The 142,368-nt window shown below is 51.3% G+C and overlaps 2 protein-coding genes across 4 annotated transcripts; one reads left to right on the top strand and one right to left on the bottom strand.

The window, feature by feature from the left end:
* Nucleotides 1-35,595: 35,595 nt before the first annotated feature.
* Fam120b (family with sequence similarity 120 member B) lies at nt 35,596-105,228 on the bottom strand. Of its 3 annotated transcripts, none has more exons than XM_077801606.1 (11): nt 105,214-105,228; nt 83,743-85,284; nt 81,627-81,807; nt 72,082-72,183; nt 69,018-69,190; nt 65,391-65,483; nt 51,912-52,118; nt 50,645-50,753; nt 47,549-47,641; nt 42,274-42,336; nt 35,596-39,567 (listed from the first exon to the last, which is right to left on the bottom strand). In XM_077801606.1, the coding sequence occupies exons 1-11, from the start codon at nt 105,226-105,228 to the stop codon at nt 39,527-39,529; spliced, it is 2,619 nt and encodes an 872-aa protein (XP_077657732.1). In that variant the 3' UTR covers nt 35,596-39,526. The 3 variants fall into 3 exon arrangements, with proteins under 3 accessions (XP_077657732.1, XP_077657733.1, XP_077657735.1); XM_077801607.1 differs by lacking the exon at nt 105,214-105,228 and adding an exon at nt 91,952-91,997; XM_077801609.1 differs by lacking the exon at nt 42,274-42,336.
* Dll1 (delta like canonical Notch ligand 1) lies at nt 105,225-113,453 on the top strand. The gene is made up of 11 exons (XM_026380746.2): nt 105,225-106,223; nt 106,412-106,711; nt 107,347-107,407; nt 107,619-107,876; nt 109,692-109,752; nt 110,248-110,378; nt 110,523-110,692; nt 110,801-111,017; nt 111,920-112,691; nt 112,783-112,900; nt 112,981-113,453. The coding sequence occupies exons 1-11, from the start codon at nt 106,170-106,172 to the stop codon at nt 112,984-112,986; spliced, it is 2,148 nt and encodes a 715-aa protein (XP_026236531.1). The 5' UTR covers nt 105,225-106,169; the 3' UTR covers nt 112,987-113,453.
* Nucleotides 113,454-142,368: the final 28,915 nt, after the last annotated feature.

Raw genomic sequence — 142,368 nt, 5'->3', positions numbered from 1 at the left:
TGCTCTCCTCTGGCCACCCTCTCTGGTCAGGGCATTGGTCACTGTGAACTGATTTTGTCCTTCAGCCAGAGACAGCCTGTGTGCCCAGGTGGCAGGGAAGATGCACCACGTATCCTCCAGGACACATTGCAAGGCCAATCTGTGCCTCCTGCCCCAGCTTCCTGCCTTCTCTAGAAGGCCCTTGCTGGCAGTATCTGAGCTCGTGATCTCCAGGACCAGGCCTCTACTTCCTTCTTCCTGTCTTGCCCCTGGTCCCCCCAACAACGCCCTCCCTCTGAGCAGCAGGGAGCCCCTTCCACATGCCAACTCTGATTCTGGAGCCAGCTTCAGCAGTCGGCAGGAGAGAGGAGACTGCTGCCGTGGGACACAAAGCCGCCTCAAGTGTCCACAGGAGCCGGTATGCTGAGCTGCCATCGCTCTGGACTGTGACAGGACCAGGTCTTCACTCCAACACTGTGTGGCACCAGATTGTTGCCCTTATCACGTGGCCCATAATCGCCTATTGACATTGCTTAGGCCTATTATCACTTTTTAATTTCATTTATTTATTTAATTAGCACGCGGAACACACTACAAGAAGACCAGTGCTTACCTGCATCCTGCACATTACACAAGCTGCTGCCTGTGGTAGAGCCATTGGAGGCTCAGGCATGGCTGAGGAGCAGAGTGGTCTCTGGGTGCCCAGAAATGGTTTTGCCAGTGGCATTCAGAGCCAAAACCAACCCAGTGGATACATTTGACCTCATCATTGGAAAAATATGAGTGCATGTCATACACATATGTGCAAGATTATGGGGCCTGCACACGTATGCACACACCATGTGCATGTGTGGGTATGCACTTGCATATTGTGTATGTGCAACTTGTGCACATGCTGTGCACTTATGTGCAAGCATTTATGGGTGGGTGTGCACATGCATGTGTAAAAACATATTTTATGTGCATGTTGCAAGAAGGGCCTGTGTAAGGAGGTGGGTCCCTGAGCAATATGACCCCGTGTGTGTGAATGTGCCTGTGTAAGGGCTGTGGGTGCCTGAGTAGCATGTCCCCATGTGCATGTGCCTGTGTAAGGGCTGTGGGTGCCTGAGCAGCATGTCCCCGAGTGCATGTGCCTGTGTAAGGGGGTGGGTGCCTGAGCAGCATGTCCCTGTGTGCTTATGCCTATGCCTGTGCCTGTGTAAGGGGGTGGGTGCCTAAGCAGCATGTCCCCATGTGCGTGTACCTGTGTAAGGGGGTGGGTGCCTGAGCAGCATGTCCCCATGTGCATGTACCTGTGTAAGGGGGTGGGTGCCTGAGCAGCATGTCCCTGTGTGCTTATGCCTATGCCTGTGCCTGTGTAAGGGGGTGGGTGCCTGAGCAGCATGTCCCCGTGTGCATGTACCTGTGTAAGGGGGTGGGTGCCTGAGCAGCATGTCCCCGTGTGCCTATGCCTGTGCTTGTGCCTGCACAAGGGGGTGGGTACCTGAGCAGCATTTTCCTGTGTGCATGTGCATGTACCTGTGTGTGTGTGTGTGTGGTGCAGGTGCCTGTGAAGGTGCAGCAAGGCAGGAGCATCTCCTGCTAGGCAGCATGGGGCTTGGGCGGGCACTGCCATGCAGATTGAGAGCAGGACCTGAGAGCATGACCCTTCCTGTCCCTCACCTTATGCCATGCACGGGCATTAGTGGCTCTCAGGGTCCAATGAGACCCAAGGGTCACTTCAAACCCCTTGTGAGTTTTGGTGTGTTTCTTTGTATTTTTCTGTATCTTTTTTTTTTTTCAGTAAAAATGTGGTGAGCCTCTTGGGGCACCAGGGATGTTCCCTCTTGGTCCCAGGGTGGCCACTGGTGTGCTCCTGTGAAACACTGCTTGCATGTTACACCACGATACATGGGCATTCAGGAGTTACAACAGTTGAACTACCCAGGAAAATGAAGCCAGGGGTCACTTTATTTTAAAAGTTATGTCCCCCTATGGCATCTGTCTGCCTCAGATCTGTTTCACTGATCCAGTCTAAATTCTCTTATGTCATTAAACAACTTTGCTGCTTATTTTAAAAGCTGTCATTAAAATTCCCTGTGATATGTAAATATGCGCTAGTCTGGATTTTTATTTTTATGTCTGAGAGCTTTTCTACTGTCCAGAAGGTCTGCATCTTCCCTATCTGGGAGGTCCTTGTCTGCATGGTTTGGTGTCTCACGTTTCCACCATGGGGCTATGTCTGCCTCTCCACTCAGCACCTGTGCCACCTGGTGGAGACCACACTGGTCCTCACTGCTCCCCACCAGCCATGTTCATCTGCTGCAGCATTTTCCAGGGGCCCTTGAGCATCTCACAGGAGCTCAGTGCTCCGTGTCTGCCCCTGGACACCACTTCCTGAGGGCAGGAGGCATCTTGTTTTCCTTTGGTTTCCCGGTGTGCAGCACAGAGATTGGTTGTGCAGGCTTCTCGGGGACCAACATGCGTGCAGCCCTTCTTTCTGAGTTCAGGCTTTTCCAGAGGTGAGTCACTTCCAGGGCAGGTCACCTTCCACTTGCTTCTAAAATGCCCCGCCTCAGGAGCCCACCCACAATCCCTGAAGCTCCTCTTGGCCTCTGTCCTTGGCCAAGACCTGGCCTGGGGACATGGGTTCTACAGACCCTACCCCTTGACCAGCAAGCCCCCAGTGGCCATGCTGACACCCAATCAGTAGAAACCTCCCGTGGCGGCTCCAGGCTTGGGGCTGGAGACCCTGGCGCTTGGCCTCTCCTCCCCCTGCTGCCCACCAGGCACTCCTAGGGCCTCTCTGCCAGAGCTCTTTCCCGGAGTGGAGCCTGGGTGCCAGGTGGCTGTCATGCAGGAACCTCACTTTTTAAAATACCAGCTTTCCCCAGGTTTTCAGCTTTCGCCCAGATCCACAGCCACACACGGCCTCCATGCATCAAGAAAAGATACAGCAGAGAAAAGAAGCCACGGGCAGCCGTCAAGTTGAGTGAAGTTGGGGGTTGAAGTGTCGAAGTCACAGAGGGATGTTGCAACTCAGGTCTTCTGAAGGGACCCCAAGGCCCTTGTCACATGTGCCTTCGTGGAGAACTGCCAGCCTCCAGGAGAGGCCTGGCTCAAAGCTGCCCTGGACCTTCTGCTCCAGGGGCCCTGACACCTGGGGACAATTCCCACATCCTTGTTAAATGCGACCAGTCACAAAGCCAGGCCTGCCCTGAACCTTCCTGGCTGTGATATAAAACTGAAGAGTGCACAGCCAGGACTTCCCCACAGCTAGCAGAGGGAAGCCCTGGGAGAAGTGAGAAGATCAGCAGAACGGGGTAAACTGGTGCTGGTGGTGGAGGAGGGGCGAAGTCACACCCTGTCCTGGGGGAAGGGGACCCCGCTCCCAGGAGCCAACTGGAAGCTGGGCCAGATAACCTGCAGGTGTGCAGCTAAAGTGTTAAATTTGAAATCCAGGTAAGCAGCGGTACTTTTAGGGCAAGCCTGTCCCACACACTGCCTGGGAAGACCTGTGTGGAGGAAGCCTTTTCTCCATCTGAATCTCAGCTTAGCTAGTTCTTACACTTCTGTTTGTGCTGCTGAACCTCTGGCCACCCTGGGGCTGCCCTGGAACAGCGGTGTGGTGAGGGCCCTGTGTTGGCCCTCGTTCTGGGCTGCTTCTCACGGTACCCTGGTTCTTCAGCAGAGGGGATTTTGAAAGTTGGCCTCCAAAAGTCTCAGGACTTTGAGAAGATCCCTGGGCTCAGGTGCAGAGAGGGTGTGTCTGAATGTGAGAGCATGGCAGGCCTGGCCACAAGCTCCTGGGCGAGGTACCGGTGCACACAGGGGATGAGTGGATGGGAGGGCAGCAGGGACTGCTACCGGGACTGAGTGCCACAGCACCTATCTGCATCCTTGGACTATGCTAGCAGGACGGTCTGGGATGAGGCGCTGGTGCCTCTCCCTGGCTGTGTTTCAGAAGCATCCAAGGCAGCTATACTGAAAATAGGACGGAATGCCAGGGGTCTCAGCCCAGTCCATGGCGCCCTGACCACACTTGTTCCTCCTCACCTAGATGAACTGGGCCTCGTGCTATCCAGGGTTGAATGGCAAGTGCTGCTCCAACCACACAGGGCTGACTCTCCAGAACACCAGGGCCAGAAGGCTGAGAGCTGCCTGTCAGGAAGGGGCAAACTCCCCCAAGGTGGTCAGGGTCCTGGCCACATGGAACTCCTGGCCCAAGAGTCCAGAGTCCCCTGAGTCCCTGGATACCAGGAGATTCCAGCAAAGATGGGGTATGCATCTTTGTGGGGGTGGGGTCCCCAGGGCTCCTGCAGGAATCCAGGAGGTGCCTCTGGGCCAGGGTTGGAGAGCATCCTCTGGTCTCTCCACTGTCCTGCAGGGTACTGGTTCACTACCTCTTGAGACAGTTCTCCAGCTGCTCAGACACTTTTCAAGCAGCTGTCCCTGCTTGGCCTCTGCCCTGTGTCAGTCTTGATGGCTCTGACAGGCCAGGGCCTGTGTGGGGTCTTCAGCTGTTGGAGCAGAATACACCCCCACCCCACGTCTTCACGTGACAGCCCCAGCGTGAGAGCTGGTTTGAGAGCTGTGGGCCACTTCTGGGTCAGACTCCTCTTCTTTACCACTCGAGACCTTGTCTTGAGGGCCTGAGTGCTGCCTGCACTGCTCCCTCAGTGGGTGAGAAATGCCCACCTGGCTGTGAGCTGGACAGTGTGCACATCTAAGGATGCCTCAGCGGCAGTGAGGAGGCTGGCCACCAAGACTGGTGCTGGTCACTTGACCCCACACCTGGGATGGGGCAGGAGAAGGAATCCCTGCTTGTGCAGGAGGCAGTGAGGGGGTTTGGGAGGAGCCAGATCCTGTGCCAACCTCTGGTGACAGGTCACTGGTCTTGAGGCAGAGCCTGTGAGGGGTTCTCGACCTGAGGGTTTCAAGCTCCAGTGTCCAGAGGACATGAAGGCAACTGTTTCAAAAGCTCCCTGGGAAACAAGGGCAGAGTTTATCCCTGTGTTTTTTCACTGATGGCTTGAGAATTGTCTGTGTCATTACCTAACTCCTTTTTCATGGACAATATATGAGGCCAGAGACTCTTAAGACAGAAGCAGATTATCAGGACAGAAGTAGACCTCAGGACAGCAGGAGACCTCAGGACAGCAGGAGACCTCAGGACAGCAGGAAACCCCAGAATAGCAGGAGACCTTGGGACATTAAGGGACCTCAGGATGGGAGACCCCAAGACATCAGGAGAACTCAGGACAGCAGGAGACCTCAGGACAGCAGGACATCCCAGGACAGCAGGAGACCGCAGGACAGCAGGAGACCTCAGGACAGCAGGAGACCTCGGGACAGCAGGAGACCTCAGGACAGCAGGGGCCACGGGACAGCAGGACATCCCAGGACAGCAGGACATCCCAGGACAGCAGGAGACCTCAGGACAGCAGGACATCCCAGGACAGCAGGACATCCCAGGACAGCAGGAGACCTCAGGACAGCAGGAGATCCCAGGACAGCAAGAGATCCCAGGACAGCAGTAGACCTCAGGACAGCAGGAGACCTCGGGACATTAAGGGACCTCAGGACAGCAGAAGACCTCAGGACAGCAGGAGACCTCAGGACAGCAGGAGACCTCAGGACAGCAGGAGATCCCAAGACCAGGAGACCTCAGGACAGCAGGAGACCTCAGGACAGCAGGAGACCTCAGGACAGCAGGAGATCCCAGGACCAGGAGACCTCAGGACAGCAGGAGACCTCAGGACAGCAGGAGACCTCAGGACAGCAGGAGACCTGAGGACAGCAGGAGATCCTAGGACAGCAGGAGACCTCAGGATAGCAGGAGACCTCAGGACAGCAGGAGACCTCAGGACAGCAGGAGACCTCAGGACAGCAGGAGATCCCAGGACAGCAGGAGACCTCAGGACAGCAGGAGACCTCAGGACAGCAGGAGACCTCAGGACCAGGAGACCTCAGGACAGCAGGACATCCCAGGACAGCAGGAGACCTCAGGACAGCAGGACATCCCAGGACAGCAGGAGATCCCAGGACAGCAGGAGACCTCAGGACAGCAGGAGACCTCAGGACAGCAGGACATCCCAGGACAGCAGGAGACCTCAGGACAGCAGGAGATCCCAGGACAGCAGGAGACCTCAGGACAGCAGGAGACCTCAGGACAGCAGGAGACCTCAGGACAGCAGGAGATCCCAGGACCAGGAGACCTCAGGACAGCAGGAGACCTCAGGACAGCAGGAGACCTCAGGACAGCAGGAGATCCCAGGACAGCAGGAGATCCCAGGACAGCAGGAGACCTCAGGACAGCAGGAGACCTCAGGACAGCAGGAGACCTCAGGACCAGGAGACCTCAGGACAGCAGGACATTCCAGGACAGCAGGAGACCTCAGGACAGCAGGAGACCTCAGGACAGCAGGAGATCCCAGGACCAGGAGACCTCAGGACAGCAGGAGACCTCAGGACAGCAGGACATCCCAGGACCAGGAGACCTCAGGACAGCAGGAGACCTCAGGACAGCAGGAGACCTCGGCACAGCAGGACATCCCAGGACAGCAGGAGATCCCAGGACAGCAGGAGACCTCAGGACAGCAGGAGATCCCAGGACAGCAGGACATCCCAGGACAGCAGGACATCCCAGGATAGCATGAGACCTCAGGACAGCAGGAGACCTCAGGACAGCAAGAAACCCCAGAATAGCAGGAGACCTTGGGACATTAAGGGACCTCAGGATGGGAGACCCCAAGACATCAGGAGAACTCAGGACAGCAGGAGACCTCAGGACAGCAGGAGACCTCAGGACAGCAGGGGCCACGGGACAGCAGGACATCCCAGGACAGCAGGACATCCCAGGACAGCAGGAGACCTCGGGACAGCAGGAGACCTCAGGACAGCAGGAGACCTCGGGACAGCAGGAGATCCCAGGACAGCAGGAGATCCCAGGACAGCAGGAGACCTCAGGACAGCAGGAGACCTCAGGACAGCAGGACATCCCAGGACAGCAGGACATCCCAGGACAGCAGGAGACCTCGGGACAGCAGGACATCCCAGGACAGCAGGAGACCTCAGGACAGCAGGAGACCTCAGGACAGCAGGAGACCTCAGGACAGCAGGACATCCCAGGACAGCAGGAGACCTCAGGACAGCAGGAGACCTCAGGACAGCAGGACATCCCAGGACAGCAGGAGACCTCAGGACAGCAGGACATCCCAGGACAGCAGGACATCCCAGGACAGCAGGACATCCCAGGACAGCAGGAGACCTCAGGACAGCAGGGGCCACAGGACAGCAGGAGATCCAACTCTGTCTTGTAGCTCAGAATAGGTCACTCGTCCCTGGTCAGGGTTCTCTTTGGTTGCCCTCCAGGGAAGGTCCAATTGAGGGGTCTTACAGTCCTGCACCATCCTGTGAATCTTAGTCATGGTGCCTGCCACTCTGCTTCTCACACCTGTTCAAGGTGACCTCTTGGGTCAGCATGTGTATTTTCCTGTCTTCCCAAGCAAAAGCCACACATACTCCTGTTGAGGAGCATTGCTCTCCCCAACTAACTCATTTTCCTGCCTCCACTCACTTTGCTGCCCTCTAGTGCTAGCCAGACAAAGGCCTCACACATCTTGAACTTGTTCTCACAACTGGAACTGAACGCTGCCAATAGTAGAGTACGAGGGCTTTCAGTGCAGGCCTATGCCAGCAGCCAACCATGGGCTCCTGAGGTCCTGGTAGATCACAGGTACCTGGTGCCCATGTTGTGTTTTAATCCAGTCCTCCTGGTGGTTCTGATGCACAGAAAGCCAAGCCACCGAATCTCTGTGCTCCTACTGCAGGTGCTTAGGAAGGTGCCCCAAGGTGGGGTGGGACTGAAGCAGTGCAGGCATCATGGCCCAGTGTTGGTCCTGTACTGCCCTTTCCCAGCCAGGTCATCTGGCTTGGTCTGGCTGGAACAAAGTCAGTGGCCAACACACAGATGCCACCTGAAACACCCCCATCTGTGCTGCAGCTCCCTTTAGCCAGGCTTGTTCTAGGGGCCGCCTGCCTGGTGCCTCCAGGCACCTGCACCCTTGGGGGTCAGTCGACCTACTTTCCAGAGCTGGCTGGCTTCCTCATTTACAAAAAAGGTGGAGGAGATGTTGTGGTCCTCCAAGGACCCCTATGTGGCAGCAATGGCACTTGCTCTGAGGACTTGGGGCTGGTGGCCAGAGGTGAGGAGGGCACCCAATCTTTCTCCCACGCAAGCTGAGCTAGCTGGTGGCTGTGGGTGGCAGTGGCTCTGCTCTCTATCCCAGGAGAGGGCAGGGATGTGGCCTCCCCCAGGAAGCCCAGGGACTCCCCAGAGGGAAAGTTCATGGTGCCAAGGGTCTTCCAGAGAGTTCCTGCAAGCTTTAGCTCTGGGCTGAAGGAGGCGGCCCAGCGCCTTCCTGGGAAACCCCCAAATTCACCCTTGTGACTGCTGCTCCATGGGGAAAGGCCACGTGGTGAACAGAAACCCACGTCTGGCCTGGCTCTGCAGCAGCGGTCAGGTGTAGACTGACACAGAGGCATGCTCAGGCCGCGAGGCCAGCTACAGGAGCACCGACAGGCGGTGCTGGAGTCCAGTGGATTCACCAGTTGCACATCCCACCGTGGCAAGGAAGACCTGCGCTCTCGGCAGGTCTGTCAGGGCATCTGGGGTGCCATGCTAAAGCCACCTTAGTGCCCGATGGGCCTGGAGGCCACTTTCTCTGTGTCACAACAGCACATCACAATATTCCTTAATGAAGCTCGTTTTGACACCAAAAAGATGGCGAGGGTGTGGTGTTGGCCTGGCTGTGGGAAGTGGGCTGGGTGCAGGTCTCTCTGCTAAGGGAAGCCCCTGGGGGCCCTCTCAGGCCCCTCCCTCTTTGGGTCCCTATCACACAGTGACATCTGGCTTTGGTTCCTCACTCTGAGTCACGACAGGGACCTGCTGAACCAGGGGGAGACCAGCACTGCGGTGACCTCCCTGCACACCAGCACTGGTGGGCATCTCTGGGTGCCACTGATCCACAGCACAGCCCCCCGGCACCCCTTTCCTAGCCAAGCACACCAAGACTGAGAGTCAGCACCTGTGGAAGAGCAGAGCTGGGATCCAGGCTCCAGAGCACCCCAGCCATGGGTCCCAGGGAGCCCCACTAGACCCTCCTCTGGGTGACTGCTAGCCCCTCACCCCTTCCCTGGTTCCCAGGCCTGATCTGAGGGAAGCTGGTGCCTACCTGCTCTTCACTGGAGCCTGGGCTCAGAGAACCTGGGTGTGGGGGCAGGGACATGAACCCTGAGCTCAGCAGGGTGGGGACCTGGCAGGCTGACAAGGACTCTCCACTGGCAGCTGCTGTCCAGTGTGGCCAGCCCTCACTGACCCTCCACACAGTGTTCATACCATTGTGCGGCCAACTGTGGGAAAGGTTCCCTGACTCTCCCCTGATGGCTTGCACCTCCTCCCTCTGCAGCATGCAGGCCATGTTCAGGGCTTCCTTGGGCCAAGCGCTTCAGGCCCCGTGGGTGCTGGGCTGTCACAGGCTATGGCTCACACCAGGCCAAATGCCTGGCAGACTGTGGCTCACTGGCCATTCCTTTCTGCTCCTTCCTGCTCCTCTTGGGCATGTCGTTCATCCCTGGAGTTTCCACAGGAATATCACGTTTTTCCAAGAGCTAGAGGCCTAAACAGGTGGAGTTAGGCAGGAACAGATTCATTTCCCTCCTTTCTTTGACTTTTCCTTAAGTTTGCTTTTTGCCTACAAATACCATACAAGCTTGTAGCAAATTCAAGCCACCAAAGGGAGGGAGCAGTCAGAGGTGTTCCCTGTCCCACCCCTCACAGGCAGCTCCCTGGGCTGGTTCCAGGGCCCTCTGCTCCAAAAGGCCTCCCTTCCCCTCCCTCCCTTGACCTGTGCTCAATCCAGGCTGTGTGTCCTCACACATCACCCTGCATGCTCCAACCTCACTAGTCAGCGAGGGACCTTAGCTGTGTGAGAAGAGCTGTGTGGAGCACAGGCTGTGTGCAAGGCCATCAGAGCCCCTCAAGGTGGACTGGCCTTCTCTGGCCATCCCTGTGGCTGACAGGATGTGGAGAAAGGCTCCTGGGCCCTCACCTGGCACCAAGTGTCGAGCCGAGGCTCCTCTAAGTGAACTGGTGGGGCCCATGGAGTCCTGTCCACTCTACCAGCAGGCCCATGGCCGTGCAATGCTTGTTCTGACATGAGGTCACTGAAGGCGAGGGACAGCAGTCCAGGCTGGTCTGACTTTGAAGAGGTTGGAGGCAGGAGCCTCTCTGCAGAGGCAGCTCTGGGAAAGAGGGGAAGGGCCATGCTCCTCCCACTGATGGCGAGGGCCCTCCCATAGGAGGCGGGGAAGTGGCCAGCACACTCAGCCAGCCCTGGATCCCTGCCCGAGGTTGTGTTGGTGAGCACCCGAGCAGAGCTCATCGGGAAGACTCCCAACCCCCACGGCTTCTGGCATCAGCACCATGTCTGGAGGAGAGATGTCTTACTGACAGGTGCAGGCAGGTGGGGCACTGGTGCAGGGGCCAAGGGAGGCCTTTATAGGTGGGGCCTGATGTGCTGACTGTTTTATCTAAAAAGCCACTTGCCAAGGCCACTCTGCCAGGTTTAAGTCACAGGACATGCTACATCCTCCGCAAACAACTTCTGTCTGCAGGGGAAAGAGGCTCAATCTCCTCCCTGCCAAGGGACCTGAGTTACCCCGAGGGGGACTTTTGAGACCTTCACACAGACCAGATTCCAGAGCTCAAGGGGTCAGTGTACTTGGAAGCAAGTACCCAACCATAAAGTCTGCAAGAACCAGTTCCAACTAAAGCTGGTCAGTATGGGCCCAAGTCCCTGGCGTGACCTTGGATCTTCAGTAGTCATTGTGACAAGACGACACCCCCTTCCTGGGGTAGACCATGCTCTGTGGTGACTCAGAAGTCTGATGTCACCCTGCGGTCAGCCAGAATTTGAGAGGTGGCCCTAGGTGGGACTCCCTCAAAACTGCCCTTGGACCCCTAATGACACTGGAGGGCAGGGGGAGAGAAGGACAGGGGAGGCTTGGCCAGTGGGTGCCAAGTTACGATGCTCTCCTGCACAGGAGTATCTGGAGGACAAGGATGTGCTGCTGGTACATATGCATTTCCTAAAGCCAGCAGAGCTGGCCTGGGGGTTTCACCATGCAGGAGTGTTAACGGGGGAGGTCAACGTGCTTGACTCGTTAACATGCATGATGTACACATGGATGGCAACAGCACATGGCACCCCGAGAGCATGAAGAGTGGAATGTTTTAGATAAGAATAAAAAATTAAAAGTGAGAAAAGCTGGTGAAAAAAAAAAAAACTGCTCTCGAGTAAGAAAAGGTTTGTCAACAAAGAATTAATTAATAAAAACCCGGAGGGCAGGAAGGGCACGTTTTCCCGCTCCTCTGAGGATGCCCCTCGTCCTTCTCCACGGAGTCTCCCTCTCCTTCTTTTCTCCTCTAACAAATTCCTACTGGCCACTGTGTGTGACTCACCTGAAATCCTTCCTGTGGGGTCACAAAGAACTGGTGGTGGACCCTGTGGTGGCTCAGGATCCACAGGTGGGTCTCGGGGGGCAGGAATTGAGGAGGCAACTCGGAGCAGCAGGGGACTGTCCAAGGATGGAGAGAGAGGCTCCTCCACAGGACAGACACCAGGGACAGACGCAACTGTCCAGAGGTGAGAGGCCACTGAGAGCCTGGAAATGGATGGCACAGAAGGCCAGCGCTGCTGGACTCAGAGGTGAGGGAGAACACCAGGCAGGAGCTGCACCTGGGGACACACAGCCGGACGAATGGGGGTCTGGGGTCTGCACACCACCTGTGGCCGTGAGCCATCTTCAGAAGGCTCCTGTAGTTAGGGACTAACCTGCTCTGGGGTCAGAAAGCCTGGCGTCATCGTGTCTCAGGGCCGGCCCCCTGTTCGCCCTGAACCTGACTGGCAGGTAGCAGTCATCAGAGAGGGTCAGCTTGGGGCATGGCTGACAGAGGCACATGCTGCATGAACCAGCAGCTGTCCCCCCTGAGACATGAAGATACCATCCGAGGTCTGCCTGGTGCAGAGGTGGGACCTGGCGGCACTGGGGTGGGTACCACCCCACCCCCGGCCTGCCCCTTGCCCTTTCCAGCAAAAACATGGTGCTCACTCCTGCTGCCCCCTTGAGGCACTCCAGGACTGGCCCTGCTCTCCAGGCAAACTTTAAACCTCCAGAGTGAACATGTGACTGCCCAGAGGGGTCAGCGTTTCTCCAGAGCATGGCGAGCAGAAAGGGCTCTGTAGTCCCCAAATCCTGGCACAGCACAGGCCTCCGTGGAGAGTCGCCTCTGACATGGGATCCACATCCCCTTGAGCTGTTTTGTTTGGTGAGAGGCACAAAGCAGCCTGATGGGGAGACCTGGGGAGACCTGGGAGGAGGCACAGCAAGCAGTAGCCATCACCCTCACTGCTGGGTCCCTGAGGAGGCTGGAGAGCAGGGCTGCCAAGCACGGCATTGGGAGAAGCTGTGACGCCTTTTTCTCCATCATCCTAGCCTTTATTTCTCTCTTTTCTCATTTCCCCCTTTTTACTTATCTACTTTTAGTCTTTATTTTTTTTTTATGACTCTTCTCTCTCTTTTCCTGGTGCTGGGGATCAAGCCCAGGGCTTCACACAAGTCTTCCTCTGAGTTCAGTTGAGAGGAATTAAGTCCAGTCTGGCCACAACCTAGTCTTGCTTGAACCCTGAAGGACACGTCTACTCAAAGAAAAGGAGAGATGTCAGCTCCCAGTCTGTTTCAGGGCCTTCTCCATGATGGGAATGACCAACACCAGGACTGCTTCCGAGTGACCACATCTCACCAGTGCCTGTGCACAGCTCCCACCCCTGATGGGGGCTCCCACTCCCACCAAAGAAGCAACCCACCTGCTCTGCTGTGTGCAACATATCTGCAGAACTGCCAGAGGGACCCTATTCTTATTTTCTTAGTCAAATAAGATAGTTACTTTATTGTTAACATTTTTATCAGTGCATTGTAGTTATACATAATAGCAGGATTCATTGGAGGGAGCTCTCTCTCTCTCTCTCTCTCTCTCTCTCTCTCTCTCTCTCTCTTTGGTACTGGGGATTAAATCCAGGGAGACTTTACCACTGAGCTACATTCCCAGTCCTTTTTATTTTATATTTTGAGAAATGTTCTTAATAAGTTACTGAAGTTCTTGCTAAGTTGCTGAGGCTGACTTGAGCTCCTTCTGCCTCAGCCTCCTGAGTCACTGGGATTATAGGCTTGTGCCATGGTGGAGGGACCTCATTCTGCAAGATCTACCAAGAAAGCAGGTCACAGGCTCTGATACAGTACATATTGTGTCAAAAAAAATCACAGAAGATTACACTACAAGTCCAATCAGAATTAACACAACAAAGCAATACACCAAAGACGTATCACCAAGAGAAGACAGCTCACCAAGAATTCCCACACATAAAAGTGGAAGAGATATTTATCCAGCAGATGCCCAAATGTTAGCACAGAAACAGGAGAAATAGGCAAAAAACAAGGCAATGTGACACCTCCTAAAGTTCATGATTTTATAGCAACAAACACCCAAGATATCAGAGGGAATGAAATGCCAGGTAAAGAATTCAGAAGAAATTCCAAGAAAATAATTGAATGAATTAGGGAAGACAATGTAGGATATGAAATAAGAAATTCATTAATAACACAGATTTTGAAAAGAAAGCAAACAGAAATATTGGGAATGAAGAGATCAATATGTCACATTAAAAAACACACCTAGTTGAAAGTCTCAGCAATAGACTAGATCAAGCAGAAAAAAAGAATGTCAAGACTTGAAGACAAACTGAGGAACTATCACCTGCAGGCAGTAATGAAGGAAAAGTAAAGAACACACAGGAATCTGGGACACCATCCAAAGACCACACATATGGAAAATTGGAATCGATGAGGGAGAAGAACTACAAAGCCCAGAAAACTTATTTATCAAAATAATCGCAGAACACGTTCCAAAGCTGTCTTGGGAAAGACATGGACATCCAGGAAGAAGAGGCATTTAGAACCCCAAATAGACATGACTAGAAAAGAACCTCTTTAAACTGCCAAAAATATAGAACAACCAGGAAAAGCACAAATTCACATAGAAAGGGAAACCCATCAGAATAACAGCATATTTCTGAGAAGAAACTCTAAAGGCCAGCAGCACATGGAATGATGTATTTCAAGTAATTAAAGAAAATAACTGCTGCTAATATTACTCTACCCAGCAAGTATATCTTTGAAATTGAGAAGAAATACAGACTTTTGAAGGCAAGCATAATTCATGATCACTGAACCAGCATATAGAAGATACTTAAGAGACTCCTATACCCAGAAGAGGAAGAACAACCCCACAGCCAGGAGAGTGCAGGGAAAGAAAAACCTCGCTAAAAGCGCAGGTGAGCAGGTGAGAATCAGGAAAGAGTCAGACCTCTAAGATGAGGAAGAGAAGGAGAAGCAAACGTAGAATATTCAAAGCAACCAGAAGAACGATGAAAGGATGGGCATGATAGAAACAACTCTTTACCTTTCAACAAGAGCCCTGGATGTAAGTGGTTTACTTCTCCATTAGAAGACCCGGTAAACTGACTGGATTAAAACAAGACCAACAACATGATGCCTTCAGGGAACGCCCTTCACTGGTAAAGATACACACAGATGGAAAGGATGAATGAAGGTCCAAGCAAAAGGAATCTCAAAGCAAGTAAGAGTGTCCTCACTCACTGCAAAAACAGACTTTAGCTGAACTCAGTCAGAAAAGAAGAAGAAAGTCATGACATGATTGAAAACAATTCATCAAAAACATACAACAATTCATCAAAAACATACCACAATTATAAGTATATATGCACCAAATGTCAAAGCTCCCAACTTTATAAAACAAATGCTACTGGGCATCAAGGGAGAATAGGCCCCCAAAACGATAATAGGGGGTTACCAGCAGAGAGACCATCCAGACGAAAAATCAGCAAGGAAACATCAGAGTGAAATCCCACTAGAGATCAAACATACTTAACAGACGATTTCTCCCAATGGCGGCAAACTATACATTCTGTTCATTAGCTTATGGAGCGTTTTCCTATATAGATCATGTATCAGGCCATAAAGCAAGTTGTAACAATTTTTGAAAATCTAAATAATTCCAAGGCATCTTATAATGAAACTAGAAGTCAAAAGCAAGATAAATTATATAAACACATAAAGATTAAATAATATACTCCCAACAAAGGGGTCACTGCTGAGTTTTATCAGACGTTTAAAGAAACAACACCCGTGCTTTTCAAACTGTTTCATAAACTAGGAAGGGAAGGAACCCTTGCAAGCTCATCATACAAAGCCAGTGTTATCCTGTGACCAACACCTCATAGGAACACACCAAAAAGGAAATCTGGAGTCCAAGGTCTTTGATGAACACTGATGCAAAAATCCTCAAAAAATATTTACAAATTGAATCCAACAACACCATGAAAAGATTGTCCCCCGTGATCAATCTGGTTTCATTCCAAGGATGCAAGTGTTGTTCAACATATGAGACAACAGAGACATCAATAAAACCAAGGATAAAAGCCACCTGACCATCTTAGTAGATGCAGAAAAAGCTTTTGATAAAATTCAACATCCCAGGGGCTGGGGTTGTGGCTCAATGGTAGAGCACTCACCTAGCACAGGCGAGGTTCTGGGTTTGATCCTCAGCACCACATGAAAATAAGTAAATAAAATAAAGGTATGGTTCCAACTACACCTAAAAAATATTTTTTTAAAAAATTAATATCCCATCATGATAAAAGCCCTAAATAAAGTAGGTCTAGGAAGATCACACCTCAATACAATGAAAAGCTATGTGTGGCAAATCCAAAGCCAATGTCCCACTGCATGGGGGAGACTGAGGGCACGTCCTCTGCAAACAGGGGCAAGGGAAGGGCACCCACTCCCACCACTCTTACTCAAGGTAGCATTTGAAGTTTTATCCAGAGCCATCAGACAAGAGAAAGAAATGCAAGGAACACAAATAAGAAAGCAGTGAGCCAAATTATCTATTTGCAGATGATAATTCTATACTTAGAAGACAGTAAAAATGCCACCAAAAAAATTTAAAAAGCTATCAGAACTTACAAATTCACCAAAGTAGCAGGATACGAAAGCAACATACAAAAAAATCAGTAGCTTTTCTAGATATCAATAATGAGCTTACTGAGGAAGAAGTCAGGAAAACAATAAATAAACAAGATACCCAGAATGAAATGAAATTAGCCAAGGAGGTGAAAAACCTCTGCCATGAAAACTAAGAAATGCTGAAGAGATTGAGGAGGACAGGAAATGACTTTCATGTTCATGGATGGGGAGAATTGACCCTATTAAATGGCGACGATACTAAAAGCAATCTATAATTCAGTGCAGACCCTGTCAATGCATCAATGACATTCTTCACAGAATGGGTACCCACAGGTAGACACAACAAAGTGAGGGATAGATCTTTGTCAGCTACTCACCTGACAGAGGATTGGTATCCAGAGTAAATAAAGAACTGGCCAAGCACAGTGGCCACACCTGTACTCCCAGTGACCCAGAGGCTGAGGCAGGAGGATGGCAAGGTAAAGGCCAGGCTGGGCAACTTGTCGAGACCCTGTCTCAAAATAAAAGTACAAAGGGCTGGGGATGCAGCTCAGTGGTAGAGGGCTCCTGGGTTCAATTCCTGGGAGAGAGAGAGAGAGAGAGATGCACACAAAATGACAAAAAACCAGCAGCCCAGTCAGTATGTGGCAAATGCTCTGAACAGGAGAGGCTCTGGTGGAAAATGAACATAAAAATTGAGCAATGCCTTCAGCTGTTATGAAAGTGCAAATCAAAACCACATTGAGATTCCATATCACCCCAATCAGAAGGGCTAATATCCAAAAACAAAGCAAAGCAAAATCTACAGATGCTGGTGAGGAGCACGTAGAGCTGTGGGTGGGACGGAAAGCAGCTCAGCTGAGGGCAGAGCCAGCCTTCCCTCTCTGCAGAAGTGGCCAAGTGGCACACAAGAGACACCCTGTGGAGGGTGGCGCTGCTACTGCCACTGAGCCCCAGGTCAACCGGGCACCATCTAGATGCTGAGCTGGGTGAAGGGCGTGAGGCTTGAGAGCTGGTGGAGCCTCCCTCCACACAGGGCGCGACATTCCCGCCAGGGGCAGGAAGGTAGTGGAGCAGGAAGCCAGACAGAGAAAGGCAGGTGTCACCTGTTTGCTCTCATATGTGGAACTGAAAAAAGATGACCTGAAGGTCAAGGAGGGACTAGTAGGGAAAGGAGAGGTGGCCCAGGTGGGCAGAGAGGTGGCCATGGACAGCGAGACACACACATGCCTAGAAGGTCCACAGGGGACCACGTTCTGCAGTCCATAAGCATCCACGAATGCGCTTCTAGAAAACACAGGACCAGCCACACACCTGTGATGGCTCCAAACAGGGCCAGGGACGTGAAAGGGGGGCTGGACAGCAGGGACCAGGCTGCCAGAGGCTTCCTTGCAGCAGGTATGTGTGTGCCAGGCAGGTGTGTGCACACGCATGTGGCGTGTCTTGGTGTGAGGTGGGGGCTGGGGGCCTGAATTCACGTCAGGTGCTGTGAATCTGCAGCCTGGGCTCCTTCTGTGCTCCCCAAGTCTGAAGAGCTGGTGTGCGTGAGGCACTGGGCACCCCTGCTTCACAGCTGCCCTGCTGGCCAGATGCAGGCAGCCATAGGACAGGCCCATGAGAGACACAGCAGCAGCCCAGATTCTCCATGCGTGTTTGCCTAAAGACCCTGAGAGGCAGCTGCTTCGTTTAGTCCATAAATTGGAAACATCATGATAGAAATCATACAGTCAAGATGGAATCTCTCTCTAGGGGCAAAACCACCACTGCTGGGCAGTCAGCGTCTTCGGCAGCCTGGGTCAGTCCCCAAGAGCAGGCTGTCACCCCAGCCTGCTGGCTCCTTTAGGCTTCACATGGGACACCTGCCCGTCGCCTTGGACAGCAGGAGCCCCAGGGCTGGTCTCTGGTCACAGCCCTGTCTCCACCCCAGTCAAGCAGGGCCATCAGGAAACTTGTGCCAGCGTTGGAAGGAGAGAGTCGGGGGGCCGTGTCAGGAGCTGCCCACGGGGCCTCAGCATCTCTGTGAGAGCAAGGACCCTGTGTGCCATCACAGCCAGGGGGAGGAGAGGCGAGGTCTCGGTGAACAGAGCAAGGGAAGTGCTGGGGCCTGGGGCAGGGACGATGCTGGGACCACGGGAAAGGGATCTCGAGTGGGTGCCTCTTATGAACCAGCCTCCACTGCCGAGTCTGCGTCCGCTCACTGTGACCACTCATGTGATGAGCAGGATGGCACCAGTGGCCTACAGCGCAGGCCAGGGCCTGAGGGTGTGCTGCTGACCTCCAGCCCAGCCCTTTCCAGCCCTTTCCCCAGAAGCAGGGCAAGGCTTCCAGGAGCACCAGCCCCAGGGCCAAGCAAAGACCATGGTGCCCCCACCCCCCACACCGTGGTGGACAGCAGCACCTCAGCAGCCCGGGCCAGTGCGAGGGGCAGGTGAGCTGATCCCCCTCCTCTCCCTCCTGGTGTCCTCATGGGGGATTTCATGGCAGCAGCGTGGGCTCACTGAGGGAAGGTGACATTGGAAAGGCCACAGGCATCTGCCCTGAGCCCTCAGCCAGGCTGTGCATGTCCCTCAGCTCACACATGGCCCTCGACAGCTGCTGGCCTGGGCAGTGACCCCTGGGAGTCCCCCTCTGTTTAAGTCTCACCCGGGAGCTGCCTGTTCCACACCCTGTCTTCCTGTTCCTTAGCAGAAGCCACGGCCAGTCCCAGACAGCTTTTGCTCTCCACACCCACCACAGTTCCTGGGCACTCCCTCTCTCCAGGCCTGCAGCCTCCAGGATCCAGGTCCAGGGAGGCCTGGGGCCAGATGTAGACGCTGGGCACTCTCTGACAGCTGGTCCTTTCGGGGTGGTGGGGGGCAGACATTCTAGATGAACATTGGGAGCTCAGAAACCCCTCTCATCCGAGGGCAGCCGTCCGTGTGTGCACAGGTGAGCACCAGGGGCTCAGAGGCAGCCCTGGGGGACAACAGGTCAGTGCTCTGCCCTCCTGGTTCTCTCACTTGTTGGCTTTTGCTAGGCCCTGGAGGTCTGGAGGCCCAGGGCTTCCTCCCCTGGCCAGGGACTGTCAGCCACTACCTCCTGGGCTTGCTGAGGAGCTTCGGATGCATGTGTGGACAGGGCCTCAGAGTGAAGGGACAGTAGGTGCCCAGTACAGTGTCCTGGAAGCAGGAGTGGGTTGGCTCGTGTCCAGGCAGCCCTCTGTAGGAGGCCTGTGACCAGACGGGCACGGGAGAGCCAGTGCGCAGGCCCTTCACGCAGCCTCCACACTGCGGAGAGTTCTGGGGACCACAGCGGCCAAGCTGTTCCCTCACCTGTCCTGCCAGCACTGCCAGCCCTCGACAGGACACCCCGAGAGGGACTCTGAGGGATGGGGCAGGTGAGGAACTAGCTGTGTCTGGGAGCAGTCACACCTGTGGAGCGCAGGTGTTCAGGGAAGGTGCCAGCCTGTGGTCGGCACCTGGCTGCAGGTACTCCCTCCAGCCTGCACAGCGACACCTCTGTGAGCAGCTGCCCAAGTGTCCTCTCTGGGCAACTCTGTCAACAGAATAGACCCTAGCAGTCGGCCTTGTGGGCCGAGTGCAGAGCCACTCACTCCTGCAGATGTGCTTCCTGGGGAGGGCAGGCTGCGTGGCCATGCATGTGTGGCATGCTGAGTGGCGGGGCAGCCAGCTTCCCATCCGGGCAGCCCACAGAGCCTGGTGCTGACCTCTGGGGACTCTGGAGACCAGCCCTTCTTTTCCTCTCTGCTCTGCTGGAGTCTTTCCCGCTGGCCTGGAGGTTAGGTGACCCACTGTCCCCGCACCTCGCCCAGCAGGGTTTCGTGTGGAATCATGTTTAGTCTCAGCTTCCGGGTCTGTGCTGTCCTGGACCGCCTGCGTTTCAGAACCACAGAGTGCCCTGTCCTTCTTCCAGCACAGTGTTCCTTTTCTCCACCCTTTAAGACATTGTTTGGATCTCACTCTTCCATCTGCCCCATGTTCATGTTGGTGAGGCTCAGAGCTGCTGCCAGTTTCTCTGGGAGGCTCCCGGGAAGGTCCGGGATTGCCCCTGCCACATGCTCTCTGGGGGCGCACGCGGGACCTTGGGGCATGTTTCACTGTCTGGTGGAACTGGTTGCTCCATTGTTTGTTTGTTTGTTTTCCAGGATTGCCTTGTCGACTCTGGTTCACCTCTTCACCCGCAGACTTGGCCCAAATGGTTGAGAAGCACCACTGTTTATCTGAGGTTCAGAGCTCTGGTGGCCAGGCCTCAGTCTGCAGGTCCCTTGGACACCTGGCTGGGCTCCAGCTGTGGGTCTCACACACTCTTCCCACCACGTCTCCAGAGGCCTCCTTCCCTCCCCCTTTTCCCAGCCATTTTGTGTCCAGAGCAGGGACCGCCGGCTGGTTTGCGGGGTTCCAGCGGCTCCCCAGCAGGGAACCACCTGACCTCCTTCTCCACCTCTGTGTCCCCTTCTCCTGTCCCAACCGCATGGCCCGGAGTCCCACCCCTTTTGTCGTCTTCATCCTCGACCAGTGAGTGCTTTCTCCTCTGTGTGCACGAGTCTGGACGCTGGGCTCCGTCCACGTCTCGGCATCTTAGCAGAGGTCGCTGCCGCAGCCTGGCTGCTCTCTGGGAGTGGTGGCGCCGCCAGCTCCTGCCTCCTCCAGTCCTGTGTGGCCTTCACATGCCCTGGGGTGTGCTTCCCAAAGGCGCCATTTAGGGTTTCCCGTGGATTTTTAAAGACACAAGAATGGGTGGTGCGTTTCTCAACATGGATCTTTTTGGTGGTCATATGACACTGGCTGGGGAACAGCTAAAAACATGTTGGAATGGAGAGGGGTACAGCACAGCTGTAAATCGACCTCTTTCATTCTTCAGCCAGGTCGCCTGGAAACAGGTCTTTTACGGGCATCTGTGATAATAAAGTCTAAGAGTAGGAAACCCGTGAAGATTCCAAGTCCAATTTGTTTCCAGCACACGCTGTTAATTGTAAGTCAAGTCCAGAGTTTAGTTTATTTATTTTTTTTAAACTAAATAAGTTGGATATTTTTTTTCCATATTTTTTTAGTTGTTGATAGACCTTTATTTAGGTAGTTCTATGCGGTGCTGACAATCGAATCCAGTACCTCACACATGCAAGTGCGCTACCGCTGAGCCCCAGCCCCAGCCCCCAGAGTTCAGGCTACTGATATAACTTGGCTTCTGCAGAGCGCCATGAGGAAGGCTCTGGAACACCGGCTGAACCAGGGTTGGGTCCAGTCTCACAGGAGGCGAGGCCATCAGGGAAAGGGTCCAACTCCCCGGGGCGGGACCCAGCTCCCAGAGCGGCTCCCTCCAGACTCGCTGGCCTGGCCCACACCGAGGACAGGGCACGTTCTCCTGCTCCGGAGGGACATTTCCAGCAGCCAAAGCAGGATCCTGGGGCTGAGACCACCAGAAGCGAGGACGAAGGGCAGCCTGGGTAGGACTTCAGGAGCTTGGGCTGACTATTTTCAGTTGTGGCTTCTTTTCCCAGTGGGCTCCCTGTGACATGTGGAAGTGCCATGGTGCATCCTCACTCCACTCTGCCTGCACCCAGGCTGAGAATGCCCCAGGGAGACAGAGCAGAGCCTGGCCTTGGCCCTGGGCCTTTCATCCTGAGGTATGTGAACACACTTCCCTGAGATGAGCTCATCGGCCTCCGCGTGCCCGCGGGCAGAGCCACTCGGAGCCTCCAGGAACTTTGGTTTCCGCTAGGCACCGAGGAGGCTCCCACATTGCTGCTGACTGTGGAAGGGCAGATGTGCCATCTAGACTTTGTGATACCCGATTCCATCTCACACAGAAAAGAACAAAGGTTCAGTGAGATGCTGGTCTTGTGCCAAGGTTTGGGTCCCATGCAAGGCCCAGGCAGCCAGGAGGCAGTCAGGAGGCACTTTGCCTGGACTGGCTGACCACTTCTTCCATCCAAGTTCAACATCCAGAGTCCTCTGCAGCTGCTGCAGCTGCCGCAGCCCAGTACACTCCTCTACTCACAGGAATGAGCAGACTGCTTCCCAGGCAGCTAAGGACAGCTTATCTGCTCCCCTGACCCAGCTCCAACCAGCATGGGGTGGACAGATATCCCACCCTGTGGCTGGAGGCACTGGCCAGATTGTGCTCAGATGCCAGGCTGTGGTCCTGCAAAGGCCTGCTCTGGACTGGGGCCCATGAGGACAGGCCAGGGCCCCACTCTCAGATTTAGGGGCCTGCTTCCACGCTACCTGCTGGGGTGGGGGCGGAGTTGTGGGTAGAGTGTAGAGAGAGCCCAGGCAGGAATACTGAGGAAGGAGAATGTGGAGAAGCACCTCGGCCTGTCCCTTCCCAAGCTCCGCCCCAGCCCCATTCCAGAGCACAGATAAAAGTGAAACCTGAGCAGTAAATGTTTGCAGAGCAGCCGCCAATCAAGAGCCTGGTCTCCAGGGCAACGGGCACACTTCATAGCTCTGTGAACAGATGGTCAGTGAGCAACAGGCGGCATATGTTCCCGTGAGCCTGACACGGGCACAGATGGCGGGTGGGCGGGAGGTGGCCTGGGACAGAACCTGACATTTCCTTCTCCCCCCTCCCGCTGAGGCAGCATTGTTGGAGAGCAGGGAGATGGGCAGGGGCCTGCAGAGCATGGGGGCTGCTGGGGCACCCATTACTGACACCCCAGTGCGGCTCTGGTGCCATTGACGGTGCAGCAAGACCCTCAGCAGCAACCCTGTGCCTGGGTCACCATATAGCCTCTGCTTTCTGGGGCTCTTTACAGCAGAAACCCAAGTTCCTTTCGTGGGAGCCAAGAGGAGCCAGGTCTCCACTCAGCGTGTTGAGGGTCACAGTGGGCAGAGACTGGGTACCTTTGGGGAGAGGCCTCTAGCTGAGGGGACCCAGTGTGCTTGGCTCTGGGGCCTCAGGTATTCTCCGCGTTTGACTTGCCCTGGAAGTGGTGACGTGGGACGTCGACAGCATGGGCACCGCCCAGGGCTGTGACGGCATCTGTAAGCGCAGGCTCTCACAGAGCTGTCTGACCCTGGGTCTTGCGGAACCAGCCCTGCATGTTCCCCACCGACAGCCCGCGAACTCCAGGTTCCAGACCTCCAGGCCCAGCACACTCTGGGAAGGCCCTGGCCTGCAATTACGGGGCAAAAGACTTGGCTGTGTCTGACTGGGCTGGAGGGCTGGCGTGGGCTCAGCCCTGGGGTCCACTGCCACCAAGACAGGTGGACTCCTTTCTGCAGTGTCCCTGGGCCTCACATGTCCCCAGTAGGCAGGCTTTGGGCCCTCCCCATGTCCATGGTCTCTGTTCTGAGGCCTGGCGGTGCTCTCAACTGGCCTCTGCCAAATTCAAGACCCTGTGAGTTCACCACTCACTGAAGCCCAGGACCCAGGCAAACCTCCCTGGCTTCACCCCGCGGCAGGAACATCGACCCCTGGTTTCTGGGCAGGCTAGATGAGTCTCAGTCCTGAGCAGGGCTCTGCCAGGGGGGAACGGGGAGATGCCTTCTGCACTCCGCCCCTGGATCAAATGCAGCAGAAATCCATCTCCAGTCTGAATGGTCCTAGAAGAGGCCATGAGGAGCCACTTGCTCGTCCTCTTCTCCACACCAGATCAGGGGCAGCGAAGCAACCCTGAGTGACCAGAGAGACAGATCCACTTTCTATGGAAGCCAGTTCCCAGCTACTCGAGCTGGGTCAGGGCTGGCCTCTCATGATGGCCTCTGCCAGTCCATCCATGCTGACAGCCAGGACTACTGCTGGTGAGGGGAACACGGGGTGTCACACTCATGATGTGACATGAGTGCTCAGAGAGTGCCTGGAGGCTGCAGCTCTTGACCTCCTCTCTGCCTTCACGGGTGGCACGCGGTTGTGTTCTCTCCCGAGGTGTGCTTGTGTGGACACACCACCCCGTCCTCACTGGGTGAGGGGAACATGGGGTGTCACACTCATGATGTGACATGAGTGCTCAGAGAGTGCCTGGAGGCTGCAGCTCTTGACCTCCTCTCTGCCTTCACGGGTGGCACGCGGTTGTGTTCTCTCCCGAGGTGTGCTTGTGTGGACACACCACCCCGTCCTCACTGGGTGAGGGGAACATGGGGTGTCACACTCATGATGTGACATGAGTGCTCAGAGAGTGCCTGGAGGCTGCAGCTCTTGACCTCCTCTCTGCCTTCACGGGTGGCACACGGTTGTGTTCTCTCCCGAGGTGTGCTTGTGTGGACACACCACCCCGTCCTCACTGGGTGAGGGGAACATGGGGAGTCACACTCGTGGTGTGAGGAGAGTGGGGTTCCTGTGGGCTCCCCTCGGCTGAGAGAGAGAGGAGATTCCACACACACGGTGACAGGTGAGCGAGGGGTCTTGGACTCCGCTGGATTTTGCTTTTTGTCTGACTTGACTGCTGCAGTTACTGAGCAGCCCTCTGTGCCCGGTGGACACGTGCTCCTGCAGTCTTTGAAGTCTACTTCATGCAGGTGGCCTGTCACCCCCACTCCTTGTGTAATGGTCTTGCTCTGGTGTTCCCTGGTGGTGGCCATCAGTGAGCCTGGGCACGCTGGCCTGGCCATGCAGCCTGTGTTCTGTGTGCATGTGAACTCACAGCCCTGCACAGAGGGAGAGCCTTGCCTGCCCACAGTGGCACCTGCTGCCTTTTGTCTGCCCTGATGAAGCCATGCCTGCCACCCCCACAGTGCTGTCCCTAGTCCTCATCATATACGGCTCACGTGCCATCTCCCTAGCTGTGCTGCTCATCTGGGAGTTCAATACAGAGTTTCTAGAAGCTTCTACCGCATGGTTAGGCCACAGTGTGGAAATGCTTAGGTCATTTTAATCCTGAATGAAGAAATGTGTCACCCACAGTTATAGCCCAAAGCACAGGGCCACAGTTGTCCAGGAGCCCCTCCAGCGCTGACTGAAGGAGCAGAGTGGACGTTCACCCGGTGGCCCTGCAGCGGCCCTCCTGGAAGGCCCTGTCTCAGGTCTGGCTGTTGTGCTCCCGGGGGCTGTGGGCAGCAGCCAGGCCTCTGGCCCTCATCAGCTGAGGTCTGAGACCAGGAAGGGAGTCCCCCTCCACACCTGAGGTCTGTAACTGGGCCTGAGACAGGACAGGAGTTTGCTGGAGGCAAAGGTGGCAGCCCAGCGGCTATGTGGGCTGGCAACCAAAAACCATACCAACACAGAGATACCTTTTTGGGGGGTCGGAGATGGCTCTGGGCCTCAGGTGTCAGCTCCCATGCTGGAGGGCAAGGGGAGCAGGGAGGCAAGAGGCAGAGAGAGAGCACACCTGAGCCCCCACCCCCCGCTCTATTTATTGTGGAAAAGCCGTTCATAGAATATTCTACTCAAACAAGGCCAGGGATTGGGGTTGAAGGGCTGGCCTTGCTGGGTGGTGTCTTGTGCTCAGCAGGTTGACTGACATCTTGGAAAGCCACACCCACCTCAGGTGCTGTGTGGGATCACAGGCAGAGTGAGAGGCACTCATGTGTGGCACAGCCCTCAAAACGCATGGTGCCAAACCCCTCGTCTGCTCAAACGCACACAGTTCACACACGCAGCCCATGGGTGGCTCGCGGCAGCAGCTGAGTCATTCAGTCTGCAGAGGTCCTCCTAGACTCTCGCTCCTCATCTCCTCTGCACCTCACAGACTGGACAAGGTTTCTCCCGGGCTGCAGTAACAAACCACCACCAACCTGGAAGTGCAAAGCAGCACAGGCTCACCTCACAGTGGGGCCTGAGAGCAAGGCCTGCCCAGGGGGCTCCTCCTGACCCTCCCCAGATTCCGAGACTGTGCACTCCTTGGCTGGTGGCCGCAGCACGCCCACCTGCTTCTCTCTGATCGCCTGCCCTCCTCATGATTACTGGGGAGCCGAGGCAGACGGCCCAGGGCAACCTCATCTCGGGTCCTGGGTTCCCTCACACCTGAGTCCCTTTGCAGCCCCCAAGCTGGTGGGGAGCACAACGCCCCCTCTCCTTCCCCACTGGGGGCTCCCAGAGCTAAGCCTGCCACCTAGGGTCGTGGGGTTGCTGGCCTGCACGTGCCAGGTTCCCACCTCATCTCTGAGCTCTTGGACATAGATGTCTGTGACAAGAGAGGTCTGTGACAACCTTGGTAAGGTCCAGGGGTGACACCACCACCAGGAGGCAAGGCCCAGGGCAGCGAGGAGCGGGGACCACCGCCATGTCTTCACCCCTGGCCTCGCCCTGCTAGAGCCTTCCTGTGGGATGAAAGGTGGACAGGGACCTGAGAGGACGCTGACCCCGGTCCAGGCGCCCTGTCAGCAGCAGCAGCAGCTCCCTGGGGATGTGGAGGGCCAGGTCCTCTTTGGCTGGCCAGGGTCCCAGAGGTCAGGCCTTGGGGGCTGTGCATGCAGAGCTGGCCCCGGCCGCCTCCAGCTGGGCCCCGGGGAGTGGCTCTCCTGTCACTGCGCCCGCAACACAAATGCTGCTTTATTTATTTACACACTGAGGGGTCACGGGGCAGCAAGATCCCTCGCTGCAGGTAGGGCTGTCGGCACGGAGTTGTCACTCCCAGCATCTCACTGGAGCCTCTGGGCAGGCGGTGCTGAGGCTGGCCTTCTCAGACGTGACGGGAAGGGCCAGGTGCATGGTGAACTGCTTCTTCCTGCCTCTCTTCCAGTACTTGTGCCCCTTGCCCTGCAGGTAAGGACGTGGAGAAGGGGTTCATCTCGCATCCTTCACCGCGAGCCTCTGGAGCGGTCCTCATCATTTAAAAGTGACAAGCACTGCTCTGGGGGCATGTTGCACCCACGACCTGCTGGGAACCTCAGGAGAGGCAGGACCCAGGCAGGGATTCAAGGCCTGGTCACCCCCTGCCCCCGGGGCTGCACAGACCCTGCCTGTGGACAAGTAGAGGGACACACACTCAAATCTGTCCTCAACAGTGCTACAGGCTGAGGCTCAGGGCCTGCAGGCCTGGCTGGCTGCTCTCCTTGTGGCAGACTCTGTTTTGGCTGGTCAGAGGACAGCTTGGCAAAGGGGGGAAGGGCACATCCTACCCACCGGTGTTCTGAACGTCAATAATTCTGTTCTGCCTGGAACTCAGCCGACTTCATCCACGTATTTTTCTCTTGGATTTTGGTATTTTCAGGAACAATAAAGCCAGACGGATGCAGACTTCTGAGTGGCCGACTGATGGCCTGGCATCCAGGAGTTATCTAGATGCTGGCTGAGCCAAGGTCCTGGAGCACAGACCTCGAAGCAAGACCCAGGGAGCACTGTGAGCCCCTTCTTGTCCCCTTCCAACACTGCCTGGAACCCAGTCCCCCCACAGCTTCTGGACAAGCAGGGCTCTGAGTGGCACAGCTGGCACAGCTGCGGGCACAAAAGCTGCTCAACATTGGCAAAGGGTGGACAGGTGGCATCCATGGCTGGGCTACCTTGCGTGGGGAGATGGCTCAGCAAGGGTGCTCCAAAAAAGCCAAGCTCCAGGTTGAGTAAAAACAGTGAACACTTGTGTGGCAGATCAAGGAGCAACAGTGAGCCACAGAGGAGATGGACACCCCAAGACTGCACTTGGAGAAGGAGTTAGCTGTGGGGGGTCTGCCCTGGTGGGACCCCACGTTCGAGGTGCCCACAGGCCTGGCACACTCGTTTTCTTTCCTGCAGAAAGGTCTTGCTTCCTGTCCTTCACTCATGGCTTCTAGGAGACCCAGTGACAGAACAGCCGTTTCTACCAGGAGCTGAGACGTATCCCCACGGGGCAGAGCCGTGGGAACAAGGTGCTCCCAGGCTGTGGGGCACCTGCCAGGGCCAGTGGGTCCTAGTGCTAGGGACCTTGCCCACTGGGCTGGCCATCCATGATGGCCTGCAACTCCAGATCCCTGCAGAGCCCAGTCACATGATCACACACAGGTGGTCAAGACAGGCCAGGAGCCAGGGGAGGTAGGGGCCCACCACACAGGACGGAGCCCTGCCCTTGGCAGTCTGGCCTGGGAGGGCCAGTAACATGCAGTGGAGATCGGCCTGCACTGACACCCTCTGTCCCCAGGACATGTGGCTCCTGGGAGGCGGCCGCCTTGGGGACAGCCTTGCACCATCACCCCACACTTGGCCCTGGAATCATACCATCACTGGTGGAGGCTTTGGTGCCCTGATGGTGTTTTTCCTAAGACACTTTATAACCAGCCCACTTTCCCTGAATGAATGTCATGGGGGCAGCATGGGGGCAGCGTCGTGAGCCACCGACCTGGGAACCTGGGAGCTGGGCACTGCTGGCTCTCTTCACTTACCCAGGCAGCTGCACGGACCCTGCCTTCCTTTGGCTGCAGGTGGCTGCAGCAGAGGACAACTTGGGGCCTGTGTTCACCTGGGGCCTCAAGACAGCAGTGCAGTGCCAGGCAGCCAGAGGCAGGCTGCTCAGGACACAGGCTGGGCAGCTGCGGCCTGGGTGCTCCAACAAGTGGCTGGATGTGAGGGGACGGCAGCCCTGGTCCAGATGGCCTTCCCTGGTCCACCTCCTGCATTCTTGCACTGCCCACAGACTACTCTCCATCACCCTTGGCAGAGCTGCCAGTCCCACTGACTGCCCACCAGAGGGTGGTCACCACAGCTGGGAGACAGCAGGCCACACATGGGACCTCTCTGCACACGGGGAGCCTGTGGTCACGTGGGACTAGATACAGCCCATGGTTGCAGCTGAGACCAAGCAGCCGACAAGAGGCCACGCAGCCTGAAGGTAGGTCAGAGACACCCCCTCTGGGACCCACTGGCCGTGCCAGGGCTCCACAGCCTGGGGCTACCTCTTTTTATCCACCTCACGTCCTGCAGGGTGAGGATTTCTGGGTTTAAATTTTTGGTGGACCAGTTGGCCAAAGGGGAAGAGCAAAACAGCTGTCAGGGCCTGGCACTCCAGCCGGAACCTCACGGCAGAATTCAAGTCAGGATGGCACATCTGGAGTCAGCCCTGGGGCAGGAGAGGTGGGTTCAGGCTGCCTCCCAACTCCTGTGCTGCAACACAGTGCTGGAACTGGGTGACTTATGAAGAAGGTGGGGGGGCCTGGTGCCATCTCAACTCTGGCAGGCAGTGGAGGGCAGGCAGCAGCTGTGGGCCTCAGGGCGGCTGCTCCTCATGACCAGGAGAATGAACCTGGTCAGGTGAAGGGCTCAGAGAAGCACTTGCCATCCTGGAGCTCCCAGCAGCAGCCCCACTGCCTCCCACTGGACTTGTACCTGCTCCACGCAGGACAGGGTCTCAGGTGTGTCCAGAGTCTAGGAGGGAGTGAGCCTCTGGCTCAGCAACCCCAGACACCACGGCAGTGTCTCCAAGGGTCCAGACAGCACCCGGCACTGCCGTGAGTCCATTCTTCATTGCAAAAACATACTCACATTATTTTTTACTGATTTGTTTTAAAGAGTTGTGAGATTGTTTAAAGAGAGAGAGAGAGAGAGAGAGAGAGAGAGAGAGAGAGAGAGAGAGAGAGAGAGAGGCAGGTAAGAGCTGAGCCCAGCTCCTCTGAAGGTGCAGTGCACATTCGGGAAAAACCAGCCTGATTCTGAAGCTGTGGTGGTGGTCTCCAGCCTGCCTCCCTGCCTCCTGTTGCCCGCTGGGGTGTGCTGCTGCCTGGCCCCCTCCAGCTGTGCCTCCAGCTGGCGGGGCCACCAGCCACTGCAGCCCAGAATGCCAGCCTCATGAGCAAGGCTCAGGGCAGAGACCACTCTGCATTGTGAGGGCTGGGAGGCCAGACTCCGAGGGCTGCGTCTTCCTCCCTCACCTGGTATGCGGTCCCCTGCCAGGGAACCCGAGTGGGAGAGTTCTCCCAGGAAAGAGGGAGCCCAGCTGTGCTCAGGACGCCAGAGACCAGAGACCTAGGGAAGTCAGGCCCGGTGGCCGCGAGCCTCGCCTCACTTGGCTTGTCAGCCCACCAAAGGCCTGTGAGATGGAGTGAGGTGAAGCGGAGAGGAAGACGGGGGCAGGAGACTTGCTGGAGGGCACCTTTGGAGAAACAGTGACCCCTCTTCCTGCGGCCTCCACAGGTGCCCCCACGGCTACCTGCCCCCCCCCATGTTTCCTGCAGTCCTCCTGCACTGCTGCCTCTGATCCTCCTCTCCCCACCTCTCTCCTCCCACCACACCACACTCCCCTCAGTGCAGAGTGTGGGGGGTGCCTAGAGTCCTCTCCCCCAGCTTCCATGGACAGAGCGTGAGGCCAGCCCTGCCGATTGGGACAGGGCAAGCCTGGCTTGCTTGGTGCCTGGGGAGGAAGCCTGGCCAGCTGCCAGCAGACGCCTCGTGGGCACACCACCCCTGCCTCTCGAGCCTGGGCTCTGTCTGGCAGCCCCAGGTGTAGAGCACACCTCTGTGATGAATGAGGGAGGGACAGATGCTGGCCCCCGACCTGTGACTCTGACCAGCACCCTTGTGTCCCACTGGCTCCTGAATCCACCTTTCTCAGGGGCCAAGACCTTCTTTCTGGCCTCAGCCTCACCAAGTGCACACTCGGGCACACAACATGGTGGGCAGAGGCCAGCGGTCCACATCTGGCACAGCCCTTGTCATCAGAGGCAGCATCAGACTCCAAGGGGTGAGAGTCAGTGCCCAGCACTGTCCCCTTCAGGTGCCTCAGGGGCCAGGGGGTTTCCCCGTCCTCTGGCCGGCAGCATCAGGGGATGCTCATGGCCACTATGGGGCTTGGTGGATGGCTGAGCTGCTCACACAGCTGCTCTACCACAGGGGATTTTTTAAAGGCACAGCCAGCCACCCAGACAAGGGGCAAGTGGGGCAAGTCTGCAGGGCCCTGTGGGGCACCTCTCCTGACTGGTCTCCTTGACTCTTGGGAGATCTCACGGGCGACATGACTGACAGGTCATGGGCCGCTGCAGAAAGAAGAAAAGAGATGGAACAACACTTTTGGCATCATTGACATCCTCAGAGGCAGAAGAAAATGTGTTAGCCTGACAGAGTGCTGCAGAAAAGGGGTATCCTGAGTCCTCAGAGGCCACAAGTAGCAACCGGGAGGAGATAGATGAGCAAACTTTCCAGAGCAGAGCCAAGGACAGTGAAGCTGGAGTGAATAGGAAAGCCAGTCCCTGGACAATCGCACTGGTGCAACCCCCCAGGCGAGCAGCCGAGCCAGAGAAACAGGAGCATGACATCGGCGTCATCCAGAAAGGCTCCCAGACACAAGAGGTAGGATCTGGCTTTGTGCAGCCCTCCGTCAGGCACCGGTGTGCTGGGAAGGCAGGCAGGCTGGACCTCCATGGCTCCTTGTCCACAGGTGCCATGGAAGCAGAAGAAGGAAGAGTCACAGGACATGAAGGGAGAGACAGAAGCTTGAGACAGAGACAGAAGAAACAGAAGCAGAGACAGAAGCTTGCCTGGAGCTGGATGCAGATGGCACACCTGGAGCTGAAGAAACAGAAGCAGAGACAGAAGCTTGCCTGGAGCTGGATGCAGATGGCACACCTGGAGCTGGCTCTGGGAGGCAAGTGATGTGTGTGTGTGTGTGTGTGTGTGTGTGTGTGTGTGTGTGTGTGCGCGCGCGCGCGCGCGCGCGCGCCCACGTGGACCCCCAGTGCATATCCCGCCTTCCAGATGACCTGCAACACAAACAGCACTTCCTGCTCAGGTGGGACTTGGGGTGCTTCTTATGCATTTCAAATCATGTAGAAAATAAAAAGCAAAGTTGCAAATGCAAATTACGATAAAGATAGCTCTTAGTAATTGCTACTATGTATGTTATCTTTCCTGGAGGTCTTTATTTCTTCAGGTGGCTTTAAGTGACTTGTGTCCTTTATTTCAACCTGATGTACTTTCTTCAGCATATCTTGATCAAGCTTAGTATTAATGAATCCTTAGTTTATGTCTGGGATTATTTTAACTTCTTCATTTTTAAAAGTTTTTCTGGATAGAGTTCTCAGTTTTTCAACTTTTCTCTCACTGTTGCGAGTGTATCAACCCATACCTTCTACCCTCCAAGACCTCTGACAAGGGCTCCTTGTGATAGATGACTTCTCATTGCTGCCTTCAAGATTCTTTGTCTTTGGGCCTTGACAGTTGGGCTACAATGTGCCTCAGTGTAGATCTCTTTCCAAATCATTTTATTTGTAGATTTCCTTTATCAAATTTAGGGAATTTTCAGCAGTGTGTATTTAAATATTTTTTTTTCTGACTCTTTCTCACTCTCTTTAAGATTCTCACAATGTGTATCTTGGTCCACTTGAGGTCCTTAAGCTGTTTACTTTTCTTCATTCTTTAATTTTTCTAAGCTTGATATCCTTCTATCTTCAAGTTTGTGGATTTTTTTCCCTCTGTCTACTCAAATCTGTTTTTGAATATCTCTAAGGAATTTTTCATTTTAGTTATTGTACTTTTCAGTTCTAGAATTTTTTAGTTCCTTTTTATAATTTGAGTCTATTTATTTAGTCTCATTTTGTTTGTACATCGTTTAATGGACTTCGTCCATGCCTTCTTTTAGCACTGTGAGCATCTTTAAAGTAACTGTTTTAAGAAGTCTTTCCTAGTAACTCTAAGGTCTGTTCTTCAGGGCAACTTCTGTCCCATGGTTTTGTTCCTTTGCAGGAACGATATTTTTCTGCCTCTTTGTGTGCTTTGTGACATTTTGTTAAAAAACATGTGAATCTTACAATGCACCTCTGGAAATCAAATTATCTACCTCTTTAATGACAATCCTAATTGGCTTCATTTTTAATTTTAAAATCAGGTAACACTTCATTCCATAAAACAGAATCAGTTTTCCTATGAGCCAAGCACTCATCAAAAATAATTTGATAAATTAACATCAGATTATTTATTTTGCTTACACAAAATAAGGACAAGGGAACTTCACTATTTCGCCAGTTGAGAATGGCTGTTCTCCCTCCAATCCAGATTTCTCTTGGAGGACCAGATGTGTCAGCTTGGTTTGATTGACTCCATGTTGTTGTTGGTTTTTTCCCCCCCTGGAATATTGTCTCTGTTGAAAAATTGGCTTCACAAAGAAGGTGGCAGCAGGAAAATTTCAGAATACAAAGCTTAAAAATAAGTCTTGGGCAGTGTAGGGTTATTTTCTGTTTCTGAGGGGGATCATCCGGTGTCCGAGGCCTGGGAACAGAGGCAAAGTCCACAGCTGCCCATCCAGGAGATGTCACTCTCAGTAGTGTCTGGTGTCCTGACCTGTGCTCGCCCAGGATGACGGTGGGTAAGGAGCAGCAGGTCACAGGGGCCCCCTGACCCTCTGGGAGACAGAGCTCTCCCTGGGCAGACCCCAGGGCTGAGGTAGAATCAGCGGCCAGGGGAGAATCATGTCAACGACAGTCCCCACCTATGGTCCCTGAGGTCCTGGGGCAGGGATGCAGGAGGCAGCCAGTGTCACAAGACGTCCCCATCCCCAGCCAGGCCGGGCACCTGGCTAAGCGAGGAGAAAGATGGTGTCCCTCCTCAGGGCCTGGCCCCTGTGCCTTGTCTCACTTCCTCCCCGGCACCACCTGGAAGGGGAAGTGACACCCAGGGGAAGGCCTAGAAGTGAGGCCACTGTCACATTCAAGCTCAGGGTGCGACAGCTCAGTCTACCCCCAAACAGGCCCCATACTCGGCTCCCCTTCATGGGCCATATCCCTTCTGAGAGTCACGCCCTGCCCTTTATAGGCACAAGGACCCAGAAGTTCCAGGGACATGTCCATGTTTAGGCCATAGCATCCGGAAGTGCCTGAGGTGCACGTCCATGTTTAGGCTCTAGGATCCAGAAGTTCCTCAGGTGTCCATGTTTAGGCCCCTGGATCCGGAAGTTCCAAAGGTGCATGTCCATGTTTAGGCGCCCGGATCCGGAAGTTCCTCAGGTGCACGTCCATCTTTGGGCCCTGGGATCTGGAAGTTCCTCCGTCCTCCATGTTTAGGCCCCCAGATCCAGAAGTTCCTCAGTTGTGCGAATGTGTTTAGGCTCTAGGATCTGGAAGTTCCTTTGGTGCATGTCCATGTTGAGACTCTAAGATCCGGAAGTGCCTCAGGCATCCATGTTTTTCTGTTTTTATTCTTTTGGGATTGGTAAAGAGTGCCTCTGTGTTGGTGATCAACCTAAAGGGGCAGTTTCAGACCTTCTCAGAGTTCTGTTTCCCTGACCACACTTGGTGGTTTTGCAAATTCCTCTGATACGTGGTTGCTTTGGAAGGTCCTGATCCTTAAACATCTAGTTCCCCAAAGAGCAAAAATAAACCTCTGAAGGCCAACAGGTGTTGTTCCTCTAACTCCTGTGGGAGTTACTTCAGTCAGGGGTGGGACAGTGGTGGTCAGCCTGCTCCTGCTTCTTGGCAGCCCAGTGTTTAGAGGTCAAGGTCTCTTGCAACAGGCGGCACACGAGGCTGTCTGCCACACGGGTGGGAATTAACCACAACTTAGCATCCACACAAATTTAGGCTCCAGAGTTGCAGAATAGTGTCAGACAGCCTGTGCCAGGGCAGCTGTCACCAAGGTGGGTCCCAGATACCACTTCTTCCTGTTCAACCACGTCTTCCTGTTCTACCACATGGCGGAACAGGAATGATTTTTAAAAGTTCTGACTTTTATTTCTTCAATAAGTATTCTAGAATGGTTAATTTCTAAGTAGAAAGACTTTTGCTTTTTTTGTTGATTTATAATTATTTTCTTATAAACAGAAAATATGGCTTGTAGGATTTCAGTAAATTTGCTTCTCATTATTTTGATTGAAGTTTAATTTGGAGTCTAATATGTCATTATGAACTGTCTACATGTATTCTGTAAGAGTGAAAATAAGACGTCTCTTGACATGTATCTCTTAAAACAAACTTGTTCATTGACGTGTTCAAACGTATGTCATTATTCTTGGTCTACTTGACATGTTGATTCCTGTGAAATGTGTTAAAACATTATACCAATTTCTCCTTGTATTTACTTAAAATTTCAATTTATGATTTCAGTATAAAGATTAAAATTGGTAAGAGCCTTTTTTTTAAATTCTAGTGTATTTCCTTACTTTTTAGCACACACTGTAACATACATTTTAGTATACACACCTGGATTTGACAGAAACCTACGTTCTAAGTAGTATGCCTTTTTATCACATTACCCAGAAACACACATCACTTTCCTTATAATAACCTGGGACTTTGGTCTCCCAATTGTTTTTGCTTATTTATTTGCTTTTGGTTAGTAATTTCCTGGCAATACCTGTGCATTTTACTGATTTCTTTGCTTGCTCCCAGCATTCTTGTTAAAATGAAGGGTCCATTTTGCTGAAGCATCCATTTCCTCTTGGAAAGATAGGAGGGTTAGAGAGGAAGTGGCTGTTGCCTCAGTGTGGTCAAGAGCTTCAGTCCTCTCCTGGAGATGCATGATCACCCTGCCCAAGAGTAGACAAAATGTGGACATTGTCTCAAGCTGCCCCGAGTGTCTTCCCCCAGCACCCTGCCTGTGAGTTCTGACCGGATGACCCAGCGCTCGAGGGTGGGAGGAACATGGAACCCAGCAGAGGGACACATGCAGCTGGCTCTGGAGAGTAGAAGCATGGACGGTGCTGGGCAGTGCAGGGCTCACTGAGGCTGGGGAGCATGAACTTAGGGTGGGCACAGCAAGGATGGCAGTAGGGCTTTCCCTAGCCATAGTCCAAATGCAGAGTTGGGTTTAACCCAGGTATGTGGTCTCACCATGAAACCAGTCTGGAAAATTAGGACCAGGTCCCCCTGTGTCAAAGATCAAATACCCAAGAAACACTGGGGCAAGACCAAAAAGTAAATTTTATTAAGGCAAAGAGGGAGAGAGGAAGGGAGAGAGAGTCTTGTCCTTTTAAAAACTGACCAAAAGGGCAGGAGGAGAGTGTCGGGGTGATTGCTTGTGTTGGAAAGTGTCTCCCCCACGGCAGGCTGTTAGTAACCAGGAGATGGGGGTGGAATCTACTCATTTCCTTTTCTTTGATAATCAGCTACCTGTCCTTTGCCCAGGCCTCAACAGCAGAAAGACTATACAGAAGCAGAGGACACAAGAAACCACCTGCTAGGCAGAGGCTAAGCAGCGAGGACAGGCAGGCTGACACACAGCTGCACGTGCCAGGTCAGTGGGCTGGCGGTCAGGCCTGAAGGGCTACCAACTCTAGATGCTGCAGGGAAGTGTTTGAAGCTAAGGTCACGAGGGAGCAGCAAGGCTACAGGTGAAGTCAACAGCTGAGAAAGCAGAGAGCTAAAACCCTGAGAAGGCTGAAGGACCACAGCTTCCTGGGGGGGCGGGTGACAGCTGGATGGCATGAGACTCAGTGTGCTGCTGTAGGTCAGGGGGAACTTTGGGGGGGGGCTGGCCATGGCAGACCCTCCAGAACCCTGCTCCTGCCTAGCAGGAGTATCAGCTTCATCTCCTGAATGTGGACAGGCCTTTTTAGATACCTGTGAAAAGAAAAGGGCAAAACGAGATGCTGCAGGACTTGAGGCAAGGCTGTGAGAGGGCAGGACTGCTGCCTGGCTCTGCAGCGTTGGAGACGCTCGTCCTGCACCTCCAGAAGCCTCTCTGGGAGGAAGTCCACGCCAGCCTTGCAGGCAAGAGCGATGAGTGGGAGCCCATGTGTGGTGGAGTGGCCAGTGACCACCATGCCCAGCCTGAACTCCTGACTCACTGTGGGCCCACACCCAGTTCTGGGTGACGCACTGTGCATGGTGCAGGGGCCACACAGGCTGAAGATGGCACTAGAGAGTCAGGCACAGAGCTGGCTACTCATACCTGGTGTGACCCATCAGTGAAGACCGGGATGAAAGGACACCACTGTTTTTGAGTGTAATTTGACAGCATCAGTCAAAATTTTAGATCCATCCATTTACATTGATTTGCACAGACACATACCATGTTTTAGTCAGCTTTTTCTCTGCTGTGACTAAAAGATCTGACCAGAACAATTTTAGGGGTGGGAGGAGTCGATTTGGGGGCTCATGGTGTCAGAGTTCTGTATATAGACAGTAGACTGCATTCCTCGGGGCTCAAGGTGAGGCAGGACATCAGGGTGAGGAGTGTGGCAAAGAATGATCAGGAAGCTGAGAGACTCCACTGACCAGATACAAAATATATACCCCACAAGCACATCCCCAGTGAACCACCTCCTCTAGCCACACGCCACCTGCCTCAGGCCCCCACTCAGTTAATCCCATCAGGGAATCAATTAACTGATTAGGTTAAGGATATATGATTATAAGGGTGAAATTTCTCCTCTAAACCTTCCTGCATGGTCTCACACGTGAGTTTTTTGGGGACACTTCACATCCAAACGCTAACACTGTACATGTAGCAGCAGAGTGTGGTTCGTGAATGTTAGATACAGAAACATTCTGCATAGCTTTGGGTCCCCAACAAATTAACTTCTGATTCTAGAGGACATTTTTTTCAATAATATGAATGCAGGAAATGAAGTCTTGTGCAGTCTCAGGCCATGTCACACATATGGAGCTGTGCAGGGCCTGCACCTCCTCTGTCTTCCTGGGACTATCCCATAGGGACACAGGCCTCCCAATAGCCTCTCTTTCTTCATAAACATCCCAATTTACTGAATGTTGAAATGTCTTCCAAATTTAAGAAAATGTAAATTATGAGTAAACGATCTTTGCAATTAAAAATTGATACATATAGATTCTATCAGAAAACTAAACTCAGAAATAACTTATAAACAATATTAAGATTACAAAACATCCAGTGCCCTGGTTTTCAAATGGAATGCAGGTCACAGCAACACAACTTAAGCTTGTGAAAAGAACATAGATATTTTATTGATGAATCAGAATTTAGGGACTACGAAGGGAAATGTCTTTCTCAGAAGTCCATTTTCAGTCTAAGGGGTGAGAAATTTATTTCACAGAAACACACACAAGCAGCAAAGAAAGAGGATTTCTAAAGGCAGCTGTGGTTTCAAAGGAGCGAGAGAATGAACAGGAAATGGATACTCAGGTACATGGCACTCACAGGAAAAGTGGGAAACACCTATCTCCAAAGCCAGGAGGCAGAGCTGTAGACGCTGCGGACTCACATGAAGCATAAGCAGGCACATGGACATCCTCAGCAACAGCTGCACCAAGTGGCCACTGGGTTTTCGAACCTAAGAAACACAAATGTGCTCAACGTCTGGAGATCACACCCTGCTTTGCCAAGTACAAGACGAGCAGCAAGGGGGCTCCGTGCAGGTGGAGTTGCTGGGCAGGGCACTCCCTCAGGTGCAGAGGGAACCTGGATGTCAGTGTGCTGGGGTTTGAGTTTGAACACAGCAGCAACCAGAAGGTAGCATTTCCTAAGAGAACCAAGCCTCTCCAGAGCCGTGCTGTGGCCTGGGAAGGACCCTGACAGGGGCAGCCAGCTCTCAGGGACCAAGTGGAGTCTTCTCAGCCTCACCCTGAATGCTTTCCACCTCCACTCCCCAGAGGTGAAGCTCCTACAGGGTGGGGGTCCAATTTCCAATTCTGGGGTTACTTGAAAATTCTGTGGAAAGAGCTACTCTGAACTTGGATTCATTTAAAACATTTTTTAAAAACAGAGGCTCTTCATTGCTCAGAGGAAAAGAGCAGTGGGTGTACCACTCCCAGGGTCATCGCCCTGGGCCTCCCATCTGGCTGTTGAGAACCAGCCTGCCCTCGTGTGCACTGCTCAAAGAACTGAAAAGGCAGAGTGACCAGGTGAGCCCCTTGCCTGCCCTGCCCCAGCAGGACAACTCCCACCGGGAAGGTATGTGTACTTGTGCCTTCCCCTTCTTCTTCTTCTTTTTTTTTTTGGTACTGAGGAATGAACCCAGAAGCACTTTACCACTGAGCCATATCCCCAGGCACCTACTTAAATTTTTTTAATTTTGAGACAGGACCTTATTTTGGTTGTAAACTTGTGATCCTCCTTCTTCAGCCTCCCAAGTTGCTGGAATTGCATGCATAAGCCATCGTGCCCAGTTGTTCCTTCCTTTCTTTCAAACATTTCCAAGAACCAAGCGAAGAAATAGTTGGAAACCTGACTTGTTAGAATTTCCAACGAGAAAACAATTTGTGAAATGCCACGTGACTGTCAGATACCACACGTCCAGCGCCTCGCAGGGACATGGGGAAGTATCCTCACAATGTAGTGTCCAGTTAAAGAACAGGTGAGGTCAGGCGCCAATCTCTTGGAGAAAGACGTCAATCACATGTTACGTAACACAGAAGTTAATGAAGACTGTTCTGGGCCGTGCAATCAAGCATAACCCGGGACACATGGGGAGAAGTCGCTGGCAAGGGTCTTTTCTCTTTTCAAGTGAACTCTGGTCCCACAGCCACTTTCCTTGCAGGTGCAGCTGGGCAGGGTGGGGTTCAGTGCTGCGTCCTCCTTATCTGAACTGCAGGAGGTGAACTTGTCTTGAACTCAGTAGACAAATCCAGCAGCATGTGAGCCCTGGGAAGCCGGGCACTCGGCAAGACTCAGTGGTAGACAGCTTCTCCCGGCACTTCTGGGGATGCAGGTGGGGACACTAGTACCTCCTCCACTGGTCATGATCGTGGGTTCTGCTTCCTGCACCAAACAACATGACATCCCGAGTCAGAAACCTTCCTCACAATCCAACAGAAAGCTGCATGTTTCTGAGCGCACACAAGAACAGAACTTTACTCTCTTTCCAGCTGTGGCCACCAGGCATTAAAATTTTGTTCTACAATCATCCATTAGAGTGGAAGCAGTCACTCCAGAAGTCGTGCTATGAGTGGAAGCTGACATCAGAACCGCCCTCTGAATACCAGGTCCCACCGTCTACACAAAGCCCTCTGCCAAGATGGCTCTCCCATTCACAGGGCTCACAGACAGAGTGTGTGGCTGCTGAGCCCAGAGCTTCTGTCCCCAGCCCACAGGGCACTGGCTGCTGTCTGCCTTTCTGAGAGAGAGGGAATGCTGAGAAAGGACCTGGGCAGAACCCACCTCCTGGTAAGAAAGGTCAGAGTTTTCCTGGCTTAAAATAACACTTACCTACAAATTTCATGCCTACTCTTAGTTTTCTTCTGGCAAAAGGAAGCACAGCCCCACGGCCACACCTGACAACCCCGTGTGAGGGCTCTGGCTCCAGAAGGAGGCTGGTAGCTGAGGTGTGTTGAGAGCCACAGCCGAAGGGGCCCCAGCAAACTTCCAGTTGCCAGCTGATGATTGGCTCACAGCGGCCCCAGCAAACTTCTAGCTGCCAACTGATTGGCTCCTCTGCGGTGATGCTCATTGGGCTGTTTCCCCGCCCTTTCAGACCACGGAGCTGCTCATTGGGGGACTTTTTTTGGCTCTGCCCACGCGACCCAGTCAATCGGCCTCAAGAGCAGGAGGAGTGGGGGAGATTGAGAGGCTTGTGGGAAGCAGTGGTGGCAGTTGGGCTCTGAGGGTTTTCCTGAGGAGCTGTGTGGTGCGGTGTGTGTGTTCGAAAAATAAAGTTTGTTTCTTTTGACAAGTGGCTCCTGAATTGTGCCCAGCCAGACTGCGGCATTTATTAGCCCAATGTCTCCCTCTACCGCATCGTGGGCAAATACCTGGTATTCTACTCCTTTGATACCTAGTTTTGTTAAACCCTCCTCCTATGGGGCAATTCCTTTTAAAATGTCCTGTTTGTTCACAATTGTAGCATGTTTTTGGCCTGTCATCTAAAACCTGTTTTACTGCAGCTGCTATGACTTGCTCTTGTTCATTAATGTCTCTACATAATTTAATATATGCGTTTAAATCTTCCTGTTTCCATGGTCTAATGATATCTCTGCACCAACAATTCGCTTGGTCATAAGCCAGCTGTTTTATTAGTGGCACTGCTTGTTCTGTATTCCCAAAAACTCTGGTAGCTGTTTGAATCAGCCTATCTACAAATTCAGCATAAGATTCATTAGCTCCTTGTATTACCTTAGATACTTGACCTTGTAAACCTCCATGTCCTTGTAAAGTCTTCCATGCCCTAACCACATCTGCAGCAATTTGTGAGTATACGCCAGGATCATATGCAATTTGTTGCTGCTGATCCTCATAAGGTCCCTTTCCTAACAACATATCTATAGATTTCTCTGAGGATAACCAGCTGCTGCATTTCGCCTAGCCGTCTCCTTGCAAAATTCCTCATTGGCAACCTTCCATAACAGGTATTGTCCTCCATTTAGCACAGCTTTACACATATTAGCCCAATCTGCTGGCGTCATGTTCAAGTTGGTAATGGATTCGACCATGCTTACAGTGAAGGGTGCTGGAGGACCATAGGTTGCTACAGCCTCTTTTAGCTGCTTCACTGTTTTGAAATTTAAAGCATGGTGAATTCGCTGCCCTCCTGCCTCAAATACAGGGCATGTTAATACTTGAGATCCTGTCTCAGGATCCCAACTATCAACTGCAGGGGTTGGGAGCCTCCCAGCATATGGAGGTGTTGCTGTTGATTGGACACTTATGCCCTCTGGTGATAGAATGCTGTTAGTAGCAGTCTCCTGTTGTAACTTTTCCCCTGATGGCTTTTTTCTGCTCTAAACTTTCTTCCTCTGTCTGACTAGCTCGAGAGACCTTCTCTTTTACTTGAATCTTTTCCTCTGTCTGACTAACTTGAGAGACCTTCTCTTTTACTTGAATCTTTTCCTCTATCTGACTAACTTGAGAGACCTTCTCTTTTACTTGAATCAATATGTCTTCTCCTTCCTCTACCTTTGTCTGAACTGAAGGCTTTGGACTAAGCAAACAAGATACGAACGTCCACAATGGCAATGTGCCAACTGGCAGAGTCCCTGGGCTTTTCTTTTCTATTCTTTTTAAATCCTCACCATGATGGTCCCACTGTGATATATCTAACAACTCCTCCTTAAAAAGCCATGGGCTACATTTCTGTATCGTATCAACGTATGCCCTGACTGCTCTTGATTTTACTGGGATGCCTCCTTCCTCTAACAATTTACTTAACAGTCTTTCGGTTTGTTTTTTACTAATTTCTGATCCCATATTTCTACTATAATACAACCCAACAAGATGACGCCAAACAAAACCGAGACAGAATGAAACAAAAATGGAACAACACAAAATTCATTCTATCAGCCTTTCTATCCTCCTGAAATGTGCATCCGTCCTTTCTCCCTATCTGTTCCTCAGACGTGAGCGGTTTTTCTTCCCTCTCACTCATCTCCAGGGACAGGCAACTTAAAACAAAAGTGAAGCAAAACAAAAGAGGAATCTTAGAATGGCTACCCATCCTCTCGCCCTGCCCTCAGGGGCGAGCAGTTTACTTACCCTCAGTCGCTCCCCGTGCGGCCACCAAATGCCGCAGTCTGGCTGGGCACGATTCAGGAGCCACTTGTCAAAAGAAACAAACTTTATTTTTAGAACTACAAACGCCAAGCAAAACAGCTCCAAAGGAAAAAACCCTCAGAGCCCAACTGCCACCACCGGCTTCCACACACCTCTCAACCCCCCCACTCCTCCTGCTCTTGAGGGCGATTGGCTGGGTCGCATGGGCGGAGCCAAAAAGTCCCCCAATGAGCAGCTCCGTGGTCTGAAAGGGCGGGGAAACAGCCCAATGAGCATCACCGCAGAGGAGCCAATCAGTTGGCAGCTAGAAGTTTGCTGGGGCCGCTGTGAGCCAATCATCAGCTGGCAGCTGGAAGTTTGCTGGGGCCCCTTTGGCTGTAGCTCTCAACAGAGGTGGATTCCAGAGGGCATGGTTCCCAGCATGCTGCCTGGATAAGCAGAGCCTTCTTCAGACCCACCACAGAGAAGAGAAGGTGAGACTCACAGGCACCTTTCAGCTTCCGACTGGAATTCCACACAGGAGCCTTTGCTGGTGGGGCTGAGCAGTGCGAGGGGAGGGTGCACTGCTTTGTGGACCATTTGTTCACAAAAGCTGGGCCCTAGGCTTTCATGTGCGCCACCTCTGGGGTGTAGCCCAGTCTTCCCAGAGGCCTTCCCTGCTAAGACCCCGGGGCCTCAGCTCCACACAGCACACGGTGGTCAGGGCAGAGTAGGGCGCTGGAACCTGCCAACTCTGGCAGCAACTAGACCCTTTAGTTACAAGGTTTTGGTGTTTTCTTCCTAACAGAAAGACTTTTGCCTACTGACACTGTCCTGGACATAGTGGCAACTTTCTACTCAGACTATTTCAATATTTGCAAGAAATACAAAAATGGGAGTTCAAGGTGGGCAAAACACAGCGGTTACCAGTGAAAATCTACACCCCAGTCCCACACCTGACTCTGCAGCAGCATCTCACACAGAAGGTCTGAAAGCAGAAGACACCTGCACCAGCGGCCAGCCTGAGGACTGGGAAGCCTGAGGCTGTGCCCGAGCCTCCCCTCGACACCCCCCAGCAGGTGGCTGCAGGAGCCCAGACCTGCATGTCCTGGTGCCTGCCCGTCTACACTTTGCTGCCCACACTCTGCCTCTGCTCCTCTCTGGGTCAGGAGGAACTACACCATTTCCAGTACCCAACTTTATGTATGTGCCTGGAATGAAACGTGAATATGTGTGCGCTGGAATTAAAGCCAGAACCTGGGGCCCGTGACAGTGGGCTGGCATTAACCACAACATCCAGCAAGAGAGAGCCAAGATGCTCCACCTCAGCACCAAGGCCTAGCTCAAGAACATACAAGTCCACATGGTAAGAGCAGGACACGGGTGCCGGGCAGCCCACAGCCACATGGTGCTGCCCACTGAGCCTCTGCTTCATTGGCTCAGTGTGCACTTGGTTCCTATAGAATGCACACCTGGTATGGCAATGGCACCAGGGCCTGGAGCCCAGGGAGGACCAAACCTTGAGGGAAGAAGGGACACCGCAGGCAGAGAGAAGAGTTTCCGCAGACCAGGCTGAGGTGTGACCCCTGATGTTTAAAGAGGAAGAGCCTAGTGGGGCTGAGGAGGGGATGGGGGAGGCTTCAGGGCTAGGTATAACCCTGGGTCCTGTGCCAGGTTTCCAGTTTCTCACGGGGGCAGCCTGTCCTGTCCAGAAAGGAGTACAGGACAGGACCCCTTATGAGCCTGCTGGTGTCCTCATGCGACCACCAGGAGCCCATCCCTCCTGGGCCCACACCCACTTTACCTCCACAGAGCCAGTCTGCCGGCTCCTGGCCTCTCTGGACTCTACTCACAGGGCTATCTTCTCCTGACCACCCTGCATGACAAGTGCCCACAGGTCCAGGCCCTACAGAGCTGCCACCCCCACGGGTGCTCAGTGCCACCATCACCCTAAGCCTGCACTGCAGTATCACAGGCCAGAACAGCTGCCCACAGGTGGGGCCTGCAAAAACACGATGGCCCTGGTCTCCTGTGGGACCAGCAAGGGCTTGGGCTAGGACAGGCCAACATGCACACAGAGGCCCAAAGAGTTGCTGCCCTTGCACGGGCGCCAGGTTGCACACTCCCTCCAACCCAGGACATACCTGCTCTCTGCCCTAGGGAAGGCCACTACTGTCTTTAACTAGTTGCCTGAGGAGGACAGGGTTCTGGATACTGTTGGTACTCTCTGCTAACTGCATCTGAAGAAACCAACTCTGTTTCCTACCAAAGCCGGGAAGAGAGGTTACCGCCAAACTCAGGAATTCTCCTGTCTCTCCACAACCACCCAAGGAAAAGAACAGAAAACTTGCAATGTGGGCTGGGGCTGTAGCTCAGCAGCAGAGCACTAGCCTGGCACACAAGAGGCCCTGGGTTTGATCCTCAGCACCACATAAAAATAAATACAATAAGGGCATTCTGCTCACCTACAACTACATAAAAAAAAAAAAAAAAAAAAAAAAAAAAAAGCAAAGAATAGAAAACTTGTCATGTTCTCTGGGGCATGCACTCAGCCTGAAGGCCATGCCCTGGTCAATCCTGGTGCCCGGAAGATGGCTGCTCATGGGGGGTTTGGTGGAGTTTCTTGCTTTATTATTTTGAAAGCAAATACACTGAGGTAAAAGTGACTATTTTGTTTTTGATAGGAAATGGTTCTACGTAAACATTAGGTAAAACGCTATAATCAAGGCCAGGAAAGTAACACTGAAATGCTTGGGACCAGGCTCAGAATGGCGATGGTGAACCCAGGTAAGTGCTGATGAGGCAAGCACAGCTGTGCTAGGAACCTTGAGTGCTGGCAACACCTGAGGACCAGAGAGGTCTGCAGGCCGGCGGTAAAGGAGTGGAGCCCAGCCTGCAGATGGGACCTGCTGTGGAAAGCTATGGGCTTCCTCTGGAGACTGCAGCAGGTAAGAATGCCTGCAACCTTCACTATGCCATGGGCGGCAGGCCCAGGCACAGAACTAGGGCTGGGACTGGGCCTGTCTTTGATGGCCGCTCTATGACACCCACCCCACCTTCCTCTATTTGTCCCTTTGGTGTACCACTGATTATTGCTCACCCACTCTGAAAAATCAGGATCAAAATTGCAGAGCTACAGGGACAGAGAAGCAATCCAGTCTAGTTTCCTGATGAAAAGCATGAAGAACCTGGGAAGTCACCCAAGATATTGTCCCTCTCAGGAGACCTGGTGACTTCCAAGCAGGGCTGCACTCTTCTCATCAGGGGTAGTGTGCTGACCCTGCCTGTAGCACACAGCCTCTTCCCTGCCCTGCTGGCCCGGTCACCACCTATCCTCACCTAGGATCTGGACAGAGCAAGGAAAGGGACAATCCAAAGCTAAAAAAGTGTAAGCACAAGGTCACCTTCCTCAGCACTCTTGGGCAAGTGTGGGGACTGCTCATTGGAAAGGTTGGAAGTGGGGTAGCTCCTCACCTGGCTGGGAGTAACTGTGGCTTCTGCAGGGGAGACCCATTCCCATCCTGTCAGATCAGCTGGCTCAATGTGAGGCCACCAGCTCCTGCCACAGTCTAGTCCCACCCGGCTTGCATGACTGGCTTCATCCAGGGGCCAAAGCCTCAGTGCAGAGAGCCCTGACCTTCATTGGGTGCCAGGCTCCCTCACCTCAAGTGGCTACTCCAAGCCAGCCCCTTGCTTGTTTCAAGCCATCGTGTATCACGGCCAGCTTAACACTGGTAACTAAGGCCAAATGTCCCTCTGCAATCCATTTCAAGTGCTAGGTCCTTTCCCTCTGCAAACACAGACCTCCTGCTCCCTGCTGGCCATCCCCTTTCTGCCCCATGTCCCTCATACACCTGGCAGCTGCTCCCACCCCCATCAAGTCTTTGCTTATACACTGCTAGTGGGGAGCCTTCTCAGACTCTTCACTGAACTAGCAGGGGGCAGGTCAGCCAGTGAGGTCTGCATTTCATTTTGCACCCAGCTCACTTGGAACCCTATCAGCCTTTCAGACTGGGAAGCCAAAACACCACACTCTTCTCAGGCAGCCCATACATGCTCTGCCCAGCAGAGACAGATGGATTCTACAGGCCAGCACCAGCTGGCCCATGTGCCCTGCAGCAGGACCCCAGGGCTACCCATGGGTTGCACCATCCCATTCTAGGCAAGTCAAAGGCCTTCTGGTCATTTGCAGGGTCCCTGTTGGTGGTTTAGCCCAGTGAATTTTAGTATCTCCTAAATTAAGAGGAAGCTCAAGTATGCTGAACAGGAAGTTATACTGCCCAGGCAGATGAGCAGATTGCTTAACTGGCAGTGAGGTGGCTGTGACCCTCATGTGTGTGCTACACTAGAGACCATGAGAGAAGGCAGGTGACTGAGGAGGTCCACTTGGCCAGGGGGGCCCAGGTGGCAGGCAGGATGTGGAAGAGCAAGGTCTGCAGGTTTCAGCTCAGGGAAATGTCCAAGCAATCTAAGCCTACATTGGCAGAGCCCTTCTACTGCCTGGGGGTGGGCCCTGCAGAGACACCCATCAGCTCTGGTGTTTGCTCAATGTGCAAACCAGGACAAGAGGGCAGGACTCAGCATGGGGCAAGACTGCTGCTCAGATCCCTGAGGCAAGCATCTGTTCTCAGAGGTGGTGCCACACACGACAACTGGGTTCACTGGGTTAACGCTCAAGACCTACTGTGCCTTGAGCCATGTGAGAAGCTACCACACGATTTAGAGGTTAGAAACATAAAAATATCATGAATTAAAAGTGTGCATGAAAGAATAAAATGATAAATTTTAGATAATTCTGAAGTCTATAAAGTTTGATTCTCTAAACTAAGGAATCTGAGCTTAAATAACAATGAGGTTTTCTATGTATTTAGATGTAAATATTACAAACTAAATTCAGCAAAATATGTGCACTAGATACCTGTGCTACACGTACAAGAAACCAAGGATAAGGCTCATCTCCCACACCACATTTACGTGTGTGTGTGTGTGTGTGTGTGTGTGTGTTTATCCCTCATGTATATGACTGTGACATGAACATGTCCAGTATCTTCCTATTTGTGCTTCATTCTTCATTAGAAGGGTGAACTTTTGACATGTAACTCTGTAAGAGCCTTTGTTAAGGAAACTCCAAAAGTTGGGTACTTAGGGTGATGAATGAAGTGGCCGGGAGCAGACAGATGCCCACACACCACGCATCTCAGCAGTGAACCGCACACTCGGGACAGGAGGAACAGTTCGGCCAGCCCCTGCATGGAGGCTGGCACATATGGCTTCTTACCTGGACCCTGGTCTCTCCATGGCTGTCCTTGCCCAGAATGGCCACACGCAGAGCTTGTCCTGTGGGAGCTGGAGCCCTGCCTTCCCCACCTCCCTGTGGGAACACAGTCAGCATGTCAGCATAGCACGCTTGCCCTGCCCCAGGTCTAACAACATGGCAGGTGGCACCGAGTCAGCAGTCCCCACGTGTTCAGTGGGCTTGCGATGGAAAGGCGTTGTGGGTGCACAGACAGGACTACAGCACAGGAGCTGCTGCAGGGAATGTGATCCTGTGCCAAGGGCCAAGGGCAACAGCCAAACATGTTCCTTCCAAAGGAGGTCTCCGGTTCACTGGGGCCCCGAGGGCGATGGGGCCAGGAGCTCCACCTCTGAATCCCTTGACCGACTCATCTTCTACCTAGGACTTCATGAGCTCCTCAAACTCATGGATACGTACTTCACGGTTTTCATAACTTCCCAAACCCTCTACCTTTTGCCATCTGTCTCCACTAAAAGACCTGACTCAGTATCATTTCCTTCAGTGTTCTGGTACTCCACAGTGATTTACAAAGACAGAAGTTGAGATGCGGGTGCTACACTGCTGCTTACGGCTCTGGGCCACATGTACCAAGCAGCATGGCCTTGGCCAGTGTTCCCTGGTGTCTCAGGCACAGCCCCTCTTCTGCATGGAGCCACTTTGGACACAAGGAACCGTCCACAGCCCTTGGGGTTCTAATCACCAGTAAAGGAAAAAGACTGCACTCAAGGGTGCAGCCACATGCTGCCAGAGTCATCCTGGCTCCCCTTCCAGCACCACTTGTCTGGGCCCAAGATAGCCTCCAGTCTGCTTCCTTATCCCCATTCTCTGCTGCTGATAAGGACACCTTCCTAAATGGTATTTCTTTTTTTGATACCAGGGATTGAACCAAGAGGCACTCTACTATTGAGCTAAATCCCCAGCTGTTTTTGTTTTTTTATTTTAAGACAGGGTTTAGTAAGTTACTGAGGCTGGTCTTGAACTTGTGATCCTCCTACATCAGCCTCCCTAGGATCATAGGTGTGCACCACTGCATCCAGATAAGAGCAGTATTTCTGACTGCATCACTTTAAAAGCCTTCAAAAGCTCTCTTGATTTGCACTGGATAAAAATGTCAACTCTTATTAAACGTGGCAATCAACAGTCTCCTGCATCCAGCTCCTACTAACCTTTCCTGGTTCATCTCCCACTGTGGTGATGTACCCAAATCTAACCAGTGGCCTTCCACCTGCTTGCCATGGCTCCAGCACTGGGCTTCCCTGGCGAGCCGTGACTGCCACCCTTGCTGCTGAGCTACCTGTTTGTAACGTGTCCACTGTATCTGGCTATCACATCACACCTCCAGCTCTGGAGGTTTCTGTGGGGGCAACGGTGGATCCGCGCCAGCACACTGAGCTGCGTGTGACCCTGTGTTCATGGCTGTTGACTCTAGAAGCCAACTCAAGGGAGGTGGGCTCTGGGGAAGCCGCCATGCAGCTGTGTGAGCAGGCAGCAACCTTAGCACCAGGCATCTTCTCACAGCACACATGGACAGCGTGACCAGAGAGAAGTCTGGGTATGCAAAGCCCAGTGACAATGGTCACCTCAAAACACCCGGCACACAGCCTTCAGCAAGGCTCTCTGCCATCTGTCCCACTCTTGAGCAGTTTGAATTAGAAACACATCCATCCATAGGCAGGCTGAGCCCCAGACTGTTGACTACCCTGAGAACAGTAATGCAGAGATGGTAGCACAATTATTCTGTAGTGCTTTTGGGTCTCAAATTCTACCCAACTGCAGCTGTTAGGTTAAAGCCAAAAAACGGAGGAAAGGTTAGCAAATGGATAGAGGCACCACCCTCTCCTGGTCTGGGGCAGCTCCCCACCCAGCTGTTCTCCCTAATGGGTCCACACTCAAAGTCAGGAGGACTGGACACTTGAAAGGATGGGTGCTCCAATCACACACAGCCTCCAAGGTGAAGTCTGCAAGGCTGCTGCCAATTGAGGCTCATGAAGACAGCCTAATGGGCAGGGTCTGGGGTGAGCTCTCACTCCATCAGCAAGAACACCAGGCTGCCAAGGGTTCAGAGGCCAACCAAACAAAGACAGGGAGAACAACGAGACACCCACCAACAAGGTAAGCAGTGGGGTGTCCCACACCACGATACACAGAAGCACCCAATCAATGAGATGAATGAAAAGGAATACACCTTCAGGTGCTCTCGAGTGTGCCTCCTAAGACCTTTGGTCACTGCTGGTGAAGGTGCGAAGAGATGAAATGGATTACAGAACACACGCTGGCCACACTTCCCTGAATTCAACTACACTTGACTACAATGCTCTGTTAAGGAAATAACACACACAGAAGCACTGTGAGCCACAAGAAAGATGGAAACAGTTGCGAAGCTCTGAAGGGGGAAATTGAAAGCCTGTGACCATCTCAGAGCCACATGCTAGGTGCTGCATGGCAAAGCCACATGGAGAGTGGACCTCAAAGCTGAAGCACAAGAAAAGCTCACGGCAACCAGTCCTCAACACCTGTCCCTCAGGCTGACAGAATGAGAGGCTTCTATGTTTCCTTTCTTACTTTCTTTATACTCTTAAGCTTTTCTTTTTTTTTCTTTTGAGAGAGAGAGAGAGAGAGAGAGAGAGAGAGAGAGAGAGAGAGAGACATTTTTTAATATTTACTTTTTAGTTTTCGGCAGACACAACATCTTTATTTGTATGTGGTGCTGAGGATCGAACCCAGCGCCACGCACATCCCAGGCAAGTACGCTATTGCTTGAGCCACATGCCCAGCCCAATACTCTTAAGCTTTCCTTTGTTTTATAAACACTCCCTGGTGATCTCTGTCCTTGGAGAATGTGGAAGGCAGGACATGCACAGAGAGAGCTCCTCATCACTCAAGAACAAACGGCTCCCTTCTGAACACTTTCTCAATGGGACCGAATTTAAAGTCCTATCCTATCAAGGTTAACCTCTTCTTGCACTTCTATCCACCTCTTTTTGGAGTTCTTACCAATAAACCACAGAAGTGACTGGGTCTATCCTGGGCCCACAACACCCAGTGACAGGTGTGCTGCAATGCCCACCCCTTGCCCACCTGTGTGGTGTGAGCTCCAGTGCCCTCTGCCCACGATGCGTCGGTTCTCCTTCATGCAGGCCTTGCAGACCACTGCTTTCAGGTTGTGGAATCTGGTGAGCCAGGACCTCTGCAAACAGATCAGATGCAATTGAGAGCTAGTTCTGTGTCACATAAATAGCAAGGTCACACCCACGAGGGGCCCTGTGCCCAAGGACACTGCACCAGCAAGGATGGAGGCCTGACAAGAGGGCTTGGAAGTCTGCTCCCTCATACCCGCTGGCAAAGCATCAGCATGCAGCTGTGCCTGTTTCCTCTTCCATAGGTTAAACCGACCTGTAGCCCTGCTGTAACCAGCTGGGTGACTGCCACACAATCTGGCTGAAAAGCCTGTGCAATTAACACACCTTGTTTCCCATCTCCGTGCAAGAGCACTCACTGGGAAGACCAAGGTCACAGATAGCGGCAGATGGGGAGGCAGCACGCTCTCTCCTTGCAGCCTCCTCTTACGAGTGAGCACTCTGCCTTGTATGCCTGGATCCTTGGGCACTGGGTTCGATCCTCAGCATCATACAAAAATAAAATAATGACCTGTCCACCGAAAACTAAAAAACAAACATTAAAAAATTTTCTCTCTCTTTAAAAAACAAACCAAACAAACCTGCTGTCACCTGTGCTGGCCAGGGACCAGGTACAAGAAAGAGGCCTGTGACAGGACTCCCAGCAGCACCCTCTGGCTGTCTCCTGTAGCCTCTGTGTCAGTGATGCCCACTCCGAGGCATGCTTTTCCTCTTATTCTGCTTTTGCTTTCTGCTCTTCATTTGGGCTGCTCCCAAGTTCTGAATACTTAATAGCCCTATACCACCCTGGACATTTTTTTCTTTTTTCATTGAAAAATGATGGTGGATGCATTACCAAATGTTTCCCCTGAAACACTCCACATGAGCTAGGTGTGAACCTTACTTAGAAGTCTTGCAGGGATGGGCAGCAATGGTGCTTAGAAATCTGGAGCAGCACATGACTTCAACAATATGGGGAGCCTCACTCTCCCTCTGCCGGGAGAGTGAGCTGCAGTGCACGTCTGGTGCTATGGAGAGCAGCCATGGAAACAGCCAGTGCCCCAAGGTCAGCCTGGGATGGTGGGGAGGTTTCTGGGGAGCACGTTTGTTTTCCTAAAGCAACACGCCCATTAGGACTGACAGCTAGTTTGTCTTCCGATGTCAACTCCAGGACTCTGCAATTTCAGGTTGCTGGATTTGTTTTCGAACGTGCAAAAACCAGAACTCACATTTTGTTCCAAAAGAGCCTCCACAGAATATCCTTTTTCAGACTGTAGGTACTTCAGATGGAAAAGCTTCCCATCAAACACGTTCCAGGGCATGAACTCACTTGTCTTCCAGGGGAAGCCACATGCACTATTGACCAGGGCGAGCGTGGTGAGGCCACGGACAAGAAGGGAACCCAGCTGCACAGCTCTGGGGCTGATGTACTCGAGCTGCAGAGACAGAGTGAGGAACAGCAGTCAATACCTGGGGCAGTCAGTAGTGGCCACCAGGTCAGGCCCCGTGGTCTCTGCTACCTTTACCATAAATAAACTTAATTTAATCAAACGCTTTTTGGAATCCATTCATGTAACCACTTTTCCCCTCATCACTGTGTTAAGAAAGCGAACCATGGTAATTTTTTTTTAATATTTATTTTTTAGTTTTAGGTGTACACAATATCTTTATTTTACATTTATTTTTTAAAAATATTTAGTTTTTAATTTTAGGTGAACACAATATCTTTATTTTGTTTCTATGTGGTGCTGAGAATCGAACCCAGTGGCTCAGCATGCTAGGCGAGCGCATTAACACTTGAGCCACATCCCAGCCCCTTTATTTTACATTTATATGGTGCTGAGGATCAAACCCAGTGCCTCGTGCATGCTAGGCAAGCGCTATACCACTGAGCCACAACCCCAGCGCTCCCCCCCCCCCCAACCATGGTAATTTTCAAGTGTTAAATCAACCTTGGATTACAAAAATAAATCTGCTTGCCTATCATGTCCCATAAACGTTTACTATTACTAGAGTCAATTTGCTTTTTTTTTCTTGGAAATTTGAATTATTTTTCATGAAACAGGGCTAAAATGTTCATTTTTCATCATGCTGCTGTTAGATTTTGGTATCAAGGTTCAGCTGAACTCATAAAAAGTGCTTAGAGAGCCTTCCCTTACCCAGCTGCTCCTCAGGGGTCTGGGAAACTCACAGGAGCCCTCTGGCCTGGAGGTCTCTGTGGAGCAAATTTTCTACAGACAATGGCTCAAGCAGCCTGTCTCCTCACATGTCACTGGCACCAGGCCCAACACCCGTAGAGAGGGTTCCATTGACCTGAGCTCTCCTGTAGCAGCAGGAAGTTCTCCCACTGCATCTTTATGTGAGCAGTGTGCTATGTACACTCCTTCTACTGGCAACTCAACTTCTCCAATTCTTACAGATTCTCAGAGGTTACTGATTTTACTAATTTTTTTTTCAAAAAATTCTTTAGATACATCCTGCAACTACATGCAGAGCCAGCCCTGCTCTAAACACCCCACCAGGGATTGACTGTCTATCAAAATTAATGGGCCTACTAACTCGCCAACCAACATCCATAGCTTTCAGGAGAGCTCACTCTATGCTGTAGATTCCATGGTTCTGACAAATGCATAATGACAAAATCCCACCAATAAGTGTCACACAGAGCTGCTCCCTACTCTAGAAGTCCTGGGCGGCCTCACTCCTCCTCCTCCTCCACCTGAGGACCTGTGACCATGCAGGGTCTCACACACAGAGCAATTTCAATCAGCGTCAGTTTTAGGCCATTCCAGCCCTCAGCAGTGAACAACAGGAAAAAAAGGGGAAGGGGTTGAAAAGCACCAATCCTTTTCTTTTCTCTCTCAGCCCCAAAAGAACTGGAAAGGACAGTCTGGCACAGCAGTGAGCACCCACCCATCCTTGTCCAGTGTTCTGACCACTTGAGTGGGGATGACTCTTCCGTTAGCCATGTGTCTTCAGGACCTCGCTGTGCTCACTGGTCCATGGATACACATGTACATATCCATATTTGTTTCTCTCTCAGTTTTAGCATTTTTATGATAATTACTTTTTCTTATCTTTTGAGGGTTAGGGCTTTTGTTTTGCATTTTTTTCCCTTATTTTTCTCTCCTCCTCTTTTCAGCTAAATTCTCTTATTCTTTCTCTCTTCATTTACTTTTTTTTTCTATTTTTATCCTCCTACTTTATAATCACCACTTGCCACATCTCTTCTGTATTTACTGTTCACATTTTGAACACTCTAAACTCTTCTATCTTCTTACCACATTTTATTTTCTCTTAATGAATTTTTTAAATAGTTTTTTTAGAACTATTTGGTTTATGTGACTCCTTTCCTCACCACTCATGTTATTGCAGTTATTAGTGCTGTGGAAGACAGTTGATACCTGCTTTTTATTTCAATGCCAGATCTAGTTCATGGTCATTTATTGTTTTTGCTGCTGGCAACCCTACCATTCCTGTTTTTGTGGTAATTGGTGTTGTAGATGTCGTAGTAGCAACAGGTATTTGTTTTAATGCCATATGCTGTTTGCTTTTGTTGTTGCTGTTTTGTTCCCCTTTTCTGTGAGATTTTGGGACTCCACAGGGACACTGCGAGTTCACAGGATGGAGAGTCTACTGCTAAGCTCAACTCAGCCAAAAGACAGCACACCTTGCGCCCTACACAGATGACATTCAAACTCTACTGCACTCCAATATAAAAAAAAAAAAAAAAAAACAACAAACCCCCAACTAACAATTAGGGTGGAGTGGTAGCTCTCCAGTCCCACTCATGGACATCCACTGCCACGGCAAAACCAGAGTTAACACCAAGGCTGGGACACCAAACCTAGGAAGAGGTCTCAGTCTAGATTGTGTGAGGACACACTGGCAAGAGAAGGCCCATACATGAGAGAGAAAGAGAAGTTCATTCCAACAGATGCCTAAACCCCAACAGAGGAAATCAAGAGAGATGAAAATACAAGGTAACACAACACTTCCTAAAGTTCACAATTCACCAGCAAGTGACTCTAAAGATACTGAAGTGAATGCAATACCAGATAAAGAATTTTAAAAAATGGTTGTGTAAATGACCAATAAATTCCGAGAAAACACACACATACAACTCCATCAATGAAGTCAGTATAGGATATGAACAATAAATTCGATAAGGAGAGATACAGAAATCTTGGAAATGAAAGATAATAATAAATCAAATGAAGTGTTCAGGTTAATGTCTAACAGATCATGCTAAAGACATAATCTCAGAGCTGGAAGACAAAACGCCAACCTTGAACATTCAGACAGTATTAAAGAAAGAAAGAAACCAGACCAGAATATGCAAGAACTCTAGGACAGTAAGAGACCAAACTAAAAATCACTGGAATTGAAGAGGATGATGAAACACAGACTAATGGCATGGATAACCTCTTTAGGGAAATAATAACAGAAAAAAATTTAAACCTTGAGAATGAGATGGACCTCCAGATACAGGAAGCATTCAGAACCCCAAATAGTCACAATCAAAAAAGAACCACTCTGTGATACATTAAAACAAACAAATCAAGAACAGAATTTTAAAGGCCTCGAGAGAAAACATCAGAACACATTTAGAGGCAAGCCAGTCAGAATTATTTCTGATTTCTCAGTAAAAACTCTTAAAGTGGGGCTGAGGCTATAGCTCAGTGGCAGAGTGCTTGCCTAGCATGTGTGAGGCACTAGGTTTGATCCTTAGCACTGCATAAAAACTAAACAAATAAAGGCATGATATCCATCTACAACCATTAAAAAAAATTAAAAAAAAAAAACTATAAAGTGAGGAGGGCTGGAATGCTGGGTTGAAGCTCTGAAAGAAAATAACTGTCAACCAACATTGCTACATCCAGCAAAGATATCCTTCAAAACTGAAGGGAAATAAAAATCTTCCAAGATAAATAGAAACTAAAAGAATTCCTTGCTACTAAGTCAGCACTAAAAAACTTATTTAAAGAAACACTTCAAACAGAATAAAAAAACCTCCAGAGCTCACAAATGACAAATCTTATCTAAAGGGTGGTTAAGCAAATGAGAAACAAAACCAAATTAAACATTAGATATGAATCAAATGATAGGTATTTATACACAGCTCTCTCTAATAAAAATGAATGTAAATTTCAATTCTCCAATTAAAAGACACATTGGCAGAAGGGATTAAAAAACAAGACCCAACTATATGTTATTTTCAAGAGATGCACCTTACAGGTAAAGACCACCACCGGCTGAAAGTAAAAGAATGGAAATTGATATACCATGCAAATGGAGCCCCAAACCAAGCTGGAGTAGCTACTCTCTGACAAAGCAGGCTTCAAGCCAAAATTCCTCAAAAGAGACAAAGAAGGTCACTCCATACTGGCAAAGGGAACAAAAAGATGTAACAATAGTTAATATTTATGCCCCAAACATTGGTGCACTTAGTTACATAAAACAATATTCAAATTAAAGATTCAGACTCCAATACAATAATATTGGGTGGTTTCAACATACTTTTCTCACTGAAAGATAGGTCATCCATACATAAACTCAATGAATAATCTTCAGACTTGAAAAAATATTATAAATCTGACTTAACAGAAGTTAAGTCATCTAAGTTAAGTCTATCTCTCTACTAATAAAATTAGTAATAAAAAGCCTTGCAACAAAGGAAAGTCCAGGACTGAATGGATTCTTAGCTAAATTCTATTAGACCTTTAAAAAAGAACAAATGCCAACATTCCTCAAATTATTCCATAGAATAGAAACTTCAAAATTCATTCAAGCAACATTTTCAAATTCATTCTGTGAAGCCGGTATCAAAAGCATATCAAAACCAGGTAAGAAAACCTCAAGGAAAAAAAAAAACAAACTATGAACCAATATCCCCAATGAAATTATGACGCAAAAATCCTGAATAAAATATTAGCAAATTATAATCAAGACTACATTAAGAAGATTGATTATCATAACCATTTGGTTTTAACCGAGAAATGCAAAGATGGTTTAACAAACGCAAATCAATAAATTAATGCATCACATAAATACAATTAAGAAGAAAAATCAATTATCTCAAAATCAGCCTCCACTCATGATAAAAACACTGAAACAACTAGGGACAGAAGAAACTCACCTCAACATCATAAAGCTATATATGACAAACCCAAAGCCAACAACACAGCAAATGAGGTAAAACTAAAAGCATTTCCTTTAAAATCTGGAACAAGACAAGGATGTCCACTCCATCCATTCCTATTCAATATAGTATTAAAAATTCTAGCCAGAGCAATTAGGCAAGAGAAGGGGCGAAAAAAAGGATAAAAATAGAAAAAGAAGCAGTTAAATCATCACTGTTTTCAGATGACATGATCTGATAATTAGAAGATCCAAAATGTTCCACCAGAAGACTGCTAGAGCAATATGCAAATTCAGCAAAGTAGCAGGTTACAAAATCAACCACTGAGCTACATCCCCAGCCCTTCTTGGTTTTTGAGATCAGGTCTCACTAAATGGTGGAGGTTTCGATCCTCCTGCCTTAGCCTCCCAAGTTACTGGGATCGCAGATACACACCACTGCCAACTGACAATTCTGTTAACATTCTTGCCCTCCCTCTCCAACTCAAACTTCAACTCCACTGTCCCAGTTCATGTCCCCACAGGCCCTTGCATGCCCAGCTCGGCTCCAGCCTCTGGTGACACATGCCCAACACGCAGTCCCCAGAGTCCTCTCACTTTCCTGCATGAAGCTCTGAATGGCCCCAGCCCCAGGACAGGCTCTGCTCTTCCATGTGCCTGCAACTCCATGAACCCTAGGCTTCCTCTCTACAAACTGAACCATGAAACATACTATTCAGAGTCGCCCACCTGCGGCTCCCAAACCTCCATGGAGTTTCTCCGCCCTGTTTTCTGAAACATCCCTGATTCCCTGAATGTTGCGTACATTCAGAAAGCCAGGCCAGGAGCCACGGCCCTGTGGCACCCACTTAGCCAAGACAGGTGCCATCGCTGCTTCTCTGCCTCCTGCAGTTTTCACATTAAACTCATTTCTTCCTGGCAATTCTGAGAAGTGATATGGAATCCCATCCTAAGCAGGCTAAGGAAAGACAGTTTCCAGGAATGCAAGGTGGCTATTGGTGGCAGGACAGGAGAGGCACAAAGCCCCTACAAGTCAGAGACCACACCAGAGACAAGCTCCACCTCGTGAGGCCACAACACGAAGGTCTTATTTTCTTGTCCAAGTAAATTTTATTATTTTTGGCAATGAACTCCCATTTTTTTCAAAGTTTTTGCTTTCAGAAGGTTACTTATTTAGTGTGATTGTTTAAAAATCTATAATAATCATGATATTTGATAAACTCCAACACATTTCACATACTGGGTCTTTCAAAAATTTGTCTTGCTGCAGATGGTGGCACATGCCTGTCAATCCAGTGACTTGGAAGGCTGAGGCAGGAGGGTCCCAGCCTCAGCAACTTAGCAAGACTCTTGTCTCAAACTTGAAAAAAAAAAAAAGAAAGAAAGAAAGAAAGAAAAAGAAAAAGAGCTGGGGCTCAATGGTAAAGCACCCCTGGCTTTGATCACAGTACCAAAAAACAAAACAACAACAACAAAAAAACCCAACAACAACAACAAGTTTACCTTAAGACCCATTTTAGTGAACAAATTTTCATGCAGTAAAAAAATATATTACTTAAGGAAGAGGGTGGGCATCTCCCCCTGGGAATCACACCATAGTGTCTAAGTAGTGCACATACATTCTCAAAATTGTGTTTATAATTTGTATTTAAATAATGAATGTGTCCATAACATAATGTGTCAGAATATAAAACTAAAATTAAAAAATGTTAAAGATTTATATAAAAGCAAACAAAAAACCCAAACTAATTATTAAGTTTGAGACTTTGTCATCGGCTCACCTAACCTGAACGGTCATCTTCTCTGCTTACACATCAGTTCTGTAGCACTTCCAAGGCATTCTGGTTCTGTCAGCATAGACCGGAAGCTCCCTGGCTAAAGCCTGATCCCAGTGGGCCAGGATCAGGAACTTCCGTCCTAGGCCACTACTCCACCACCAATCCACTCACCACGCAGCACATCTGTGGGAGCCTAGCCTGGAATGTCCAGTCTCCAGATCCACACTGTGCAGGCCCACACCCGTCTGGCCACAGGCTCAGGGTTGTGGGGCTTCGCCTTGGGTAGAATTATGCCTATGCTCTAATTAGTTACGCATGACAGTAAAATGCATTTTGACACATCATACATAATGGAGTATAATTTCTCATTCTTCTGTTATATATGATGTGAATTATACTGGTTGTATAGTCATAATATACACTCATTGATTCTAAAATGAGTTAAGAATTTTAGCACTACTTTTTAAATGAACATGACTTACATGTGAGTACAGAAATTTTGGGGGGGTCAGAAGCAGAACACTGTGAACTGTTTGTATCCTTGTTGTTTGCAATCTCGCCCCAACCGACGGCATCGGGAGAGGCCCTCCCCAGACACCAAACCCGTGGGTGTCTCACTTGGGATTTAAGTCTTCAAAACTGTGAGAAATGAAATGTTTGTGGTTTAAGCAACTCTGTCCACAGAAGTTTGTTGTGGCTACCCAAAATGACACACATCTATTGTTTCATTCCTCCAGTTTTATTTAACGGTAATAAAAGAAAGCACTTGGGGCTGGGGATGTGGCTCAAGCGGTAGCGCGCTCGCCTTGCTACCTCGTGCGGCCCGGGTTCGATCCTCAGCACCACATACAAACAAAGATGTTGTGTCCGCCAATAACTAATAAATAAATAAATATTAAAAAAAAAAAAAGAAAGCACTTTTCTAAATGCCTCTTAAGTACATGTTTAGACAATTCTGATTGTGCTGATGTTTTGGGGTTTATTCAGGAAAGCACTACTCTGAGGGTTTGATTAATGTACTCCCCAAGTATTTTGGTTCTATCCACAGAACTTCAGGGTTCACCGACCAGAGCAGCACTAGGAGGGATCTTCACACAGAAGGGTCATAGGCATGCCTTCTACACACAACATCCTTGAGAATCATTCAGAGGTGCTGTAGAAGGAATGAAACCCAGACCCTAGCCTCTTCCTCATTTCCCACAGCACCAGTACCTAGACCCTGAGCTAATGTTTCCACCAAACTGGGTTGCAGAGCCTCCTGTCTGTGAGATTGAGGAGCTGGGCAAGGTAGTCTGGCATCCTACTATGCCAGCAGTACTGCAACTTAGGTACTTGACAGGAATAAGGCAATCTGGAGGAACAGAGCATCCACAGGTGGCAGAGCCACATCCTCAGTGCCTGTGGACTTCTGAATCAGGTTCTATTGTACAACTGGGTGGAGCAGAACTCAAGAGTTAGGAACTCAAATTCACAGCGCTCTGTCCTCCTGGGAACCACTACAAGATGCAGAGCTCTTGATGACTTCTTTTCTACCAGCAAAACAAGATGAGACTCATTCACCTCAAAAGAATGACATCAGAACTAACCACAGAAGACCTCAGAAACATCATAAACTTGCCCACCTCATGCAGGGACTCAAGGTGTCCTGGGGTGTGTTTGGCTGGTAGATCCCATTCCAGGACGTGGGTACACTCCTGCCCTTCTGCAATCCCTGAGCCTGCTGTCCTACCTGCTCACATGAGCCAGGAACCAGCATATCTGCAAGAGCACAAGGCTCCTTCACAGTGTCTCAACTCTGCATCCCAGACAAAACAGCACAATGAATGAGAATTGCTGAGTGCCATAAAACTTGATTTCAGGTACTGAAACGTTCATTTAATGTAATTTTCACATCATGATGTATCATTCTTCTTTTGACTTCTCCCTTACCATTTAAAAATGTATGGTGTGGGCAGGTTCTACTTCATGCTTTCTCTGTCAGGGCCTAAATGTGGATACAGCACTTAAAGGAAAAAAGCCCCTATCAGAAATGACCCCAAGCTCCTGGTGTCAGGCTGAGAAAGACCTGTGGGGCTCTGTGTATCACATCCACAACCAACAGGACTAAAGGCAGAACAAGGCCGGAATCACTGTTCACTGATGTGTTTATTTCAACAAATTACCTATTTGCTGGTAAATAGCAAAATGCTTTTCAACAGCATGCAATGACAGGAAACTCCTCGCATCCATGGTCCTTTGGTCTCCTGCAAATCCTACACCTCAGTGGGCTCAGCACAGCCCCCGCGCCCCATGCATCTCAGAGCACGATCTTCTCTGATTCTCCTCACCCACCTTCCTATCTGATGGGCAGGTGGCCAAGAGTCCTGGGAAGTGTTCCCTTGTGCCCTCCCCACTCCAGTAGGTTCCAGTGGGGTGGCCACCCAAGTCACACCCTTTCCCCATCGCCCCTCTCCCTTTGGGCAAGTGAGACAGTGTGGCAGTCCCCCATCCCACATCACAGGGTTGCTTTGGGGGCACTCTGCATCCTACCAGTCTTTGGGCAGCAGAACCTGACTCAGTGGTTGCAACACAGTACCCCTCCTAACCAGTGGAGAAAGACTCGATTGTATCTCAAGCCTGGACTCTGGACCTGTCACTGAAAGGTTGCGTTCTACACATCTCCATTTTCTTTCCTGGTTTCTTTCTTTCTCTCTCTTTAATTGATTTAGCCCCCAGGATGTTCCCCCAGATTTCAGCAAACACATCGCTGCCCCTCACTGGAAGCAGCCCTCTGACTGGGTGGCATGCCTTCGTTCTCCCACAGGGCCCCCTGAAGTCAAGACGGACCTCCTCCACGACCCTGCTAGGCTTGGAAAGTCATCTCCTTTCACAACCCAGCTAGGAGAGCCAGCTCCACTGCTTAGCCAACAACTCTCTGAGATAAATCCTTCCCAGGAGCCCTCTGTCCCTCAGGGGACTCACAGGGGTCATGGCCCAGTGTCTGAATCACTGAAAACACTGTTCACAATCACTTTTTTCAGACATTATTTGAAAACAGGAACAAAATATAAAGGTAAGGTCCAAGATCCACCTCTAGTTTTAAAAGGCCAAGGATGCAGCACCCAGGCCACCACAGATGCCCACGTGGCGTGGCAAGGCAAGGATGTGAGATCAGGCAGTAAATAGATCCCAACTCTCCCACCCACTATCTCGGAAAGCCCCAGGTATCACCCGCACCCACGTCCTCAACTCACAGATGCAGCTGTGCAGACCCACACCTCCCCTGGCTTTGCTTTATGATACCTGGTCTCAAAATCCGGATGGCCTTGCAGTGCTCACGGCTTCTCTCACATGAAGGTGCTGAAATTAGAAGAGGCAGCCTCCAGAGAGGAAGCACAGGACATAGGCAGAATGTGGTGCTCAGCCAACACGGATCCTGGCAGCAGGGGTGAGCGGCCACAGGGCACATGTTCTTCTCCCTCCCTTGACACCATCAACACCAGAGCCCTAACTGGCTTTCCAACCTAGGAGCCCACCAAGCCCACCCCAATCATTCCAGGTATCCACACCCACATGTGCCCAGGGGCTCCTGGCTTCACCAAGCTGACAGACCTGCAGCACTTCCATGCAACGGAGTGGGTGTCTCCAGAGGGAGGAAGGGCACTCTCCTCTGACTTTCTGGGGTCCCAGGGCCAGTGCCACCCCCGCAATCAGCTCTTCCAAGGGTACTGCTGGGAACCCCACAGGGAAGGTCAGGGAACGTTTGCAAAGGCAGCTCCATGCAGCACTACATGCAATTAAACAGCCACACGACTGGGCCAGATGCACACCGCCCATCTCAGGAACTGCTGGTGTACTTTCAGTTGCAGAGGATAATGTTTGTTGGCAGTGTACTGGGTACTGAAAATAACCAGGAGCCAAACATGGGCCCCTTCCTTCCAAGAGGCCACAGTCTGGCAGAGGAAGGCATTTGGTTCACTGTCTTGACCTAGGATCCCACAGAGCAACCAGCCCAGGACATGCTCCAGACCCACCTTGTGGGAGGTGTGTGTGTGGAGGGGGCAGCACGCACCCTCAGAGCAAGAGCTGCACTTAACAGAGAAGTAGAAAGACAGCACAGGCTCAGCAGAGGAAACCCCAGAGGTGCAGAGACCGGGTGCCTACTTGAGTGGCATCGAGGGGCTTTTAACTTCTGCCTTGGTGGTTCTGTGCAAGGGGGAGCAGGATTTTCACTAGAAGGAACTGAAGGAGAAATGAAGGAGAGAGGGAATATACACCCATGTCGCAGAGCTGGCCTGATGACCAGAGAGGCCCAGGAGTGGAAGCAACGCTGGAGGAGAACACCATCCTAAGTTGAAGACACTAGGGTTTTCCAGCCAGGAGGCAGAACCAGCAGAAGAGATGAGGGTAGGATGAACACAGAGGACAGTCGCGAGAGGGACCGAGCCCCAGGACCTTGATGAGAGGCCCCAAGGGCTGAGCCCAGCCCTGTCACTTTGGAGAGAATAGTGGAGATGACATATTTTAAGAGATCTTCCAAATCATTCCTAGAATCTTTACAGCCCAAATTATCAGAGTGTGAAAGTTTCAAATGTGTGTGAATCATGGGAGATTTTCAACTCACCTAACAGAGATTCCCAACAACAAAGGTTCAAGAGTTTGGTGCAAGCTGGGAGAATGCCTGGTTCGGAGGGCTACAAACTGTCGCAGCAAAGTTGGTGTCAGGTGACTGCTGAGCACACAGGGCCCTAGGTGAAGGCCTACAGAACCACCACTGGTGATGTGCCAGCCTGGACAGGTCAGCACACAGCTCCCTGCTTCTCCATGCTCCTCTCTGCCCTCAGAGTACCCAGGGCTGAAGGGACTCTGCTCCACACCCATGAGCAGTGGGGGACCGCCTGGGCTCCAGCGCTCGCCCTGGGAGTCCTGGGACCACCTTGCAGAAGCAGCCCATGCCCACAAGCCACTTTTCACCAGGGCACAGCTTGGACTTTGTGAAAGAATTTCTCTGAACATCAACTAATGTTTTTTTCTTTTAATTCCCCAATCAAAATATGACCAAGAACTTCTTAAGGAGTGGCCATGCAAAGGTGGCTAGCCTCTTGGAGACCCCAGCTCACTGAGCTCTCAGTGTGAAAAAAAGATCCAGAAGTTTTCAGCTTGGGGAGTCTTCTACTTGACAAGAAATGGGGGACAAAGCTCCAGGGGGTGGGGGCATTCTTGTACAGAGTTCCATAGAGACGACAGGAGGGCAGAAAAAGCTGGAGTTCTGCTGGTCCTCCAGGGGCCACAGGGAAGTTTAGATGGCCACTGAACCCCAGGCCAGGCAAAGGCTCAAGAGGCATCCCAGAGTGTGGACGCCAGGGCTGGCCCCAGTGAGGCTATATCTAAACCATCACAGACCTGTTTTACAGAGGAATTTATTCTGACCAAACATCAGATTGTTACAAAGCACTGTGGGGTGGACAGGGTGGCTATCACCCCCTTTTAAATTCTGAGACAGCAGGTAGCCCACTTGAGTTAGAAGTTACAACGTGAACCAGCACTCATGGCTCCTCCCACTTCACAAAGTGAGTGAGCATTAAACACCAGTGTCCACAGCATTTATGTCGGGGCACACGAAGACACTGCCCAGCTAGGGGACCTGAGCCAGCCACTCCTTGGCCCTGGCAGAGCTCTCCTCAGGGTCCAAGACCCAAGCTCCTGTCCTCCAGGCATCTGAAGAAGGGAATTCTTGGTATCTGTTCTTACAACTCTGTGCATAAGTAACTTACTTAATTTGAGTAAAGACAATTACTCAAACTCTAAAACATTGGCGTGTGCACATGCTTGTTTTCACACAGGCTGTCATCCACCATGTGACCCTACTAAAGGGTGAAACACAGGCATATCCCCAGAATTATGAGCCAGAAGCCCATGAGGCCAGTCACACTGGCAACCTGCAGACCAGAAGGTGTGGGCTGACCTTCCAAGGGAAGCTCATGTTCCTCCTCAGGCCCAACAGCAGTGTCCCAGCATTCGCAGGACTGTCCTTCACACAGCATGGAAAAAGCCATGTTCTGTTCTCTGCTAAATGGAAATACTCCTTTCTCTTTCTTTCTCCTGGTTTTCCTTATATAATTACTGCAGCTCAGGACTTGTATTTCTTGATTTCCTATCTTGGGTATTTCTACATGTGTAAACAAATGGGTGAATAATCGTCCTTCAGCACCTGCAGAGGACTGGCCCCAGTGCTCCCCAGAAACCAAGCCTGTGGATGGTCAAGTCCACGCATGAGATTATGTATCATTGTGTATGTTCTGCTCCCATGTCCCCACCCCTGTGTGCTTTCAATCATTTCTGGATCATATATAACATCTAACACAGTATTAATGTTACAAAAATAGTTGCTGCACTGCATTGTTTAATGCAGTGAGTAGTGACAAGGAAAAGTGTGCACATGTTCAGTCCACACATATGCACACACATGCAGCATGCACATAGAGGTACAGAACAGGTGCTACTTCCCCACAGTAATGCTAACCAAGAGTTCAGTAAGCTCTTCTCCAAAATCATGAGACCATCGGGCCAGGGCCGAGAACCATCGGCCTCGGACCTGGAACTCAGGAGCACCATCAGCATCTGGCCTGGGGCCCATCTCAGAGCCACGCAGCAGGAAGACAAGCTACTGCCTGAGAAGAGCCCTCGGCACATACAACTTCTAATCCTGTCAATGGAATACCACTGCAGTGGAAAGGGATGGAAGCACACAGCCTCTGGTCACAGAGTGGCCATCTCAAGACCGGGGCACCTGGCTGGTGGGGTCTGTACCTGCAGGTCCACAAGCTGGGCGGTTGATTTTCCCTGGAGGCACAAGGCCTGGGCAACAAATGCATGCAGATCCTCCAGGCAGAGTGTGTCCACCTGAAAGCAACAGAAAAGGTCTGCATTAGGTCACAAGAAAAATCCAAGGCTTCTGTAGTTGACCTGAGTCACTGAACATGGGCATGCCACGTATACATAGAAACACAAGTGGGAACACATGTGGGCACACAATGCTTCTTAAGCTGGGGAAGCAATAAGGCCTGCCTGTGGGAAAGCACATACCCAACCCCCGGCTCAAAGCCTCTGGTGTCCTCAGCTGTGCACATGACTCAGGTTAAGCTGGACAGGGGAAGCTGGATTTCCAGTAAGGTCTGACTCCTCTCTAGCCAGGAAGAAAGGCTCAGATTGCCTGGGAGTGATCAGGAGGTGCCAACCAAGTCGAGTCTTAGAACAATACGGCGAGCACTTTGGGCACACACCACAGAGCAGACCACACAGGCTCTCCAGACAGCACCCACAGCTAGGCAGAGTTGGGGTGGCAGGAGGGGCACATCCACCTCCGACAACCTAAATGGAGCTGTGTTCTTGCCAGAGTCCCACAGCATGAACCCTCTCATTTTTTGTGGATTCAAAAGGGCTGACAGAAATACAGAGAAGAGACAGAGAAACAAGGGAAAGAGACAGAGTGGGAAAGCTGAGTCTCAAGTGAGCTGTGGTGATGAAGAAGCCGGAAGAGCAGAGACAGACTGTGCCTCTGCCTCTCTCTCCTACCTCGCACACACCTGAGACTGCCACTGTCCTCGTGGCCACTGCACTACCCAGTTACCCCCGACTCCACTACTACACAAGAACGCAAGGGCTTTTTCCAGATGGACAGCAGCACAATGTGGCACGTGCAGGCTAGGGGGAAGAAGCACAACAGTGAACTTAGGAGTCCTGGGTCCCCCATCCCTTCTGAGTAATAAATGCTGGCATGTCCACTCCCAGCAAAGGGGCCCACTGTAACTTTGAGAGACCATCTATTAGGGAATCCTGCTGACCCTGGCCATGAGACACCACTGGAAAGACACCAACCACATGGAGCTTCGAGTATGTGCCACACCACCCAGGCAGATAGGCTCTCACCAAGATCGGGCATGTTCCATGTTTACTCCAAAGTGCTGTCACCTTTACACTAAGGACAGTGATGTAAATTATTTCAGGAAATCAGCTGCATATGTACAGTATTCATGACCAGGAAAAAGGATGTCAATCTTAGAAGCAAGACCAAGCATGAACTCCCATATCTCTGCTCAGACTGAGGTTGGCTGCAATCCCCCCTCTCGCCATTGTTGCTCCGACAGGCTCTTCTTCACCACCAGCCTCTGAGAAGGGCACTGCTCTGTAACGCATGGAGACTCCTCACAGTCTGCGCTGGGAAGTCCGACCTCCTGTTGTCGGCAGTGGTTTTCATTAGCGCACCTTATGTAGTAGCTGCTCCACTGCAAACCGCTCATCTGCCACCACCTCATGAGTCCTGGTCTTCTGTCATTGCTGTTAACTTGAAGGTTTGCCCAAACAAGAAGAGTGAGTTCCTCTACAGCTTCCATACACTGTACAGCGTGCAGGTTCATCCCACACTGCATAGCAAAACACCAAACTGAAGTGTAACTACACAAAACTAATATTTTCACAAATGTACCTTTGTGGCTTCCTATTCTGAGAATCATCATCCCTATAACTGGAAGCACAGCACCTTTCCACCCTCAAGGACACCCTGTGGAAAGTTCCTCTGCAACCAAACTGACATATCCACTTGCGCCAAGAGAGGTCATGGTCAGGACAGGGTGGAATCCTCGTCTCCCTGCTGCCTTGTTCCAAGTCTCTATGAAGTGGACATGATGCTAAGCTCAGGGATGCTGGGCTCTTCCTGCCTGCACAATGAAGGGGAGCACAGGAGAGCTGTCGCGTGACCAGAGATGGATCACAAAGCCATCTCCACTGAGGGAAAAGGCGCTCAACGTGCCCATCCCAAGGGTGCCGATGCATGCCACTCCACTGCACACAGTACTGCCAGCAAAGCACTCATTGTTAAGGGTGAGAAAAGTCCACTCTCTGGCTATCCACTGCTTCCCAGTTTTCACTACGTCTCAAATTCAACCATAGATATATGAAGATAAATGAAAAATGGATGAAAAAAAGTAACCAATGATATACTGATGGACAGTTAACGCGCATACCAAAGAAATTTTAACACTTAAATATTATAAAATTCCTGACATCTATATAAATTTATGCTTTTCTATCTTGTACAAAGAAGTATTCTACTCAATCCAGTAACAAAAACTAAAGTTTCTACTAGTATATGCTATAAAACCAGTAACACAAGATCTGTCTAAACACATCCTGTTTTTACAAAATGGTAGCTACAGAATGGGCAGAGAACACTTAAAAAAGAAAGTCGGTGTACAGGTACAATTCCACAATCGGGGAGTTTTTCAAAGGTAACCAATAACTGAATGACATTTCACTCTACACAACTAGAAGCTGAACGATACATGCCAGAGCAGACCCACCCCAGAGGGAGGGCAACAGGGAGATGGGGCCTGACGTTCACAGGGCTGGGACCGTCCTGACGGCTGTAGGAGAGACACACACCACAAGCAGGAATGATGTTTCTGAAGTGTGGGAAGCAGACAGCTTTAACAAGTGTCCAACATGATCACAAATATGGGGGGAAAAAAAAAAAACAAAAAAATGCCTTTTAATTGGCTTTTATGATTTTCTTACATAAACTAAGTGTAAGACTACTGAAAAACAAACAGACCAACTTGCTGAGTGACACTAACATGAAGGATCTGGCACTGCAATTCTTACGGCGCAGTCCATAGCCAGGGCCACATGAGTTTCTTAAGGCAGGAGAACATCAGTGACAAGAATAGCGAGGACATCAGTGGACATCTTACAGGGCACGACTGCAAAACGTCTCACGTACTCTAGAATATGGTTTTCAATCACCCCAGAAGGCAGCTATTGCTATTATCTCGTTTGCAGATTGGAAAAGGAAGTCATATACTCAGTAAACATTTTTGGATAAAGGAATGGACATGACCTGAGGAAGCTGCAGGGACTGCCCAAAGGCAGAGCAACCAAGGGAGAAGCCAGCCACTTTCACCCACCACTCTATGGGACCCAGGAGCAGAAGGGACATAGAAGCAGAAGCCACCTACTAACCACAGGAGGACTAAGGGCAGGGATGACAGCCTGAGACAGTGAAACCAAAGCACCTCACCTTTCCAAAGCTTCTGACTAACATGTACCATAACTCCTGAGTTTAGAGCAGAGACAGCCCTTGGTCACATCCGAGCACAAAGCCTTTTTTTTTTTTTAGATGTTGATAGACCTTTATTTTATTCATTTACTTATATGTGGAGCTGAGAATTGAACCCAGTGCCTCATACAGACTAGGCAAGAACTCTTATCACTGAGCACAACCCCAGCCCTCACAGAGCCTCCTTCTTCCATGAGCAACTCAGTCAGTGTTCCATGGAAGAGACACTGGGAAAAGATACCCCAGGGACAGTCATAGCACCCCAGGAAAAATGGGCCAGAATGAAGATCAGCTTCAGACACAGCAACAAAACTTAGTGTTACCTGGACAAAGAGGTAGATCAAGAGGCAGCACAGAGCTCTCAATGGGCTTTCGACAGCCAGCAGCTCATCTCTTGAAGAGGAGAGGTTGAAACAGGCTAGGAGTGCATCCAAACGCCGGGCCTGCACTGCTGGCTCTTGGTTTAGCCACAGTGATTTCAGACTGGGTGTTCCCCCTAATTTAAAAAAAAAAAAAAAAAAAAGCCTTCTTACTCTTTTTATTTGCAGCACCAAACTACTAACAAGCTTCCTCTGGAAACTCAGCAAGTGCAAACATCTCTTCCTTCATTCTATACTTGAGGCCTCAAACCTTAAAAGAAACTGGAACATAAATATGAACACAGCTTCCCAGTTTTAAAAGAGAACAACACCTGAAGGGTCAGTACACACATTTCACTGAAAACCTTCTTCTGTGGGAAGCTGGGACTCTAGCTCCCACTGTTGGAAATGCTTCTGAAAACAGACTCCACTGGGCAATTCCAGGGTGTGACAAGGGGCGCCACCCTGTGGTGGCACACCTCTGGGTGTGCTGTGAGGGGTGCAAGAGAACCGGCTGCAGGACCACTGGATGTGTTTTCCTGGGATCTGTGGGGACGTTCTGCTCAGGGGAGGTGCGCCAGGGATTCTACAAGCCAGGAGGTGGGCATCTCAACCTCACGCTTCAGAAAGCACTGCCCTAAACTTCAGAAAAATTCCTAAAAAACTGATTTTTAGTGTTCCATTTCTGTACTTTACACATACATTTCTTTAAAAGTCAAAAGAAAAACCCTTCATCTACTTAAGTAAGGAAAAGCAGCAGTGAATGTGGGGAAGACACAGCAGACATGGGCAGCTCCACCCTGAGCAAACGAGAAGGTGCCGCCATGAGACTGGTGGAGGGTAAAACCTCTCCATGATGCTCAGCAGCTCTGACATCCTGTCAGGCCGCTGCCACACAACATATGCCAAAAGCACAGGGACGGCTGGGGTAAGAGTTCCCACGTGTGGGGCTGGGATTGTGGCTCAGCGGTAGAGCGCTCGCCTAGCACGGGTGGGACCCGGGTCCGATCCTCAGCACCACATAAAAATAAAGGCATTGTGTTGTGTCCATCTATACCTAAAAAAATAAATACTCTTAAAAATATATATAAATTTAATTTAAAAATTTATATCCCCCAAAAAATGAAAATAAAATTTGAAAAATGCCTAATAGGCTATGGATAGGTGGTTGTAGACAAGTTCCTAAATGTCCAGACAAGGAAATATGTGTTTACCAAGAAACAAGAGCGGCTAACCAAAAGGCACCAGAACCCAGGGTCTCAGAAGGAAGTCTTCACTCTCTTTTGTCCCTTGAACCATCCAGTGTTCTCAGGGGTACTTCTCCCACCGTCAGAAGTGAGGCACTCACATGTGCTAGGCGAGCGCTCTACCACTGAGCCACAACCCCAGCTCCAAGGTCACCTCAAGGACAGGAAACTCAGGCAGCGCTCAGTTGAGGGCAGCACTGCTGTCAGCCTGGCATGGCCACGAGCAGAACAGGAGGCAGCAAAGCACCCTGCAAGCTCTCCTGATGGGGAAGGAAAGGTCAGTCTGCAGGATCCCACAACTGCTACCCAATACCACACCACCAAGAACACCTGTGATGGGGAACAGACACTCTGCCTGCCCCTCTAGTTCAAAAACCACTCCACAATATTCGTCATGCCTATTAAAAAGCATTAAATTGTTAAAATCTTTTCTTTTTTACTGATTGTTATCAACATAACTATAAACAAAGAGCCACACAAGTTCCCAGTCATATTTTTAGCTTTCTAGCTATGGAACACACACGTGTCTGAGCCGAGGCCTTTGGGGACAGCAGAGGCAGCAGGCCATGGTCCATGGCACTGCACACACCATCTGCAGCTCCAGATGCCAGGCAGAATGCTTTCAAGACCACCAAAAGGATTTTTTCCAATACTCACCTGATTTCTAGAGTTTATATACAGCAGACTTTAAAATTAACACATGATATGATGAACAGCCAAACATTCTAATTTGAATCATGAAGAAAACTGTAATAAGCCATTTCCATGTAACTTTTGGAAAGATACCATAAGATGGAAGTTATACGTACAACAAAGCACTCTTGGAAAATCATTTTGGCTACCCTATAAAAAATTCTTCTTAATGTAAAATCAAATGTCAATGTGCTTTAATCTATTTTTGTGATAACTTCTTTTTTAGGGTTGAGTCTATCACAGCTAAACAACTAAACAAAAAAGGAAATATGCCTTACAATAACTTTTCTCAACATTTCTCCTGGTATAATTTCACTTATTAAAAAAACTACTTACAGGGCTTGGATCCATATTTGGTAATATACACTCATGGAATGTAAAGTGGCAATGCCAAAGAATTAGCATATGAAAATAGAGTATCAAAATTTTAGAAAAAATATTTGTTTCTGAAATAATGACATGGGCTACTAAATATAAATTCTAAAACCCACCCTTCCTTCTCCAGAGCTATCAATACGCAGGACACAGCCCAACTGCTGGGTGCCCCGACTGTGTTCATATATTGAGAATTGTGCAGAGAAAGGTTGATGTTGGGATTCACTTCAGCTGGTTTTTCATGACCTTTGTTTTTCCTTCCTTTTCACAAAGCTCTAAGGCATTGGCCATGAAAAGAAAACTTACTTTTCCAGATCCAACCAGTCTCCTTGATCTCCCCTTTCTAGTACTGTCCCTAGAAAAAATATATTTCTGAAGACACGAGCTTATTCAAGCAGAACATCAGGAACCCTACCTTGTAAATTCAGAGGTGCTTTCAGCACCCAGAGGCAGGCAGGGCACGGGGCAGCAGTGGCCTCTGATCACAGCCTCGCGTTTCTTCCTTGCCACTGCTCTGGGCCTTGAGCAAGAAGAGGAAGAAGCAGAAGCATGCAGCAGACAGGCCCAGAACCTGTCCTCTAAAGCATGAACACCTTACCAGAGATGCGCTCCTCTAAGGCCAAAGGTTGAAAGGAAAATCAGTGTTTGCACAGCACTGCAGAGCTCATCGCTGGGCTCACATCCTACATCGAACAGACCACGGCTGTCCATACCTGGAATGATCATCGGCAGAGGCCTGACGAGGTCCGGGTGCCGCAGCGGGTTCCCGGGGTACACGAACCACTCCTTCACAGCCAGGCTGGCGCTGATGTCATCTAAGGAAAGACAGCAGGTCAGAGGGCAGGAGGCCCACTTGGTCTGTGGGCACGCGTCTGCCCCATGAGAGGTCCTCTCCCTGAGGGGACCTGACTTGGACCAGGCACTGACAGCTTTTTCCTTCCCTGGCCTGAAGGCAGCCCTCATTCCAAGGAAAGCCAGAACCTGGGGATCAGACCTGCCAGGTTCCTCCCCCTTTATTCATACTCTGGCAGAAAATACTGAGAGAAAAGTCCTTTCGATCTTTAATAGACTCTGAAAAAAGTTGGTACAATAAGCCAGGCACATTGGTGTAAACCTTAAATCCCAGCAACTCAGGAGGCTGAGGCAGGAGGATTACAAATTTGAGACCAGTTTCAGCAAACTTAGTGAGAACCTGTCTCAAAATAAAAAAATAAAATGGGTTTGGGATGTAGCTCAGTGGTAGAGCTCCTCTGGTTCCAGCCCCAGTACCAAAAAAAGAAAAGAAAAAGGTTGGTACAATAATCCAGAACAAAAGGGCTTACATACAACAGATGAAGAACTGTAGGAAAACTCAGCTTGACCTCACTTCTGTGTCTCACTCAGCATGCCAATGTGAAGGGCACTTTCTACTCAACACTCCTGCTGGTCTGGAAACCCTCAGGCACAGCGGCAGGATCTCCATAGCAACAGAACAAGCCCCTGCTCCATACCTCCCTCCTCCTGCCCCCAGGGCTACTGGCTCCCTTGCTCAGAGGGCTCTCTGCACCCAGTATGATGAGTATCAGAAAATATAATAGGATTACTGACTGTGGATTATATTAATTAGTGTGTGTGTGAGATAAAGACTTTAAGTATTATGTCCATGGAGTAAGGTAAACTACAAAATTTAGATACTAACTGCAGAACTTAGATATGACTTAAGTTAGTGTTGTAAGAGTCTACATCCAGGGGGTAGACCCCAGAGCTCACCCAGTTATCAGCTACAAGCACAATTGAACTAGGACTTAAAAACCCAGCCTTCTAGGGGCCAGTGGGACTAACAAGACCCGGATAGAGAGACGGAGACCTCTGTCTCTACTGTTCCCCTTGCACCAGACTCCTCTGGCATGGATCGAGTTCCAATGACCTGGACTTAAAACACATCACAAGTGAATGCCTGGGACCCTTGTGTGTAGCCTCACTTAGGACTCAGAAATAGGATGTGTATCTGAAGTGTAATGAGCATTAATAAAACAGATTTGGTTGAATCTAACTGCACCTCAGACTGAGTCTGTAGAAACCACACATTGCAGGCATTGTTCCCGTCTCCTGAGCCTCTCACCGGAGCTCCTTTGTGTTCAGGTCTCTGAGTCCCCCACAGCCCTCTGGGGTCACTGCTTCCAGCTGACCTGGGAAGCCAACGCCTTACTCACTGCCCTCACATCCTTTGTTCAGGTTTGCCCCCACCCTGCTCTACTGAGATGTCGCTGCTGTGGCACCCAGCAGACGCTGTGTGTTTATTCCACTCTCCCTGCAACTGGCCCTTGCCTATCAACACCCAATCCTTCCTAGGCTCCTCCCCACTCCATCTCCTCCTTTGCAAAGCTGCTCTCTTCTTGCCCATCCCTAAAGCTAGTGTCACGGGTTCACGAGCTCCAGCACAAGCTGGCCCTCACTGGCCAACAGCAGAAACACATTCTCCATGGAGTCCTTACAACTGCACAACAGGTAAATCAGACAACAGGAACAAAAGGCCAGAGCAGGGTCTGAGCAGAAGGCTTGGGCAAGCCAGGTGCATCTCTCCAGGACATGAGCCTGCCCTACACTTGCTTTTTTCCATAGGTGCCAAGCATCAACAAGCCTGAGCCTGACCGTCTCTCCATACATCATTTCCTACCCACTTCCAGTACCCAGGCATGCCCATCACATCTAGGCTGTGCCCTGCCTGGGAAGAGAACTGCCCCTGAGATTGCCCCCTACCCCCTGTCCTGCACACTGGCACCGAGGAGGTGCTGGCTTGGTCCTTGGCCCTCATCTGCAGTCTTAGCCTCAGCCAAGCCAATCTCCAATGCAAATGGAGGGAGGTTTTTTTTGTCTTTTGCTTTTTTAAAATGAAAATTTAACCAGGCTGCTGCCTAATTAAGATCTCCCAATGGCTATACTCCTGAATACAAGTGCCTGCTGCTTACCTCTGCCCCAGAACTCTTCTGGGTGCTGCAGCAGAGTCGCCTACCTGGCTGCAGGTCCTCAGGGCCTCCTACTCACTGTTCCTCCTTTGCTGGCTACAGTGTTCCTTTGCTCTGGAACTGTCCCTTGCCACCTCCCTTGTTCTCCACTTGGTTACATCCTTTCTCCTTGCGTCTCAGTGTGGTCTGTGGCCTTGAGTCCACACAGCAATGCCTTCCCTCCTATCTTCTCTCCAATGCAGAGCTTTGGCCAGGTACTGCTGATGCCCACTGATTAACCACAGGATACAACCCCAACTTTAAGCTTGCCATAGCAAACTCTGTTCTTAGCAGAAGGCCAGACCAGACACTCATGAACTGAACTAACACTTCAACTCATCCTGAATTTCACACACACACACCCTGAAAAGTATTCTTACAGCTGTTAAAAACAAAACAACAAAAACACCCACTCTGTGTGGTCCAACTGAGGTGATTTTCACTGCAATGGAAGATCCTGGGTGGATAGCATGCTAAACCACAAGTGGCTTTCCTCCCTCACTGGAAACAGCACTGCCAAGAGTATCCTTGGGAAATTGCTGAATACAGACAGCTATGTACTACGCAGACTCTGCACAGGAAAACTCCTGGCTGCCACACATAGAACCAGCTGGCTAGAGGACAGAAGCTAATTATACTGCTGGCTTGATTTTTTATTGCCCAGATAACATTTCATCTGAAACTGGTAAACCCCAGGGAAGGGCGAGGGAGAAGAACTGGTAATAAATAGACAGGTGTTAAAGTTGCACTGTCCCTTGGAGTACAGGTGCAGGGACATTTAAATAAGAGCCAGGAAGCCAGTGTGCCAGACTCTGCATTAGCAGAAGTCACATCTGACTCTGCTGGCAGGCTCTGTGCAGCTCTGCTTCCCCCTGGCCGAGAGGAGGAAATACAGCACTCAGGGCTAGCCCTGTCAGCATCCGTGAAGAATGAGCTTGTGTTGTCAACATCCAGTTTGACCTTTCAGATGCAGCATTTTCAATCCCTAGTCCAGATCAGCACTGTCACACACACAGTCACACCTAAAAAACTCTGCTAGACACTACACACACACACACACACACACACACACACAGACACACGCTCTTAAGTACCAGCTCCCGCCATCACCGGCAAGATCAAGGAGTGGGGTGGGCTACATTGGGCAGGGGGAAAGAGAAGGAACAGCAATGTTAGCCCTTCATTATTGGGATGTTCCAATTTGGTAATAATCTCCCAACTTTTCAAAAGCTGTATCTTTCCTTCTGGTTCTATGATATTTTTATATTGCTGCCTTAGTCTATAATTGTGTATGGCCTCAGTTCATATGCTAGTTTTTACACACATCCGAAAAGTTACCTATTGAGTGGATATTTAGGATGGGCTGTGCTCAGAAGGCCAATGGCTGTCCTCTGACAATATACCGACCATCCTGAAGTTTCCCTGGTTCCTGGGATGTCTGTTGGAAGGAAATGAGGCAAAAGGGACAATGGGTCCGAGGCTGCCAGCATGCATGGGCTCCCCCAACACCGTCAACCATGGATAGCTATGGGAACAGAGCAGACCGATCCCACCTCTTACATGGAGTCTCTTCTACACCCTTACGTTTAATGGAAGCTTTCACTGAATGATTCAAGCTATGATATATCCATTAGAGGAGACTCAAAAAGAGATACAAAGGCAAGAATGGGTATGAAGGCAGGGACTTTAGGGCTCCCACCCTGTTGACCACATGCCATCCAGGACATTCAAATAACACATGCTCAACTACACAAAGCACACATGTGGCAATACCCACACACACTCCTTTGAGGCTCCCTGTGAGACATCAGGTGAGCTGACATGCCCGAGATCAGGATCCAAAATGTATCCTTGGTGGGAGCTTGTAGGACCAGCACGCCAGCCCACTGCCTGAGACTTGAGATTGCCAACTCAGGCCATGTGAGGGTGAGCCGGGCTCTAGGCTGGGTCTGCACCATGAGAATGAGTGGTCCCTCCATTTAGTCAGGCTGGCCTGGAGACTGCTACTAACCTGAGAAGGCTGAAGAACATGTCTCCCACCTGAGTATTAAATCCAATCACAAGTTACCTTCTCTGCATTGCTAACTGTAGACACCCTTGAAAATCTAATATTTTAACTAAACATTCAAAACCCTTAAACTCAATACCTGATGCACACCAAGAAACCCACCAGGGGCAGCAAAAAACCATCCTGCCAACATTTCAGCCCAGCAAGAAGGACAGACAACCAGGCACAGGAATGAAAGCACAACTGTGAAAAGTCTAAGCATGAGAGCCATCATACGCTGTAAGAGCGATGGACTTTTGACTGACAATAAGGGAAGATATAGGGGAGTCAGTTTTAAGGACTTGAGGGATAAACAGAATTGATCAGACCTATGCCTAGGGTTAGCATGGTTTAAGCCAGAGAAAAATTCTGTGCTGTCAACCTGGGCAGTTCCTCAGGAACTGCCAGAGACAGCTTGGATATAAATGTGAGGACTCTGCTATGTGGAGTCTGGCAGATAGCTGGAGCCCAGAGGGAGGGAAGGGGGCTCGATCCCAAAGCCAAAGATGCCAGCGTGATTCCCATCCCCAGGCTAAAGAGAGTGGAGGACTTCAGGAGGAGAGGAGAAGCAGTGAATTTCATGTAGGTCAGGGCAAGCGGTCTTGGGAGCTCAGGTGACTGCCCAGGAAGGCCCTGCCTAAAGAGCAGGGTGGTACCAGCTCCAAGGCATAAACTTTCAAGGACTAGAAAATTAACTGCTAAAATAGAAAATTAACTGCTAGCCATCCTAGCACCTAAACATTCCAGCAAGCCAACCAAAGATGCCTGATGAGAGAGTAAGCAGAAGACGAAAAGTCAAGACAGACTTGAGGAAGCCGCGAAGGGAGCCACGCCACAAGCAAATCTTGATGAAAGGAGACTCAATTTCTTTCAAAAACAGACAGGAAATAAAAGCCCACAGATCCAAGGAGCTCAAGAAACTCATAGGGGAACAGAAACTCGAACAATGCAAAGCTCTTCCTCATAAAACTGCAGAAAACCAGAGCAGCTCAAGAAAAGATAGAGGACATACAGAAAAAGCAATGTGAAGGACCTCTATCAAGAAAAGATAGAGGACATACAGAAAAGCACAGGAGACACATACCAGGACCTTTCAACATGCTGAATGCAAAAACAACACGCCTGAAGTTCCATATTCAGCAAACCAAACCTTGAAAATAATAAATTTTCAGGAAAGACGCTCAGGATATCTAAGGCTGCACCATCAACAATGTTGGACAAGTTCTTCAGATGAAGGAAGGCAGCACTGATTGGACCCTGCAGCTGTGCAGAGGGATGAAGAACTGGCAAGAGCACAGAAACACTTTCTGTGACTTTAAAACACAGCTGTTCTGATTTCTTTAAAACACAGCTGTTCGGAACAGGGGTAGGAAAGCTACATTCACGGCCAAACCTGGCCTGCTTATTTTCACACAGCCTGAAAGCTAACAATGCATTTCATATATTTTAAAGTGGTTGGAGTTGGGTGTGGTGGCACACACCTGTAATCCCAGCAATTTGGGAGGCTGAGGCTGAGCAACTTAGTAAGACCCTGTCTCAAAAAATAAAAAACGGCTGGGGATGTGACTCAGAGATTAAGTGTCCTTGGGTTCAATGGCACCAATAAATAAATAAGAAAGAAAGAAAATGGTTGGGAAAAAGGAGGGCACTTAATGACTCGGGAATGATGTAAAATCCAAGGTGTGTCACAGAGAGAGGTTTGCTGGTGTGCAGTCACACATACACACCCCATCACCGGAGGCCTCTCACACTGCAGCAGCAGACCTAGGCCGCAGAGACAGATGGTGGTCCTCAGAGCCTAAGATGCTTTTCTGCCCTTCACAGAAAAAGCTAGCTTGGCTTAAACTAGCAGTCACAATCATGTATTGTGGGGTCCAACCCCGTCTGCAATCTCCAGAGGTTATATACCACAGACCACTGTATTCTCAAGCAGAAACAGGAGATGGAGAGCAGCTCAGCAGCCACAGGGGAAGGATGCTAAGGGCCTGCCAGTGCTCTGTGCCTTGCTTATGGATGGGCTCACAGGAATTCTAGCATGGGAGACAGCTATATGGGACTGCATCTGTGCATGTTGCACAGTCACAGAGAAGCTTGGGGTGCAGGCAGTATGACTGCAGCAGGGTCAACTTCCTGGTTTTGATGTATATTAGGGTCAAAAAAATATGCCCCCTGGGTCAGGGTGTGCTCAGTGGTAGATCGCTTGCCAAGCATGCATAAGGCACTGGGTCTGATCCTGGGACCATTTAAAATAAACAAAATAAAGGTATTGTGTCCATCTACAACTAAAAAAAAAAGGACACCACCTTTAGAGGAAGCCGGGAGAAGGTGCATGAAGATCTCAGTGCTGTCTCTGCAACTTCCTGCAAATCTATAATTATTCCAAGTTTGTTCTTAAAAACATGAAATAATAATAAAAATATTGAGAGGAATAAAAGGTCTTTATGCAAAAGGTGAAGGTGGCAAGGTACTATGTGAAACTAAAGTGTAATGTTAAAGATACACATGATAAACCCTAAAGCAACCACTAAAAAAAACAAAAAAGGCAAATACTCCATATGAGAGCATGAAAAAAAATACTAAAGATTATCCAAAGAATCCTAAAGTCAAAAAAGGAGAAAGTACAGAGCAAAGAACGAAGTTGAAGGCAACTCCAGAACATCAGCGATCACACTAATGCAAACAGACTGACCGTTTCACTCACAGAGATTGTTAGACTGGACATGCTATGTACAAAAAGTGCACTTCAGATAACAAGAAACACCTTACACGGAAAAGGACAGAAAAAAGACACTATACACACAGAGACACAAGTTGAGTGTACACAGTGACCCGACAAAGCCAACTGTGGAAAAGAGTAGTCCAGATTAAAAAAATAAGATCTAATTTTCAACTTTTTACAAGGGTCAATTCATTAAGAAACAATGAACTGGTACAATGTATGTGCACCACACAACTGAGTTTTAAAATACTTAATGCAAAAGCTGACAGAACTATAGGAAAAAAGATGAATCCATGGTAATAGCTGGAAATATCAGCCCCTTTCTCTCAGCAACTGAGAATGAGCAGACAGGAAATCAGTACATCACTGACATTCACAGAACATTTCAATCTGTAACTAGAACACACAGCACCTTTAGGTACACACGGAACAATAACTTAAGTCAGGCAAAAAACAGAGCACACTCCACTGTTAATCACCATAGATAAAGCCAAAGCATTTTATTTTTATATTCTTTTTTTTTTTTTTTTGGTACCAGGGATTGAACTTGGGGCACTCGACCACTGAGCCATATCCCCAGCCCTATTTTGGATTTTATTTAGAGACAGGATCTCACTGAGTTGCTTAGCACCTCACTTTTGCTGCGGCTGGCTTTGAACTGTGATCCTCCTGACTCATCCTCCCAAGCCACTGGGATTACAGGCATGTGCCACTGCGCCCAGTTTTATTTTCGTATTCTAAGAAACTAAACTTCATGTGCAAATCCATAAAGTTGAGGGGGAAAGAAAGGAAGTAAAGATAAAATGTGAAGACAAGTTCTATTTGAGTATTTTTTCTTATTTATGTGGTTATCTAATAACATTATCTGTAGGGTTCTAAGTAAGTTACATTAAGAAAGAAAATCTAGGTAGTAAATATCACTTACCAAAATAGTCTAAAAACAATACCTAGTAAATATTATACTATAATGTAAATTTTTTTTCTTGAGAAGATATCACCTTTTAATCACTAGAGTATAGAATTATTAAAGTTAAGAAAGAATATGGGGGCTGGGGTTGTGGCTCGGTGGTAGAGCGCTTACCTATCACGTGTGAGGCACTGGGTTCAATTCTTAGCACCATATATCAATAAATAAAATAAAGATTCATCAACAACTAAAAAAAAAAGAAAGAAAGAAAGAAAGAAAGAAAGAATATTATGGGCAGAAAGCCACATCGGTGGCGCACGCCTATAATCCCAACGGCTCAGGAGACCGAGGCAGGAGGGTTGTGGGTAAAGTCAGCCTCAGCAAAAGTGAGGCAGTAAGCAACTCAATAAGATCCTGTCTCTAAATAAAATACAAAATAGGGCTGGTGATGTGGCTCAGTGGTCGAGTGCCCGAGTTCAATCTCTGGTAGCCCCCACCAAAAAAAAAAAAAAATTCAAGTTCAAACATTTGGCATTTGGTCCTAGAATTTATCTCTGTGCTTTGGCACCTTCCTTGTGTCTGCACATCACACGGGAGGAGGCAGTGCATGCTGTGTGGCACTAGGAGTCTACTCAACTGGGAGCTCCAAGACCCTACTGCCTCCTCCCAAAAGAATGACAAGGAGATGCAGCTCAATGGTAGAGGGCTATATGCCCTGCACCAGAGCCTGGGTTCACTCCCTAGTACTAGAAAACAAAACAGAAACCAAAACCAAAAGGAAGACAGCTCTTTCATCTGGAAATTGCATCAGTATCTTTAGATTATGCAAACATCTACCTTCTGGAATAACAGACTGGTCTTAATAATATTGATATGCCTGGAAATATGGTGCTCAGTCAAGCAAATGGGCCCCAAGCATCCTCTTATTTGCTAGTTTCAGACCATGTTCTTAACCAAAGCTCTGTCCAATCAGAGTACCCGTCCAATCATAAAGTACCTGCCTAAGGTCTCCTTCTAAGAGGAGCAAGGCTTCACACAAAGAACTAAGCAATTATGCACCCCTGGTTTCCAATATGCGGAGCTCTTCCTCACTCCTGAGTCCCTCAAACTACTCCTAATAGTGAGTTATGGGACCTGATTATCTTAACACCTGGTGTACAAGTCCTTTTTACCATTCTGGACATTCATGGTCCTCTACTATCAATGGCTAAGCATTCAATGGAAATAAGAGATAGAAGAAAATATAAACTTAATTACAAAATTCTAAAGGAAAAAAATGACTAGATATTGTATAATTATTTTATGAAAAATCAGTTTGAGCAGCATCTAAGTAGACACTGTCTTCTAATAATAAGTATCTGTAGTCCTCAGGCAGGAAAGAGTATTCATTTTTAAAAAAAAACACAAGTCCTTTTAAGGAATAAACAACGCATTCTTCATTAATGAGTGCTGATCCACTGCTTGCTAATTAAAATAGACATCTCCTGGCACTATTCCTTAATTATTTACAGATGTTATTCTCAATCAATGTTTTACTGAGAAACAAAACCTACTTAATTGTCAGACGGAACTGTAACTGAGAAAGACCATCCAGCTCTTACCTCTGCAGCTGCCCAGGAGAAGAGTATAAACACGCTGTCGGACGGGACGGTAAACGAAGGCCTGGCTGGGCAAGGCCTGGTCAAGCTCATCTTCCAAGGTGTTGCTGCACTCGATCTCTCCACTGCTGACAATGCTGTATACCAGGTAGCTTTCTGCCTGGATGTGATGCATCCTGGCGACCTGTTCAAAATTCAGATACAATGGATTTCTCCTTAAAAACAGTGAGTGGCCTTCAAAAGAAAGTCAATAACTTTCATTTCATGCCGGTTTTGAGAAGGCACTAAGAAAAATCACTCAAAATCATGATATCAAGTGGCATTTGTTTTCTTTCCTTTGAACTTCCAAGTTTAAAACTGTTTATATTCCTTGTCCTTTACCTTTCTCACTCCATCCACCAGTCTTACTAGTATTACCTCTTCAGTGATCATTGCTTTTTCCACTTGACACCTCCCAGGAGCCAGGTGCTCGCTACTTTTCACCAGGGTCACGGCTTCATGCCTGTCAACACTTCCACTTGGAGGCCCAACTCCACCTTCCTCAGTTTCTAGCCCATCCTTTTCCATGCAGAAAGCACTTACAAATGCTTCCCAGTAAAAGTTGTCATTTTCTTTTCTTAAGTCCTCATCCTTTTCCACTATAGCTCTCTTCAAGAATGAGTATAACATACGCGCTCCTGAGAAGTGGCCTCCAACTTGTGAGAGAAGAGAACATGAACAGTGTCAAGGAGGAGAGGGGCAGTGGGAGCTTTCCAGGAGGAGGAGGACATGTGTAAGACAGTGATACTACGGAGCTGCAGGAAAAGAGGAAGGTCGGTGGTGGCCAGGTGCCAGTGAACTGCGGCCACATTCAAGCCATCAGAGTTTGTCCTGAGAGTTACAAAGTACAAATAAAGGGCTTTATTTCTATACACAGCATGACAAATAGACTGGAAGGGGCAAAGCTGCTCCAGAAAATGTCCTTAAAGGTCATGAAGGTCATCCTGACAAGAAGTAGCTGGAACTGAGGTGGCAGAAATGAACACTGCACAAATTCACAACTCATTTCATAGATAAGAGTCAAAAGTCATGAAGACTGACTATGAAAAGTGAGAGAATTCCCAGGTCCATAGCTGTGTAACTAATGAAGATGGCAAAACTCAGACGCTATGAGCAACTAAAGGTTTTGGGTAAGCACAGGTTTGTTTCTGAACTTGTTGAGATGCCTCTGTACTTTCAAGTGGACAAATACCTGTGAAACCGGGGTTAGGCGTGGGAATACAGGTTAGGGGTAGAGCAAACGACTAGCATGTGCAAGGCCCTGGATTCAGTCCCCATCACTGGAGACTGGAGAAAGGTAATGCTTATCTCACAGGGCTGTTGAGGGTTAAATGAGAAAAGATAAGCATTGTGCCGAGCAAAGAACTTTATACAAACGGTACTTATTAGTGGCTCTCCATCAAAACTCTTCAAAGGTTCTATACCATGTTCAGATTTAGTGCAAACTCCTAGTGTGGCATTTAATAACCTTCACAGTCTGGCTGTACACCACCTTCCCCAGTCCTTCCAACCTTCACACCCATACGAAGTAACAGATTCCAAACACCACATGCTTTAGGGCTCTTACAACCCCAAGTTTTGTCTATTCAAAGCAAATGCTGGCCTCATGGAGATCTGGGTCTGGTTTCACCTCTTTGGGGAACTTCTCCCTTTATCTTTTTTTTTTTTTTTTTTTTAAAGAGAGAGAGAGAGAGAGAGAGAGAGAGAGAAATTTTTAATATTTATTTTTTAGTTCTCGGCAGACACAACATCTTTCTTTGTATGTGGTGCTGAGGATCGAACCCAGGCCGCACGCATGCCAGGCAAGCGCGCTACCGCCTGAGCCACATCCCCAGCCCATCTCCCTTTATCTTAACCCACAAGAGTCTCTCTCCTTAGAATTCCCACAGTTCTTGCCTGTCATGTTCATGTGACAATATCAAGTATACATAAAATCTGCCTTCCTATCTAAACTCAAAGGTTCCCAATCTGTGTCTCCCCAAGTCCTTAACCACTGCACCAATCACTAAATATTTATTAACAAATATTAAAGATATTTCCAGTCATAACATCTTTGACTGGAGTGGGCACATCCACCTACCTTTAGGATTTCAGGGTCTGAAACCAAGGTTACTTGCTGTTTTATTTCAGAATCCATATCCACGGGGTTATCTTCTTTAATTTTAGGATGGGCATACATGGGTACTTCTAGATTAAAGTCAGAGTCTGTTTCTACAGGTAATTGTTGCTTGATTTCAGGGCGTGCACATGTGGGAACTTCTTGTTTGGATTCAGGCTCTGCACACATGGGAACTTCTTGTTTGGATTTAGGCTCTGCACACATGGGAACTTCTTGTTTGGATTCAGGCTCTACACACATGGGAACTTCTTGTTTGGATTCAGGAACTATACATATGGGAACTCCTTGCTTGGATTCAGGCTCTGTACATATGGGAACTCCTTGCTTGGATTCAGGCTCTGTACATATGGGAACTCCTTGCTTGGATTCAGGCTCTGTACATATGGGAACTCCTTGCTTGGATTCAGGCTCTGTACATATGGGAACTCCTTGCTTGGATTCAGGCTCTGTACATATGGGAACTCCTTGCTTGGATTCAGGGTCTGAACTCATGGAAATTACTTGCTTGTCCAACATTATTAAACTTTTGGGTTTTTGGAAGAACCATGGTGAGCTCTGTCCTGGCAAGAGATATGATGCCACTCCTTTATAAAAAAGAGCCCTGTTTGGTCCCAAAGGCAACATCTCTTCTAATTTTTTCTCCCCTTGATGCAAATGAAGAACTTTGGATATATGATCTGATACAGCTAAGATAATGTTACCTTTTTTATCAAAGTTCTCTTTTACAGAAGTGTAGGAAGATAAGCACTTGAAACGAAAGCTTTCAAACATGCCCTCTGGGATTATGTCATTGCCAAGTAGGCAGGCTAGCAGGGGAAGGTCTGCCACACGGAGGCCCAGACTCTCGCAGAGCTTCTCTCGACAGAGCATGATGGTCTCGAGGCTCTCCAAGCAGAGCTCGCTAATTGAAAAGTAGGGGCACGTGTCATAAATTAAGTAATCAGTGTCTTCCCCAAGAATCCCAAGACAATTGTACTGGAGACCATAGGAAGCCACCTCATAGTCTGCCTCCTTCAATGAACACAAAGTTTCCTGACCCAGAGTCTTCAGAGCGAACCGTGTAAATATAGCCAACCCCGAGGGGATGAAGAACATGTTTCTGCCGGGTTGCTCCCTGTGTGACCTGATGTAATGGAAAATCCTAGAGATCTCCCTGTTGTTCTTAAGTCTTCGTTTCACCCACTCATTTCTCTTACCCTGTTCCACCATACCATCAAAGAAGAATACCAACTTGATGCCAACAGATGCAAAGGAGTCAACAAAATCTCGCAAAGCAGAAAAGTATTCTCGCCATTGGCCACCACAGACCCAAGACTCTGGAGTGTACCAGTATCGGAGACAACACATGGCATCCACCACAACAGTAGGAGTACATCCAGGGTACCTGCTTCGGTGATGTTCTGCCAGCTCTCTGAAATTGACTACTGTACATATATGTGGGCAGGTACTTCCCACAAACCCCTGCAGACCTCTCACACCCATAACTGGACTCTGGAAAAGGATCTGCAAAGAAAAAGAAATCCATAATTAGCAACTATGGCATTTTCACTAGACATATGGCACTTTTCAAAGCAAACACAAGGCAATATTTAATATTCCAAAAGACTCGTGTCACCAAACATGACATGCTGGCTAGGAGCCTAAAGAGTGTTCAATTAAAATACAAGGCACTTTATCTAATCTAAGCATACATTAATGACAGGAGTATCACAAGGACAACACACGTAGCAATCTTTTAAATTTTCACTATTGAAGACTCAAGATATTTCTCAACCACAAAGAGAAGTCAACACTTTCCAAAAAAGTAATTATTACTCATGCAGAAACTGAAATAGTATTTTAAAAACCTACAACACATACTACAATATGCAAAATGAAAAAATTTAAAGTACATTTGCTGACAAAAAAGGACATACACATGACTCAACTTGTAAAAGTTCTAGCTCCCTTAGAGCTAAGATAGTCTGTAATGGCAGAAAGCAGAGCAGTGGTAACCACCATGTGGGGAGCAAAGCACAAGGAATTCCCAAGGGGACACTACGTGGTCATAAACAAGTGGACTACTCTGTGCTGAGAGTTTTACAATTGCATAATGCTATCATGAAACTTTTCAAACTGTATACGGAAAACTGTTATCAAGCAGATCTCAATAAATGAATTGAAAAGAAAAATTCATACAAATTCATCTTATTAAGCATCGTACTATCTGAATTTGTGATTGATGAAAAAAAATAGCCCACTCTAAAAGCTAAAATCAAATAGAAAATGCTCAAAGAATTAAAACTAAGTTTATAAAAATAAAAATGGAACAAAATACATTCATATCATATGATGTCCTCCTTTAGGCAAGGAAAAATCATCAATGCTCAGAAAACATTCTATGAGGACCTCCTGGATCTCAATGTGTACATATTCACATAATTTCCTCCGAGCGACCAGGGTCACATCCAAGCACACAATCACTACAGTCTCCTCTGAGCTGTCAGGTCCCACATCCAAGCACACATTCACCATGGTTTCTTCTGAACCATCAGGGTCATGTCCAAGCACATATCAGCAGCCCTCATTTTTCAGTGCACTTACCAGCTACCATGCTGAATTGGGCATCTACACATACAAACTTTAATCTATAAGGCAACTCTAATGAAACCCTTATAGAAGGGCTGGGGATGTGGCTCATATGGTAGAGAGCTCGCCTAGCATGTGTGAGGCACTGGGTTTGATTCTCAGCACCATATAAAAACAAAATAAAGTTATTGTGTCCACCTAAAACTAAAAAAATAAATATTTAAACAAAAAAAGAAGAAACCCTTATAGAAATCAAAAGTTCTAAATCACAAGTGAAGGAACTGTAAACAAATCACTGTGATGACGACAGACACCCTCATAAGACTATCTTAAAAAATATACTTATTGCTACTGGACACTGACCTGTAATGGTTTAATCTGAAGCTATCTGTTTAATAGTCATTAAAAATGAAAATATATAATATATGGGCAGAGATAAATATCACCTATTATATATGGAAACTCGTCAAAGTCCTGACCATATGTTATTAAAGAGACTATATGAATACATATGCCTCAAATCACTACTCACTATCACTAGTATAGAGTTTGCTATGGAAACAAAGTCAAAGTATGGAGTTACTACAGTAGAAACTGGGCCTCATAACATAATTATCTCTTAGCTGTTGGGTTTCTGTTGGATTCATGGACATGGATCTTTTCTCCACGATGGTTACACTGCTTTTTCATGTGCTAGAGATCTAACATATAGCCTCACAGGAGCTAAGCAAGAGCTACCACTGAGATATATGCCTGGCTCCTAAAGGTATTCCTCAATGTTGTTATAACATAGTAAGCAGGGCACAGGCTTTGGGAAAGAAATACAAATGTTGGTTAGAATAGACTCTAAACTGTTATGTTATGCCTTACTTTGAATTAAGCAGGTCAAAGATAAATCTTATAAATCAGAGACTAACTCAGTTCTATGTCCTTCACAGGTCTGTGCTGAGAGCTGGGATATCGCAGAGTGCATGGCTAGCCCCTGCTGATTCCTTTCCCATAAGCCCTCAGTTCAGACAGCTCCTAGAAGTTCTGGCTGGGCCACTCAAGACCCGGGAGAAAACAGCACACAGGTGGAGAGAGAGCTAAGAGTTGGGCACAGAAACCCCACCAATCGCTTTCCAGAATGATGCCCCCACCTGCACAGCAGGTTTTGTCACATTTGAACTTGTCTTCCTTTCCTTGACATTAAAAAAAAATTTTTTTGATGCAATCATTTTCTACTGAAACTGTAAATGACAACAGTAAACTTCTCAAAATAACCACTTTATTTTGCAAGAAGCCAGACTCTGCTTTTATTCAGATGTTTCTGCCCCTTTCTCACACTAGTAGTGAAAAGCCCACTGTTTGACCTGAGCAAGCACAAGCTTTTCCTGCCTTTCACACTGCCAATTTCTCACATTTTGAGTCACAGATAAATCTCAGGTATGCGACATGAAAAAATGTTCTCCTTTGGCATTTCCAAAAAAGAACCAGGGTAGGAAAGGAGTTGGGAATACATGAAGCTGAAGGAGGCCTTCCCATACTTTCATGAATTCAAGTGCTAAATACTAGCCACGCCCACTTTGTAGAGCAAAGTCCCTGATGGCCAGGTCTGGAAGCATCACCCAAGCACAAGTGCAGTCAGCATGAGATGACAGAAGTGTCCAAAAGGACAGGAAACTGCGCCTATCACCTCAAGTAATTACTTTTTGTTTTCCCTTTACTGCTGAATGCATATATGGAGGCTTCTCCTTCTATAAAGGCAGTTATTAAAGAATGACTGAACAAATACGTATAATTGAGATTTCAATTAATTCTCCCTGCAATTCATATAGGAACTTTTTATATGTTGATCACTGCCATTTAGAAAGAAAGTAGGAATCTTGTCTCATTAGGTAGGAGTCTCACTGCCCTAAATACAGTGTGGGACACTGGGGAACCACCACTATTAAGGTGGGCCACTCGGGACAACGACATGGTCATCTGTCTCATCCCAACATCTAGCACAATGTCTCATATAAGGGGCCCCAAATCTATTTGAAATAATAGATAAATGCAAGGGCAAATGTATAATAGAAATCCACAAAGATTTCTGAGACCCCACATGGATCCTAGGATAGAATGTGAAGAAATGCTATCCTCCAGCAGCCCAACACAGGGCTTGCAAAATCAACACCAACATCAATGCAGGAAGTTCTGAGGAGCTACAAGGAACTGCAGGCGCAGTGGATCTGGAGGCTGCTGCTCCTAGGCCAAGCTGCACTTTCCTCTGACAGAGAAGCCTGTCTCAATTGCTGGGCTACTAAAACGTGAAGTGGAAGGAAAAAAGACAAATCCAGGAACTCCTTTACTCCTTTCAACTTCTAAACATCTGTGGAAACTGACAGAGCAGCACACCTCAGCCTAGCCCCACCTCATGTTGACCTATGCCAAGGTTCCTCTAGGTCTCTTGGGCACATGAACAGTTCACATGTGCCTGACCCCTGCATAAGGATAACTGTACTTGGCAGCCTAACCAAATTCCCACACTCACCTAAGTAAATGCCCAAGGAGTGTTTACCACACTCCAGAGCCCTGCTAGGGCTGTGGATAAAGTATGAACCAGATGGTGGCTCCTGCAGGACAGAAGAAAATCTGGAGCCGTACACATGTCAAAATGTGACCAATGGGACACTTTAAATGTGTAATTTATTTCAAAAGCCCCGTGGCAGATGGGCCCCCTAGTCCCACACATCAGTTTTGTTCAGCCTCTTTTCTCAAGGACACATTGCAGTAAAGAGTAGTACAGGTGTAGTTATGGGGGAGGAAATTGACAGTGTGTGCTAGGTGAAAACAACCACTTGCTTAAGGCCACAGACATTAACTAAGAGGAATGGCAGCATCCAAGCCCACCAATCTCAAAAGCCTGTCTTCCTTTCCTTAGGCCTCACCCCTCCACTGACACAGATGCATCTGAGGGTGACCTGGTCACCGCACACCAGGAGGGCCTACAGTCTCCTACCCACAGATTATTCCTAGTCATTCCGAGGGCCCTCCAAGGATAACAGTGACAAGAGGGTCTCTGGCTTTTCCCAACAGCCCTTTGCCTTTCCTTACCCAACTGCAGTTCTACAAATCTTCTTACAAGTGCAGGAAGCACTGTGAAAACAATGTCACTCAACACACACAAAAATGTGAGTATACCTACAAATAGTTATGCTGCCTTACTTATTCAGGATTCAGAATAAGGTCTGATATATATCAAAAAATCCACAAGTTAAAGCTAAAACAAAATTTTCAGGAGAAACTCCTTCAGGCTCTTATCGGCTATGGACTATTTTTCTCCTCAGTTCTAACAACTAAACCCAAAGTAGCAAGTAGAGAAGAATACATGATGGAAAGGGCAACCTTAGGCAGGTATACCGACAGCAGTAAGAAGTTCTGACAGCTGACACAGGGAAACTAAAAAAAAAAAAAAAAAAAAGAATTAAAAACAAAAAAAGACCCCACTAAAAAAAAGCAGAGACCTAAAAACTCCAGGAAAGATCTGCATCACTGTTTATATCACAACATTAAAAAACTACATACAGTTCAATATTCATGTGAGACCACTGAGGAATGTTTGTCACACTAGGCAGAAAAAGAACATATTATAGAACAATTTCCATCCTAAATGGGTTATCTTGGTGCTTCATGAGCAAAAACCTAAATTGTCCCAAAATCTCTATTCAGGAAGTTGCTTCTCTGTTTCAAGTTGGCAATGGTTATATTGTAAATGACTTTGTAATAATTTGCAAGAATCTGTAGTGAGTTAAATTTGGGTTCCTAACGCGACAGTATTAATACTGACCACTTTTACAGAACCTGGCATACATATGCAGATGTGTGCAAGCAGATACACTAAAGGATATAATGTGGCCCACTTTATAATAAAAGTACTAAGGGGTTGTGGCATAGTGGTAGAGTGCTTGCCTAGCATGTGTTAGACACTGGGTTCGATCCTCAGCATCACATAAAAATAAACAAAATAAAGATATTGTGTCCATCTACAACTAAAAAAGTATTTTTAAAAAAGTTCTATAATAAATTGACTTACATAGTCACTGAGCAATACTATGTCTATCAATGGTGCTCAGGAGCTGGCTTTTTTTGGCTAACAAATGCACAGATTCACTGTATGAATGAAGACAAATCTACGTACTCACTAATAACTTGTAAAAAATAATAATTTACCTCCTAATCTGGTAGACTCTAAACTACTAAAACTCCTCTAGAAAAACTTTAAGCATTATTGTTCATTTTAATAACTTAAACTTTAAAATCCCTTAAGATTTTCCAATAAAATACCTTACAAAGAAACATGTCCAAAAGCAAACTAAAATGCAATTATTTGTTTATTATTATACTCTATAAAAATAACTGATCACATTAGGATTGCCCTGTTTTCAAAGTAATAAAATAAGGTAGCAATAATATAGTAATAAAAAAGGTAGCAATAAATTCCTCTGAATGAATTCCCGGTGTACAACTCTAGTTTCTATGGAGGTAGGAGTGCTTTTATGACTTCAGCTAAGTAGATTCCTATGCATTTCACCATCAACCTCTTAAAGGAGGTAGCAACTCTGTAGGGAAATGAATCTAACAATACCTGCACTTACACTTGCAAGGCAAGAGTTATAAGGTCCTGCCCAACGAGCTGAGTTAGCTCATGCTTAACACCCTTCGTCCATATGAGCACCCCTAGAAGATGAAGGAGCACGAGTTAGGGAGGGGAAGGTCGGATGGACAAGAGGGTAAATCTCAAGGCAGCAGAGTATGACAAACGGCAAGTTGTATAGGGAATGAAATATACAACTTGGGGTTCTTCTTTGTAAAAAACAAAAAACAAATCATAAACACAGGACAGCAGAGTTCCCAGGGCCTTGGAAGCAACCCACGCGACTGAGGGACATGAAAGACTGAACTTCATTAGTTTCAAGTAAATCTGCCTCATAAATGATACCCAGATTCCAATTCAGGAATAGGGTAGAATCTTGGATTGCTATAAAACTTCAAGGGACCTCAGATGTCACCTACTGTATTCCTCTCCGTGGGCCAAAGGGTTGAAAGACTAGGTGGTGAGAGATTTTAAAAACTGGTAGGCAAGGAGGCCTAGAAGAGCAGCGAATGACCTGACACCGCTGTGCTGGTGGCGCTTCTCCCCCAGAGCTCAACCGGCAAAAAAGCACAGCTATAGCTTCTAAACTATAGGGGAACCCAATGGCGATGCGGGAGATGGGGGAAAGGATGAGAAAATAAAAAATCAGAGAATGCATGAAGGCCGCGAGCGAGGCAAAGGGACCAAAAGCAAGTCCCAGGACCGGACGGTCAGAGATCAGGCACAGAGTTGGCGTCAAAAAGGAAAGGCTCTGCACCCCGCGGCAGACCGGCCCCCACCTCGCCCTCCGCTTCCCCCTCCCCGCGGCCTCCGGGCGGTGCACGCCCTGCCCCCGCGCGAGCCTCCGCCACCGCCCCCGACCATCCCGGCCGCCACCCGGGCCGCCGCAGAGGGCCCCTCGTCCGCACCTCCGCCACCCCTCCGGACCCTCGCCACCATCCCGGCGGCCCACCGGCCACTGTCAGGTCCCTAGGCCGGCCCTACCTAGAGACGCGAAGAAGGGCCGCCAACACACCCACCCCACCCTCCGCCCCGCCGCCTCGGCTTCACTTCCGTTTCCGCCCAAGTGCTTCCGCCCGGCCGTGGAGGCGGGGCGGGGCAGGGACGGCCCGGACGAAAGGCGGGGTGCGTGGTGCGCAGGCGCAGGGGCAGGCCGCAGCGGGAGATGCGCATGTGTATGAGCGGGGGCGGGCGCGAGGTGTGTGTCTTTGGCGCGGAGGGGGAAGGACGCCTCGGCCTGTTGCCCCGGCAACCATACAACTTCCGGCCTCACTTCCTCAGGCGATTCGCGGACTTCGCCATTTTTCCTCTTGTGCCCTGCAGATAGAGCGTCCTGCGGGACGGAGGGCCAGCTTGGCGGTGGCAGTTTCTTCTTCGTAGGCCTAGGTCTCATGGCGAGTGTCCGGAAGCCAACGTCCACGTCCCGCAGCTCGGATCCTGCGACGGTAGCGGGCCCTGGCCGCTGCACCGTGCTGATCCGGGCGAGGACTCCACGCTGGCGCTTTGGAGGACGGCGCGGCCGCTGTGCCTGGTCACTGCGTCGGGTAGAGGGTGGGGGCCGCGCTCCCCCGGAACGACCCCTAGTTTCTCTTCCACTCTTTTCTCCACCATCAGGAGAACGTTTGGGCATCCACGTGTATGACAGGACCTGGGAAACAATGTGATTCGTTTTTTAACTTATTGACACGTCCCAGTAATAATCGGCCTAAGAGGATGTATATCCGACTTCCTGGACGCATACTGTGTCCTAGTAAGTCTGCTCTAAACCCCGGCGAGCTAATGAGGCTTCTGCCAGGGGAATAAGATGTTTAGGTATCATTCTGGGATACACATTTTATGATTTCCTTCAGAATCTCTGGCAAAGCACTTGATAGAGAACTCAAAATATAATGCCAAATTGAGGTGACACCACAGAAACACTGAAAGATCTGTGAAGGAATCTTTCCAGCCAAGAGGCTGAGGCTTCATACTAATTTTTTTCTTCCAAGTAAAATCAACAAACAGTGCATAGCACCCGTTGCAGACTGAGGATGGTGGCGTTTCATCACAAAAGCAGGTGAAACAGCATCCAGTCTTAAGGAGTACAGATTGTGGTAGGAGACACAGAGTGATAGGTGAAATGTTAGAAAACAGGTGAGACATATAGCAAGGGCCATCATGCTATGTTGAAATCTAATTTCCACAGTGATGGCATTTGGAGGTGAGGCTTTGGGAGATGATTGGGTCATGAGGGTGTAGCCTTGGAGAATAAGAGTAGTGCTCTCTCACCTTCTTTCTTCCAGGTGAGGACACAAGGAGAAGACAATCTGCAATCCAGATGGGGGCCCTCAGAGAACCAGCCATTCTAGTTTCAGTCACCAGTCCCAGGACTGTGAGAAACCTGTTGTTTCTAAACCACCCCCTCTACAGTACTTTGCTGTTGGGAGCCATTCTCACACGTGATCGGGTGCCTCCCGTTGAGGGTCTGAGGCACTTTGGCATAAGTCGAAGTTTTTCCCGGCCCTCTCCTGATGAGAGAGCCCATCCGTGTGGGGGTGTGCCTGACCACTGACCCCGGGGACCCAATCGCTGACCCTGACCTTGGAGTGCAGCCCCCCCTCAACCTTCATTGGATGGAATTCTCCCCTGAATCTCTGGTTCCCTAATAAAAGGCTACTCCCCGGCGTGCTCTCTCTCCTGCTAGCCCTGAGTAATCCTTGCTGCCCTGCTGGGCGGCTAGAGGAGCGAACCAGAGAGGGGAGCCGTCTCGGACCTAGCAATAGAATTAAGGTAATTGAGTCTTGTGTTTTTATTTTGATCTCGTCTAACTAACTTTATGCCTAGAACCTCATTAATGAAACCACTGCGCAGGCCGCGTGGTAGACTTTGCATTAGCAGCCTCAGTGGACCAGGAGGGAATGAGAAACACTACAAGGAGATGGTAAAAGAATAAGTGGGTTAGGAATGACCTAAGGCAGAAGGTGCGAACCTAGGAGAGAAGGGTAAAAACCAAGTGCTATGGCCCAGCAACCAGGACAACCATCCTCCCAAGAAACAGGAGGCTCATTCAGCGGTGTCAGGGTGTCAGGGATGACCAGAAGGCAAGGCCCACTATATTATAATTCTCAGGTACCACTTAGAGTAGAACATTGCCTACTCCTGAATGTACATAAATAACAAGGATCAACAATCACTGGAGGAAGAGAAAAACCTAAAATAAAAAAAAATGCAAGGGGAAAAATGTTATAAAATGCTTTATAGTTGGCAGTCTCTGAAGATAATATTACAAATGAAAGAGAAGTCCATCTAGAGAACAAGAAAGACCTCCCCAAAATTAAAGAAGCAGTGAATTAATAGAAGACAGATTCAACAACACTCTTAGATGATGGAGAAAGAGCACAAGAAGACTAGAAGATAAATTCAAGGGGTCTGACATGAAAAATAGGAATTACATGAAAGGAGAATAGAGAAAATTATGAGAAGGAAATGAAGAAATAGCGCAAGAAAACTTTCCAGATCTTGAAGACATTTTCTCATGGAAAGGAACCACCAAGGACCCAACACAAAACTTACTTCGAAAGGATCCACACCAAGGTATATCATTACAAAATTTCAAAACATCAGAGAAAATTTATTAAAGCTTCTGGAAGGGGAAATAAAAAAGCTCACATTTAAGGCATACAAAATTACAATGAGGGCTGGGGATGTGGTTCAAGCGGTAGCACGCTCGTCTGGCATGCGTGCGGCCCGGGTTCGATCCTCAGCACCACATACCAACAAAGATGTTGTGTCCGCCGAGAACTAAAAAATAAATATTAAAAAATTATTAAAAGTTCTCTCTCGCTCTCTCTCTCTCTCTCTCTCTCTCTCTGTCTCTCTCTCCTCTCTCACTCTCTTTTAAAAAAAAAAATTACAATGGCATGGAAATTCTTTATAGAATCCCACTATAGTGCATACCTCTAATCCCAGCTATTTAGGAGGATGAGGCATGAGATCTCAAGTTCCAAACCAGCCTGGGCAACTTAGAAGACCCTGTCTCAAAAAACAAAAAGGTCTGGGGATGTAGTTCAGTGATAAAAGGCCCCTGGGTTCAATCCCCAGTACCAAATAAAGAAAAATCCCAGAAAGCCAAACTATGCTAGACCATTAACTTTAAGATTCTGAAGAAAATAATCCATTAAAATCTTAAATTCTCTGCAGAATAAAGATACTTTAAAGTATGCAAGCTCAAAAACGTTGTCTATCAGATGCCATAACTCAGAAAGCTGGTGGAGGATATTCTAAGTCAAGAAGAAGAGTATTGAGGGCCTATAAAACAGAAGAGAAGGGGAAACCCAGGACAAAAGCTTGGAGAGTGTAGGCCTCCAGAAGAAACATCTGCAGCAAAGAGTGAAGCTGTGAAGCACCTCATGTGCTTGAGGTTTAAATAAGATCTTCAGAGTTTGGTGATGATCAGTAAAAGCCATACAAGAAAGCTGATGAGCAAAAAGCTAGGCAAAAACTGAAACCAGCAAAAGTGGAGATGTAACTGCAGCCTGTGCCTCAGCTGTGCATGATCATCACGTGATAAAGTAGATACTGAATGGTGCATTAATGGACAAAGTACGGCCACAGCCATTTTTAAGAAAGAGGGTGACCCTAACTCTGTGTAGTCTTGGGTTTTCATTCAGGAAGTGAGGGTGCTAGAGCTAGGATCCAGAGTCCACACATTGGAAATAAAGGCCTTATAAGAAAGATCTTTTCAAAATCAGAGTAAATTCCAAGTAAGTAGCTAAGAGATAAATGTGGTGGAAGGAATTGGGAATGGGAATGTGTAGTGTGGGCAAAGACTATTTTTGTCACAAATTAAGCAGCACTATTTGAATTTTTAGATGAGTATACTTGTTAAAGGAAAATTTTAAGTTTTAACAAGTACAAATGGCACAATTAATCTGTCTACATGCTAAATTGTGATTATTAGAGTATACTACAGTGAAGGAGAGGAAAAGTCAAACACTACCCCAAGGTCTCTTTCCTGGGAGACTAGAAGAAAAGTTGTACATAGAAATCAATGTGTGTGGGGGGGACTAAACCCCTCTTCCTTCGTCTCTTGCTTCACATCATAGACATGCTTTTTTTTTTTTTATTGGTTGTTCAAAACATTACAAAGCTCTTGACATATCATATTTCATACATTTGATTCAAGTGGGTTATGAACTCCCATTTTTACCCCGTATACAAATTGCAGAATCACATTGGTTACACATCCACGTTTTTACATTTTGCCATACCAGTGACTGTTGTATTCTGCTACCTTTCCTATCCTCTACTATCCCCCTCCCCTCCCCTCCCCTCTTCTCTCTCTACCCCATCTACTGTAATTCATTTCTCTCCCTTGATTTTTTTTCCCTTTCCCCTCACATCCTCTTATATGTAATTTTGTATAACAATGAGGGTCTCCTTCCATTTCCATGCAATTTCCCTTCTCTCTCCCTTTCCCTCCCACCCCTCGTCCCTGTTTAATGTTAATCTTTTTCTCATGCTCTCCCTCCCTGCTCTGTTTTTAGTTGCTCTCTTTATATCAAAGAAGACATTTGGCATTTGTTTTTTAGGGATTGGCTAGCTTCACTTAGCATAATCTGCTCGAATGCCATCCATTTCCCTGCAAATTCCATGATTTTGTCATTTTTTAGTGCTGAGTAATACTCCATTGTGTATAAATGCCACATTTTTTTAATCCATCTATTGAAGGGCATCTAAGTTGGTTCCACAGTCTAGCTATTGTGAATTGTGCTGCTATGAACATAGATGTAGCAGTATCCCTATAGTATGCTCTTTTAAGGATAGACATGCCAATCTGCTAGTTAGGGAGAGAATCTAAAAATAGGGAATCGAAGGTTTATATAAATAAAAGAAAAAATAGAAAAGAAAGAGGAAGAAAAAAAGCCAGGACTGATGGGGAATAAGGGAGGGTAAAAAGTTGAAGAAAAAGATGAGAGAAATGCGGGAAAATGAAATGGTAGGGTAACAAGTTGATCCTCTCAGTATACCTATTTATTAGTGATAGTTTCATAAAGGATGTAAAGGATGGTGATTCCTGACCAGAAGAAAGCACAAGTGAGTCTAATGGCTGCCCTGATTTCTGCCTAGAGCAACAGAGAAAATTAACAAAAAAGGAAGGTCTGTTCTTTGACAACATACACATACACACACATACACACACACACACACACACACACAAATGGCTGCACTGATCATGATATTGAGGATATTGAGAAAGTGCAGGACCTATTCCTTCAGATGTCACCACAGTAGAGTAGGTTATCTGAATAACTTCAGATGAAGACAGAATTCCTAGAACCATGCAAATCACCAGACCTGAATAAAGAAGAAATAGAAAAGCTGAGCAATCGCTGTATTGATTAAAGAAATTGAATTTGTAAGTAAAAAACTTCCTACAAAGAGAATCTTAGTTATTGATGCCCCCTGGGTGAATCCCTCATCCTTTTAAGAAAGATTCTTAATCTTGCACAAACCCTTTCAAAGAAATGGAAAGGCAGAAGAGCCATCTCCAAGACATTTTATCATTTGTATTGTGGCAGACCACAGGTCCGATCTCACATTGGTCTCAAGCCCTGTGTGATCAGTAAGGTAAAAGCAAAGAGGAGCCAAAGGGGCCATTCTTCCTGCCATGTCTGACCATGCCCCTTGCTCTGAGTCACTTGTGGCTTCCCATCTGCCTGGACACCGCTGTTACCTCCAGTGGCCCTGACTTCATGTGGCTCTGAGAAGGAAGGGAGGACCTGACCTGCTGGCAGTTGATGCGGTGGTTCCTACCAACACACCCTGAGCCTGCAACCACCTCAGACAGTTCACCAGCAGGAACAGCCCCAACCACCACATCACAGGGTGTGACTATTCCTGACAGACTCGCAAGTGTTCCTACTGCCGAGCAGTGGTTCAGTGCCTCCTGAAAGCACCTGCAGCCCTGTGTCATTAGAATGGCTGATGAGCATGCCCAGGCCCATGTTCCTAAAAAGAAGAGAGAACATATTACACTCTGAAAACAAATGTTGAGGGTGACCCAGTGCTGCCCCTAGTTTCCTGATGGAAGCAGTGGAGGGAGGGGTAGGAATTTAAGACAGCAGGAAGGAAGCTGAAGTGTAAGGAATGCAAGGTTAGCAAGTATGTTTTACATTCTGAGATGAAAGAAATGTGTTGACTTGAGGTGAAAAAAGGTGCCTAAATGTGTCCCCTGCTTTTCCTCTCCAGTACTCAAGATGTTTATTGGCGTCCCTTTCTCCCAGCCCATTTACTGGAGCAGGGCTTTGCAAAGCTGGTCTCCTAGCAGCCAATGCAGAAGGCCCATTCATATGACAATGGATGGAAAGGAAAGAAAGAGCTTGGTTTGTTTAAACTGCCTCTGTCTTCATTCACAGCCTGATGTCCATGTACATTGTGACGTCCACAATGGCACTAAAGGACTCATTGTGGCTGAAAACAAATCAAAATAGAATAAGGGATGCTAAGATAAAAGAGTCCTGCAACAAAATTGCTAAAAAAAATCTAAGTCTTACATCTGAGATTTATGTTACCTTTTGGCTGTGTGGCCTATTGACCAGTGTTTATAATAACCACGAGAGTTTAATAAACAAAAAGATAAATGGGAACTTTATATACATTTTTAAAGGAACTCACACAGAAAGGGTGAGTATGCTGGGTTGCTTTGGAAGCTGTTCAATAATTATTGTTCTTTGTTTGCACAACATTTGGGGAGCCACACTCCACACTTGGTGTTTATTTTCCTCCTGATAAACACGCCCTGGCTATGCCCATGTGGCAGGCAGCACCCCATACAGTGCCCCCACCCACTACTCACCCCCTCCTGGCCTGATCCAGCCTTGGATGTTGCAGTGACCCAGCCCAATTCAGGCAACAGGTGGAAAGTTGAATAACTTCACACGTTTTTCGGTAGAGGGGGTGGGCGGGAGGCGAGGCTTTGGGGAGCCGATTTAAGGATTAGATCAGATGTTATTGCTAGTGAAAAATTAAACAGCCCGTGCTCCGGGGAGTACAGATTAATATATTTAGTGACTCTCTGCACACAAAGGCCGCTCATTGTAGCCACGTTTGAATGCCTGTGAATAGGACGGAACATATGCAGCCTGTCACCGCAGGTGCCCACATCTGTTCTTCCCCGGGCAGATGCTCACAGAAAAGGGGAGGTGGGGGAGGCCAGGGAAGGACAGCGCACTGGAAAGCGTCCACGGTCGCCTTGTCAGGGCTCTTCCATAGTGGCCTTGGGCGATGGCAGGCCTAGTGAGGACACTCCTGGGGAGGCCGGGAAGAAACTGAAACGCATGTGTGGGACCATCCCTGCCTGGGGAGTGACCCAGAGGGATCCCAGGGGCCCTGTTAGGCCCTTTGGCGCACGCCACCTTTCGGGATTTTTAGGTCCTCTGTGAGCCTGGGCTTTAACCACCACCCCATACCCTGGCCCCTGGGAGAAGGGTACAGCGTGAGAGATTGACAGGACTCCCTGGGAATGGGGACGACAGGTGCCCACGACCTCCCCAAGTGGGCATACCGGCGCATACCGGGGGAGCCTAGGGCTTCGCTCCTACGACCCTCTCAATGCCTTTTCCTGTCTTGGCGTCGTCTTTTTACCTAGTCACAGGCTTGCCATTTCCAGGTGTGAGGCCTCGACCCCTGATGGAGTAGTGAAAGGGGCTGCCACGCGTCCCACAGATGCCCAGGCCGAGGCCTGACCCTGCTGGCCAGGGCGAGAAGCCCATGCGCGGGGGCGGCCGCCGCACTCGTGGAGTCTGCCCCTCTGGGGCGCAAGGTTTGCGCGGAGAGCTCCCCCGGGGCGCCAGCCGGTCGGCGCTGGCCACCCCGACGTCTCACAGCGGGCCCTACCCGGCTGCATCAGCGCGGTAGGGCGAGGGCCGGGGAGCGGCCTGGTAGAACGGTCCTGACTTGGGCTTTAGGCGCTCGGAGGCCCCGTCCCTCGCGCGTGCGCAACCCCCTTCGGTGGCCAGGGATGACCCAGGCTTGAGCCCCAGCTTCCGCACTGGCGCCCTCCCAGCACCCGCCCGGCGCCTCCGCCTCCTTCAGGAAGCCCTCGGGGCGTCGGCTCCCCGTCGCGAGGCTCCGGGTCCCGCACGTACCAAACCGAAAGCAGCCTCTCCCGGGCCAGAGGAGCCACCCGACGCCCCCACCCCCACCCCCATCCCGTTCGGCTCGGCACGCTCGGTGACAGAGTTCGCTGGGGAGTGCAGCCTCGCGCGGGAGGCTGCGCGCAGCTGCCGCGGTAATCTGATCCCAGGACAAAGGCGCGCCCGCCGGTGCCGCGGCCGCAGGTAAACACGCGCTTTGTCATGGAGATGAGCGCAGGACAGCCCGGAGCAGATGACCCGCGGTTCGGAGGAAGGAGCGGCGGGCGGGGCCTGGAGGGGCAGCGAGCCGGGGCGATCTGTCATCTGCGCCGGGGCCGCCAGCTGAGCCACGCGACTCGCCCTTTCTCATGCAGATCAGCACATGCCTTTGCAACTTCCGCGGACCTGCAGCCCCCACTCGCGGTCCACGCAGGCAGAGTGAGAGTCTCCGGCGCACACTGTGCTCAGTCTACGGACCTGTACGAAAACCAAACCATCCAGTGGATTGGGCATTCCTTCTTTTTCACAATACAGCCGCCTCTCCCATTAAAAAATAAAAATAAAAAAAAATAATAAAAAAGTCGTGACATGCCGTGACCCCACCGCACATTGGAAGTTGGCGGCTGATCCACTCTGGAGGCCGCCACCGAACCCCTCCAAACGCGGCCACTCGAGGCCAGTCTCACCTGCACCTGAGGATCAGCGCGAGCAAAGTCTCCAGTCTAAATAGACCGGGAGCCCAGTTGGGCTGGATAAGAGTGGATGCCCAGGTTAGAAGGCGAGGGCCAGACAGAACTGCGGTCAGGTGTAAACATAGGTTATACATACAGGTGGGTGTGGCAGTTAAAGGAGACGCTAGAAGTGTGTCCAAAGACACCTAAGGATGAGGAGTTGGGCACTACCAGAGCGGCTATGTGGGGGAGAGGTTTGCACCAGGCCCTCTGGCTACCAGTGTCTCAAGCATGCAGCGGGAGTCCTCCGCTATTTTAACTGCTTTGAGATTCCACAACTGTGGCTGAGAGAGAATGGGCAGAAGGGGTGTCGGTGAGATGTGACACTAATGCTAATTAATAAACAGGCTTTCCTCCTCCTCCCCTCCTCCTCCTCCTCCTCCCCTCCTCCTCCTCCTCCTCCTCTCCTCCTCCTCCTCCTCCTCTCCTCCTCCTCTCCTCCTCCTCCTCCTCTCCTCCTCCTCTCCTCCTCCTCCTCCTCCTCCTCCTCCTCCTCCTCCCCTCCTCCTCCTCCTCCTCCTCTCCTCCTCCTCCTCCTCCTCTCCTCCTCCTCTCCTCCTCCTCCTCCTCTCCTCCTCCTCTCCTCCTCCTCCTCCTCCTCCTCCTTCTCCTTTTCTTCCTCTTCCTCTTCTTTCTTCTTCTTCAGGCAAGATGGAATGTTTGATCAACACGAGATTTGCTGCCTGGAAGTTTTTTTTTTTTTTTTTTTTTTATCTTATTGTTTTGAACAAGGACCCTGATTCTTCTTGGGAATAAGAGAACCTCTCTGTTGGGTATACAGCATTCACTTGGTCTGAGAAAACACAAACCCCACTCAAGTCTCCAGACTTGTTTACACAGAACACTGAACCTGCACTAGGTGGAATCTGAAGCTTGTTTGGGTTGTTCCTTGCAATCTGCCCAGACCCTGGGCACATATTTTGGGAGTTAAGCCTTTCTTGGGTGAAGGGGACTGGAATTGGGTGATCACAGTTTTAGGTCACACACTGCTGAGGATGGACATACCTAATTGGATAAAATGATGAACAGGAACTTTTATTCCCCAGTGAAGAAAATAATCTCTATGGAACAGAGAACTGAGGTGTGTTGTGACCATGGTTCTGACTGGCACCCAATCCAGCCTCCCCTCCACACTGGAGTTATTCAGACCACAGGACCCCCACCAGGCAGCAGAGTCCCCGCCCCACCGCCCCTGTGTCTGATGTAAGCCCTAATGAGCCTCACTTTGTACAGTAAATTTGCTGAGACATCAAAAAGTATTTAAAAGGAAGTTTTCTTCATTCTCCTAACGAGCAAGGTGAGGATTTATGGTGGATGGGGTGGGGGGAATCTGGTGGCAAGGGCTGACACTGCGGCAAGTCTATTTAACACACTCGAGCTTAAGCTCCCTCCTGCATTTGGGGGGTTCAGAGTACTTGGTTGTGGGAGTACAGAGACATGCAGCTAGGGAGTGAAAAAACGCCATTTGGTTTGGAGCAGATGGCTGGCTAGGGGGCTGATGGCGTCTAAAGGCGTGTCATCCCCCTCCAGCTCGAATCCCTAAGGGCTCCCCTTGTCTTCCCAATCAATGAAAATTAAAGTGCAAAGAAAGGATGAATAGTTGGACCTCGAGTCTCTCCTTTGTTCACCCCAGCTACTGGTGCGCAGGAGTTAAACTACAACAGGCTCCTATAGAAACGCTGAAGTTAAACAGTCTCCCCGTTAGCTCAGCCTTTAAAAGAGAGGGGAAGAGGAACCAATTTGGGTTGCAGGACAGAAAAAAAGGTAGAGAAGAAAAGGGGGTGAAGGAGGAAGAAAAAGAGTAAGAGGAGGAAAAAGAAGAGGAAAAGAGAAAGAAAAGGGAGAAGAAGAGCAGGAGGAGGAGGGAGGAGAAGAAAAGGGCTTTCTGCTTGATTTCCTCAATACAGAATCGCGTGGCATAAATTAAGTTGGGAAAGAATGAACGCTTTGGGCTGGATTCTGATGGATTTTACGATGCCTTTCAGTTCCGCTTTGCCGCTGTAATCGAGAAATCTGTGCCATGTCAATTTAACAAATACTTGATACTAAGGGGGGTTTGTTAAAGATTTGGGGCAAGTCTTTTCTCTCTCAAGGTTTAAGCCCTTGCGCGTGGAACTTTTTATTTCCAGTTTTCTAAACAGGCATTCAAATGAGACTGTTTTCCATTTCCATTTTCTAATTAAAAGGTTCCTGATATTTCATTTCTTCCTGAGATCTGTGCTCAGTCTTCCAAGCATCCAGGATTCTGCATTCTGATCTCGAATTCCTTTCTTGGTTTGCATCTCCCCTGCTCTGGGAATGCTCTCACCTACCTACCCCCTCACCCCCCAGCATAGGGAACAGCTTCTGAGCCCCAGGGAGCAGAGATCTCAGAAAGCAGCTTTCTGAGAAAACATCAACCTAGTCAAAAAGGGATGCTGACACTAGGTGGCAAGATTAAATTAGTATTCAAGCTGGCCCAGTCTTGTGATGATGTAGCAAGTCCCTACAGAGTTTGCAGAGGACAGGGACATTGGGTTTGCCTCTGTCCTGGGGATGGCCATATCTTTTGAAGCTTCCATTTGTTCTACATCACACAGTAGGAGATTCTTAGTGGGGCCCAAGCCTGCCTTTCTCACCTCAGCCTTAAATACCCTGTGCACATGGTGTTTGGTTAACTCTGGTTTTCCATGAGGCAGAGTTGGAAAGTATAAAGTGAAATCTCTGTTTATCCTGAAATTTTACAGGTACTTGGGAAACAAGGTAGCCAGGACAGGCTGGGTGACTTGAAATGAATGATTCCAGCTGCCTGACAGCCAGAGGAACAAACTGTTCAGTCCTGTTGCCAGTGGCTTTGCTGGGTCTTGGAGGACTCCCTTTCTGTATTTTTGTGATGCATACGTGGCCCTGGACGACAGTGAAACTGCCAGGACAGCGCAGGTCCTCACCATGGGGCTGTGACACCTACAACAGGAGACTGCCAGGCCCACTCTGGTGGTTGCCAGACAATCAGAGGGACAGTCACTCCAGCACTTCTCTAAGAAGGAGCAGTCAGGGAGAAAGAGTGGCAACGTGCCTGCCAAGCACAAAACCAGAAGAGTCTCCAAAGAAGAAGTCTATGCCTCCACTTACTCCTGCTTGGCTCCTGCAAGTAGGAGAGTAGTTTAGGTGATTCATTGTGATACGTGTGTTCTCAGCCCTCCCAATAAACTCATTTCCCTCAAAAAAAAAAAAAAAAAAAAAAGAAAAGAAAAAGAAAACAAAAGTTCTAGTGTCTGATGGACGTGTAAAAACCTAATAAGGTGACGGTTGTGTAAAGGTTGTGGGCTGGGGGGCCGGGCTGGAGGGGCCTTTGGAACATGTGCCGGACATTGTTGCAGAGGCCGCGGCGCGCGCGGAGGGGAGCTCTTTCTCTCGTATTGTGCAGGGAGCAGGTGCTGTCTGCATTACCATACAGCTGAGCGCACAAAGAGCCACTGATTCAGCTTCGCACAATAACAGACTGCCTTAATGACAGCCACGCGAACGACACACACCAAACTCACTTTTACCAAGCGGAGGGAGGCTAAGGGGGGAATACCCAGGAAAGAGGGGCCCAAGATCCAGGGAAGGTGGTGGCGCCCGAAAATCGACCGGGGGAGGATGTGTGTGCACTGGGGAGAGGGTAGTTTCAGGCTTCGGGTTCTCCGGGCTCCAGGGACGCGTGGCCGGGAGAGGGACCCTCATCCCAGTTGTAGCGGACGATGCCCGGACTCCAGGGGGCGGGGACGCCCGGGTCTCCGGGGGCGCCCCGGCCGTGCGCGCCGGATCTACGTTTCCCGAGGCGCAGTATCCATCTCCGCCGGGAGGTGTATCGGTGTCTGACCTCCCAAACTTCCCGAAACTGACGCCGCGCTCCCGCCACCCTTGGCCCCCAGCTCCGCCCGCCCCTTTCCTACAGTGCCCCCTCCCCTGCCCCCGCCCCGCCCCGCCCTGAAGACTCCTCCTTTGGAAGCGCCGCCGCGAAGGAAGGGCGGCCGGCCGAGAACGCTGGACTCCAGCCTCATTCCACGCGCCCTCGGAGCCCCCTTGGCGCAGCGGGCCGAAGAGGCCGGGCGGCGGGCGCCGCGGCGCGGAGCGTTCCTGAGGCCGTGGCCGGCGCGCTAGGAGGGCGGTTGGCGGCGGGCCGCCAGCGCTAGCCGTCCCCGAGGGCCGCCGAGGGTCTGAGCGTCTGCGGCCCGGAGGGTGCGGAGGGGGACGGGGCGGCGGCTCTAGCTCCGGGTGCAGAGGGGATTCTTGCCGCGAACATTTTGCAGGAATGTAAATGAGTGCGTTTTGTGCAGTGAGGGAGGAAGGCGGAGGGGGCGGGGGCAGGGAAGGACGGGGGGGGCGGGGAGGGTGGGGGCGGGGAGGAGGGTTGCACATTTTACAGCTCACTGACCATTTGGCGATCCATTGAGAGGAGGGTTTGGAAAAGTGGCTCCTTTGTGACAGCTCTCGCCAGATTGGGGGGCCGTTCATTTGCATCTCATTAGCCATGCGGGCGGCCGGCGGAATATAAGGGCGGCAGGCGCCGGCCAGAGCCAGATCCTCGGCGCGCACCCGCGGAGAACCGGCCCAGCCGAGGGTAGGTCGCCTGGAGAGGACTGGCAGCCGCAAGGAGCCTCCCACATCCCGGGCCTTGGTTTCTGCGCGCCTTTACTTGGATGGCATTGGCTGGATTCTTCGGGAAGACGCGAGTCTTTGCGGTGGCGCAGGAGATTCGGGTCCACAGCACTACCGTAGCGACCGCCGCCGCCGAGTGACACCCGACCGCGAACGCAGGGCGCGCGCCGCGCACCCGCCCGCCACCGCTGACCGTCTGCTCCGCGCGCCCTGCGGGGCCCCGGATTATCGCCTCGCTCGTGGGATTTCCAGACCGCCGCTTTCTAATCGGCCTCCGAAGGAAGCCTCTGTAGCTCTCTTGGGAATTAAGCTGAATATCTGGACGTTTCCCTTCTCTCTCTATCCTTCCTTCCCTCCCTCCCTCTCTCGCCCTTTCCATCTCTCTTCTTTCTTTCCTGCGAAGAGGATTAAGACAAAACCAGGAAGCAGGCGACCCTCACCTACTCGTGGATTGGAAGAGAGGAGAAAAAGGAAAGTTGCGGCTCCCGTCTCGACAGGGAGCCCTTTCTCTCGCCCGTCGGGGAGCTGCGGGCAGCCATCGAGGGCGGATCTACAGAACCGCAGCCTCTGAAAGAGCAGGGAACACCGCTGAAGCCAGGCGTCTTGGTCGTCCCAACTGAAGCAAAGCGGGGCTGCTTTCCTGCCCGCGCTCCCGGGGCACAGTGGCCCTCCTGGCAATCCCCGCCCTTTGGAGAAGAGGAGAGTAGGAGGGCAACGGCGTCCAGAGGGACCATGGGCCGTCGAAGTGCGCTGGCCCTAGCTGTAGTGTCCGCCCTGCTGTGTCAGGTAGGCAGTCGGGCGGGGCTGCAGCGTGGTGGAGGGCGGGGAGTCGATGAGCTGCATCTGGCCGCTGAAAGTGAGCCCCGTGAGCGAGCGAGGCACCTCGCTGACGCTCCGGATAGGGCGCTAGGCGCTCTGGCCCCTGCGCCCAGACCGCCACCGCCGGCCGCGTCCTCAAGCCCTCCCCCTCGCAGGTCTGGAGCTCGGGCGTCTTTGAGCTGAAGCTGCAGGAGTTCGTCAACAAGAAGGGGCTTCTGGGGAATCGAAATTGCTGCCGCGGGGGCGCTGGCCCGCCATGCGCTTGCAGGACCTTCTTCCGCGTGTGCCTCAAGCACTACCAAGCCAGCGTGTCCCCCGAGCCGCCCTGCACCTACGGCAGCGCAGTCACACCGGTGTTGGGCGTTGATTCCTTCAGCTTGCCCGACGGCGAGGACGCCGGAGCCGACGCGGCTTTCAGTAATCCCATCCGCTTCCCCTTTGGCTTCACCTGGCCGGTGAGTGCCGCACCTGCGCGCGCGGGGCTGGATGGATGGAGGGAGGAGTGGGCGGACCAAGGCTCCACGACAGGCAGGTGGCCTCGCTTGAGGCCTAGACTCCTCCCTTCAGTGGCACGGCAAGATGAAGGGTGTCACCCTGCTGGGCCAGCAGGGGACACCGAGGACCACAACCGTTTTAAGGACCCGGACATTTTGCATGATCTATCTCGCCAATGGAAGGAACCTCTTAACAGTGGGAAAGTTCTGGTGCCCCTGGCCCAGGCCCACTAGATGTCATTACCCACTCAGTGACAGCCCCCACCCTCAAGGTCCCCTCCCCGGAAGACAAATGACAGCTGCCCTCTGGCCTGGTCCACCACCCCACCCCACCTGCTCACACACTCTTTTTTTAAACATAATATCCTGTACTAACAGGCTGAAAAAATGCATCAGGAAATCACTCTTTAAAAAGTTTTCATTTCCTTAAGGAAAGTGAGAGCAGGCAGAGATGTGGAGACCTTTCCTGAGCACCCCACACAGAAGTGGGCCATCAGGCCTTTTTCCTGACCTGCTTTGTCTGGAATGACTTTGATTAGGCGGGAAAAAAAAATCCAGAAATCTGGTTGATTTTATATCCCTCTCCTTTCTCCCAGGGCACCTTCTCTCTGATCATTGAAGCCCTGCACACAGACTCTCCTGATGACCTAGCAACAGGTAAGACCAAAACCCAGATCCCAAAGCTACAGATGCTTCCCCTGCTTGACATGTGTTTGATGTCACGTACCTCCTACCTCGGGTGCCCCAGAGTGCAGGGTGGAGGGGCCTTGCTCTTCCCACTGAGCACCTCTGCCCCCCCCCCCCCTTGGTCTCAAGCTTCTGGGTTCTTGGTCAGAACTGACGAAAACATCTCTCCCCCATCTCCCAGAAAACCCAGAAAGGCTCATCAGCCGCCTGGCCACACAGAGGCACCTGACGGTGGGCGAGGAGTGGTCTCAGGACCTGCATAGCAGCGGCCGCACAGATCTCAAGTACTCCTACCGCTTCGTGTGCGATGAGCACTACTATGGGGAGGGCTGCTCTGTGTTTTGCCGCCCGCGGGACGATGCCTTCGGCCACTTCACCTGTGGGGAGAGAGGGGAGAAGGTGTGCAACCCCGGCTGGAAGGGCCAGTACTGCACAGAACGTGAGTCCTCCAGGAGGCCATTTCTACTTTTAGAGACTGTTCATGAGCCTCCAGAGTTCTGGATTTAGAGGGGACTATAGAGATTCTGGGGGGAAACCGAGGCCCGTGGGGCAGAATTGCCTTGCTAAAGCGATACAACCAGTCAGGGTCAGCTCAGGCAGTTTAACATTCAAGACAGTGTTAACCTCCCACAGGAAGCTGCTTTTCTTCTGAGGGAGGAGCTGGAGACAGGGCCAGGGGTCAGGAAGCAAAGCTGTGCTCCCCCAGGGTGTGTGCACTGGAGAGGGAGGGGAGGAAGGAAGGGAGGAACAGAGAGCCAGTTTGTTGGGCAGGCTTTCCACCAAGCCCTCCTTGCTATGACAGTGCCTCGTTGGGAAGTGCCCTTTCCTCCATGGGGTTGGAGTGCTTGACCTGTGTACAGAGCAAGCCATCTGCAAGGTCCCCTACGACTCGCACCATGCTTGCTATCCAGAGGGGTCTTTACTCCTGTGATCTGTGGACAGTGTGGGAGTGTGGGTTGAGGTTGGCCTGCCAGGCTCCATAAGTGAGCGGTGTCTGTGCCCTGTCTTGTCTGAGTGCTGCCACCCTGTTTGCAAAGAATATGTAGGTACTGATGTCCCAGGTGCCCTGGCAGGCAGGGGGCCAGGGCCACAGTGGGGGACCCCTTGGCTCTGGATCATCTGGACTTCAGTGGGCCTCTCTTCAGCTTTGAGGCCACTTCTGGGGCTCACCACCCCAGCCCATTGGCATATGGGCTGCCCAGTTCCCCAACCTTTTGAACTTTCATTCTCCTGCCCTAAAGCAAGTAGACTTTGAACTCTGAGGCCCAGAGCCTCTCGGGAGTGGAAGGGAGAGTGCAGTTTCTCAGCTTTGATTTGTGCCTAAAGTAGGGGGTGTTCAATGGGTGCCTAAATGTCCTCATTGCTTAGTTTCCCATCTCATGAAGTGTTCCTGAACTCCTTTTAAGCCCCGCCTTGGCCTGAGCTGAATCTGTTTTCTTAAGAACTGGCAGAGCTGCTCATTAATGAGTTTCATAACTGGGGAACCGAGCCAGCTCAAAGCCTCAGCCCACCCTGCCTCGGGTGCCTCTGCCTTCTGGACTGCCTCCCACCCTAGCTTCCTCCCTCTTCCTCAGTGATTCAGGGGAGTCAGAAACCTAAACTTTTTTCTTCTTATTCAAACACTGGAGTCTCCTCACCACCTCACGCGTGCCATAGATTAGATCTCCCTGGGGATAGGCAGCAGGGACTTTGCCTGCTCCCATTGGTAGAGGGGTGTGTGTGTGTGTGTGTGTGTGTGTGTGTGTGTGTATGTATGTGCACGACACCCGTGTGCACATGCTAGGACTGTGGGGGGGGCACGGGTGGGGGGCGGCATTGTTGCACTGGGGCAGCTGCCGGGAGGGCAGAGACAATGGAGCAGCTGTTCTGCCCTGGCACCCTGCACACCAGCTGTCCACTCTTATCTGCACACACACTTTCTGGGATATTAAGAGGTGGAGCTTTGTGCATAGAATTGGGAAGTGGGGGAGGAGGAGGGGGAAGACTTCTGACCCTCTCTTAGAAGAAAAGGGGATGGGGTGGGGGTGGGGGCTTCCGAGACCCTTTTGTCCTCCAGCCACTGTGTTAAAAAGAATGCTCATCCCAGGGCTAAGTAAAGTCCAAAGCAGCCAGCCAGGATGGGCCAATGCTCCACAGCCTGGGATCCACTCAGCTGGGACCCGCAGATAGGGCCCTGGCTGTTCTGCCCCAACCTGCAGTGATGCCCTGGAGGCCCTGTTGGGGGGTTTCAGCCTGTGCTTTTATCTGCCTGCAGCAATCTGCCTGCCAGGGTGTGATGAGCAGCATGGATTTTGTGACAAGCCAGGGGAATGCAAGTAAGTTTGCAGAAGTCGTTTCTCACTTTTTCTTATTATGCTTTATACATGGAGTATTTGTAAAGCATCCTCAGGTGGTTTCTTGAAGAATTGGTAAGATGAGTTGAGTGGCGCGGGATGGGGGGGTGGTTAATTGGAGTTTTTATCTAATAAAGTTTTGGGAATGTTTAAGGGAAGAGGTTTGCCATTCATCTAAGTTTCTAATCATTATGACAATGTACAGGTAGCAGTTTAAAATAAGTTAGTACAAAAGACCATCCATCCTCAAACCTTGCTGCATGTTAGAATCACCTAGGGCCTTTCAGAGGCCAGTGCAGAGTACCCTGTGCCTGTCTTCAGAATTCCGAGGCAGAACCAGCTCAGGATGTCCAGCTGCCACAGTGACCTAGTTGAGAACCAGGGATTTGTTGGTGCCAAAAATGATTTCTAATGCAGGTTGTTATGGATCCAGGAATGGCTACTATCCCTCTGACTGTATTATACTTCTGTTCTAAGGTGCAGAGTGGGCTGGCAGGGCCGGTACTGTGACCAGTGCATCCGATACCCAGGCTGCCTCCATGGCACCTGCCAGCAGCCCTGGCAGTGTAACTGCCAGGAAGGCTGGGGGGGCCTTTTCTGCAACCAGGGTAAGCCCCCTCTCCCAAGGCTGCCTGGTCCCCTCCAGAGCAGCCCTGGACTTGCCTGGATCTCTGGCCCCTGGAAAAATAACGTCTTCCTGCTTTTGACGCTGGGCTTCCTCTCCCTGCCTTTTCCTGTCTCTCATCTGGCAGACCTGAACTACTGCACACACCACAAACCCTGCAAGAACGGGGCCACCTGCACCAACACAGGCCAGGGGAGCTACACATGCTCCTGTCGACCTGGGTACATGGGTGCCACTTGTGAGCTGCAGGTGGATGAGTGCGACCCCAGCCCCTGCAAGAATGGAGGCAGCTGCATGGTGAGTGGGCGCCGTGGCGTCCTACCCGAAGCTGGGAGCCCCAGTTTGAAACAGAGTGTGAGTTTTTTGGAGCGCCTTTGGAAAGCCCTCTTTGACTCCTTCGTGCAGGACCTCGAGAATGGCTACTCCTGCACCTGCCCTCCCGGCTTCTACGGCAGAATCTGTGAGCTGAGTGCCATGACCTGTGCAGATGGGCCCTGCTTCAACGGGGGGCGCTGCTCAGACAATCCTGAAGGGGGCTACACCTGCCGCTGCCCTGGGGGTTACTCTGGCTTCAACTGCGAGAAGAAGATGGATCACTGCAGCTCTTCACCCTGCTCTAATGGTGAGGGACTACAGAGGCTCAGACTGTCCGATGCAGCACTTCGGGAACTCCTGTGGGCCTCATTTCAAATGGCCACACCACCTGTGAGCTGCCTTGAGCTCCTTGAGCCTGAACTTATCCAGACACCCTCAGCAGGAGCTTGCTCTTGGGTCTATCCTCTGGGGAAAACCTGGGCTGTAAGACAGTGCTTACCCAGGATCAGCCCTGCTCAGGGGCAGGGGACTGTCCCCAGAGCAGCAGATCATGTTGCCAGGAGCACAGCAGGATTGCTTTTGGAAGGGAGCCCAGTCCCCTGGCTCAGCAGGGGCAGTGGTCTGGGGCCTGACGATGTGAGGAGGGCTGTTCTGTAGACCCAGAGCCTCTGGCTATGAGTGAGGGCAGGGTACCTGAGGCAGATGCGGAGACTAAACTAGGGCCCCACGGTTGCCTCTCCCTCCACCCTTCCTTTCTGTCCTCCTCCCTTCTTTCCCCCCTCCTTCCTTCTCCCTCCCTCCATTCCTCTTCTCTCCTTTCCTCCCTTCTTCAGTCCTTCCTCTTTTCTCCCTCTTCCCCACCCTTCCCTTCTTCCTCCTCCCTGCTTCCCTTCTTTCTCCTTCCTCCTCTTCCTCCTCCCTCTCCCCCTCCTCCTCTCTGACCCCCTCCCTCCCTACTTCAGTCTTGCACTAACAGTGTAGCTGTAGGCAGCCATGTGCCCCCTAAGCCTAGTTTCCCCATTAGTAACCTGGCTCCAGTGTGTCCTTTGTGGGCACAGTGGCGAGGGTTAGTGTAGTAGCCAGGAACTTCTAGCATGTTGGACTTCCCCTAGATTCCCTCCCACAGGCCCTGAGCCGTCTGGGTTTCTCTGCTGTCTTTTGGAGAGCCTTGTTCTTGTGGACACAGGCAAGATGCTCCCTGTGTTCCAGGTGCCAAGTGTGTGGACCTCGGGGATGCCTATCTGTGCCGCTGCCATGCAGGCTTTTCCGGGAGGCACTGTGAGGACAACGTGGACGACTGTGCCTCCTCCCCGTGTGCGCATGGGGGCACCTGCCGGGATGGGGTGAATGACTACTCCTGCACCTGTCCCCCTGGCTACACGGGCAGGAACTGCAGCGCCCCTGTGAGCAGGTGCGAGCACATGCCGTGCCACAACGGGGCCACCTGCCACGAGAGGGGCCCGCGCTACATGTGCGAGTGCGCCCAGGGCTACGGGGGTCCCAACTGCCAGTTCCTGCTCCCTGAGCCACCCGGCCCCATAGTGAAGTACGAGGGTGGGCCCTTCCCCTGGGTGGCTGTGTGTGCCGGAGTAGTCCTGGTCCTCATGCTGCTGCTGGGCTGCGCTGCTGTGGTGGTCTGTGTCCGGCTGAGGCTGCAGAAACAGCGACCGCCAGCTGACCCCTGCCGGGGGGAGACGGAAACCATGAATAACCTGGCCAGCTGCCAGCGCGAGAAGGACGTCTCGGTCAGCGTCATTGGGGCCACGCAGATTAAGAACACCAACAAGAAGGCTGACTTCCAGGGGGATGGCGCGGACAAGAATGGTTTCAAGGCCCGGTACCCTGCGGTGGACTATAACCTCGTGCAGGACCTCAAGGGCGAAGAAGCTGCAGGCAGGGATGCGCACAGCAAGCGAGATGCCAAGTGCCAGCCTCAGGGCTCCACAGGGGAGGAGAAGGGCACAGTGGCCACACTCAGGGGGTGCGTGCTGCTGCCGGTGGAGGGTGGAGAGCGGGTGGCCGGTCCTGGCCTGTCCCCTCCCATTGTCACTGCTCTGCGGTTTCCCTTTCAGGGGAGAAGCACCTGAGAGGAAAAGGCCAGAGTCCCTCCACTCCACCTCGAAGGACACCAAGTACCAGTCGGTGTACGTCATATCAGACGAGAAGGACGAGTGCGTCATAGCAACTGAGGTGAGTGTGCGCGTGCGCCTGGGGCTGGCGGGTGGGGCCTGCGCGCCTCCACCTGCTGCTCACGCTCTGCCCGGCCCTAGGTGTAAGCTGGAAAATGCGGCAAGATTCCCGTTCCTCTAAAATAGACACAATTCCAAGGATATATGCCCCCACGAATGCTGCTGAAAGAGAGAGGAGCCCACGGCTGCTGCAGAGGCGAGGCCCGCGCACCGGCTCCGGCTCGGCTCTTGCACTGCCCGCTGGGACCCTTCCGTTGCACTATGGACAGTTGCTTTTAAAGAGAATATATTTAAGCTAGCGGACTCAGTCCCTGCTGAGAAGCATGCACTGCCACGTATAGGTCTGGGGTTCTTATGAGCCGGTCTGTTCCTGACTAGAAACACAAACTGCCTTTACTGTACTTTTTGATACTGAAATGTGTTTTTTCTAGATGGAAAAATGTGTGTTATTTTTTGGATTTGTAAAAATATTTTTCACAATATCTGTAAAGCTTGAGTATTTTGTGATGTTTGTTTTTTATAATTTAAATTTTGGTAAATATGTACAGAGGCACTTCGGGTCTATGTGACTATATTTTTTGTATATAAATGTATTTATGAAATATTGTGCAAATGTTATTTGAGTTTGTTTTTTTACTGTTTTGTTAATGAAGAAATTCCTTTTTAAAATATTTTTCCAAAATAAATACTACGAATGACAATGTGCAGGTGTGGGTCCCTGCTTTTGCCTTGTCTGGGGCATCCTCCTCCCATGCTCACTGGACAAAGCCCCAGAAGTAGACCCCTGGGTCTCTTGTAGAGTCCTTGGCGGCTCTGGGTCCCTGGAGAGCCTGTTTTCTGCCTCTACCTGGGGCTCCTGCAGCCCTGGCCCAGGGCAGCTGCCCAGGCTTCTCGATGCCATGTTTGGTCGGTACTTAGGAGTCTCTGAGGCTCAGCTATTTCCTCTGAATCTTATTTTTTAAAAGATGAATAAGACCTTGTTTAAGGTCTGGCAGCCACGAAGCACTTTTATATTGCATGACAGGGCTTTTTGCCTTAGAATAATAGTCATGTGTGACTTTAGTTGCCTCCAAAATGTGGTTGCTTTCTATGGAAATGCTCTCAGAGTGCAATAGATAGTAGCAATAAACCCACTCTTTACTGAGTAGCTCCTGTGTACAGGTCCCTGTCAACCCAGTGACTGGTCTTGCCTGCAGTGTCACTGGACCAGGTCACAGGTGGGGTGTTCAAACTCCGAGGAGAGTTCTGGGCTGGGTTGTGTCAACCAGAGTAGGCAGTCTAGCCAGACCCGCACCGAACCATCAAGCTTCTTCTTGCCAACAAGTTCCTGAAGACTTCACAGATGTCAGATCTGGTGTGACTTTGAGTCTGAGAGTGTGGTAGGGATTGTGACTCAGACAACCAGTCCACACTGGGAAAGTGGCTTATTTCTGTTGCCCTAAGGATGCAGGCAGCAGGACGGCACCTTCCCAGCCTATCAGTGGAACGGAAGAGGCCAGCCAGCCCATGTCTCCTCTTCTGTATGAAACAACCCTATCGGGGCCCAGGAGAGTCCATGCCCAAAAAACATCAGAGAGGGACCAAGCCCAGCCCAGAGCCCAAAGTGCCCATGCTGCTTCTGTTTCCAAGACGGACCCGCACCGTCCCGACCCTGTGACGCTCTGTGACGAGGACCTCTGATGAGGGCTCTGCCCTCCCAAGAAGTAGGGGCAGGACCTAGGACCCCACTTTGCTCCCTCCCCTGGCTCACTTCTGGGGAGGGCAGGGTGACCTCACTACCCCGGAGCCCTGACAGTCCCACTCTCCCCTGGGAAGTAGTCAGACGGGGCATGGGTCCCAGGCTCACCTGTGTCAGGAGGCCCCACCAGGCTGTGTCTCCTAAAGCTCACTCTGTGAAGGTCACTCTCACTGTCCTCTTCCTGGGCTTGTCCTGCCGTCAGGGAAAGGCTCACCTTTCATCCGGGAAGCCGGACAGGGCACCTTGGCTTTTCCTCAGTGTTTCACTCAGAGCTCGGTGGGGAACACATGGGGCCCTGGTAGAAACAGCCACAAGGAATCACAGACATGTGTGGGCCCGTGGTGACTCGCTGGGCCGGCGACGCCCAGCCGTGGCTTGCCTCTGGCTACCTCTTTAAGGCAGGCATCTCCTCAGGCATGCCGGAGGAATGAGGAAGGAGGGGCCAGCGGCACACCTAGGTGGTGAGGTGGCAGGAGGTGAAAAGAACAGGTCCTCTCCCTGGGAGTGAGCTTCAGCCCCCGCGCCTGCCGAACTGAGACAGGTGGGCATCCCCCCACTCCCCCCGGGGATGGAGGGGGCAGGAGCAGCTGGCCTCCCTTTCGCTTTTCATTTGCGCATGACTTTGTACTTTCAGAAGTTGGAAGAATGGTACAAAGAACCTCGCTATTAGAAGAGGTCTGTGTGGTTTCCTGGTCCCTGAAGCCCTCGGCAGTGTTCCTGGGCTTTCCATGGTGAGGATGAGCACCCACTTTTGCTTCCCATTCATACAGAGTGGGCTCTCGGGCCACCCGGAGGTGGCAAGTGACCACCACCACCTATGGCTCAGGCCTCAGATAGGGTGGTGAGTGCTGTCAGCTGGCCTCTCTGGAGGTGGCCACTTACGCTCCTGGCCCTCGCTGCCCTCTGACTTGCTGGCTCTTTGTGTTGGCCCTTTTCTCTCAAGTTGGGTTTCTTTCGGTGGAGAACAGCAGGAAGGCATTTTTTCCCCTTTGGTATTGGGAATTGAACCCCAGGGCACTTGACCACTGAGCTGCATTCCCAACCCTTTGTATTTTTTATTTTTAGACAGGATCTGGCTGAATTGCTCAGGCTGTTCTCCAACTTGTCATCCTCCTGCCTCAGCTCCCAAGTCTTTGAGTTGACAGTTGTGTGGCCATGACCAGCTCAGCAACTGCAGTTTCAGTGTTGTAAACTGGTGAGGCTGGAAGCAGAGACAGCCTCCAGGGATAAGTGGGGCAGGCCTTGAGAAGCCCACTCACCTGCCGCCTGCACAGCTTGGTCCCCACACTGTGTGCTGAGTCAGCATTGGAGACAGGCAGCATCAGAGGGGAGGGGTCCCCACCTTCAAATGGAACCCCTGGCCACAGTCACTGTTCTTCCTCTCATCACTAGTCATCGGACGGGAGAGTCTTGGGAGCCTGCAGGTCAGATCACCTGCCAGGACAACAAGAAAGAGATGGAGGAGCCAATGGATGGGTCAAGTCTAACATGTCAGCCTACATGGTGCCTGGACTGGTTCCTACGTCAAGCAGTTCAGAACTTTATGAACCAGCTGGAGAAATCTGAACTCTGCAGTGTATGTGCTGGGTCAGTGTTTTAGATGTGGTGTGTTGCTACTAGTGAGTTAGATAGGCCAATGAGTCCTTATCTTCTGGAGAAAACTCTGGACTGATTATGGAAGAAACAACAGGAGGTAGGGGATTTACTTCAAGCCCTCCAAGATGTGTGTACTGGAAAGTGGGTGGTACACCAAGGCAGGAGGGCCTGCACTGGTGGACAAACAGGGCAGTAGGTACATGGGGTTATGATCACTGTTCTCTGGTGTGTTAGGAACTCTGTGGAAGTAGAAGCACTGAGACAAACTGCAGTGAACATACACAGGTGTGCAGTAACCTGCAGGTGGTCCACAATGCTGTCTGTCACGTGGCAGGTGTGATGAATGGCAGGAGGTTTTCTGCCTTGTCTACACACATTTCAGATGAGAAGACTTCTGAGATGCAAACAAAGTAAATAAAGTTGGGTACAGATGAGCAGTTTGGCCCAGAACTTTTTTACTAGAGCCTTGTCCAAACCCAGCATCTGCTTCATGTTGGCTCTGCACTTGGAGGGGCCACTGCTGAGCCTGGGGCAGGATGATGGCCCCAGGGCCACTGTGTCTGTTGTGCTGTTTGAGGTTGTCTTCCAAAGCACAGATCTGAGCGAACGCTCTGCTCACCCAGTCCTGGCTTCCCGCTGCCTTCAGCCAGTTCAGGGTCCTTGAGCTGGCTCCCGGCTGTCTCTGCAGCCTCCTGGCACATTCTCCTCCTCTTGACCCTTTCGCTCTTGGCCCAGCCACCCTGATTGTGGGCAGCATGGCCTTCTGCACACGGCCCTCCACCCTCGTGGAATGCTATGTTCTGCTGTCACTCTGGTCCACCCCTCCACGAAGATGTCCTGTTGCCCAGAAGCTGCTCTTTCTTTTTTGATACTGGAAAATTGAGCCCAGGGGTGCTCTCCCACTGAGCCACACCCCCAGTGTCGTCTAGATTTAATTTTGAGATAGAGCTCACTAAATAGCCCAGGCTGGCTTCAAACTTGAGATCTCCCTGCCTCAGCTCCTGAGATCACCTGAGCAGATGGTCACAGCACGTTGCTTTTACTCTAGTAACAGGTCACCGACACAAAGCTTTGGCGAGAGTGACTTCTTCCCTTGGTGACCTGTGGACAGAGCCTTTTTATTTATTTATTTTTTTTGGTGTGGAGGAGGCACCACATTACTGTATTTCTTTGGTTTTCCAACTTCACTGTTTGACAATGCAGATTCAGCCTCCTGCCTGCCGGACCATCTTGCTGACCCTCCCTGGAGATGGAGCTCAGGCTCTGAGAGGAGGATCAGTAGAAAGGCAGCATCCCCAACAGCCAGCCAATGTGGCAGATAGACCAGGCCTGCCTCCCATCCCTTCCTCAGTCCTGCATGAGCCAGGCTGCACCTCAGTGGCCTTAGGTGCCTTAGGAGTCCCTCAACTCTGACCCTGGCAAAAGGGTCAGGGAAGATCAGTGCTGGAGTGTGCACCTGGGGCTGAATGCCAGAGGGCTCATGCACAGGTGCACAGCATGTGCCACCACCAGTGTGACACCCCAAAATGCTTTGGAATTTCAGTATTTGTCATTTGGAAGCAAGGCAGGGATGTTTTTTCAAGAGGACACGTGTCAGAGCAAAATGCTAGCATTTCCTTACAGAAGAGCTTTGATAGGAAGGGAGTATGAACGGTTTTAGAGACTGAAGGACCTCCCCAGTCACTTGTCCCTGGGGAGGTGTGGGTGCCAGCGACGTGTCTGGCTCACACGCCTGGAGATCGGCAAGCTCTGCTGGTGTTCCTGTGTCTCCGTGAACATGCACTGCTCCCCATCTGGACTTGGCGATCCATGTTCTAGAAATTTCAATTCTGATAGAAGGGATAGTGGACACAGGACAGGGCATGACAGCACACACCAGTCTCTGTCTTTCCTGAGGCCTAGGGAGCAGTCACTGATCACATCCTTGAAGGAGAAACTGGGGTCTGCACAGAAGATGGGTGCAGAGTCTTTGTGCAGAGGGATGGCAGAGCTGAGGGACACAGTGGGCAGCCTGCCTGTGCCCACAGACTCAGTGTTTGCTTGTCACGGTGACATCAACATGGACACAAAGTGTGTTGATTTTTGTTAAGTCCACTTGAGCTTTAATGCTCATCTGCTCTGAGGCCCAGGACTCTTGCTCCTCCGGCAGGACCATGATGGCTAAAATTGCCACTCAGTCTGGATCAGCATCAGGATTTCTGCCAGGGGCCTGCCAGGCTGAGCCCTGTGATAGCAGTAGGAGGCTTCAAGTGGTCAGAGGCGGTGGTGCTTTGCTGGAGGTCTAGGGTCACTCTGTGGTGAAGGAAGCAGCCTCAGGGTCTCTGACAGGACTAACGTTGTTTTTCAGCTCTGCTCTGGAGCATCTGGTCCTGAGCATTGTGAGGTCGGACGGGAGGGCACTCTGCTCTCCAGTGGGCACTGCCCATGGGGCCTATTCACTCGCAGCTGGCAAGCATCGGTTCTTTAAGAATTAGAATAATTTTTTGATGTTGTGCATTTCAGCCTTTCCTCAGAAGACTAGAAAAATATTTGGTATGAAAGGCCAAGTTACAGGTAGCATTGAGAGGGTGTGTTGTGGGGAGGGCTCTGGGCTTCATGCTCTGGTTGTGACATGCACAGCATGAGACCCTTTTTGTCCTCAGGCTGCACGCTGCGCCCAGGAAGGTGGAGAGAGGGAGACCCTCGTGTGGCAGCACACAAGGAAGAAGGACATTCTTAGACATGTGTGGCAGTGAAGGATAGGCTCAGGACCATGCTGGGACCCACTGAGGCTGGTGACAGGTCTGTGGAAGGTGGGTCTGATGCAGAACCCGGGGAGGTAGAGCCGGCATCCAGCTGCTGCCCTGGCCTTGGCACTCAGGTTGCTTTCCACCCTGCACAGTGCATGCTCGCCCCACACTTTGCCCTGTAGGAAGCTCTCTAGGAGCCACAGTGTCCTCTGGCCTCCATGGAGGCCAATGGAGGCTGCACTTGTTAGCACAGCAGCTCTGCCCCAGAGGACAAACTCAGTTCAACAAACTGACCTGGGCAGAACTGGGAAGTCAATGAGCTGCAAACCTCTTCCCTCTTGCCTCATGGTTTTCTCCCAAGGTAAAGCATGTCTTCTGCAAGCTCCAGCTTTGGAATCTGTGCCTGTACCCTCAGCACCCCGGGATGCACTTGTGAGGGCGACCACTCTGCACAATGGAAAGGTGCTGGAGCTACTGGTCCTCAACTCTGTGCTTGCTCCCTCCTGGGGTTCCCAGGAGAGAGCAACAGCAGAGGGCTCCAGGGGAGGTCCTGATGGAAGGCTTGGCCAGAGCTTGGTTTCTGGACCTAGCCACATAGAGCAGCCTGCGTGAGTTTCACTCGAAGCATGTGTCCCTGCTTGGGCTTCTCTCATTTCTGAGGTCGTGGTTGATGGCCTCATGGTGGACTGGTAATGCCTTCAGGCATGTATTATGTGTATGTGTGTGCATACATGCATATGTGGTGTCCATTTATGTGTGCTGAGTGCATGTGTGTATGCACACATGTGTATGCAGCAGTGGCATATATACACACGAACATGTCATGTGTATGTGTGCATGCATTTGAATAGGCATGTGGTGAGCATGTATGTATGTGATGAGTGCCTGTGTGTGCATGTACTCATGTATGTGGTGTGGGTGCCTGTGCACATGTGCACATAGGTATGAGCACACATGCATTTGAGCAAGTGTGTGCATGCATGTGTAATATGTGTGTCTGCATTGCAGCATGTGTCTTTCTGCACATATGCATGTAGAGATGTGTCTGTGCCTGTGTTTGAGCATACAGGCATGCGGTAATTGTGTGGAGAGTGCATGTGTGCTCCCGCACACCCACCTGATATGTGTGCTGGTGGATTTGGAAGAAGAATCTGCACTGCTTCTCCTGGTCATCTTTCTCCCTTCCCATCTTGAAGAATGGGTGACAAACGCCTCTCAGTGACTGGTTACTCTGATCTGAGTGGAGTGAGATGGATATAGGAGCCAAGGCCTGAGCTGCCTGCCTCTACAATTCTGTCCTTGTGCTGTGTTGCTTTTAAGTGCAGCTCATTGATCCCTGTGCACATGCTCTGAGTACTTCCCCTGTGGCCATGCTGGTCTGCATTATGGGGAGGGGTTAAGAGTGACCAAATGAATGGAGAAGAGAGTGCATGTGATGTTCACCTGGTTCAGCTCTTCCTCCTTGGGAGCACAGAGACTCGAAGCTCCCCAGTCGTGGAGTGGTGTGTGACCATGTGACTGCTGGGGCCTAGGACCTGGGAGGGGCGAGAGAAAGGTGCTTTGGGCTGCAGCAGCACACACAAGGCCAGATCTCTGGGCTCTCTTTGCCTCCCAAGAGCTGCAGCACCTCTTGAGATCTTTTGTGTGGGGACTGCACCAAGTCCTTCAAAAAGAACTTGACTTCAAAATTTGATGTTTGAATTAACCAACCAATAAACAGAAGGACTCGGTATTCACGATGTGGCTGGCAAACCCTAGTTGGAAGAAGACAGAGATTGGCTTTTCTCTAACTGTATCCTAGCACATTTTAATCCTTTTCTTATTAAGATGTTCAGTTTATTTCCAAATGTTGGCCACCTAATAATATTTCATTGAGCTTACATGTGCTTCAGTCATGGATGGTCTTCGTTTTTCATTATAATAATTTTCTAGAAATGAAATTATTCCAAGACCAGCCAGGCCCAAGGGGATAGCTCCTTCTGAAAGGACTGTTGGTTTGCTGGGGCTTCCCCTGCACAGACCCCTTGCATTATTCAGAGAACACCTGTGTGTTTGGGGCTTTTAAATTTTGTGGTTGTAGTTTTGTCTTTGTTTTTAAAATCAACATCCCTCCAGCCATGACTCACATGCAGTCAGACACAACCACATGAAGCACAGGGGGGAGGGGTTTAAGACCAGAAATCTGCCAGAGAGCTGTGACAGCACTTTGCTGTCCACTGCCCCAGTCACCAGCGGTGGAGGTCCATCCAGGAGGGCTCTCGGTGTTTTGGAGCTGTAGCTGTGCTGCTGCGGTGTCGGGATGGGGCGCTGAAGGGGCGGCTCCCTGGTCCAGTGGGCGCGGCAGGCTGTGGGCAGCCCTCCTGTTCCCTCTCCCGTGTGGAAAGCGTGGGCCTGGCTCCCGCGGGTCCTGCAAACAGCTGCAGTTTCTGCTGAGATCATGGATGCCCTCCAGGGGCTGATGGCCTGGGTCTCTGTCCTCCCTTCTTGAGCCCAGCCTCCTGGGACTTCTTCAAGGCAGCCACCGGAGCAGGTCCCAGGCGGCCTGCTCACAGTGGGCTCCTCTGGGAGGTCCAGAGGCCAGGTTTGGCCTGGCGAGGAGTTGCTGCCCAAACAGCAGGGCATGAGGTGTGGTCAGGGGCCTGTGGGTGAGACCACGGTAAGGCAGACCGTGCAGGCTGCCTCACCTGCTCTCACTTCACCCACCCTCCTGATTGCTGTCTGAGAAATACAGATTCTGGGTGAGAATGTGGTCATTTCCTTTAGCACAAAGAGCAGAACTCAGCCTCAGGTGAGTTTAGGGACATTTGCTGAAGAAGAGACACGGGAGAATGGAGTCTCCCCAGCAAGGGACAGTGTCCTTGCCAGACGAAGGCAGGAAACATGGAAAGACTGGGGGTCAGACCTGCCTTCAGTGGGGCCAGAACAGAGCTTGTCCATGCTATGGAACATACTCAGCTGTCCTCCTGAGAGCCATGATCCTACCTGGGTCAGCACTGGGAGATGAGACCCCTCCAGGAAGAGGCTGCCCTCCTCTGGGCTCAGGAGGAGCTCAAGAGCACAGGCCAGCAGCATGGGCAGCCAGTGTGTCCGGCCAGAGCCTGAGTGGCCTCGCCATTCCCACAAACCAAATCTGAATCCTGGTCCCAAGTCCTTTCCCTCCACCTAAGAGAGAAAGGGTCTGGCACTTCCCTGATCAAACTGGAAGTGTTTTTAAATGATTCAGAACCCGAATTCAGTACCAGGTTCAAAGGACTGGGCCACCACAGGGTTCGCTTATGTGTCATTGCACCGAACACCTTCTGAGGCCACGCTGCAGGAGCGTGGACACTGTCGTACCCAAGAGGAGAGATTCTGAACGCATGACTGGAAGTGTCCAAGTGCGCAGGCATCTTGGCCACAGGGAAGGAGTTTCAGAAACTTTGGGGAACCAAGAGGACCTGAGGCTATGAGCCTCCTGCAAGGAGCTCAGGTGGTCAGGAGCAGGCCTCGAAGCCTCTCCAGACTGCCCTCACACCAGCCTCCTCAGAGGACCCTGCTCAGGTGGCCCAGCCAGGCCCCATGAGAAGAGGCTGCACTCCTTTCCGTGGGCCAAACTCAGCTCTGGGCCTCACCAGGGCCTGCGCTCAGGGAGTTCCCGCTCAGCTCCTGCTTAAGCCACGCTCCTCCGACCTCATCCTCAGCTGGGCCGGGGGATGTGGTCAGCAGAGTGAGGGCAGGGACCACTTGCTGGCCACTCCTTCCATCTGGAGAGCACTGTGAGTTCTTGTCCAACAATGGTGCAGTGGACCAGGCCCGGTCACTTAGCTCCTAGCCCTGGACCTGCAAACCCATCACCTTGTATGGCAACAGGACCTGGCTGTGTGATCGATTAAGCCACGAGCCTTGAGATGGGGGTCTCCTGGACTACCTGTGGCCCTTTGTGTCTCCCAAGGGAAAGCAGGAGGCACCCTAGCCAGAGAGGAGGAGGTCCGAGGACAGAAGCAGGCCAAGTCAGAGGGAGGAGGATGGTGCTGGCTCTGAGGGTGGAGCAGGGTCCAGAAGACTTGCACAGGCCTCCAGAAGCAGGCAGAAGCAGGAGGTGGGTCCTCCCGGAGCCTTGGAGAGGGACCAGCCCTGTCAACCCCTGCGTTTGTACAGTGCCGCTGTGTAGACCTGCAGAAGTGTGTGTTATCACGGAGATGTGTGTGTTGTGAAGGAGGTAGTGCATGTGTTGTCCCAGCCACTGTTGTGATGCTGTCAGGGCAGTGAGGGGCCCTTGTGAACCACAGCCCCTCAGGAGAGCTGCAAGTCGGCAGGGAGAGGTCGGGGGCTGGTCCGGGCCCAGCATTTCCTAGCAGCCTGCTGCTAGCATCAGAAGTCTCCTGATTAGAGCTCTTCTCTGTTCCATGAGGATTCCTATTCCAGCTGTCCTCCACAGGTGGGATTCTCTGGAGATCCCTCACCCTCCTCTAGGACCCCTGTCCCTGCAGAGATGAGCACAGGGCAGGCAGGGAGGAGGGAGGTGCAGGACCTGTTCTGTTGTGGATGCACCTCCCAGACCCTTTTGTCTTAGGCAACTGTGTGCCCAGAATCAGGGTACTTCTCCAGGAAAATGCTCAGTTCTTTCCCAGATGCCATGAGGATGTCAGCAATGGGAGTGCATAACAGGTGCCCGGAGCAGCTGCTGCTGACTCATGGCCCTCTTCTTTCAAGCCTACTTTCTGTGGGGAAGCCAAGGTCTTCAGCAGCATCTGCTCCAAAGGCTCAGGGGTTGTTTCTCGCCTTTTCTTGTTGCAGCAACACTGTGTTTGTAAGCTGAGTCAAGAGGCAAGGGAGCTGGGAAGTGGCAGGCCAGGGGAAGAATCTCAATCTCTAACCCTGCAGTTGGCTCAAAATAGTGCTCCATCTTCCACCGGCATCATTTTGAGATGGAATCGCTGGCTCCTTTGCAAACCCAGGCTGTGACAGGCTCTCAGAGTTTATATCCTACTGCTGTCACATGGGCACTGGTGGCATTGAGAACCACACTGGGTGGTGGGCAACCTGGCCATCTGACCTACTGCCATTCAGTGCTCTGCCATGCAGAGTCCCCACATGACTTGTCCTGTGGATAAGGCTGGACACACTGAAGGCCATGGACGCTCACACCACACACTCCACAAATGTTCACTGAGCTTCTCTGTGCCAGGCCTGTGCTGCTCACAGTAGGGAGTTTATGGCCATGAGACAGATGTGCAGGGTATCAATTCCTGCACAGGACGGGAAGTGAGACCCAGGCTTGTACATGGGCTGTCTGTCTACCATCAGCAGTGCTCTGTGGTCTCCATGATTCAGACCTGGAGCTGCCAGACACCAAGAGTGTCCACTCTGGACTTCCAGTCACGCTCTGAGCTGCTGTCTTAAGCCACAGTGGAGCTGTTTTCTTTGGTTTGGTGATTGCAAATTCTCCTACTCGCCACACGTAGTGATGCCCACATGCTGCTGGTCCAGCTGGGGCAGAGAGATCTGCTTAGGGCTATGAGGCTCAACACAGCAACAGGTGTTTCAGAATTAAGGGAAGGATGTTACCTTCAAGAAGCAAGAGCTCCCTCGCCCGGGTGTCATTTGGGCCCATCCATGGTGCCGCGGGTTCGGGCGAGATATCTCTCACCGGGGCACGGTCTGCTTGTTTCTCCAGACGCACAGGGTTCCATCTGAGCAGCCAGGAGCAGCCCCAGCTGGACTCTGGACAGGATCTCCTCATTCTCAGGACGTGGGAAGGTGTGGTCTTTGCCTTTCCCTGCAGTCCACTGACCCACAGTAAAGTGGGAGTATCCAGTCAATCTGAGTCGCAAGCCCAGATTTGGAGCTTAGGTCTTCTGTCTGGTGGATGCATCCTGGTCTCTGCCTCTGCCTCCTGTGGCCTTCCTGTGTCCCCTGCATGACTCTCCTCTCCTTAGGGGGACACCAGCCTCTACTGATGTGACCTCTCCTTTACTGCAGCAAAGACCCTGTTCCAGCACAGGGCATGTGAGGGGGCACTGAGTGGACGTGAGGCTCGGAGTGCAGAGACGCTTTCTTCACCAAGAACCAAAGGTGCTGGTCAAACACGTCTGTTGTCAGATCCTCTTCAGCACTTTCTGGTCTCCATTTGTTCAAAGCATCCAGGAAGGAGAAAGAAGGTGAGAATGGTGTGTTCCTGTAACGGAGACACCTACAGGATCCCTGGACCTGCAGGTGTCCCAGGATGGCCCATGTGGGTATCACAAAAGAATGTTCTAGACCAGACTGCACACGGTGGCAGTGTGCAGGAGTCATGGGCTCCTGAGTCCTGCGGGGGTGGGAGGTACCAATAGGATGCCCCTAGAGGCTCTGTCCTGTGTCACTGGAGGAGAAGGAAGATGAAGGAGGAGGAGGAGAAAGATGAAGGAGAAGAAGGAGGAAGATGAAAGAGAAGGAGGAGGAGGAGAAAGATGAATGAGATGAAGGAGGAGGAAGATGAAAGAGAAGGAGGAGGAGGAGGAGGAGAAGGACTAGGAGGAGGAACGGCACTGGTGTTGGATTTGGTGATGGGAGCAGTTTTTCTGAGTGTTTCAAGAGACACATCCTCACCATATCCCGTCAGCCCAACCTTCAATCTTTTGAAAAAAAAAAAGCAGAAACTTAGCAATGTGTCCACAGCACCTGGAGCCTGCATTGTGGCTGCTCAGGCCACAGAGCCTTCAGCTCTGCTGCCCCAGGCCTGCAAGCAGGAGCCAGGGAGCCCACCAATCTCAAACCCCATGCCTGGCAGTTCTTCCTCTCCCAACCACCTGCACTTTGGTTTGGTTCTAGTTTTTTAAATAATGGCAGGTGGACATGCTCAGCAGCACTGTGCACGAAAGGCCCCTGGCATACCTGCTCCTTACTCTCTGATGGTCCCAACATGCTCAGGGCATTGCCCCCTCTAAAGGGGAGGTGGGGCACCCTTTCTACTGGGATCCCCTGCTGGGGGGTTGGGGGGCTGGGGGGTTTCAGACTCTCCTGTCCCTCTGGCCTTGCAGGCGGAGGCCTTTCACTGGGCACCAGATGCTGGTGCTCTGGTTCGGGGCCCAGAGCTTCCCGCAGATGCACACACAGACGCTGGTGGTGTCTAGTCAGTCTGCTCTAGGAAGATCAGTGCCCACCCTGGGCACCTGTGTTCAGAGAACAGCGCTCCCTACCACACCAGGAGAGAGGGACCCTGGGCTGGGCCTTGCAGGAGGCCAAACAGGCCATGACCCTGTCACCAGGTCCCCTGACTTCAGTGGCACCCTGGTCACCCAGGTTGATGGCATGGCTCCCATCTCCAGAGGCTGCTAGGAGGAGGCCTGGGTGGACTCACTGCAGCCCTGGGCTGCTGGCACCAAGTGCAGGAGTGCGTCCTGTCCAGGGGGCGTCTTTCCACGGAAGCCACAGCACAGTGAAGTCCCAGAATGGAAACACGGGAAACAAGTCCTTCCCTGGGGTCAGTGCGAGACAGGAAGAGAGTCGGCAGTTACTTTAATAAACAGAGCCCAGAAGACGCGAATCTCAGCACAAACCAGCTTCAAAGTTCTGACCTTAAGGGAGGGAGTCATAGAAGACGCAGACGGCCCAGCCCTCAGCAGCCATTTTACCTGCCGAGGCTGGGCGCAGCTCCAGGGCATCTTGCTGTGGGTCTGTCGGCCATCTGGGAGCAGGTGTTTCGTGAAAGCTGTTTTGTGGGTGTGTGGGCTGTTTGTTGAGGGTGTGTGAGAGTGTTGTGGGGGGTGTGTGTGTATGTATTGTGTGTGTGGGGGGCTGGGGTGGGTGTGCGTGTGGGTCTATGCATGGGTGTGGCGGATGTGTGGTATGGGCAACTGTGGGGGTGGGACTGGGGGGGTGTGGGCAGGCACATGGGTGTGTGCTCAGGTGTTGTGAGTGCGTGGGCTGGGGTGAGTGTGTGTGGGTGGATGTGGATGTTGTGGGGTTGCTAGCAGGCACATGGGTGTTTGTGTGGGTATTTTGGGGGGTACCTGGGTGCCTGGGTGTTGAGTCATTTGACACCCCGAGAAAATCCCAATTCCTCCTCACCACAGCACATCACGATGGCAAGGACACGGCAGTGGCTGAGTCCCAGAGATGCCGAGGGTGGCGTGTGGGCCCACACTCAGGCCCCCACCTGGTCCTCTGAATGTGTGGCCTTGGGATGACAAAGATTACGCATGGTAGCTGCACGTACTCAGGTGGGACGAAGACCAGGCTCTGCCCCACACTGTGTGGGAGCTGTGTGTCCCCGCGGGCGCCGAGAGCCTGCCATTCCGTGCTCACCAGTCCACAGGCCTCGTTGCAGTCTACACTGCGGTTTGGAGGTCCACACTGGGGGCTGGGAGCCACTGTGAAGACATGCTGTTCTGTGGGGGCCCTGAGCTGGGGGCACACTCAGGGTGCCTGGGCCAGGCTGGGGCTGGGGGAGTGTCTTCTCTTTAGGAAGGGCAGCGGGACCTCGTGCCCCTGGAGATGGGCGTGTGTGTGCAGAAGGCTCTGGATCCGCCCATGTTCTCCTTGGGCGCCTGGTGACTCTGGTGATGCACCCTGGACCGTGGAACCCAGCTCTCCCTTCGGCAGCACTGCCGTTCCCTGGGCGGGAGAGGGGCACTCACAGTGACCGCCTGGTCTCCATGCCGGTCTCCTCAGGGTTGTGCTGCCGCAGGGGAACCACAGCCTTGGAGTGCTGGGCTGCCGTCCTGACCAAGCCTGAACCAGACGGACCCCTGAGGCATGTCCACATTGTCCTCCCTCACCTTGCACCTCCCCAGGGCCTGCTCAGAGCCTGCCTCCTCCTCTTGGGCCTCCCGTCTCCCTCTCCATGCCTCGCCACCAGGAAGGACACTGACGGGCCGTGCGCCCCAGGCTGCTTCTACATCCAGTCCCAAGACACCAGTGTGGCTCTGCTTCTCCACACAGGGGGCCATATCTCCCTGAATATGGCACCAAGGGCAGCACCGCCCACGAGTCAGGGTCCCTGTTTCACCAGCTCCTTCATGAACATTTCTGTGACGTAGAAAGAGGAATCATTTAATCACACTGTTGGGCCACGAGCAGTCTCTTTTGCAGATGAATAATTTTTCTTTCACCTTTATGTAATAGAATAATCACAGTTTTCCCAACGGTTTGTTTGATCTTCTTCCATAATAAATCACTCCTTTCCAGTGTTGCTGTGACTTCTTTCAAATTCTCTAGGGTTATCAGAATACGTCAGGAACATCCAGGGCCCTTTTCATTATTTTCCTCATAAAAAGTTTGGTTATACTTTAATATCTATTACTGTTTGTGGATCAAGAACAGATTTATCTGCCAAAGAGGGCAGCTGCTGGGGTTTGCCGCCGGCACACCGGCCAGACCTGAGATGCCCCAGTCAGACCGGGAGGCCCTGGCCTGCTCACCTGCAGCGTGGAGCTGGCAGCAGCTGGGGATCCCCACCGCTCATGCTGGGATGCGTGGCCTGACATCCTGCAGGTCAGGCTGCCTCTGCTGCCTCCTCCTCTTGGTCTTTTGGCTCCATTTCCTGGGAAGCTGAGTGTAGCCAGGGGGAATTCTGCTGTCCTTCAACCTGCTGGCAGTGAGGCAGGAGGCGCATCAGGGGCCAGGTCACATCTGCACTCTGGACCCAGGAAATTCCCAAACCAACTTTCTGTCTCCAGAGCCCTGACAGAGCTGGGCCAGGGAGACCCAGGCCTGTGTGGTGGCCACCCAGTGCCTGCACCAGGGTCTATGTCTCTCACTGCGACTCTGAAGGCTGGAGCCCTTTGCGGCTGGCTGCAGGACCCCAGGCTTCACAGAGGTGAGAGAGCTTCCTGGTGCTGGCCTGTCCAGCCTCTCACTGGAACGGGCCAGACAGAGGAGCTCTGGGCCCCATTGGCACTCAGTTAGTCCCAGGAATTTTGTTGAAGTTGATGGTTGGTCCAACTCTGGGCCACACTTGGACTTCATGTGCTTCAGAGAACTTGTCTACAGATCCATTTTCTTTTCTCCTCCTCCTCCTCCTCCTCCTCCTCCTCCTCCTCCTCCTCCTCTTCTTCTTCTTCTTCGCACCAATCGTGTATCAGACGAATCCCCAGGAACGTGTTACCAGATGACTTGCTTCTCAAAGCGGTGGTGGCCACAGGGATCAGGGCAGAAGGACCCTGGGGGGCCAGCTCTCAGGAGCAGGGCCAGGTGCCTGGGGAGCATGAAGCCTTTTTGGTTTTGTGATATCCACAAAGGCCTGGCCTACAGCAGTTAAAAGGCTTCCTTTCTCGGATTCACCCAGATTCTTGCCTGCAGTAGCAGAGGGTGAGATTGCCTTTGGGGACCAGGAGTCTGGGGCCTGGCCACCAGCACTCTCTTGGGGTATCTTCATCAGCTCCTTGCTTAGGTGACTCAAATCCTCTGGACCTGTTTCCTGAACCTGAAAAATGGGGGCAGAATCCTTCTCGGTACTGCCTGAGGGTTCAGTGGAGTCTGTGAAAGTGCTGAGTGGAGCTGTGCTCAGCACTGATTCCCACTTACACTCCCTGCGCCCAGAGGGAACTACCAGGTGCTGAGCCAAATGTACTTCACACGCCTCAGGCCACAGCAAGTTTATAAGGAAGCTTATGACGCTGAGGAAGAACCCCCTTCTCTCTGACTGCGAACTTTTTGAGGGTCATGCTTGGTTCCTATCAGCCGGCAAGTGTCTGGGCCACCTGTCTTGCGGTCCATGCCACCCAGTTGGCCAGCTCTTCCAGGGCAGGAGCCATGTGCTGGACGCCCAGGGAGTCCACAGCGTCTCGAACAGGGCTGGTGAGCCAGCTACCCGTGGCAGCAATAGCCCAGTGGCAAAGTACTGCCTCCCACCAGAGGGTCGGCTGACCTCCAGTTTTGTAGGGCCAGACGAGGGTGGGATCAAGTGTTCCACGCACCTCAGCCAACTCCCAAGATAGGTCTTTGTGTGACAGCGATGAACCAAAAAAAGAAGTTCTATTTTGATTTGGCCATTTATTGGCAGGAAGTCTTATTCTTGCCCCGGGGTGGTGATGCAGACATGCTGGTTTGTGCCGACCACAGCTGCGGGAGGCCCTGTGGTGCCGTGTGCTCTGGACCAATCGTAGCAGCGGGCTGTGCAAGGCCAGGCCTCCGTCTGCAGGGAGAAGCCAGGTCGAGAGCCACTGCAGCCACCATCTGTGGTCAGCACCATTGCCTTCTGCAGGTGACTGTGAAGAACAGGCTTGGAGCACCCGGCTGGGGACGTGGCCTCAGCCCACACTGCTTGACAGGAAGAAAACCAAGGGAGAAGAAAGAGACCCGAGGGTTAGGAATGAGGAGCTCCCCCCACCCCTGCCTCCTGTCCCAGGTCCTCATGTCGGCATCCGTGAGGGGCAGCTCTCAAGCAGGGTGGACTTGGTGACGGCTCCCGGCATAGAGACATGGCAGCTTCTAGAGAGGTTTCCATACCCCCGGTGTCCCTGAGAGGCCTGAGTGTTGGGAGTCCATGGCTGTCTTTTGGCAGTGTCCTCGGTGGTGGGACGCTCGAGGTCACATTGTAGGTGCACTCCAGGGGGCTCCTGGACACTCAGGTCAGAAGTGCCTGGGCTAGAGAGGCTTCACCCCACGTTCCATGCCCAGCCAGAGCCTGACCCGCTGTCACAGGGACTGCCCAGACCAGCTGTGTCCTGCTGTCAGAGGCCCAGGATCATCGAGGATGTGGATGTGGAAGTTCAGTACAGGAGAATGTGCCTGCCCTGGGACCACAGTGTCACCTCCTCCTGACCAACATCACTCCCAGCCCCCGTGAGACAATAGGTCCCCCAGCAAAACACACGCCTTCAGACAATGACCTCACAAGGACCAGCACATAGAGCCAGCAGGCAGAGGGCACAGGGGGACTTTAACTGAATGACGCTGCAGGGCCGATGGAGAACCACGGAGGGCAGAGGGCCTGTGACTGATGGGCGGCTGGCAGGAAATGATGGCCAGAGCTGTCTGCAGGGCCTCGCCCCCTGACTTTCCAGAGAGCCATCCTGTGGTGGCCTCCTCTCAGTCCCCAGCATGGTGACCTGGGAAAGATCAGTGAGGATCACCAGGGTCCCAAGACTGTCAACCCCACAAAACTCCTCCTGGTGGATACTGGTGACAGAGGGAAACCCGTGTCCTGCTGACTTTTCTTTTAGGCAAATGTGCAGAGCTCATGGGCCCCGATCTCTCGGGAAGCAGACTCATTTTCCAACTGCGACAGCCACCCGACAGGATGTGGTGGATATGGTGTGGGGAAGAACCCTGCCCACGAGCCTGCACCTGGCCAGTGTCTCTTAGCAAGAGCTCCATTCTGCGCCTGGAGACACGGGGTGCCAGTGCTGTCTTGGCCAGGAGGCTCTTGTCCATGTCGCTGCACAGAGCACTGCTCACCTCATCTGACCGTCCCAGGGAGACTCCATCCTCCACAGAGAGATGGCTTTTCGTGGTGACACTGCCCCCAGACAGGCCAGTGACTCTGAAGCCTGGGACAGCTAAAGGAGACAGAGACAGAGACGGATGAGAGAGACAGAGAGACAGAGAGAGGAAAGAGATGGAGAGAGACAGGGAGAGAGAGAGGGAGAGACAGGGAGAGACACAGGCAGACAGACAGACAGGGAGACAGAAGAGGAGGGGAGCAGTAGGTGAAAAACAGAGACAGACCCTGCATGGCCCACTGCAAGGGGCCCTGCCCTGCCCTGGGCCCGCCCCCTGCTGCTAGAACCCTCTGGCTGTGGCCGCTGCCTCAGCTCTGGCCTCCTGGGGTGGCAGAGGGCTTTCCGGGGCAGGTGGCAGCCTTCCCCTCTGCCTTGATGGGCTTCTGCTCTGGGTCTGGGGGCCTGATGGGCCTGTCTCATTCAGAGTCTGGGCCCCCAGCCAGCTCGGTGCCTCTCCACCTGCTGCCTCCCTAGTGCCCCGAGCTCTCTCTCTCTGGGCCTGCTAGCAACAGCTCCTGTCCTCAGCGTTTCCAAGGCAGGAGCTCTGGGAGAAGCACAGGGAAATACCTTGGCAAGGCTCACAAGTCCCACGCGGCCTGGTTCAGAAGCCTGCCGGAGACTGCCGCCTGGGCTGGCCCCGAGGCCTGGGGGCTAGTCTAGGAGGAAGGGCAGTAGCAGGCTCTGTGGTTGGCCACTCTGACCACCTCCCTCAGGGGATCCCTCTGGGGAACTGGGCTTTCTTTATTGTAGATTTTCCATCTTATTCTCCACTGTTGGGTACAAGGCTGGTAGGTAGTGATGCTTGTTAGTGCGGACGGACCAACGGCTATCTGGAAGGGTGCTCAGGCAGCCCTCCTCTGCCTGGTCCATGACTCTTGCCTTGATGGTTGGTGGAGCTTCTCGCTGGCCCACGAAGACTCCTCTTCCAAAGCCGTGCATTCTCTACTCAGCACGATGGCCGTCATCTGCCTGGTGCCGTGCTCCTTGCACCCAGGGCCGTGGGACTGCACTGGTCAGGCGGAAAAGGCACTTGGCAAAACAACAAAAAGCTAAAAAGGACAAAATATTCATTTCCAAGGAAGAGGATCCCAGTGCCCTCCACCTGGCTGGAGACTGGCTGGGCCTGAGGAGCGCAGCTGACAGAGGTAAGAACCCAGGCCACAGGAAGAGCAGAAGACCCACGTGGTTTCCAAAGTCTGCTTTAGCAAACAGCCTTGGCTACAGGCAGGGGTGGGGGTGTGCATCCTGTAGGCTCCTCCCACCCTGCTCTCTCCAGGGAAGCCCTGCTCTGCCGGGTCCCAGGACCTCCATCTCCTGCGGCCTCTGGAGATTCGGCTACTGCAGTTCTCTTTCCACCCTGTTCTTAGGGTGGTGGCCCCACACAGTGTCCCCGCCTCTCTGTCCTTTGAGTGTAGCACAGCGTGGCACACACTTGGCCCCTGTTGGATGCGCAGTCCACTGATTTAAAAGACACAAGCACTGAACTAGCAGGTGTGTCTCATTTTCTCTGTATCATATCCTAAGATCCCTGACCTCCATCAGGTGCCAACACAGCTGAGCGTCCCCTCACCCCAGGCCAGGCGGGGTGGGGAGGGACCCCCTTCCTGTGAGTGTTGTCTGGCTGCTCAGCTAGATGGGGGGTCCACCTGGCAGTATCTCAGCAGCATCTGTCCTGATGCAGGAGAGCGAGTGGCTGGCTCCCGGGACTTTTCAAGGGTAATGGTGTGCTGTCTGCTTGCCAGGCATGGCGGGGTGCGCATGGCCAGCAGGCTCCTACTGGAGACCAGGTGGGCCTGAGGAGCCAGCTGACACGTGGCATCTGTTCTGTGGTTCCTTACATAATATTGAGGATACCGGGGACAGGTAGATGACATGGTACTGTGCTTCTCTTGGAAACTTCAGCTAAGAACCTGGAATTGTGTGGTATGGGGCATCCTGGGTCAAGGACTGGAAACCTCGCTTTGGGTGGCCTGGAAGGCAGAACTGGTTCTGGCTGTGCCTTTAGGGTGCTACTGCTGTGGCCCCCACCCCAGTGAGCACTGTGTGTGGAGTGTGTTCACACCACCGCTGTGGCCTCCACCTCAGTGAGCATTGTGTGTGGAGTGTGTTCACACCACCGCTGTGGCCTCCACCTCAGTGAGCGCTGTGTGTGGAGTGTGTTCACACCACCGCTGTGGCCTCCACCTCAGTGAGCGCTGTGTGTGGAGTGTGTTCACACCACCGCTGTGGCCTCCACCTCAGTGAGCACTGTGTGTGGAGTGTGTTCACACCACCGCTGTGGCCCCCACCCCAGTGAGCACTGTGTGTGGAGTGTGTTCACACCACCGCTGTGGCCTCCACCTCAGTGAGCATTGTGTGTGGAGTGTGTTCACACCACCGCTGTGGCCTCCACCTCAGTGAGCGCTGTGTGTGGAGTGTGTTCACACCACCGCTGTGGCCTCCACCTCAGTGAGCGCTGTGTGTGGAGTGTGTTCACACCACCGCTGTGGCCTCCACCTCAGTGAGCCCTGTGTGTGGAGTGTGTTCACACCACTGCTGTGGCCTCCACCTCAGTGAGCACTGTGTGTGGAGTGTGTTCACACCACCGCTGTGGCCTCCACCTCAGGGAGCACTGTGTGGAGTGTGTTCACACCACCGCTGTGGCCTCCACCTCAGTGAGCACTGTGTGTGGAGTGTGTTCACACCACCACTGTGGCCTCCACCTCAGGGAGCACTGTGTGTGGAGTGTGTTCACACCACTGCTGTGGCCTCCACCTCAGTGAGCACTGTATATGGAGTGTGTTCACACCACTGCTGTGGCCTCCACCTCAGTGAGCACTGTGTGTGGAGTGTGTTCACACCACTGCTGTGGCCTCCACCTCAGGGAGCACTGTGTGTGGAGTGTGTTCACACCACTGCTGTGGCCTCCACCTCAGTGAGCACTGTATATGGAGTGTGTTCACACCACCGCTGTGGCCTCCACCTCAGTGAGCACTGTATGTGGAGTGTGTTCACACCACCGCTGTGGCCTCCACCTCAGGGAGCGCTGTGTGTGGAGTGTGTTCACACCACCGCTGTGGCCTCCACCTCAGTGAGCACTGTGTGTGGAGTGTGTTCACACCACCGCTGTGGCCTCCACCTCAGGGAGCACTGTGTGTGGAGTGTGTTCACACCACCGCTGTGGCCTCCACCTCAGGGAGCACTGTGTGTGGAGTGTGTTCACACCGCTGCTGTGGCCTCCACCTCAGTGAGCACTGTATATGGAGTGTGTTCACACCACTGCTGTGGCCTCCACCTCAGTGAGCACTGTATGTGGAGTGTGTTCACACCACCGCTGTGGCCTCCACCTCAGTGAGCACTGTATATGGAGTGTGTTCACACCACCGCTGTGGCCTCCACCTCAGGGAGCACTGTGTGTGGAGTGTGTTCACACCGCTGCTGTGGCCTCCACCTCAGTGAGCACTGTGTGTGGAGTGTGGAGAGGGCCTCCTGGATGGCTCTGCCTCCTGCTGGGAGCAGTGCTCACACCCTGGCACATTCTCTGTCTTACCAGGGTGTCCGTCTGTCAGGGCTGATCGTAGGTGGCCTCTGAGGAGGTGCCATCGCCGTGGTGTCCCCTGGTCAGGACTGCTCTGTGCAGGTGGGTGGAGGTCAGGTGGGGAACATCGGCAGCCTGGCCGGAGAGGACAGCAGCACCCAGGAGAGCAGAGGTTGGGCGAGACGTCACCTGCTGGGTTCCGGACCAGCTGGGCATCTCTGGCGGGTGTGCAGGGTCCCAGCAGGTCTGTTTGTAGACTGGTACCAAGCCTTCCACCCTGACTTCGGACTCAGTACTGAGTATCCAAGCACCAAACATCCTGGTGGTCACGGAACCACAGGGAGACAAGGTGGGCAGGGAGACGCCTGGCAGCCCCAGGGCCGGGAGAGCCGTCTGACCCTGGGCGTGTGACCCGCTCTGGTCCCTCCTGGCAGAGAGCTAGGGAAGGCTGCTCTGGACTTGCCGAGATTCCCTCCCCAGTGTGACCACAGACAGGATGACCAGACCTCACTCCTTCCCTCAGTGTCAAGCTTCATGGGCTGCCACTTGAGCTTGTTGCTGGTGGCACAGGTGGACATCGGCTGCAGATCCAGGTTTAGATGAGTCCGTGTAGGGCATGCAGGCGTTTTGGTGAAAGTTTGGTGCACACTCTTGACCTGGTTGGTGTGGTATGAAGTTGAGATGCTGCAGTGGCCGTGGATGGGCAAAGGTGGAGAAAGGCCACCTTGACGTGTGTGTGTCTGACCCATTGAGGGTCAGCCAGGCACAGGGACACATGCCTGTGATCCCAGCGTCTTGGGAGGCTAAGGCAGGAGGATCCCGAGTTCACAGCCAGCCTCAGCAACTCAGTGAGACCCTGTAAAATACAAAGCAGAGTTGGGGATGTGGCTCAGTGGTCCAGTGTCCCTGAGTTCCATCCCTGGTACTAAAGGAAAAAAACCAGCAACAACAACAACCCGTTGAGGGTCCTGCTGGGTGGAACCCAGCCCTGGGCAGGTGGCTGTGGTGGAGAGGGCGAAGCTCGGTCTTCTCCTTGTGGCCGTGTGGACGTAGCTGTCCTGCCCCTCTCTGAGTGGGCCTCGGACTCCCCCCGGCATGTCACGAGAGTCTGAAGGCCCTGTGTGCACGGTGAGGTAGTGGCAGAGCCTGGGCGCCGTGGGCTGAGGCGAGATCCTGCGGAGGGCAGTGGACCTTCTGCACATGGCTCCTTCTGTGGCACGGTCCACACTTCCCTTCTATCTGACACAGAGTGGCCACGGTGGCTAGTGAGCTCCACTCATGTCTGACCTGCTAGGCCCCCACTTATAGGCCGAACCGGGCAGGGCAGCTGTCTGCTTCCCACCTGAGGCGTGGTCATTTGGGGGACTCGCTTTCGGGTTCAGGATGGATGTCTGCTCTTTGAGCGTCCACAGGTGGGAGCCGCAATCTGGTCAGTGAGAACCCAGCCTCTTTCCCGTTCTGCCTTGGACTTTTCAGACCCTTGAACCCACCAACCAACCGATGGAAGGCGACTGCCCTTGCTGGGAGACTGGTCCCCTCTCCTGACGGCCGCTGAGCAGAGGCAGCCTCAGGCAGGGGAGCTGTGAGTCCCAGTCAGAAGGAGCAAGGGCTCAGCTACGGGGCTCTCCACCTGCTCCTCAGAAAGCGTCTCCGAGGCTTCGGTCTCTGTTTAAACACAGGTTGTAGAAGGCCATTTCTGTAACCAGCACAGAGTGCACAGGGAAGGTGGGCCGCCGAGTGAGGCTACGCCTTGCCTCCACAGCTGGTACTGGGTGCCTGGCCACCTGGCCTCTGCAGTCCACCACACAGGCCTGCTGAACCCTGTGGCCAAGGGCAGAGCCTCAGACGGACCAGCCCCCAGCCAGTCTTCCAAGAAGAACAGTCACCTAGAGGAACCTGAAACAAGTTATGTAAATACAGCCTATTTTCAAAGGTACCTTTCAACAACCCCTAAGAAAAGGACAGACTCTGGGCCAGTGCTGCCCTTCGGGGCCGACAGGGCAGTGATGGCCGCTCCTTGGAAGCCCGCCCCCCCTTGTCTTCTTGGAGCTGCAGGGACTACTGCTCCCACCTGACAGACTGAGGCCTCCACATGAAGTTCAGGCTTCTGCGGCCTGGGCCAGGCCTGCTGGCCAGGTCTCGCTGCCGCCGGAGAAGCCCTGGGAAGAGCAGAGTGACAGGGACACCCACAGGAGGGCCCACAGATGACTCCACAGGAAGGAGGAGAGGAAGCAGAGGATGGAGGGGGACCCTTGGCACATCAAGTGCCGCTATGGGCAGGCGCGGGGGCAGCGGGAGTGTAGAGATGTCCACCTTCAGCCAGGCCTGTGGCCTCGCTTGTGAATGAGGCTGCCCTTGTGGTGCCTCCTTGGGCCTCAACTGGGACTCACAGCTCTCTGCCTGAGGCTGGCCTCTGCTACGGCATTCCATAACAAGAAGCCTCTTCCCACAGCACAGGAGTCACCTGCCAACTCCCAGCGCTAAATCACGCCGCTGCAGGCTCTCAGGCTCCCCAAACACCTGGCCATTTGCTGGAGGCCATTTGCTCCTGGGAGGTGTGAGGTGCCATTCCCAGGGCCTCCCCTGGGGAGGCTGCCCCTCCCCTCCCTTCCCCCACTGCTCCTCCCCCTGGGGCCCAGCCTGCATCCCCCTGAGACCAGCTCCTGCCACAAGCAGGTCAGAGGGTGAGTTTGGATCCTGTGGCCACCAGCAGCTGGACAGCACCCTGTCAGCAGAAGGTGTTCACAGTAGACAGGAAGAATGGCATCCAGACACACACCTTCTTACAGAGCACAGCAGCCAGGTCAGGAACCTGGAGAAAACAGTGCGTTTAGGTAAAAGTGCACTTTAAGCTGAAGTAGAAAGAGAGCCAGGGCAGGGGGTGTGGCGCTGCTGGGCTCTCGGCTGTGCTGGCTGGGAGCAGGCACCTCCCACCACACGGGCCTGCCAGGCTGAATGTCCTGGTGTGCAGGGCGAGGGCTGATGGCACAACTCAGCCACAGCCGCCTGGATCACAGACAGCAGCCAGCAAGGGCTGCAGCGTGGGAACAGGCGGGTGGACCCCACAGGGCTGGCAGTGTGCAGAGAGGGCCACCTTGGGAAGAAACGGCATCTCACAGTCGGCTGGGGAAAGTGAGAAATAGGAGCAGATGCCGGACCCAGGCGGCAGCTGCCTTCTGGCCAGCAGGCCAGCCAACCAGAGCACAGGCCTGAGCTGGGAGCGCTCCCTCCGCCCGCCTTGGTGGGAGGGAGCCGCGGATACAGGCAGATACAGACTCTGCAGAGGAATTAGGAGAGCAGACGACACAGGCTGAGTATTCTAATTCAGTCTGTGCCTCAACACTCCATGCTGGCCAGCACCGAGTGTGGAGCTCCCAGAGCCCCAGGGCTGGCTTTGACCTTGTCAGTCACTGCCCTGCCCCGTGGGGTCCTCCTTCTCTTGAGCTGACCTCACTCCTCTCGGTATGAGGCCCATTTCCCCTTTATCTTCTGCTCTTTGCCAAGGGCGTCAGCCAGGAGAGCCCCACTGATGTCCAGAAGGAAGTTCTTGTAAACCTCTGGTCCCTGGGGAAGGCCTTTGACAGAGGAGAGGGCCTCATTCTTTGCCACCTCAGGGAATGGACACTCGACCCTGCACGCTCTTAGGTGGACCTTCTTACTTCATTAAAAGGGCAGTGTCACTGGGTGGGCACGGCGGCACATGCCTGTGATCCCAGCGGCTGAGACAGGAGAATGGCGAGTTCAAAGCCAGCCTCAGCAATGGTGAGGCACTAAGCAGCTCAGTGAGACCCTGTCTCTAAATAAAATACTGAATAGGGCTGGGGGTGTGGCTCAGGGGTCGGGCGCCCCTGAGTTTAAGCCAGTACCAAAACCAAACAAACAGAAAATGGCTGTGTCTCTGGAGAGGACCACGGAGTGGAGGTGACTATGCTTATAGACACGTGTCTGGGTGTGTTGGTGTGTTGGCTGGTTGGTGTGTGTGGGTATATCTGGGTGTGTTTGTATGTCTGGGTGTATTAGTGTGTGTGTAGACATGTCTGGCTATGTTCATATGTTGGTGGGCATTCGCTGTGTCTGGGTATGTTGATGTGGGTGTGTTGGTGTGTCAGGATGCGTTGGTGTGTCTGGATGTGTTAGGGTGTATCTAGGTGTGGGTATATTGGTGTGTCTGGGTGTCTCTCTGGGTGTGTAGATATGTTAATATGTGTTGGTGTGTCTGGGTGTGATGGTATGTTTTGGTATCTGTGTTTGGGTGTGTTGGTATGTTGGTGTGTTTGGATGTATTGGTATGTTGGTGTGTCCTGGTGTGTGTGTATGTCCAGGTGTCTCTGTGTCTGGGTGTGTGGGTGTGTCTGGGTGTCTCTGTGTCTGGGTATGTTGTTATGTTGGTATGTGGCTGGGTGTGTTGGTTTGTTGGTGTGTGTGTATGTATGTGTGTGTGTGTGTGTGTGTGTGTGCGTGTGTGTCTGGGTATATTGGTATGTTGGTGTGTCTGCGTTTGTCTGTGTGTTAGTATGTGACTGGGTGTGTAGGTATGTGGGTGTGAATGGGTGTGTCTGCCTGTCTGGGGGTGTGGATGTCCAGGTGTCTCTGTATCTGGATGTGTGGGTGTGACTGGGTGTGTTGGTGTGTGCATGGATGTGTCTATGTGTGTCTGTGTGTGTCTGGGTGTGTGGGTGTCCAGGTGTCTCTGTGTCGGGGTGTGTGGGTGTGTCTGTATGTCTCTGTATCTGGGCATGTGGGTGTATCTGGGTGTGTTGATGTGTGTCTGTGTGGGTGTATCTGCATGCCTGAGGATGTGAGTGTCCAAATATCCCTGTGTCTGGGTGTGTTGGTGTGTGTTGATGTATGCTTGTGTGTCTGTATGGATGGTGTGTCTGCCTGTTGGGGGTGTGGGTGTCCTGGTGTCTCTGTGTCTGGGTGTGTGGGTGTGTGTTGATGTGTGTCTGTGTGGGTGTGTCTGCCTGTCTGGGGATGTGGGTGTCCAGGTGTCTCCGTGTCAGGGTATGTTGGTGTGTGCTGATGTGTATCTGTGTGTCTGTGTGGGTGTGTCTGCCTGTCTGGGTGTGTCTGGGTGTCTCTGTATCTAGATGTGTAAGTGTGTCTGGGTATGTTGGGGTGTGCATGTGTGTGTGTGTGTTGACGTGTGTCTGTGTGGGTGTGTCTGCCTGTCTGGGTGTGTGGATGTCCAGGTGTATCTGTGTCTGGGTATGTGGGTGTGTCTGGGTGTGTTGGTGTGTGCATGGGTGCATGGGTGCATCTGTGTGTGTCTGTGTGGGTGTGTCTGCCTGTCTGGGTGTGTGGATGTCCAGGTGTATCTGTGTCTGGGTATGTGGGTGTGCCTGGGTGTGTTGGTGTGTGCATGGGTGCATGGGTGCATCTGTGTGTGTCTGTGTGGGTGTGTCTGCCTGTCTGGGTGTGTGGGTGTCCAGGTGTCTCCGTGTCTGGGTGTGTGGGTGTGTCTGGGCATGTGGGTGTGTCTGGGTGTGTTGGTGTGTGTCTGTGTGGGTGTGTCTGCCTGTCTGGGGGTGTGGGTGTCCAGGTGTCTCCGTGTCTGGGTGTGTGGATATGTCTGGGTGTCTCTGTCTCCGGGGTAGGTTGGTTTGTTGGTGTGTGGGGCTGTGTGTCTGTCGGGGGTGTGGTGTGCCTGTACAGCATCTGGTGTGTGTGTCTTCACACACACGTGCACTGACAAGGTGTCTCTCTGGATGAGTGGGGTCATGTGAGCAGGTGTGGGTTCCCTCCAATGAGCCTCCAGGACGTGCCCTGTTCAACAGCTTTACCCGCGAGTTGCGAGACCTTTTGGGTGGCCCTAGTGGCAGGCTTCCCTGCTGCAATTGCACTCCTACTGGGGGACCTGTCTCCCCCAGGCTGTGTCCAAGCTGATGACCCCCAGTCAGCCTGGGGCCAGCAGGGCAGGGGCTGAGACGGCCCCGGGGAGCAAGCAGCAGACCCCAGGGTGAACACCATTGGCCTCAGGCTACCTCTCCCTGGAGGGAAGGGAAACCTCACCCTGATCTCTACACTTAGAAATGAAATTTATTGTTTGTTTCAGTTCAAAAGCCACAGCAGCTACCTCTGGGAAATCTAGGCAGAGATGAGTGGGAAATGCAGTCTTCCCAGAATCCTGAATCTCAGGTCTGCCAAACCTGGGTGCTCCAGGGGTGCCTGCTAAGCTGTGAACTGTGGCACCTGTCAGGCGCAGAGCAGTCTGCTCTGCAGTGAGTGTGTGTCCCCAGGCCCAGCACCACTGCGTCTGTGTTCCACAGACTCTACCACTTAGGAAATTCATTTAAATTGCTGATTGGATATTTGAAATGGTGAACACTTTTACAGACAATGCTGGGGTTATTTTCTTCATTTTTTAAAAATCGGGAGTAAAATTAGTTTCTAAAAGCTAAAAACTATCCAGGACTAGAGCCCTGGAGAGGGTGGGAATGTGGCAGGAAGTGTACCATTTCCTACTGACTAAGGCAGTAGACATGTGGGGAGATGTGGAGAATGCTGGAAAGGAGCTTGGACACAGCTGCTGTAATCCTCCTCCTGGTGGGCATCAGGGCCACCACATCACCCTTCCCCTCATCCTAGGTCAGGATCAGGAACCTCCCCATCACTCTCCACTTCCTCCTCAGGCGGCATCAGGAATCTCCTCATTACCCTCCACCTCCTCCTAGGTGAGCATCAGGAACATCCCCATCTCCCTCCTCCTCCTCCTAGGTCACATCAGCAATGTCCCCATCTCCCTCCACCTCCTCCCAATTCAGGATCAGGAACGTCCCCATCTCCCTCTGGTCATCTTCAGGAACCTCCCATCACCCTCCACTTCCTCCTCAGGCGGCATCAGGAATGTCCTCATTACCATCAACCTGCTCCTAGGTCAGCATGAGGAACGTCCCCATCTCGCTCCTCCTCCTCCTAGGTCACATCAGGAACATCCCCATCTCCCTCCACCTCCTCCTAGGTCAGCATCAGGAACTTCCCCATATCCCTCCTCCTCCTCCTAGGTCAGCATCAGGAACATCCTCATCTCCCTCCTCCTCCTCCTAGGTCAGCATCAGGAACATCCCCATCTCCTTCCACCTCCTCCTAGGTCAACATCAGGAACATCCCCATCTCCCTCCTCCTCCTCCTAGGTCAGCATCAGGAACATCCCCATCTCCTTCCACCTCCTCCTAGGTCACATCAGGAACATCTCCATCTCCCTCCACCTCCTCAGAGGTCAGATCAGGAACATCCTCATCACCCTCCACCTCCTCCTAAGTCAGCATCAGGAACATCCCCATCTCCTTCCACCTCCTCCTAGGTCACATCAGGAACATCTCCAACTCCCTCCTCCTCCTCCTAGGTCAGCATCAGGAACGTCTCCATCTCCCACCACCTCCTCCTAGGTCAGCATCAGGAACCTCCCCATCTCCCTCCTCCTCCTCCTAGGTCACATGAGGAACATCACCATCTCCCTTCAACTCATCTTAGGTCATCATC

The sequence above is a fragment of the Urocitellus parryii genome, chromosome 8 (genome assembly GCF_045843805.1).
Source record: "Urocitellus parryii isolate mUroPar1 chromosome 8, mUroPar1.hap1, whole genome shotgun sequence".
Lineage (NCBI taxonomy): Eukaryota > Metazoa > Chordata > Mammalia > Rodentia > Sciuridae > Urocitellus > Urocitellus parryii.
Note: the sequence above shows the minus strand (reverse complement) of the source record. Positions and strands in the feature narration are given on the sequence as shown.

Bases quoted from the DNA above. Each gene is read 5' to 3' on its own strand.
- Fam120b (XM_077801606.1), bottom strand. The intron at 72,184-81,626 runs GTAAGAGCTGGA...GTCTTTCCTTAG, and splicing joins TCTCCTGGGCAGCTGCAGAG to ATGACATCAGCGCCAGCCTG. The intron at 42,337-47,548 runs GTAAGAAGCCAT...TCTTTTGACAAG, and splicing joins ATGGAGAGACCAGGGTCCAG to TGGCTCCTGAATCGTGCCCA.
- Dll1 (XM_026380746.2), top strand. From the start codon at position 106,170: ATGGGCCGTCGAAGTGCGCTGGCCCTAGCTGTAGTGTCCGCCCTGCTG. The intron at 106,712-107,346 runs GTGAGTGCCGCA...CCTTTCTCCCAG, and splicing joins CCTTTGGCTTCACCTGGCCG to GGCACCTTCTCTCTGATCAT. The intron at 109,753-110,247 runs GTAAGTTTGCAG...TTCTGTTCTAAG, and splicing joins GACAAGCCAGGGGAATGCAA to GTGCAGAGTGGGCTGGCAGG.